This window comes from Anomaloglossus baeobatrachus, unplaced genomic scaffold (genome assembly GCF_048569485.1).
Source record: "Anomaloglossus baeobatrachus isolate aAnoBae1 unplaced genomic scaffold, aAnoBae1.hap1 Scaffold_551, whole genome shotgun sequence".
Taxonomy (NCBI): domain Eukaryota; kingdom Metazoa; phylum Chordata; class Amphibia; order Anura; family Aromobatidae; genus Anomaloglossus; species Anomaloglossus baeobatrachus.
In genome coordinates this window covers 26,814-160,000 of record NW_027444894.1, presented here as the reverse complement: position 1 = coordinate 160,000, position 133,187 = coordinate 26,814, and the positions used below count along the sequence as shown (strand labels likewise).

The 133,187-nt window shown below is 47.9% G+C and overlaps 4 protein-coding genes across 4 annotated transcripts; 3 read left to right on the top strand and 1 right to left on the bottom strand.

Annotated features, from left to right (window-relative positions):
• Positions 1-12,996: 12,996 nt before the first annotated feature.
• On the top strand, positions 12,997-43,927 carry LOC142283823 (protein FAM180A-like). Its single transcript, XM_075333163.1, has 3 exons — positions 12,997-13,141; positions 36,915-37,015; positions 40,648-43,927. Exons 1-3 carry the CDS (start codon positions 13,066-13,068, stop codon positions 40,993-40,995), a joined length of 525 nt encoding a protein of 174 aa, XP_075189278.1. The 5' UTR covers positions 12,997-13,065; the 3' UTR covers positions 40,996-43,927.
• An 8,210-nt stretch (positions 43,928-52,137) lies between these two features.
• LOC142283822 (solute carrier family 13 member 4-like) lies at positions 52,138-91,978 on the top strand. Its single transcript, XM_075333161.1, has 16 exons — positions 52,138-52,242; positions 54,914-55,042; positions 62,756-62,892; positions 64,682-64,863; positions 65,122-65,176; positions 66,737-66,776; positions 66,879-66,956; positions 67,036-67,223; positions 70,521-70,640; positions 70,728-70,829; positions 71,709-71,810; positions 72,009-72,115; positions 83,526-83,662; positions 85,328-85,489; positions 85,598-85,735; positions 91,631-91,978. The coding sequence occupies exons 1-16, from the start codon at positions 52,141-52,143 to the stop codon at positions 91,766-91,768; spliced, it is 1,917 nt and encodes a 638-aa protein (XP_075189276.1). The 5' UTR covers positions 52,138-52,140; the 3' UTR covers positions 91,769-91,978.
• Positions 91,979-95,936: 3,958 nt separating this feature from the next.
• LOC142283820 (short transmembrane mitochondrial protein 1-like) lies at positions 95,937-98,471 on the bottom strand. The gene is made up of 3 exons (XM_075333159.1): positions 98,371-98,471; positions 96,690-96,743; positions 95,937-96,311 (listed from the first exon to the last, which is right to left on the bottom strand). Exons 1-3 carry the CDS (start codon positions 98,383-98,385, stop codon positions 96,237-96,239), a joined length of 144 nt encoding a protein of 47 aa, XP_075189274.1. The 5' UTR covers positions 98,386-98,471; the 3' UTR covers positions 95,937-96,236.
• Positions 98,472-112,840: 14,369 nt separating this feature from the next.
• LOC142283821 (coactosin-like protein) lies at positions 112,841-116,140 on the top strand. Its single transcript, XM_075333160.1, has 3 exons — positions 112,841-112,898; positions 113,029-113,186; positions 114,630-116,140. Exons 1-3 carry the CDS (start codon positions 112,841-112,843, stop codon positions 114,738-114,740), a joined length of 327 nt encoding a protein of 108 aa, XP_075189275.1. The 3' UTR covers positions 114,741-116,140.
• Positions 116,141-133,187: the final 17,047 nt, after the last annotated feature.

The following is a 133,187-nucleotide window of genomic DNA, read 5'->3' as shown; positions in this document are numbered from 1 at the left end:
GTTGAATGGGTGGGTGAATGGATGGGTGGATGGGTGGATGTGACAGCATATTTTTGTTCTCTGTGGTGGCGGTGATCTGGCAGGAGAGTTCGCGTCTTCCTTGTAGGAGTCTGAATCTGAGAAGAATTTTCTTCTTTTATAGAACATATGGGAAGAGCAGAATCCAGAGTACCGATGTTCTCAGCGAGCGACAGATGTTCTAGTGTGAAGACAGCGAGAAACGTACACGACCTGGACGAAAGACAGTACACTGCCCACTATCACTGTGCCCCCACCACATAATAACCTGACACCACCACTGTGCCCCCACCACATAATAACCTGACACCACCACTGTGCCCCCACCACATAATAACCTGACACCACCACTGTGCCCCCACCACATAATAACCTGACACCACCACTGTGCCCCCACCACATAATAACCTGACACCACCACTGTGCCCCCACCACATAATAACCTGACACCACCACTGTGCCCCCACCACATAATAACCTGACACCACCACTGTGCCCCCACCACATAATAACCTGACACCACCACTGTGCCCCCACCACATAATAACCTGACACCACCACTGTGCCCCCACCACATAATAACCTGACACCACCACTGTGCCCCCACCACATAATAACCTTTCACCACCACTGTGCCCCCACCACATAATAACCTGACACCACCACTGTGCCCCCTACCACATGATAACCTGACACCACCACTGTGCCCCCACCACATAATAACCTCACACCACCACTGTGCCCCTACCACATAATAACCTGACACCACCACTGTGCCCCCACCACATAATAACCTGACACCACCACTGTGCCCCCACCACATAATAACCTGACACCACCACTGTGCCCCCACCACATAATAACCTGACACCACCACTGTGCCACCACCACATAATAACCTGACACCACCACTGTGCCCCCACCACATAATAACCTGACACCACCACTGTGCCCCCACCACATAATAACCTGACACCACCACTGTGCCCCCACCACATAATAACCTGACACCACCACTGTGCCCCTACCACATAATAACCTGACACCACCACTGTGCCCCCACCACATAATAACCTCACACCACCACTGTGCCCCTACCACATAATAACCTGACACCACCACTGTGCCCCCACCACATAATAACCTGACACCACCACTGTGCCCCCACCACATAATAACCTGACACCACCACTGTGCCCCCACCACATAATAACCTCAAACCACCACTGTGCCCCCACCACATAATAACCTCACACCACCACTGTGCCCCACCACATAATAACCTGACACCACCACTGTGCCCCCACCACATAATAACCTGACACCACCACTGTGCCCCACCACATAATAACCTGACACCACCACTGTGCCCCCACCACATAATAACCTGACACCACCACTGTGCCCCCACCACATAATAACCTGACACCACCACTGTGCCCCCACCACATAATAACCTCAAACCACCACTGTGCCCCCACCACATAATAACCTCACACCACCACTGTGCCCCCACCACATAATAACCTGACACCACCACTGTGCCCCCACCACATAATAACCTGACACCACCACTGTGCCCCCACCACATAATAACCTGACACCACCACTGTGCCCCCACCACATAATAACCTGACACCACCACTGTGCCCCCACCACATAATAACCTCACACCACCACTGTGCCCCCACCACATAATAACCTCACACCACCACTGTGCCCCCACCACATAATAACCTGACACCACAACTGTGCCCCCACCACATAATAACCTGACACCACCACTGTGCCCCCACCACATAATAACCTGACACCACCACTGTGCCCCCACCACATAATAACCTGACACCACCACTGTGCCCCCACCACATAATAACCTGACACCACCACTGTGCCCCCACCACATAATAACCTGAAACCACCACTGTGCCCCCACCACATAATAACCTGACACCACCACTGTGCCCCCACCACATAATAACCTCACACCACCACTGTGACGCTACCACATAATAACCTGACACCACCACTGTGCCCCCACCACATAATAACCTGACACCACCACTGTGCCCCCACCACATAATAACCTGACACCACCACTGTGACCCTGCGCTGCACCGCAACCCTGCACCCTGCGAACCCCATTCTACGGGAACCCAACCTCCCACCGGGCCCCGGGACCAACAGCCCCTACCCACAGAGGGGTCAACACCAACTGCTCCCCACCATCACTCCCGGGAACCCTGTCACCAGCAGCGGTGGTGCCCACCATCACCACAACCCGTGGGTGGCGTTACGAACTCTATCTATCCCAAAACAAATCCAATTCCTCCCCTATTCACTCGTGGGCGAGGAGCGCTGCTCGAGCCCCGGGTCCGGCCCACTCGAGCCACCGAGGAGAAGGCACCGGATACGAGCGCGATCTCCCCGAGCAGCCCCCGCGACGGGGAAGCTGGCCCCCGCCCCCGACAATAGTCTAGGCCATCCTGAGGCCCAAGTGATCGGGTAGCATCCTGTGGCCGGCCAGTCACACTAGTCCACAGGTATTTTGCCCAATCAGCTGTGGACACCTGGTGCATCATCATCTGTGTAATGCTCCCGGGTGCGAGCGGGGAGAGGACCCACTGAGCCGTAGCACACAGAGAACATAGAGGGGCTTGACTATGGTTTCTCACCAAGTTTTCACCAGAGCCTCTAAAGGTGAAGATGGTGCACGGTAGGTAGTAACCAGATGCCATTTGGGAAGACCGGTGCTACGATAGCTGGCCCCAGGGGTATGGACACGGACAATCACTGATATCGGAGGTGCAGCCGGGAAGGCTGATGCGGCAGGTTCGGCCGATATGGAACAATGCAGCAGCGTCTGGTACAGCAGTCATAACTGATAGGGTAAGATACAGAGGTGGCCGATAGATCAGACTTGACCGATAGAATACAAAGCAGCAACAGCCGGTATATCAGACTTGACCGATAGGATACAAAGCAGCAGCGTCCGGTATATCAGATTTGGCCGTCATGGTACGATGCAACAGCAGCGGATATGTCACGTACTGGAACACAGAATGGTAGTAGCAATGTGGAACACAGCACTAAACAACAGCAGCACTTAGGGACCTGAGAACTAGCAACATAAAGACTACGTTACCCAGGCACCTCCCATAAGGGGAAGGTGCCTTAAATACCTGCTGCCTCTCTGCCATAGTGTGAAAGGCACTTCCAAGTTAGGGTATACGTACTGGCCCTTTAAGACAGTGTATGTGCCCTCAGAGCACTACAAGAAGGCTTGTGCAGCATGCACAGGCCTCGGGAGGAAGCAGCAGGGACCGGGGATGGAGTAGCCACAGCTGAGTAGCCGGGAAGGTGAGAGGGTTGGCACCTTTCTAGGGGAGGGGAGCAGGACACTGCCAGGATGCTAGTAAGGGCATTACAATCAGTGTCTCAAAGCTTTATAGATGTTCGTCTACCTCAGTGCTGGACTCATTAAATACTGGCACATCCATGTAGTGGAGATGATTTCCTTGGTGGTGGACCAATATGGAGGTAGTGGCTGGTGCTGATGGTAGGGGAACTGGAACTTCCAAAACTAATTCCATAACACACGCCCTTTCCCTGCTTGAGGCTCTTGGCCCAATTGGGTTGTTGGTTGCAGACTACCATAGGACCCTTGATCTGGCACGCAACTTAACTTCTCTGTGTCACTCTCGTCAGGGTCCTCATTATCCTCCGCGATGTTCTGGGCATCCCAACGGACCAATTCCTGGAACAAATCTTACTGGGTGTTGGTGGCCCAGTATTCGATCTGTCACATCCACTCCAGTCCTCTTCCAAAGGCCAAGCTGGTGGAGTTGGAAATGGTGTTGTCCGAAACCTGTAGGCCTCATCTATAGCCTGCTGGGTATGCCTATTTGCTCCCTGGTTTTGGAGCTCTTGGATGATGTCTACAAACACCAGTTCCCTTCAGGTCCCCTGGCTCAGCTGGGCAGATTAGTGTCCCACCACTGCCACCAGTTGTGGAGACACGAGGGTCAGTGGGTGCTTTCATTCGCTGGCCTGGCTGTCTTCACAAAGACCCCATGGACCAGGACTCATCCCACTGAAGGCCCGCACTTCTTTCCCATGGGCAGAACACGACTCAGACAACGCACGGTGATAAGATCACACATTGGTAAGACTTTATTGGGTCATCAAAAGGAAAAAACATATCGTACATTCCCAGCAAGAACACAAGATGGTACAAGCGACAGAGTCTCACCCTTCTGCTGGTCCACCGGGGATTAGAAGCTTCGGGACTTCCAGAGCCAACTATGCCAGCCAGCAACAACCCGCTTTTGGATAGCACCCTAGAGGAGATAGCAGCAAGCTTACAAAGCTGATGGAGCACAGCAAGATATGTAGCCAGGTGACCGAGTTGACCCAACTTGGGTTCTCCAAGCTAATTTGTGGGCCCAGTGTTCTGTGTTCCTTCAACTGGAGCCATGGGTCCTAGGCTGAAATGCTGTAGAATGAATCTTGAAGCAAGATCTGTGATCTTCCAGCTGGAACTGAAGCTTCTTGGCTCAGGTCATGTAGACAATTCAAAGTGAAGCAATTTTGTGATGCTCCAACTGGAACCAAAGCTCCGAAGCTGAGGTTATGTAGAATATTCAAAGTGAAGCAGTTCTGTGATCCTCCAACTGGAACCAAAGCTCCTCAGCTGAGGTCATGTAGAATATTCAAAGTGAAGCAATTTTGTGATCCTCCAACTGGAACCAAAGCTCCTCAGCTGAGGTCATGTAGAATATTCAAAGTGAAGCAGTTCTGTGATCCTCCAACTGGAACCAAACCTCCTCAGCTGAGGTCATGTAGAATATTTAAAGTGAAGCAATTTTGTGACCTCCAACTGGAACCGAAGCGCCTTAGCTGAGATCATGTAGAATATTCAAAGTGAAGCAGTTCTGTGATCCTCCAGCTGGAACTGAAGCTCCTCGGCTGGGGTCATGTAGAATATTCAAAGGGAAGCAGTTCTGTGATCCTCCAACTGGAACCAAAGCTCCTCAGCTGAGGTCATGTAGAATAACTCTTTGGTGACAGAAGCAGGGTTCTTTTATACCCATCAGTTCTCTTACAGGATTGGTTGGAGATGGCTGCTCTCTCATTGGTTGCTACTTAAATCTGACTGCATATTTTTCCTCTGAATTATGAAGTAAGAAAGGCTGATGGAATCCACATTTACATACAATAGGGCTCCGATCAGTCTGACATAGGACAATGGCGAACTTCTCTTGATTTAACAAACAATAGGACCCATATGTCTGGCCTAATTAAGAACAGTTCACCCCACACAAGTAGCCAGACACTGAGTCATCACAACCACCACTGTGCCACTTAACACATAATAACCTGACATCTCGCTGGTGCCTGGGACCAGGTAGACCACTATGCTGTTACCTATGCTTATTGTGTTCTGCTTTCTTCTGCAGTTTATGAATATTTGTGTGGCCGGGTGCCTTATTTTGCTGCAGTGCCCTCCATGCCCTTCATGTCATCTGTCACTTATCCAAAATGTCCCACAATCTAATAATAAATTTGCTGACCCGTGATAAGGGGTCCATTGTCTCACAAGGAGAGGAATTTCCTTGAGAGCTGGCGCACTTTGTCAGGTGCGTGTGCTCCACCTGCTGGTAGAGATGCAGAACTACATAGAATTGCACTGAAGAGCAGGTCTCCAGGGAAAGCTGGGTGACAGCTACTATGTCCTCTATGACGGTTGTGTCTGCCTAGTTGTGGACAGAAAATTGGGTAGCAGCACTGTGTCAATGCAAAACTAGCGACATTCCTGCAATTGCCTCCCACAGCTGCAGTTTGCTACAATGTATCATTACAGATAGGAGTTATCATCCCTGCCTCTCTGAGCATGAGTGCTTTGTGCCCCAAGCAGCGGAGGACGTGGACCCCTTACTTCATAATGGTCATCAAATATGTGAGTTGGGGCAGGCATAGAAATCACAGGACCCCGAAGGACATAGGACCTAATGCTTCACCACATGAACTACCCATATATGAAGATTAGTATCCTCTATCCCTGTCAAAAAATTATGGTTTTCTGACTTGAAAGATAATAAAATTCAGACGACATGCAGCCACCACTAGAGGGAGCTCACTGCATAAGGATGTATACTGATTGTACGCAGCCACCACAAGGGGGAGCTCACTGCATAGGAATGTATACTGCTTATATTCAGTCACCACCAGGGGGAGCTCACTGCATAAGGATGTATACTGATTGTACGCAGCCACCACCAGGGAGAGCTCACTGCATAAGGATGTATACTGCTTATATTCAGCCTCCACTAGAGGGAGCTCACTGCATAAGAATGTAAACTGCTTATATTCAGCCACCACCAGGGGGAGCTCACTGCATAAGGATGTTTACTGCTAGTATTGAGCCACCACTAGAGGGAGGTCACTGCATAGGGATGTATACTGCTTATATTAAGCCACCACTAGAGGGAGGTCACTGCATAGGGATGTATACTGCTTATATTGAGCCACCACTAGGGGGAGCTCACTGCATAAGGATGTAGACTGCTTGTATTCAGCCACCACTAGGGGGAGCTCACTATATAGGGATGTATACTGCTTGTATTCAGCCACCACTAGGGGGAGCTCACTGCATAAGGATGTATACTGCTTATATTCAGCCACCACTAGGTGGAGCTCACTGCATAGGGATGTATACTGCTTGTATGCAGACACCACTAAGGGGAGCTCACTGCATAAGGATGTATACTGCTTGTATGCAGACACCACTAAGGGGAGCTCACTGCATATGGATGTATACTGCTTATATTCAGACACCACTAGGGGGAGCTCACTGCATAAGGATTTAGACTGCTTGTATTCAGCCACCACTAGGGGGAGCTCACTGCATAGGGATGTATACTGCTTGTATTCAGCCACCACTAGGGGGAGCTTACTGCATAGGGATGTATACTGCTTGTATTCAGCCACCACTAGGGGGAGCTCACTGCATAGGGATGTATACTGCTTGTATTCAGCCACCACTAGGGGGAGCTAACTGCATAGGGATGTACACTGCTTGTATTCAGCCACCACTAGAGGGAGCTCACTGCATAGGGATGTACACTGCTTGTATTCAGCCACCACTAGGGGGAGCTCACTGCATAGGGATGTATACTGCTTGTATTCAGCCACCACTAGGGGGAGCTCACTGCATAGGGATGTACACTGCTTGTATTCAGCCACCACTAGAGGGAGCTCACTGCATAGGGATGTACACTGCTTGTATTCAACCACCACTAGAGGGAGCTCACTGCATAGGGATGTATACTGCTTATATGCAGACACCACTAGAGGGAGCTCACTGCATAGGGATGTATACTGCTTGTATCCAGCCACCACTAGGGTGGGCTTACTGCATAAGGATGTATACTGCTTATATGCAGACACCACTAGGGGGAGCTCACTGCATAGGGATGTATACTGCGTATATTCAGCCACCACTAGGGGGAGCTCACTGCATAGGGATGTATACTGCTTGTATTTAGCCACCACTAGGGGGAGCTCACTGCATAAAGATGTATACAGCTAGTATTGCAGTGAGCCCTCACGGGCAGGGTCCTCTCTCCTCCTGTACCAGTCTGTGGCTTGTATTGTTTATGATTATTGTACTTGTCCCCATTATATATACCATTTTTCACATGTAGAGCTCCATGGAATAAATGACGCTAAAATAATAAATAAGTAGATAATCATAATGAGAATATTATTGGATTCAGTGAGTGCGATGTGCTGCCTCTAGTGGAGACCACATGGAACTGCTCTAACATCAATCAGGTAAAGCAGTATGTGCATTAGCAGGGATGCCTCTTTCTCAAAGATGTTCTGTAGCAGCTTTGGCGCACGTTGTTAACATGTTTCATATTTTTCCTACTTTCACCAGCAGGGGGAGCCCTTGTCAGCGGCTTGGATGCTGCGCAGGGTTCACAGTGTTCTTTCTGGCAGCAGAAGCTTCCATGTATCCTGAGCATGGAGGAGCTGTCCAGCTCTGCTTCTGGAAGCTCGTCTGGGCTCACACGTCTGGAGATGGCAGAGCCAGGAAAGATAACTCCGAGGTATAGCCAGGATTGTCATGTCCCTGCAAACACCTGCAGCAGCCCCCTCTCCCCAAATCATGGCATAGACCTCTATGCGCACAATGGAATATAGCCAAAATGTGCCCCCAGTCCTGGTACATAGCGATCCACCAGTGCCCGTATACCAGATCCAGTATACAGTGAACCTCTGCTACAGGTATTCCTCCAGTATCAGTATAGTGACACCTATATTACCCTATATTGTATAAAAAATCACCCCTGACCCCCAGTACCAGTATAGAATAAACACTGGAACTTGTCAAATCCCAGTATAGTGTTTCTCCAGTGTCAGTATTCCTATGGTACCAGTATAGAATATACATTGGAACATCACAAATCCCAGTATAGTGTTTGCCCCAGTATCAGTATTCCTATGGTACCAGTATAGAATTAATACTGGACATCTCAAATTTCAGTACAGAGTGTCAATCTTCCTATGGTACCAGTATAGAATAAACACTGGAAGTTCTCAAATCCCAGTATAGTGTTTTCCCCAGTGTCAGTATCCATATGGTACCAGTATAGAATATACCCTGGAAGTTCTCAAATCCCAGTATAGTGTTTGCCCCAGTGCCAGTATCCCTATGGTACCAGTATAGAATAAATACTGGGACTTCACAAATCCCAGTATAGAGTGTCAATCTTCCTATGGTACCAGTATAGAATATCCACTGGGACTTCTCAAATCCCAGTATAGTGTTTCCCCAGTATCAGTATCCCTATGGTACCAGTATAGAATATCCACTGGGACTTCTCAAATCCCAGTATAGTGTTTCCCCAGTATCAGTATCCCTATGGAACCAGTATAGAATATACACTGAAACTTCTCAAATCCCAGTATAGTGTTTCCCCAGTATCAGTATCCCTATGGTACCAGTATAGAATATACACTGGAACTTCTCAAATCCCAGTATAGTGTTTCCCCAGTATCAGTATCCCTATGGTACCAGTATAGAATATCCACTGGGACTTCTCAAATCCCAGTATAGTGTTTCCCCATTATCAGTATCCCTATGGTACCAGTATAGAATATCCACTGGGACTTCTCAAATCCCAGTATAGTGTTTCCCCATTATCAGTATCCCTATGGTACCAGTATAGAATATCCACTGGGACTTCTCAAATCCCAGTATAGTGTTTCCCCATTATCAGTATCCCTATGGTACCAGTATAGAATATCCACTGGGACTTCTCAAATCCCAGTATAGTGTTTCCCCATTATCAGTATCCCTATGGTACCAGTATAGAATATCCACTGGGACTTCTCAAATCCCAGTATAGTGTTTCCCCAGTATCAGTATCTCTATGGTATCAGTATAGAATATACACTGGGACTTCTCAAATCCCAGTATAGTATTTTTCCAGTATCAGTATCCCTATGACACCAGTATAGAACATAGACTGGAACTTCTCAAATCCCAGTACTGTATAGTGTACCATAATGCACCAATATTAGGTATATGCCCCATTACCAGTTTGACATTTCCAGTAAAACCAGTATACCCACAGCTGTAGCAGAAGAAGCGGCCCCGGATACGGTGCAGACATGATGTGCAGTAATGTATACAAATGTCAGGGTCACACTTAGACCACCGGAAACCTCACTGTACACAGGACACCCCCATATTTATATGCACGTGCGCTGTTCATCCTGATCCCCCTGGTTCATGTAAAGCCTGGGAATAGGAAGATATTCTTCTATACATGCTCACAGCTGAGGGTTTGTTACAATTGCATCCAGTGTAGACTGTGTGGATTCTCTTCTGATACATTGTAACAAATCATCACATACAATTGTTTACAAATAGAACAGACAATTGTTTATATAAATGGATACATTGTAACAAATTAATGTCCCAGACAATTGTTTATAAATAGAACACAACTGTTTAGCTATAAATGGATACATTGTGACAGCCCCTCAGCTGTGTGAGCAGGACTGGGTCAGGGTAGATTCTTTCCAATTCACTGACAGGTAAAGCTGTTCATCCTAATCCTCCTGGTTCATGAACAGAATGCCAGATCTGCAGTGAACACTGACACTGCTGAGAGTGGATGCAGCAGGGGAGATGTATGATATGTTTGGTGGGGAAGGTATGGTGGTGGTGGGGGTGTACTGTTTTGTCTCAGAGTATAAGCAGCCCCCCGGGGTCATTACTCCGCTGGATTTTCGCAGAAGCCGGCGACAGATAAACCAGAAGAACTTTCTGGGAAGCAGAAGATAACGAAAGCCAAAGCTATGGGAAGAATTTCCTGCATTTTCTTAACCAAAATCATAATAATATGATGGAGCGGATCGTAGTTTATAATTTAAAGGGACAGTGAGATATAACAGCTGTTGTTCTCTGTTATCAGCTGCAAGCTGACTTTAATTTTTTTTATCATTGGTATTGTTACTATTCCTCTGTGCAGAGGATCTTGCAGACTAGAAAGTGTTGTGCTGCCTTTTTCTGGATTACAGACCTGGCAGTGACACGATTCCTCTGTGCAGAGCATCTTGCCTTTGGAGATGCTCTGTTGCGCTTTCCTGAGTTACTGAGCTAGCAGCCTGATTGACAGCGCAGGATTCCATGTTGATGCTGATTACTCAGGTGTTCAACCTTCCTGGTAATTGCTCAGGCTGCTTTACTTAGCATGCGCTCACCCAGAACCTTGCCAGTTGTATTTTCTGGTTCTGTAGTTGTGCTGTTGGCCTGTGTCTCTATTAGTGTTCTGATCTTTGTTTTCTGACCCCGGACTGTTATTTATTCCTCTCTGCCTGCTCCCTGATCCTGTTGTGACCTCCTGCCTTTTGACCTCGGACCGTTACCTGACCACTTCTCTGTTTTCTCCCTGAACCTATTATGTGCTCTCCTGGAATTCTGACCATCGGACCGTTACCTGACCGCATCTCTGTTTTCTCCCTGAACCTATTGCGTGCTCTCCTGGATGTCTGACCCTCGGATTGGGACCTGACCACATCTCTGTTTACTCCTTGTGATCATACGTGTCCTCCTGTTACCAGTACCCGGTGTTCTTGACAACTATTCCTTCTATATTATCCGTAAGTAGTGACTAGCAGCACAGGTATGACTAACAGAAAGTCACTGCATCGTGCGTTATAACTCCCCTTTAAGTGATATATGACCAGCCACTGAACATACCCTTTAAATATTTCGGGGTAAGGGATCTTACTACTGAACATACCCTTTAAATATTTCTTTTGTAATGGATCTTAAAGGAGTTCTCTGCTGTGGACTATCCCTTTTTTTGCCAAGAGTCTGCTCACAGGTTGTCCTATTGCTGGGATCACCAGTGATCAGCTAAAAGCTAAGGGGAAACCTAAAAACAAGTATTTGCTCTCTCTGCAGCACCCCCGCAGGAAAAGTGAGGAATTACACCTCTGGGTCCTCCAGAGGGAATTTTTTTTTTCATAGTTACTCCATACTCCATGATTTTGGGTAGGGACCTCCGTGATCTCACACATTCTGAGACATAATTGTCCAAGTGATTTCACCTTATGGACATCACACACGTGACACATTATAAAGGGGTTATACTGGATTAGACTGGAACTTAGTCCAGAAGTAAAATTATTAGTCATGGCTCAGAATCAAGGTCACAGGACAACGCTACAAATGGAGAATCTCCACGTTATAGGATACTAGAAAATATATATATGACACTAGGCCACCAGGGGTACAACATCTTAGATAGACCACCTGACCACTAGATCATAGATAGACCACCTGACCAAAATATATATGACACTGGGCCACCAGGGGTAGAACATCATAGATAGACCACCTGACCACTAGACCATAGATAGACCACCTGATCAAAATATATATGACACTAGGCCACCAGGGGTAGAACATCATAGATAGACCACCTGACCACCAGACCATAGATAGACTACCTGACCAAAATATATATGACACTAGGCCACCAGGGGTAGAACATCATAGATAGACCACCTGACCACTAGACTATAGATAGACCACCTGACCAAAATATATATGACACTAGGCCACCAGGGGTAGAACATCATAGATAGACCACCTGACCACTAGACCATAGATAGACCACCTGACCAAAATATATATGACACTAGGCCACCAGGGGTAGAATATCATAGATAGACCACCTGACCACCAGAACATAGGCCACCTGACCAAAATATATATGATACTAGGCCACCAGGGGTAGAACATCATAGATAGACCACCTGACCATAGATAGACCACCTGACCACCAGACCATAGATAGACCACCTGACCAAAATATATATGACACTAGGCCACCAGGCGTAGTATATGGCTTTAGATCAGTACTGACCTTCGTAGGTTGTATACCTCTAGCTCACCAGGAATCAGGCAAATTATTTACCACCAGGTATAAAACATAGTAATGATCATTGGGGATTGAGCATCCTATATTGAAATTGGTTCCCAGACTGGGCATAATATGCACCACTGGCCCACCAGGGATAAAATATTCCCTCACTTAGCAGCAGGAACAGAATACTGGCCCCCCAGGGAAAACCACAGAATATACTTATGTGTGACTAGTGTATAAAGAATCATGTATACAAGTGATCACAAGAGAGTGGGCACAAGTGCCAGATACAGTATACACCACTGACCACCAGGGCCATGACACAAAGCAGTAAATTCCCATAAAGCTCCAGTGTCCGGTTTCCCAGGGGATCATTTCTTTTTGGGGAATATTTGGGATGATGGGCTCCTCTGGCTGCTGAGCCTTCACGTGCTGCATTCCTGACTCATTCCAGATGTAAGAGGGGAAAAAATCCGCTCCAGTCATAAGTCAAGACAAGTCCAAGGAGCCTCAGAGATCCCAGAAGCTACTGAGACAGGAGCTGCACCCGGAGGAAGAGCCCAGCCCTCACCTGCCCAGTTCTACCAGCCGGGCCATGTTACTCCAGTCCTGCCTGCTGCTGCTGCTCTACAACTATGTGGATGCCAACTTCACCAGCAAGTGGCACCGAGGTAAGCGGCCGCACTGCAAACTCAGCTCTGCTACACAGCAAACCCAGCTCTGCTACACAACAAACCCAGCTCTGCTGCCACACAACAAACTCAGCTCTGCTACACAACAAACTCAGCTCTGCTACACAAAAAACCCAGCTCTGCTGCCACACAACAAACTCAGCTCTGCTACACAAAAAACCCAGCTCTACTGCTACACAACAAACCCAGCTCTGCTGCCACACAACAAACTCAGCTCTGCTACACAACAAACTCATCTCTGCTGCACAACAAACCCAGCTCTGCTACACAACAAACCCAGCTCTGCTACACAACAAACCCAGCTCTGCTACACAGCAAACTCAGCTCCACTACCACTCTACAAACCCAGCTCCACTGCCACACTGCAAACCCAGCTCTGCTACACAACAAACCCAGCTCTGCTACACAACAAACCCAGCTCTGCTACACAACAAACTCAGCTCTGCTACACAACAAACTCAGCTCTGCTACTACACAACAAACTCAGCTCTGCTACACAACAAACTCAGCTCTGCTACTACACAACAAACTCAGCTCTGCTACTACACAACAAACTCAGCTCTGGTACACAACAAACTCAGCTCCACTGCTACACATGACAAATTCAGCTCTGCTACACAACAAACTCAGCTCTGCTACACAACAAACTCAGCTCCACTGCTACACACGACAAATTCAGCTCTGCTACACAACAAACTCAGCTCTGCTACACAATAAACTCAGCTCTGCTACACAACAAACTCAGCTCTCCTACTACACAACAAACTCAGCTCTGCTACTACACAACAAACTCAGCTCTGGTACACAACAAACTCAGCTCTGCTACACAACAAACTCAGCTCCACTACCACACAACAAACTCAGCTCTGCTACACAACAAACTCAGCTCTGCTACACAACAAACTCAGCTCCACTGCTACACACGACAAATTCAGCTCTGCTACACAACAAACTCAGCTCTGCTACACAACAAACTCAGCTCCACTGCCACACAACAAACTCAGCTCTGCTACACAACAAACTCAGCTTTGCTGCCACACAACAAACTCAGCTCTGCTACACTGTCCTTTGTGTTTTGGGTTATTTTATACGGAAACAAGGCAGATTGAAAGATTGGTGACTCTCCTGCTTTTCCTGGTTATCACCCTATTTTTTTGAGCTTTGTAGATGTAGCAGAGCTGAGTTTGTAAAATGTAGTAGTAGTAAGTTTAACACAGTGAAATTGCAATCTGTCACCTTTGATTTTCCTTTTTTTTTAGAACAGCAGATAATCGTATCACTGTTACATATATTAGTGCAAAGTGACTAATTCAGCACTGCTACATTTGCTCATACTGAGCCTCCTGCTTCATGAACGGAATGGCAGAACTCCGCAATGTTGTAGTGAGAAGTTAGACCAATGAAACCCGGAATAGTATTAGATGGGTGACCTATGGGGCTCAATGACAAGTCGGCTCTGCTACATTTGTTCATACTGAGCCTCCTGCTTCATGAACAGAATAGAAGAACAATGCTATTTTTTGGGTGCAGCAATGTCATAGCGAGATGTTAGACTAAGGAAAACCAGAATGGGTGACTTATGAGTTCGATGACAAAGTCGGCTCTGCTACATTTGCTCATACTGGGCCTCCTGCTTCATGAACACAATGCCAGAACTCAGCAATGTTGTAGTGAGAAGTTAGACCAAGAAAAGCCGGAATAATATTAGATAGGTGACTTATGGGGCTGAATGACAAAATCGGCTCTGCTACATTTGCTCATACTGAGCCTCCTGCTTCATGAACGGAAAGCTAGATCTTTATTTGTTGGGCGCAGTAATGTTATAGTGACATGTTAGACCAAGGAAAACTGGAATAATATATTAGACTTGTGACTTATGGGTTCAATGACAAAGTCGGCTCTGCTACATTTGCTCATACTGAGCTCTGCTTCATGAACAGAATGCCAGAACTCAGCAATGTTGTAGTGAGATGTTAGACCAAGGAAACCCGGAATAATAATAGACTGGTGGTGACTTATGGGGCTCAGTGACACAGTCGGCTCTGCTACATCCCGGGGATTCACTTTGCAGGTTTTTCTCATTTCCAGGCCGGCGTCAGCTGGAATGTTGGGTTCATATAATTCCCTTCTAGCGCTGACATAAACTTGTGGCTGACGTGTATAATTAGTTTTACAGCGAGAATATGGGGATGAGGCAAAATCCATATTTCTGTCTGCGCCTCTTGACAAAGATCCCTCCACCCCCTAATTGGGCTCCGGCCCTTTAAATAAGGGGCAACCACCGTAGGGCCGAAAAAAACATAACGCCCCCTATTAAAAAGGGGTAACTGGGTAAAAAATGACCTTAAATACTTTTTTAGGGTCTTGAATTAAAGTGACACTACACCTTTTTTTTTTAAATTCAGGGCTGTAGTCTTGATTTAAAGGGACGCTACACCTTTAATTCATCAGTGCCAGTCAAGTCCATCCTCATCCCTAATTACTGATCGGCACAATATAGAAAACATAAGTTGGTAAGTGGAAACTGTCAGCATGCTGCTGGTGACAGATACAAGATGGTAGATTCTATGTATAATATGCTGTTAATTGGAAAGGGGGGCTGTTTCTTTAATTAAAGGGGGTGGTCTAATTAGGGGAATTTTGACTTAATAGTCAATTTTCTAAATAATAACATATATTGCCATATTGTATGTGTCAACAGCAACATACTGACTGAAGTTTTAGGGGATATTACATTATTTTCTTAAGACCCCCTTTATTTAAAGTACTGGAGCCCATTTAGGGGGCGGATGGGACGGTTGTGGGGCAGAAATATGGATTTTCCTTATATATAGGGCTCTCCAGAATGAGAGTCGCCCCCTGGTGGACTCCGCAGTCCTGAATGGCAGGCAGCCCGTATCAAGGCCGTCCAACTGGCAACTGTACAAGCACCGAGCGTCTGCACTTGACCTCACCGGATCCATAGAATCGGGGCTAGAAATGTTTATATATGTATATAAGAAGTATGCAGCTCCTCCCAAGAAAAATCAGGACTGCGAGACTATAAGAACGGCTCTTCTCTTTCCTGAGACACAGCTCCAAAACCTCTGCAAAAACTTAGTTATATGATAAAATTCTGACTACCTGCAGCCACCACTAGAGGGAGCTCACTGCACACTGAGTATACAGTAAGCTCCTAAGCTCCCTCTAGTGGTGGCTGCAGGTAGATAGAATGTTACCATACACCCAGGTCGACATAGTGGTTCTGTGCATGCGCAGACGGTGTTTAACCTTTCCTCGCGCCTGCGCATTACAGTACTTTGATCTGTGCTCAGCAGGGCAGATCAAAGTGCGCCTGCGCAGGACCGTAATGCCGACCTGGGTGGATGATGTAGGATGTGTCATCCACACAGGCCGATGAACAAAGAGGATGGCAATCACTACAGATAGGAGGCGCTAGACCATAGAGCAGCAATGCCCATCGGACCAGACCGCCCCCTAGGTGAGTATTGTAAAAGTGTATTTTTACGTTATTACAGAGCAGACTAGGCTCTTACATACAGTATTCTAGAATCCTGTATATAACCCCCTACTGGTGGTGGCCACAGCTTATAGTCGCCAAATCTGGTGACAGGTTCCCATTAATCTCTGCTGCTTGTTTGTCTTATTTGTTCACAGTCTGTGGGAAAGCCAATCATATTCGCTCCCCTCCTATATATGCTGGCTGGACACTTCCTTCAATGCCAGCTATAGCTTCTCTTTACTAATCTGGTGAGGTGTTGGGATCCAGACTTACTAATGGTTGTAGTACTTTGTTGCTGTGAGCAGTTGTGATGTTAACCCTTCTTGTTTTTCTGTTATTGCCTTCCTGCTCTTGCTTTTCTCCTTAGTCTCTTACTGTTTGTTCCTATGAGTTTGCAGTGTGTCTGAGTTTTGGTTTATCACGGTCTGTTTTATCTCTGTTGCCATCATACTCCTGCCCCTTGGCTACAGATACTGGCACTCTGCCTAATAATGCCTCTGATATATGTCAGTGCAGGCAGACTCGGGTGCCAACCCACAGACTTGTAGTTCATAGGCAGGCTAGCAAGAGTTAATCTCTGCTGGGTTGCTTCTTAGTCTCCTTTGATCATGTGCTGTGGGTGAGCCAGTCACATTCACTCCTCTCCTATATATGCTGGCTGGACACTTCCTTCAATGCCAGCTATAGCTTCTCTATACTGGTCTGGTGAAGTGTTGGGATCCATATTTACAGGTGGTTGTTGTGCATTATTGCTCCCCTCCAATATATGCTGGCTGGACACTTCCTTCAATGCCAGCTATAGCTTCTCTATACTGGTCTGGTGAGGTGTTGGAATGCAGACTTACTGGTGGTCGAAGTGCATTATTGCTCCCCTCCAATATATGCTGGCTGGACACTTCCTTCAATGCCAGCTATAGCTTCTCTATAGTGATCTGGTGATGTATTGTAATTCAGACTTACTGGTGGTTGAAGTGCATTATTGCTCCCCTCCTATATATGCTGGCTGGACACTTCCTTCAATGCCAGCTATAGCTTCTCTATACTGATCTGGTGAGGTGTTGTGACCGAGACTTACTAATGGTTATAGTACTTTGTTGCTGTGAGCAATTGTGGTGTTAACCTTTGTTATCCTATTGTTGCTACCTTCCTGCTCTTGCTTTTCTCCTTAGTCTCTTACTGTTTGTTCCTATGAGTGTGCAGTGTGTCTGAGTTTTTGCTTTTCCCTGTCAGTCTTTATCTGTATTGCCATCACACTCCTTCCCCTTCCTTCCCTGAAAGTCGGAACAGTTTAGTTTTGGTCAGGAGAATAGCAAGGCACGACATTCCAGCATCTCTACCATTAGGGGTAATCCGGAGGTTAAGGATAGCATAGGGACCCTTAGCAAAAGGGACAATATAGGAGCCTCCTTTCCCTTGCTATCCTGAGTGTAATGATCAGGAGCAGAAAGTAGGAGGCAGTATATAAAGTTTATACCGTACACTTACAGTACCCGTAACCTAACCATCCACATATCTAAATCCACCCCCTGACTCCAGGTACGATCAGATCAATCCTAAATTCGACCATGTAAATGAGCACAATAAGTACTGGCGCTGCCGAGAACAAGATGTGATGAGAAGTCTTGAAGAACATAATAAGGTCTCGTAAGATTTCGCTGCCAGAGATTTTCCAGCTCTAAATTGGTTTTAAAACTTTCTCTGCAATCCAGAGTTTATCTGCAGTGTCTTCCAACAATCGTGTTTTTCCTTCTTTGACTTTCGAAATTGTGTTTTTGTATAAGTACCAGTACGGGGAGACGTCCCGGAACATCAGGAATGTTTACAAGACGTTTGTTGTCACGGGCTTGGGCTTGAGATGCAGAAGTCATTCGAGGACATTCCTACTGGGGGGGTTAATGGGAGGGGTTTTTTTTCATTTTTTATTTTTTTTGCTGGTTTAGGCAACATTTGGGCTCGAACTGGGCTCCTAACCATATTTACATTTCTACAAATATATATAACTTTTTCAATTCCAGTCATCAAATCCATGGAAAAGTTTTTCACCAGTCTCCAAAGATTGAACTTGATGGACCATAACTGGGATCAAAACAAAAAAAGACCATCAAGGACTTACATATATTACATAGCCCTGAAATAGAGTGGTGTGCCTCTTGAGTCTTGAAGAAGAATAGTGTGGTCATAGAACCTTGAAGAAAATTGTTGTGACCTTCAACCCTAGAAGAAGAGCAGTGTGACCATCAAGCCTGGAAGAAGAGTGGTGTAACACTTGAAAGTTAAAGAAGAGTTGTGTTACCCTTGAATCCTGAAGAGTGGTGTGACTCTCAAACATTGAAAGAGTGGTGTGACCCTCAAACCTTGGAAGAAAAGTGATGTGATCCTTGAACCTTGAAGAAGAGTGACATGATCCTTGAGCTTTGAAGAAGAGTGGCATGGCTCCCAAACTGAAGATGGACAGTGTGACTCTCAAGTCTTGAAGAAGAGTGTTGTGACCCTCAACTCAAACCTTGAAGAACAGTGATTTGACCCTTCAGCTTTGAAGAAGAGTGGTGTCACCCATAAACTTTGAAGAAGAGTGGTGTGACCCTCAACCCTTGAACCAATGCAATGTGACCCTCAAGCCTTGAAGAAGAGTGGTGTGACTCTCTACCCTTGAAGAAAAGTGATGTAACCCTTGAACCTTAAAGAAGAGTGGTGTGACCCTTTAGCTTTGAAGAAGAGTAGTGTGACTCTCAAACTTTGAAGATCAACAATATGACCCTCATGTCTTGAAGAAGAGTTGTGTGACCCTAAAGCCTTGAAGAACAATGATGTGACTCGACCTTTCAAGAAAAGTGGTGTGACCCTTGAGCTTTGAAGAAGAGTGATGTGACTCCCCAACTTTGAAGATGAAGTGTGGCAATCATATCTTGAAGTAGAGTGGTGTGACCCTCGAGCCTTCAAGAAATGCACTGTGATCCTCGAGCCTTGAAAAAGTTACATGACACTCAAGTCTTGAAAAATGGTGGTGTGAACCTCGGACCTTGAAGAAAGTGGTGTGACTCATGAACCTTAAAGAGTGGCGTGACCCTCAAGCCTTGAAGAAGATTGATATGATGTTTGAATTTTGAAGAAGAGTAGTGTGACTACCAAACCTGCAAGATAAACATTGTGACCCACAATCTTAAAGAGCAGTATGACCTTCATGTCTTGAAAAAGAGTGGTGTGATCTTCAAGGCTTGAAAAAGAGCTGTGTGATCCTCAAGCTGTGAGAACAGTAGCATGACACTCAAGTCTTGAAAAAGAGTGGTGTGACCTTTGAACCTTGAATAAGAGCAGTTTAACTCTCGAGTCTGGAAGAAGAGTGATGTGACCTTACTGCCTTGAAGAAGAATGGTGTAACCCTTGAATCTGGAAAGAAGAGTGATGGGGCTCTCAAGCCTTGAAGAAGAATGTTGTGGAGCTCAAACCTTAAAGAAGAGTGGTGTGACCCTAGTGCCTTGAAAAAGAATGGTATAACCCTCAAACATGGAAGAAGAGTGGTATGACCCTCAAGCCTTGAGGAAGACTGAGCCTTTAAAGTTTGGAACTCGAATCTTGAAGAACAGTTTGTCACCATTGAGCCTTCAAGAAGACTAGTGTGACCCTAGAGTTTTGAAGAAGAGTGGTGTGATACCCAAGCCTTAAAGAAGAATGATTTGACCTTGAGCATTAAAGAAGAGCTTTAAACAAGAGCTTTAAGGCCCTTAAACTTCGAAGGAGATAAAAGTAATTTAACTCTAAAACCTTGAAGAAAAGAAAGAAAAGTGCAGTCTTCAAAATGTAAACATATACAGTTAGGTCCAGAAATCTTTGGACAGTGACACAATTTTGGCGAGTTGGGCTCTGCATGCCACCACATTGGATTTGAAATGAAACCTCTACAACAGAATTCAAGTGCAGATTGTAACGTTTAATTTGAAGGTTTGAACAAAAATATCTGATAGAAATTGTAGGAATTGTCACATTTCTTTACAAACACTCCACATTTTAGGAGGTCAAAAGTAATTGGACAAATAAACCAAACCCAAACAAAATATTTTTATTTTCAATATTTTGTTGCGAATCCTTTGGAGGCAATCACTGTCTTAAGTCTGGAACCCATGGACATCACCAAACGCTGGGTTTCCTCCTTCTTAATGCTTTGCCAGGCCTTTACAGCCGCAGCCTTCAGGTCTTGCTTGTTTGTGGGTCTTTCCGTCTTAAGTCTGGATTTGAGCAAGTGAAATGCATGCTCAATTGGGTTAAGATCTGGTGATTGACTTGGCCATTGCAGAATGTTCCACTTTTTTGCACTCATGAACTCCTGGATAGCTTTGGCTGTACGCTTGGGGTCATTGTCCATCTGTACTATGAAGCGCCGTCCGATCAACTTTGCGGCATTTGGCTGAATCTGGGCTGAAAGTATATCCCGGTACACTTCAGAATTCATCCGGCTACTCTTGTCTGCTGTTATGTCATCAATAAACACAAGTGACCCAGTGCCATTGAAAGCCATGCATGCCCATGCCATCACGTTGCCTCCACCATGTTTTACAGAGGATGTGGTGTGCCTTGGATCATGTGCCGTTCCCTTTCTTCTCCAAACTTTTTTCTTCCCATCATTCTGGTACAGGTTGATCTTTGTCTCATCTGTCCATAGAATACTTTTCCAGAACTGAGCTGGCTTCATGAGGTGTTTTTCAGCAAATGTAACTCTGGCCTGTCTATTTTTGGAATTGATGAATGGTTTGCATCTAGATGTGAACCCTTTGTATTTACTTTCATGGAGTCTTCTCTTTACTGTTGACTTAGAGACAGATACACCTACTTCACTGAGAGTGTTCTGGACTTCAGTTGATGTTGTGAACGGGTTCTTCTTCACCAAAGAAAGTATGCGGCGATCATCCACCACTGTTGTCATCCGTGGATGCCCAGGCCTTTTTGAGTTCCCAAGCTCACCAGTCAATTCCTTTTTTTCTCAGAATGTACCCGACTGTTGATTTTGCTACTCCAAGCATGTCTGCTATCTCTCTGATGGATTTTTTCTTTTTTTTCAGCCTCAGGATGTTCTGCTTCACCTCAATTGAGAGTTCCTTAGACCGCATGTTGTCTGGTCACAGCAACAGCTTCCAAATGCAAAACCACACACCTGTAATCAACCCCAGACCTTTTAACTACTTCATTGATTACAGGTTAATGAGGGAGACGCCTTCAGAGTTAATTGCAGCCCTTAGAGTCCCTTGTCCAATTACTTTTGGTCCCTTGAAAAAGAGGAGGCTATGCATTACAGAGCTATGATTCCTAAACCCTTTCTCCGATTTGGATGTGAAAACTCTCATATTGCAGCTGGGAGTGTGCACTTTCAGCCCATATTATATATAGAATTGTATTTCTGAACATGTTTTTGTAAACAGCTAAAATAACAAAACTTGTGTCACTGTCCAAATATTTCTGGACCTAACTGTAGGATGATTTGACCCTTCGAGTTTTGAAAAGAAAAAGCAAAGTGTAGTGTGAGACTTGAGATTTAATTAAGTTTACTATCCTTGAGATGGAAGTGAGAAGGAAAGTGTAGTGTGATCCTTGAGCCTTCAAGAAGAGAAGAGCAATGAGCTCTAGCTCTCAAGTCTTGGAGAACAAAAACGTGGTGTCATCTTTTAGCCTATAAGAAGAAAAGAATAGTGGGACCTTCTCGCCTTATTAAAGAACCTCTAGATGATGAAGGGAAATGTCACCTTTCCACTAGAACCTCGTCCTGCAACATGTACTTCTGTTCTTAGGCGTCACCATATTCACTCTGTAGGTGGTGCTGGTGATAGAGGAGATATTAGAACCAGAAGCTCTAGACAATGTAGGTGTCGCGGGCGGAGGAGGGGACGCTGCGCTCACCCACGGCTCGGGTCCGGCTGCTGCTGCTCGGTGGTAGCTCGAGCGGTGGGCTGGATCCCGGGGACTCGAGCGGCGTTCCTCGCCCGTGAGTGAAAGGGTGTGGTGTAGTTTGGGGACATTGTCCGTGACGCCACCCACGGTTGTGGTGAGGTTGTGACACCACCGCTGCTCTGGACGGGGATCCCGGGAGCGATGACAGGGAGCAGCTTGGATGTTGATTCTCCCCTCCGTGGGTAGGGGGTTTGTTGTCCCGGGGCCCCGGTGAGGGTTAGGGATGACAAGCGGGTTACGGAGCCTGGTGAGGTGCAGGGTCGTGGAGGCAGCCCTGTGCCGCACGGCACGGTGGTACTCACTTAGCCAATGAATAATGCAAAGTCTCCAGTAAAACAAACGGCTGGATGGATGGGTCCCACAGACGGCTGCGGTGTTTCTCCTCCCGGTAGGTTGATGGTGACTGCCTTTGCCTGCACCTGTGTTGTGTTTACGGTTCCAATGGCTTCCCACCGGTAACCCGCTCCCCAGCTTGGATGGATGCTGAGGGAGCCCCTTTTGCCCGCAGGCTCTGGCCCTGGGAACTGTAGCCTTGGCGGTGACTGTGTTTCCCTTCACGGTGTGAGCTGTTGTCTTCAATCAGGTCTTGACTGCTGGGAAACCCCGGAGGTTCCCTTCGCTAACGGATTTGACCAGTTTTACGGCGACTCTTAGCCTGGTCGGGGTCCGTAGGCCCTGCCGAATGGTGCTGGCTTCTCTTCACTCCCCGATCCGGTACCGTCGGGCCACCGCCCGTCCCCGGTCCTTATGGTTAGCTCCAATCAGCCTCTCCTGCAGACGGTCACCACCATCTGCCAACCTTGCTGTATGTGCCCGGGCCACACACCCGGACACAGTCAGGCTGCTCCTCTACCACTTCACTTCTCTAACTCCAAAACTCATCTCAACTGACTCCTTTTCCCCCCTCCAGGACTGTGAACTCCTCGGTGGGTGGGGCCAACCACCTGGCACACCCCCTGGTGTGGACATCAGCCCCTGGAGGGAGGCAACAAGGATTTGTGTTTGACTTCGGTGTGCCTAGCCAGGGTGTGGGGTGTGTTGTTGCAGTACCTGTGATGACCTGGCTTGTCCAGGGCGCCACATAGGCTCTGTCCATCCACTTAGACAATCAAGATTAGAGTGGCTAAGATTACATCAAGATTAGTGTGGCTGGGATGGGCAATACTTTCCAGTACAGAATGGGTGTGTGTGCTGTCCAGCTGAAGATGTCAGCTGTTGGCTTCAATCTACTTAAGCTACCAGCCTACTTGTGTTCCTCTGGATAAGTCTGATTTTGTTGTGCTTCCCTCTTGATTTTGACCCAGCTCTTTGACTACTCTTCTTACGGATCTTGATTTTGTCCTTTACGTTACCTCTTGGCTTTGACTCTGCTTGGTTACCATTCCTGCCTCTGGTTGGCTGCCCATCCATAGGTAGCAATCCACTGGACCCCGTTGTAAATCCAGATCCTTGTATAGGGGTTAAAGGGTATCAGGGCTTCTCTGGATTCTGTCAAATGGAGTGGCTCATGCCAAGTGTGTCCAAGGTAGCCGTTTTGAGCCTAGGCCTAAGAGAGATGTTATAGTAAGAACCCTGTGATCCTTTAAGGAACTTGAGGCCAACTTGAGAGAGTGACTAGAACTTGATGTTCTCGAGTCGTGATACCAAAGCCAGAGAAGATATTCCACCCAATGACCTATGAGTTTACCTGGACCACACATCCCAGTTTATATACTTTAGACATGGGTTCATTTGATGTCACCAATATTCCCTCAACTTTGAGAACCACCACCGGACCCTGCACATGGTGATCTATAGGCCACCCAGACTGTTGGGTCCGTTTACAATTAATATCTTGGCAGACCCTAATTTTACACCACCGCCATAGAGGACATATATTATATCACAAGGAAATGCATATGTTTTTGATGTGTGTATACCACATGTGCTGTATACAGATGTGGCCACGGATATGATCCGAACGTCAGAGTTATGATTATTTCCGCTGGTCACAACAACCTGTAGAAAGACCCATTAAATTGCAGATGTCACGTGACTCCATTCCTGGTGCGTAGGATAACACCGCTGCAGGTGTCCATATGGATCGTGTTCCCTACAAACATGTGAAGTCTCCTGATCAAAGGCTCCGCGTGATGGCAGATTTATGTAATGAGCCATGAGGACTGTGGACCCTGTCAGTCCATATGCCGGGCACATGTGTCCACCAGACCAACATGCAAGGGGTTAAATTGTTGCCTGTTTGGCATCGTAGATCTGCCGGATGGACCATAAATGGGCCAATAACTACTGTAGTGTAATCGTACATTAGCATTTTACAGCGATTACAAAACTACAACTCCCAGCATGCCCGGAAACAACCTATGGTGCAGAGAGTGAGAGGTGTGACTCCTATAGGGCTAGCGCCAGTGACGTAAATAGAGTTTGATGAGCCCTGGTGCACAGTTTGGACCTATGTCCCCCCCCCACCAACCGTACACCAACACTCAGACACTTGTCTCTTTCCCTTAGCACCCATGTTTCACATGATCTGAAATCCATCTTTCTATCAGCACCCAGCTTTCCTATGTTCTCATAGCCATCTTGTCCTCCGCGCACACCTTCCCCATGCTCTGGTATACGTTTTTCCCTCAGCACCAAGCTTTCCCATGATATCAGAGCATGGGAAAGCTGGGTGCTGAGAGAAGATGTATAGCAGAGCATGGGAAAGCTGCGTGTGGAAGGGAAAGATGTACAGCGGAGCATGGGAAAGCTGTGTGCTGAGGGAAAGATGCATATAAGAGCATGGGAAAGCTGGGTGCTGAGGGAAAGATGCATATAAGAGCATGGGAAAGCTGGGTGCTGAGGGAAAGATGCATATAAGAGCATGGGAAAGCTGCGTGCTGAGGGAAAGATGTATATCAGATCATTGGAAAGCTGCGTGCTGAGGGAAAGATGTATATCAGATCATGGGAAAGCTGTGTGCTGAGGGGAAAAATGTATATCAGATCATTGGAAAGCTGCGTGCTGAGGGAAAGATGTATATCAGATCATGGGAAAGCTGTGTGCTGAGGGGAAAAATGTATATCAGAGCATGGGAAAGCTGGGTGCTGAGGGAAAGATGCATATAAGAGCATGGGAAAGCTGGGTGCTGAGGGAAAGATGCATATAAGAGCATGGGAAAGCTGCGTGCTGAGGGAAAGATGTATATCAGATCATGGGAAAGCTGTGTGCTAAGGGGAAAAATGTATATCAGATTATTGGAAAGCTGCGTCCTGAGGGAAAGATGTATATCAGATCATGGGAAAGCTGTGTGCTGAGGGGAAAAATGTATATCAGAGCATGGGAAAGCTGGGTGCTGAGGGAAAGATGTACAGCAGAGCATGGGAAAGCTGCATGTATATCAGAGCATGGGAAAGCTGTGTGCTGAGGGAAAGCTGTATAGCAGAGCATGGGAAAGCTGGGTGCTGAGGGACAGAGCCTCTTTCCCTCAGCACAAAACTTTCCCATCTCATGCTTGTATCTTTGTCCCCCCTCATATATAGCTCTCCAAAAACTATAATGGCCCCCACATAGCCTTCCATATAGTATAAAGGGTCCCACATAACCCGTCATATATTAGAATGCAGCTACATAGTCATCCACATATTATAATGCACCTCCCATAGTCCTCCATATATTATACTGCATTCCATAGTCCTCCATATATTGAACTGGACCCCCATAATCCTCCATATATTATAATGCATCCCATAGTCGTCCATGTATTATAATGCTCCCCATTATAAGGTGTCCTTCATGTTCTATTATGCAGCATACATAATGTTTAATGCACACCCATAGGCCTCCATGTACTATAATGCACCCCCATAGTCCATGTATATGGTGTCCTTCAAATTGTATTATGCAGCCCCCATACCGTTGGTCACCGTGTACTTACTAATTAAAAAAATAAAAATAAACAAGTCCTCACCTCTCCTCAACCCTCCGCTGCTTTGGTCAGAGCCTCCTCCCGTCCTGCACTCTGCATGTCTCAGCACAGCAGCCACGAAGTAGTGACGTTACCGCGCTCTGCTGCACTGAGACGTCGACTGGCACAGGGGAGAATGATGAAGGATGGAGCAGAGCGTTCCGTTCCATCCTTCATCATTACTTTGTGCGATGACGGACAAGGGGGGCCCGATGCCGCTGCTGACATCGGGCCCCCCTGATTCATGGGCCCCATAGCGGCTGCGTGGTCTGCCACTGCACAGCGCAGCTCCTCTCTCACAGAGAGGAGCCGGCTGCTTTTCTGCAGGACGGGTGCCAGGCCCCTAACCCAGCTCGTCCGGTTGCAGTCGCAATCTCTGCGACCTCGATCGTTACGCCCCTGGCCAGTGCTGTGGGGCTGCTCATCAGAAAGAGCCTTAGAATTATACTCTTTACTAACACATTAAAATAGGGGTTACAGTCGCCACTAGAGGGAGCTCACTGCATACAGAATTCAATGTCGGCTGTATAAACCCATGTGTAGTGAGCTCCCCCTAGTGGTGAATGCATGCAAGCAGAATTATATTATCCATATAGTGTAAATGAATGCAGTAAAAATGCTATAAAACAGATTATTCATTGATGTGGTATTTAGGAGAATCAGAAAGTCAGACTGATTTCCTCTTAGATATGCTTAATCCTAAGAAACAGGAGAATATATCGAGAAATGCTGGTCCTTTGATCAACATGTGGCATTGATTATCAGGAGCAACATTCAAGAAGATCTAAGCAGCAGAGTATTAAATACAGAGCCGCATCAAAGGCCCTTATAATGGGGGAGGGCGGAGGTCAGCACTAAATAATGCATAACCCCTGTAATATGACGAAGGTAGTGATCAGACATGGAGAAGGCTGGATCATTGCATATGTAAAGTTCTGCAACTTTCATATATATCGTGTATTCCAATGTCTCATAATTTTCAAGACCTTCACTTGCTGCCAAGTAATAGCTAAACCCAAAGGTTGAAACTCTTTGCACTAGTAATGCTTCTCACAGTAAGCCAGTCCCAAGAACTTCAGTTGAGGGAGCATTCATTTATTCAAAAGATTGGGTGGTTTATGTGCCCATGGCGGTACCCAAATGTCTAGTTTGGACAAATCGGCAGCACAAATCAGTCTCCTGTACTGATAGTTTGCTACAAAGTATCTTGAAACTGTAAAAGAATAGCAATATCATCTCCAAGATCTACAGCAGGGGGAACATTCATTTATTCAAAAGATTGGGTGGTTTATGTACCCATGGCAGTACCCAAAGGTCCAGTTTGGACAAGTCTGCAGAACAAATCAGTCTCCTGTACTGAACGTTTGCTACAAGGTATCATGAAACTGTGACAAAGTCAGTCCCAAGATCTTCAGCAGGAGAAGCATTCACTTATTCAAAAGATTGAGTGGTTTATGTGCCCATGGCGGTACCCAAAGGATACAGGATTTAAAGAAAAATGCACAATCTGTATAACTCCTATAACATTATATTGCTTTGTGGCACTCCATTCTTTGGGTTATAGAGGCTAGGGTAGGTTGTAAGGAGGGTAAACCTCCTATTAAAAATATGTAAGAGGTACTTTTTGGCTGCTGAAGGTGGTCTTGATGTACTGGGGTGTCATCTAATAACTTGCTTTACCCTGAGGAGGCAACAGTCTCTGAAAGGGCAACTTACCTTGATTCAGTGTTGCACCTTACCCAGTGGAGTAACTATTGGGATTACAGTGGTCACAATTTTGACTAGGACCCCAAAAGTACTTTGGAAAGCACCCAGTGTCCCCTGGTGATGCCTCACTGCCCTCCTCTTCCTACCCCTGTTTTTTATCTGATGTGGACACAGTTTCAGGTGCCCCAAAGCCTTCTTTATGGTATGGGCAGCAAGACGTCCCCATTGACCCCACTGCTGAGCAAGGGACTTGATGGGTACACTGGCATAGGATAAAAAGAAGGATTAAAAAATGAAGCAGGAAGAGGAGACCACTCAGCACATCAGCCAGGAGGCCAAGAACCCACCACATGTTGACAGGTGGATGGAACAGAGGGCAGCAAACTCCATGGGCTCCAAATGACAAGATTTGAGCATCTGTGGGGCTGAGGGCACCCCCATAACTGTACCCTTTACTCACAGGGTGGTATGAAGATATAGGCTAATTTATTGAATTTTTGTAACTGCGCCCCCTAGTGTTCTGTATGATGCCCATTATAGGAGGGGACCGCATAGTGCTGACATCATCCTGCTTACTGGGTGAAGGTGTTGGATACCTGAGTAACTCCAAACTGGGAATCTGGCCGGACAAACTGAAGGCAATGACCTGAAATGAACACAGAAAAGTACATCTCTGACGATGTGTGAGATGGCGGAGGGACGTGCAGCATTCACAAGGTCTGGGCAAACAGGGGTTAATAACAGGACAGCTGAAGTTTTCCATAGGCTTGTGCAGGGAGACCCCTGGCAAGGAGCGCACAATGACCCCATTTAGCTGCATCTCCACCCAGTAACACACTGACCGGCTTCTTTCAGGACGTGGTAGTACCCGAGGGCGCTGCCAGAATCCGTGAATGTATTTATAACACGCTGGCACCAGTCACTGCTCTCCGGGTGAGGTATGGAAACGTGACGTTTGCCCAAAGCTCAAACACAACTGCTTTTTATGGACTCTAGTAGTAATTTTAGGATTGCCATTTATAGGTTAGTGAATCGGCAACTTTTTAGAGTAAAGTGGCCACTAATGAAATCATAAAGGGGACCTCTGTTCAAGACTGCCCCCTATAGGCCAAAGAAGAGAACAGCTGCAAAGACAGTCTTCCATGAAATATGGATCATATGATCTGCTATGCGCACAGTGTAATACCACATTTCTCCATCAGTGGCCACTGTTGGGAACATCGATAGTAGTCTGCAGCCTCTCTTTGTGATCGCCGCTGATCAGGGTCATGGTTGGCTGATTCACAGGATGAGATGGGACAATACATATAATTAGAATATTTATATATTATATTGCTTTGTCCCTTACAGAAAATGAGCAGAATAGCGGGAAGGTAAATTCTCAATTATCATCTTATATATAAAGCCGAGTGTGTGTGTGTGTGTATGTGTGTGTATGTAAAATATGTGTGTGTGTGTGTATGTGTGTATGTATATATGTGTATGTATGTATATGTTTGTGTATGTGTGTATGTATATGTGTGAGTGTATGTGTATATGTATGTATGTGTGTGTGTGTATGTAAAATATGTGTGTGTGTGTGTATGTATATATGTGTATGTATGTATATGTGTGTGTATGTATGTGTGTATGTATATGTGTGAGTGTATGTGTATATGTATGTATGTGTGTGTATGTGTAATATGTGTGTGTGTATATGTATGTATGTGTGTGTATGTGTAATATGTGTGTGTATATGTATGTATATGTGTGTATGTATGTATGTATGTATATGTGTGAGTGTATGTGTATATGTATGTATGTGTGTGTATGTACAATATGTGTGTGTGTATGTGTTTATATGTATATGTGTGTGTGTGTATGTATGCATATATGTTTATGTGTATTTATATATATATATATATGTATACGTGTGTGTATGTATGTATATGTGTGAGTGCATGTGTATATGTATGTATATGTGTATGTACGTATATGTGTGTGTGTATATGTGTGTGTGTGTGTGTGTATATGTGTGTGTGTGTGTGTGTGTATGTGTGTGTGTATCTTTGTTAAAGGAATCCACACCATCGTATACAATCATGAGATTTTGCACAGCCGGTTCATCTGACTCAGGGAACATCATAGACTATGTTTTGATGTTTTGTGGGGGAAATTTAACCCCGTGCTTTACAGTTATTAGCCAAAAAACCTGCTTACATTAAAGTCAATGGAGCTGCAAGCTACAGGTCATTAATAGGAGACAGACAGAGAGACAGAGATACAGACAGACAGAGACAGACAGACAGAGAGAGACAGTCAGAGAGAGACAGTCAGAGAGATAGAGGGAGACATAGAGAGACAGACAGAGTGTCAGGCAGAGAGAGACAGACAGAGTGGCAGGCAGAGAGAGAGACAGAGAGAGAGAGACAGAGTGTCAGGCAGAGAGAGAGACAGAGAGACAGACAGAGTGGCAGGCAGAGAGAGACAGACAGAGTGGCAGGCAGAGAGAGAGACAGAGAGAGAGAGAGACAGAGTGTCAGGCAGAGAGAGAGACAGAGAGAGACAGACAGAGTGGCAGGCAGAGAGAGAGACAGAGAGAGAGAGACAGAGTGTCAGGCAGAGAGAGAGAGACAGACAGAGTGGCAGGCAGAGAGAGAGACAGAGAGAGACAGACAGAGTGTCAGGCAGAGAGAGAGACAGAGAGAGACAGACAGAGTGGCAGGCAGAGAGAGAGACAGAGAGAGACAGACAGAGTGGCAGGCAGAGAGAGAGACAGAGAGAGACAGACAGAGTGGCAGGCAGAGAGAGAGACAGAGAGAGAGAGACAGAGTGTCAGGCAGAGAGAGAGACAGAGAGAGAGAGACAGAGTGGCAGGCAGAGAGAGACAGAGAGACAGACAGAGTGGCAGGCAGAGAGAGAGACAGACAGAGTGGCAGGCAGAGAGAGAGACAGAGAGACAGACAGAGAGAGAGAGATAGACAGAGACAGACAGAGAGAGAGAGAGAGACAATGAGAAAGAGAGAGAGACAGAGACATAGAGAGGCAGAGAGAGAGGGAAACAGACACAGAGAGAGGCAGAGAGAGACATACAGAGAGACAATGAGAAAGACAGAGATACATGGAGGGAAACCGAGAGGGAGACACAGAGAGAGGCAGAGAGAGACATACAGAGAGACAATGAGAAAGACAGAGATACATGGAGGGAAACCGAGAGGGAGACAGAGAGAGACACAGACAGAGAGATAAAGAGAGACAGAAAGAGAGGGAAACAGAGACAGACAAAGATACAGACAGAGAGATAGATAGAGACAGGGATAGGGAGAGATTGACAGAGAAAGACAGACAAAGAGATACACACAGAGACAGACAGAGAGGGAAAGTAGAAGAGAGACTCTTGGTTTCTATCCCGGGCCATGTCGGCTACTACAGTTAGTTATGACTAATTATAAATCTATTTTTCACATTTCTCCCAGTAGCACTGTCAGTGCTGGTGCAGTGGAACGCCCCGCACGTCCGCAGCACTCTGCACACTGTACACGCCACTATACAGTTTATATACACGCAAGTCTAATGTGTCCAATATACACAGACTAAGCCAAAACACACAGCACTGACACCGCCTGCTCCAACCCAGCACATTCCAAGACCCTCGCCAGGACACACGTATATGGAGCCAGGCTGTGATATTTATATAACTCCACACTATGGTTATAAAATGAATCTTCTTGTATATAGTGATATGAGGCATGCTGGTATAACCTGGGTATCTCCTGTATATAATTATATATGTACAGCTGGTATAACCTGGGTATCTCCTGTATATAATTATATATGTACAGCCGGTATAACCTGGGCATCTCCTGTATATAATTATATATGTACAGCTGGTATAACCTGGGTATCTCCTGTATATAATTATATATGTACAGCCGGTATAACCTGGGCATCTCCTGTATATAATTATATATGTACAGCTGGTATAACCTGGACATCTCCTGTATATAATTATATATGTACAGCTGGTATAACCTGGGCATCTCCTGTATATAATTATATATGTACAGCTGGTATAACCTGGGTATCTCCTGTATATAATTATATATGTACAGCCGGTATAACCTGGGCATCTCCTGTATATAATTATATATGTACAGCTGGTATAACCTGGACATCTCCTGTATATAATTATATATGTACAGCTGGTATAACCTGGGTATCTCCTGTATATAATTATATATGTACAGCCGGTATAACCTGGGCATCTCCTGTATATAATTATATATGTACAGCTGGTATAACCTGGACATCTCCTGTATATAATTATATATGTACAGCTGGTATAACCTGGGCATCTCCTGTATATAATTATATATGTACAGCTGGAATAACCTGGACATCTCCTGTATATAATTATATATGTACAGCTGGTATAACCTGGACATCTCCTGTATATAATTATATATGTACAGCTGGTATAACCTGGGTATCTCCTGTATATAATTATATATGTACAGCCGGTATAACCTGGGCATCTCCTGTATATAATTATATATGTACAGCTGGTATAACCTGGACATCTCCTGTATATAATTATATATGTACAGCTGGTATAACCTGGGCATCTCCTGTATATAATTATATATGTACAGCTGGAATAACCTGGACATCTCCTGTATATAATTATATATGTACAGCTGGTATAACCCGGGCATCTCCTGTATATAATTATATATGTACAGCTGGTATAACCTGGGCATCTCCTGTATATAATTATATATGTACAGCGGGTATAACCTGGACATCTCCTGTATATAATTATATATGTACAGCCGGTATAACCTGGACATCCCCTGTATATAATTATATATGTACAGCTGGTATAACCTGGGTATCTCCTGTATATAATTATATATGTACAGCTGGTATAACCTGGGTATCTCCTGTATATAATTATATATGTACAGCCGGTATAACCTGGGCATCTCCTGTATATAATTATATATGTACAGCTGGTATAACCTGGACATCTCCTGTATATAATTATATATGTACAGCTGGTATAACCTGGGCATCTCCTGTATATAATTATATATGTACAGCTGGAATAACCTGGACATCTCCTGTATATAATTATATATGTACAGCTGGTATAACCTGGGCATCTCCTGTATATAATTATATATGTACAGCTGGTATAACCTGGGCATCTCCTGTATATAATTATATATGTACAGCTGGTATAACCTGGACATCTCCTGTATATAATTATATATGTATAGCTGGTATAACCTTGGCATCTCCTGTATATAATTATATATGTACAGCTGGTATAACCTGGGCATCTCCTGTATATAATTATATATGTACAGCCGGTATAACCAGGACATCTCCTGTATATAATTATATATGTACAGCTGGTATAACCTGGGTATCTCCTGTATATAATTATATATGTACAGCTGGTATAACCTGGGCATCTCCTGTATATAATTATATATGTACAGCTGGTATAACCTGGGTATCTCCTGTATATAATTATATATGTACAGCTGCTATAACCTGGACATCTCCTGTATATAATTATATATGTACAGCCGGTATAACCTGGGCATCTCCTGTATATAATTATATATGTACAGCTGCTATAACCTGGGCATCCCCTGTATATAATTATATATGTACATCCGGTATAACCTGGGCATCTCCTGTATATAATTATATATGTACAGCTGGTATAACCTGGGCATCTCCTGTATATAATTATATATGTACAGCTGATATAACCTGGGTATCTCCTGTATATAATTATATATGTACAGCTGGTATAACCCGGGCATCTCCTGTATATAATTATATATGCACAGCTGGTATAACCTGGACATCTCCTGTATATAATTATATATGTACAGCCGGTATAACCTGGGCATCTCCTGTATATAATTATATATGTACAGCTGCTATAACCTGGGCATCCCCTGTATATAATTATATATGTACATCCGGTATAACCTGGGCATCTCCTGTATATAATTATATATGTACAGCTGGTATAACCTGGGCATCTCCTGTATATAATTATATATGTACAGCTGGTATAACCTGGGTATCTCCTGTATATAATTATATATGTACAGCTAGTATAACCTGGACATCTCCTGTATATAATTATATATGTACAGCTGGTATAACCTGGGCATCTCCTGTATATAATTATATATGTACAGCTGGTATAACCTGGACATCTCCTGTATATAATTATATATGTACAGCCAGTATAACCTGGGCATCTCCTGTATATAATTATATATGTACAGCTGCTATAACCTGGGCATCCCCTGTATATAATTATATATGTACATCCGGTATAACCTGGGCATCTCCTGTATATAATTATATATGTACAGCTGGTATAACCTGGGCATCTCCTGTATATAATTATATATGTACAGCTGGTATAACCTGGGTATCTCCTGTATATAATTATATATGTACAGCTAGTATAACCTGGACATCTCCTGTATATAATTATATATGTACAGCTGGTATAACCTGGGCATCTCCTGTATATAATTATATATGTACAGCTGGTATAACCTGGGTATCTCCTGTATATAATTATATATGTACAGCTGGTATAACCTGGGTATCTCCTGTATATAATTATATATGTACAGCTGGTATAACCTGGGCATCTCCTGTATATAATTATATATGTACAGCTGGTATAACCTGGGTATCTCCTGTATATAATTATATATGTACAGCTGGTATAACCTGGGCATCTCCTGTATATAATTATATATGTACAGCTGGTATAACCTGGGTATCTCCTGTATATAATTATATATGTACAGCTGGTATAACCTGGGTATCTCCTGTATATAATTATATATGTACAGCTGGTATAACCTGGGTATCTCCTGTATATAATTATATATGTACAGCTGGTATAACCTGGGTATCTCCTGTATATAATTATATATGTACAGCTGGTATAACCTGGGTATCTCCTGTATATAATTATATATGTACAGCTGGTATAACCTGGGCATCTCCTGTATATAATTATATATGTACAGCTGGTATAACCTGGGTATCTCCGGTATATAATATATATGTACAGCTGGTATAACCTGGGCATCTCCTGTTTATAATTATATATGTACAGCAGGTATAACCTGGGCATCTCCTGTATATAATTATATATGTACAGCTGGTGTAACCTGGGCATCTCCTGTATATAATTATATATGTACAGCCGGTATAACCTGGGTATCTCCTGTATATAATTATATATGTACAGCTGGTATCACCTGGGCATCTCCTGTATATAATTATATATGTACAGCTGGTATAACCTGGGCATCTCCTGTATATAATTATATATGTACAGCTGGTATAACCTGGGTATCTCCTGTATATAATTATATATGTACAGCTGGTATAACCTGGGCATCTCTTGTATATAATTATATATGTACAGCTGGTATAACCTGGGCATCTCCTGTATATAATTATATATGTACAGCTGGTATAACCTGGGTATCTCCTGTATATAATTATATATGTACAGCTGGTATAACCTGGGTATCTCCTGTATATAATTATATATGTACAGCTGGTATAACCTGGGCATCTCCTGTATATAATTATATATGTACAGCTGGTATAACCTGGGTATCTCCTGTATATAATTATATATGTACACCTGGTATAACCTGGGCATCTCCTGTATATAATTATATATGTACAGCTGTTATAACCCGGGCATCTCCTGTATATAATTATATATGTACAGCTGGTATAACCTGGGCATCTCCTGTATATAATTATATATGTACAGCTGGTATAACCTGGGCATCTCCTGTATATAATTATATATGTACAGCTGGTATAACCTGGGTATCTCCTGTATATAATTATATATGTACAGCTGGTATAACCTGGGTATCTCCTGTATATAATTATATATGTACAGCTGGTATAACCTGGGCATCTCCTGTATATAATTATATATGTACAGCTGGTATAACCTGGGTATCTCCTGTATATAATTATATATGTACAGCTGGTATAACCTGGGCATCTCCTGTATATAATTATATATGTACAGCTGGTATAACCTGGGCATCTCCTGTATATAATTATATATGTACAGCTGGTATAACCTGGGCATCTCCTGTATATAATTATATATGTACAGCTGGTATAACCTGGGCATCTCCTGTATATAATTATATATGTACAGCCGGTATAACCCGGGCATCTCCTGTATATAATTATATATGTACAGCTGGTATAACCCGGGCATCTCCTGTATATAATTATATATGTACAGCTGGTATAACCCGGGCATCTCCTGTATATAATTATATATGTACAGCTGGTATAACCTGGGCATCTCCTGTATATAATTATATATGTACAGCTGGTATAACCTGGGCATCTCCTGTATATAATTATATATGTACAGCTGGTATAACCTGGGTATCTCCTGTATATAATTATATATGTACAGATGGTATAACCTGGGTATCTCCTGTATATAATTATATATGTACAGCTGGTATAACCTGGGTATCTCCTGTATATAATTATATATGTCCAGCCGGTATAACCTGGGCATAAGCACCAGGAACAATCCATTCACTGTATACCCTGTTCTTTTGTGCCCTCAGCCGTGTTTTTTCCATCCGCCCATCGTGTGCGTCGTTCCTCGGCTGAGCTCCTGGACCCCGTTTTTCAGATGTCGCTGCCGGAGGTGGAGCTGCTCTATGAGGTCAGTGGAAAATCTATAGATTCTTTCCAGCATGGGCTGATGACAGGGAAGGTCTCATTATAAGCATTGCTGGGGGAGCGCGGGCGGATGGGGCTCAGTGAGGAGATGTGGCGGTATACTTTATATACCTCTCCGTATGTAGTACAGCGCCCACTCAGCTTTCCCAGACACCTGATGAGTAAAGCTGTCTTACTGTGTAGTCACATGAGAGCACAGTGCATAACTGGCCATGTTTGTCAACCAAGCCAAGTAATGTACCAAGGAATACCCCCAGCACTATAATCTGGTAATAAACCCCATATCTGCAGGTTGTTAGCGTTTGGGGACATCATAGGTTCCTTTTAAGTAAAAAAAGGACAACCACTTTTATCGTGGCAATGTAGATAGACCACAAACAATTACAGTTGGCAAGTGCTGATGGTGGATGGGCTCTCACACAGAGATCTGCGTCGCTGTCAGGTCCCTCGCCATTCCAGATACATTGCACTGCAGCTCTAACACACAGATGGGGTACCAGTATCCCTACGTGTGAGTGATACTGCTTCCAGCCACCAGGGGGAGCCAATCACTGTAGAACGCAAGGGACCTGACAGCAGTGCAGATCTGTATGTGAGAGCCCATTCACTTGCCAACTCTAATTTTTTGGGGTGTGGTAATGTCACAGTTGTCTCTCTATTTTTGGAGACTACGGTTGTGATCCCTCATTTCCATTTTGGACTCTACATTTACAGTGGGGAAAAAAGTATTTAGTCAGCCCCCAGTTGAGCTCGTTCTCCCACTTATGAAGATGAGGCGCTAGGGCTTTTTGTCAGAGGATGTCTTATATTTTCCCACGAACAAAAAAATCAACATGTATTCAAATCAATCACATTATCACATTCTGGAACATCAACATTACTTGCCGCTGTACCCTGCACTCCTAGCCAGATTCACATGTCACCAAGCAGGAACCTGAAGTCCTGAAAACTCCCTACTATAGTCTTGGCTAGTGAGTAGGAAGGTAAAGGCCCTGTCACACACAGAGATAAATCTGCGGCAGATCTGTGGTTGCAGTGAAATTGTGGACAATCAGTGCCAGGTTTGAGGCTGTGTACAAATGGAACAATATGTCCATGATCTCACTGCAACCACAGATCTGCCAAAGATTTATCTCTGTGTGTGACGGGGCCTTAAGGTTTACTAGACAGTAAGACAAACTGGGAGAAAACAACCAAAATGGATAAGATACAACTTCAGGAGGAATCCACAGCAGCTCCTTCCACCAAGGCGGCCAGAATACAAATGGTTTTGTATAATCAGCAAAGATTGCTGGGAAACCTTGCTACTTAAACACAAAGGGGCATGGCTACAAAGCAGCTGCAGCTGACCTACACTGCTGGGAAGCTGCTGGCAGCAAAACTGACATTAACTGTTAGAGAACCAAGAGAAATGAAACAACATATACAGTGGGGGAAAAAAAGTAGTCAGCCACCAATTGTGCAAGTTCTCCCACTTATAAAGATGAGATTTGCCTGTAATTGACATCATAGGTGACCACAACTATGAGAGACTAAATGAGAAAACAAATCCAGAAAATCACCGCGTCTGATTTGGGAAGATTCTTTTTGCAAATTATGCTGGAAAATAAGTATTTGGTCAATAACAAAAGTTCATCTCAATATTTCATTATATATCCTTTGTTGGCAATGACAGAGGTAAAATGTTTTCTGTCTTCACAAAATTGGCACACACTGTTGGTGGTATGTTGGCCCATTCCTCCATGTAGATCTCCTCTAGATCAGTGATGTTTAGGGACTGTGGCTGGGCAACACGGACTTTCAACTCCCTCCAAGGTATTCTACCGGGTTCAGGTCTGGAGACTGGCTAGGCCACTCCAGGACCTTCATATGCTTCTTATGAAGTCACTCCTTCATTGCCCTGGCGGTGTGCTTGGGATCATTATCTTGCTGAAAGACGCAGCCACGTTTCATCTTCAATGCCCCTGCTGATGGAAGGAGGTTTGCACTCAAAATCTCACGATACATGGTCCCATTCATTCTTTCATGTACACGGATCAGTCGTCCTGGTCCCTTTGCAGAGAAACAGCCCCAAAGCATGATGTTGCTACCCCCATGCTTCACAGTAGGTATGGTATTCTTTGGACGTAACTCAGCATTCTGTCTCCTCCAAACACGACAAGTTGTGATTCTATCAAACAGTTCTACTTTGGTTTCATCAGACCATATGACATTCTCCCAATACTCTTCTGGATAATCCAAATGCTCTATTGCAAACTTCAGATGGGCCCGGACATGTACTGGCTTAACGAACACGTCTGGCACTGCAGGATCTGAGCCCCTGGCGGTGTAGTGTGTTACTGATGATAGCCTTTGTTACGGTGGTCCCAGCTCTATACAGGTCATTCACTAGGTCCCCCGTGCGGTTCTGGGATTTTTGCTCACCGTTCTTGTGATCATGTTGACCCCACGAGGTGAGATCTTGCGTGGAGCTCCAGATCGAGTGAGACTATCAGTGGTCTTGTATGTCTTCCATTTTCTTATTGCTCCCACAGTTGATTTCATCACACCAAGCTGCTTGCCTATTGCAGATCCAGTCTCCCCAGCCTGGTGCAGGGCTACAATTTTGTTTCTGGTGTCCTTCAACAGCTCTTTGGTCTTCACCATAGTGGAGTTTGGAGTGTGACTGTTTGAGGTTGTGGACAGGTGTCTGTTATAACAAGTTCAAACAGGAGCCATTACTACAGGTAATGAGTGGAGGACAGAGGAGTCTCTTAAAGAAGAAGTTACAGGTCTGTGAGAGACAGAAATCTTGCATGTTTTTAGGCGACTAAATACTTATTTTCCACCATAATTTGCAAAAAAAATCTTGCCAAATCAGACAAGGTTTTTTTTATGGCTTTGTTTTCTCATTTTGTCTCTCATAGTTGTGGTCACCTATGATGTCAATTACAGGCCGACCTCATCTTTTTAAGTGGGAGAACTTGCACAATTGGTGGCTGACTAAATACTTTTTTTCCCCACTGTATATGTTGTTTAATTTCTCTTGGTTCTCTAACAGTTAATGTCAGTATTGCTGCCAGCAGCTTCCCAGCAGTGCAGATCAGCTGCAGCTGCTTTGTAGCCATGCCCCTTTGTGTTTAAGTAGCAAGGTTTCCCAGCAATCTTTGCTGATTACACAGAACCATTTGTATTCTGGCCGCCTTGGTGGAAGAGCTGCTGTGGATTCGTCCTGAAGTTGTATCTTCTCCATTTTCGTTGTTTTTCCCAGTTTGTCTCACCTACCCATGTGTTGTATTAGTGCAGCTGTGGGTCTAGTAAACCTTACCTTCCCACTCACTAGCCAGAACTATAGTAGGGAGTTATCAGGGCTTCAGGTTCCTGCTCGGCGACAGGTGAGGAACCTATATAGGGTCTGGCTAGGAGTGCAGGGTACAGCGGCAGGTAATGATGATGCTCTAGAATATGATAATGTGATTAGTTTTGAATAATTGTTGATTTTTTTTGTTCATGGGAAAATATAATACATCCTCTGAAAATAAGCCGTAGTGCATCTGTTCGAGCGAAAAAAATATATAATAGATAGATAAATATTAAAAAGGAATAAAGTAACTCCTATCCTCCTTCTTCTTCTAGTTCTTATCTACTGGAGTCCGCATTGACCAGGACGACCGTCTGACTCTCCGGGACCCGGAGCTGTCCTCTCTTAGGAAGGCCTCCACCTTTGACGTTGTGTGCAATGATGTGATCCCGAAGTCGATATCCGAGATCCTCAGATTGGGAGATAAATTATCTCAGCTTCCCGGACCCCTAAAGAGGGAGGACTTTGAGAGGACACTCCTGACCATGGCCTACGGGACACTGAAGACATCGCAGACAGACAACAGCAACCAGCAGAAGTTCTGGATGCAGTCCCTCACCAAGCTCTTCGTAGCCCTGAGGAGAGACTTGATGTTTCCCTATAATAGGGGGAGTGAACGCTAAATTGGGGGGGTCTCACTGCCCCCCACAAAGCCCTGCATGTTGTCATACGCCCTCCAGTATATCAGAAAATATTATTTATTGTGCTTAATGCAATGCAGATAGATCCTCAGACGGCAGAGGAGAAGTTTCTAAATGGTGCTATCCACGGTCACAGACATGACAAACCCCTGAACCACCAGGACCACGTGAAAAAATAATTTACAGGGATTACACGGCCTGGATTAAAGTTAGCTCTGATCCCGGCCACTGCTGAGCCCGAGCCCTGCCTGCCCTGTACTAGTACGGCCCAGAATGTGAAGGGCCACCTACTCCCTGTTATGGGGATTTTCAGTCAGCGTAGTGTCATTTTTACGTCTGATATTGTACAGTCCTGATGACTAGTTTACAAAAACAACAATAGTGAGTGCAGCTCTGGAGTTTAATACAGGAGGTAACTCAGGAGCAGTAATGTAATGTATATGCACAGTGACTGCAACAGCAGAATAATGAGTACAGCTCTGGAGTATAATACAGGAGGTAACTCAGGATCAGTAATGTAATGTATGTACCCAGTGACTACACCAGCAGAATAGTGAGTGCAGCTCTGGAGTTTAATACAAGAGGTAACTCAGGATCAGTAATGTAATGTATGTACACAGTGACTGCAACAGCAGAATAATGAGTACAGCTCTGGAGTATAATACAGGAGGTAACTCAGGATCAGTAATGTAATGTATGTACCCAGTGACTACACCAGCAGAATAGTGAGTGCAGCTCTGGAGTATAATACAGGAGGTAACTCAGGAGCAGTAATGTAATGTATGTACACAGTGACTGCACCAGCAGAATAGTGAGTGCAGCTCTGAAGTATAATAAAGGATTTAACTCAGGATCAGTATATGATCAGTAATGTATGTACACAGTGAGTGCACCAGCAGAATAGTGAGTGAAGCTCTGGAGTATAATAGTGGATGTAGCTCAGGATTAGTATTGTAATGTATGTACACAGTGACTTTACCAGCAGAATAGTGAGTGCAGCTCTGGAGTATAATACAGGAGGTAGCTCAGGATCAGAAATGTAATGTATGTACACAGTGACTCCACCAGCAGAATAGTGAGTGCAGCTCTGGAGTATAGTAGGGGATGTAACTCAGGATCAGTACAGGATCAGTAATGTAATGTATGTACACAGTGACTGCACCAGCAGAGTAGTGAGTGCAGCTCTGGAATATAATACATAATCAAAGATCAACCTTTCCTTTTATTGGAATATATCATCTACCATATACAGTATACTGTGCAATGAAAGGTATTGCTATTAAGTGAACTTTTCCACATTTTTTTACATTACAGCCACAAACTTAAAAGTATTTTATTGGATTTTATGTACTATACCAACACTGAGTAGAAAGTATTTGTGAAGTATAAAGGAAATTACACATTGGTTTCTTATTATTTTGAAAATATAAATCTGAAAATTGTGACGTACATTTGTATTCTGCCTCCTATCGTCTGATACCCCTAAATAAAATCCTGTCTGACCAATTGCTTTCATCATCTAATTAGTAAATTGAATCCCCCTGTGTGTAATCTCTTGTTCTATGAAGGCCTCAGAGGTTTGTGTGAGGACATCAGGGAGAAAACAGCATCATGAAAGCCAAGGAGCACACCAGACAGGTCAGGGATAAAGTGGGAAGAGTAACGCAGGGTTAGGTTACAAAAATTGCCCAAGCTTTGAATGTCTCACAGGCACTGTTCAATCACTCATCCAAAAATGGAAGGAGTAAGGCACAACTACAATCCTACCAAGACATGGCTGACCACCAAAACTGACATCCCAAGAAGGAGAGTACTAATGAGAGAAGCAGGCGAGAGGACCATGGTTACTGGAGGAGCCAGAGATCACAGATCAGGGGGGAGAATCTGTCCACAAGAGAATTAATAATCGTATACTCCACAAATCGGGTCTTTATAGAAGATTGGAAACACGAAAGACATTTTTGAAAGTGTAAGAAGTTGCGTTTGCCAACAGTTTGAAAAAAAAAATGCAGGGGACACAACGAGCATGTGGAAGAAGAACTTTTTGGGCTAAATTCCTAGAGTTATGTGTGGCAGAAAGCTTACACTGCACATCACCCTGAAAACACCATTCCCACCGTCACACATGGTGGAGGCAGTATCCTGCTGTGGGGAGGCTTTTCTTCAGCAGGGGCAGGGAAACTGGTTAGATGTGATGGGAAGATGGATGGCGCTAAATACAGAGCAATCCTGGAAGAAAACCTGTTAGAGGCTGCAAAGGACTTGAGATTGGGGCGTAGGTTCATCTTTCAGCAGGACAACGACCCTAAACATCCGGCCAGAGCTACAATGGAGGGTTTAGATCAATTAAGAATTCATGTGTGTGAACGGTCCAGTCACAGTCCAGACTGAAATCCACTGTGAATCTGTGACAAGACGGGAAAATTACTGATCACAGATGTCTACATCCAATCTCAGTGTGCAAAGAAGGGGCAAAAATAACAGAGACGTCCCCCAAAAGACTTGCAGCAGTAATCGCAGCACAAGGTGTTCCTATAAAGTATTCACTCAGGGGGCTGAATACTAATGCACGTCACAATTTTCAGATTTCAATTTTTAACATATAAACCCTTTTATAATTTTCTTTACATTTCACAAATACTTGTACTCTGTGTTGTTATTATTATATCACATAAAATCGTAATAAAATAAATGCAACTAAGTTTGTGAGTGTAATGTGAAAAAATATGGAAAAATTCACGGGGTATGAATACTTTTTCAATGCACTGTGTCGAGGCTACAAGTTTGGAAAAGCAGACTGGATCTACTGGATCTCTTAAATCCGTGTGTTCCTCAATATGGACCAGTACAGCACAGACGTCCTGTGTGGCCCTCGGCCATTTTCTGCATTGTTTTATTCCTTTAATAAAATGTTTACAGCTGTTGCCGCCATCTTTTCTTATGATCTAAGGCTTTCTAAGCAAACCGTCCACAGGTAGTAGTATAGCGGAGAGCGTTCACCATGTGGTCATATATATATAGGGGAACATTGTATTGTGACACTGTGAAATCCAACACAAGGGGTGTCAGGAGGAAGTTTCGGGTTCATTTTACACCAATGGCCGTTTATTTCCTCCTTATTAAATGTTATAGGACGATATTATAATAATAAGTAGATGAAGAGCGCCCCCTGGTGGGGAATGGCTGCAATTAAACACACTAGGCCTCATTTTTTACAATCTGTTGTCCATAGCAACAAATCGCAGCTCAGGTAAAATGATACCTGTGCTGTGATTGGTTGGTATAGGATATGAAGGTAAAATGAAACCTGTGCTGTGATTGGTTACTATGAAATATGAAGACCTGTGCTGTGATTGGTTACTATGGGACATGAAGGTAAAATCAAACCTGTGCTGTGATTGGTTGCTGTGGGAAATGATAAAGAGAAACCTGCACTGTGATAGGATGCTATGTGAAATCAAAGTAAAATAAAACCTTCACTGTGATTGGTTTCTATGAGATATGAAGGTAAAATGAAACCTATCCTGTGATTGGTTGCTATGAGATATCAAGATAAAATGAAACCTGTTCTGTGATTGGTTGCTATGAGAAATGAAAGCAAAAGTAAACCTGCATTGGTTGCTATGGACAATGGAGACAGTTTTAATAAATCTTCCTCCTTGCAGTAGAAAATCTAAAGTTGTAAACATGAACATATTCTCTAGAAAACATTTTTTATTTAATGCATTATCCTCTTCTGTTATATAAAAATAGTGGACAATCCCTTTAAGGCGACGTGCACAAGCTGTATTTTATGCCATGTTTTTGCGCGTTTTACGGGTGCAGTTTTGGTCTCAAAACTGCATGAATTTCATTCCCCAGCAAAGTCTATGAGATTTAATTTTTGCTGTCCGCGCGTTAGTTGTTTTTTTTGCTGCATTTTTGTGGTTATCACAAAGATGCAACATATCAAGTCTTTTTGCGTTTTTCCCTTCGTTTGTCACCCATTGAATGTAATGGAGAAAAACACAGCTAAAAAAACGCATCAAAATGCATCAAAAAAGGCATTAAAACGCACAAAACACATGCTTTTTTTAATGCGTTTTTGTGGATTTTTTGGGGGCCAAAAACGCTGCATCTTTGTGTTGTGGTCAGAATAAAACGCAGCGTGCGCACATAGCCTAAGCATTGCTATCTGGCCCCTCCATCCCTATCTACACCCCTGTCTAATTATAACTAAAGCTCGAATTCTGTCATGTTAGGACACGTTCACACAAGCAGGACTATTGTAAATCATTGGGGTTCATCTGGTGTCAGTGGACCCACATTCTTCGGATAGATTTGGGTTCCAGAGGTGAGACCTCTGGAATATGAGACCTCTGGAGTATAAGACCTCGGGTGAGACCTCTGGAATATGAGACCTCTGGTGAGATCTCTAGAATATCAAACCTCTGGAGTATGAGACCTCGGGTGAGACCTCTGGAATATGAGACCTCTGGTGAGATCTCTAGAATATGAGACCTCTGGAGTATGAGACCTCGGGTGAGACCTCTGGAATATGAGACCTCTGGTGAGATCTCTAGAATATGAGACCTCTGGAGTATGAGACCTCTGGTGAGATCTCTAGAATATGAGACCTCTGGAGCATGAGACCTCGGGTGAGACCTCTGGAATATGAGACCTCTGGTGAGATCTCTAGAATATCAAACCTCTGGAGTATGAGACCTCGGGTGAGACCTCTGGAATATGAGACCTCTGGTGAGATCTCTAGAATATGAGACCTCTGGAGTATGAGACCTCGGGTGAGACCTCTGGAATATGAGACCTCTGGTGAGATCTCTAGAATATGAGACCTCTGGAGTATGAGACCTCGGGTGAGACCTCTGGAATATGAGACCTCTGGTGAGATTTCTAGAATATGAAACCTCTGGAGTATGAGACCTAGGGTGAGACCTCTGGAATATGAGACCTCTGGTGAGATCTCTAGAATATGAGACCTCTGGAGTATGAGACCTCGGGTGAGACCTCTGGAATATGAGACCTCTGGAGTATGAGACCTCGGGTGAGACCTCTGGAATATGAGACCTCTGGTGAGATCTCTAGAATATGAGACCTCTGGAGTATGAGACCTCGGGTGAGACCTCTGGAATATGAGACCTCTGGTGAGATTTCTAGAATATGAAACCTCTGGAGTATGAGACCTAGGGTGAGACCTCTGGAATATGAGACCTCTGGTGAGATCTCTAGAATATGAGACCTCTGGAGTATGAGACCTCGGGTGAGACCTCTGGAATATGAGACCTCTGGAGTATGAGACCTCGGGTGAGACCTCTGGAATATGAGACTTCTGGAATATGAGACCTTGGATGAGACCTCTGGAATATGAGAGCTATGGTGAGACCTCTGGAATATGAGACCTCTGGTGAGACCTCATGAATATGATGCCTCTGGTGAGCTCTCTGGATATGCAATCTATCAGATATTTATTGCATATCCTGTGGACAGCCCAATCAGACCATTATACACGTCTGACAAAAAGTTCAGGATATTTGGCCTTTGAGTGAAACTACAGGATAAGACCTTTTCAGGTGAACATAATGTGACCCACTGTGCGCTTTTGGATTCTCATGTCCAACTGTTCAATGTTTCAGGACGTTTGCACAACTTGCTGTTCTCTAACAAGGAGCCTAATGGCAAAATTCACAACAGGTGTTTGATCCATGAATCGCCCCATAAATGTTGGGGTTCAATGAAAAGTGGTATGAGACCCAGATGACACCTAATAATTGATCAGCAGTATCACTCCATTGCGAGGCTTCAACTTGGATTTTCTCAGACGGAAGTTAGAGCTTAGAGCAGTACAGAGTGTCACAAGCAGGTTGTACAGGGACACAGAGAGACTGGAAGAGTCACATAAAGGCATAGAAGTGGATGTCCTTTGGTCATATCCCACATTGATGACCGCTTCATTGTGAACAATGTTCTTCAGAACCGGATGCTGAATGCCACCCAACTACAGGCACATTTAAGGAAAGTGAGAGGCCCCCCCAGTGTCATGTCAGACCATTCAAAATCGTTTCCATCAGTGTCGTCTACGAGCTAGACAATGTGCAAGGTACCTGACCACACCACCAGGCACAGGCGTAATCTATGTACCGGACTACACCACCAGGTACAGGCGTCATCTACGTATCTGTCCACACCACCAGGCACAGGCGTCATCTATGTACCTGACTACACCACCAGGCACAGGCGTCATCTACGTACCTGACCACACCACCAGGTCCAGGCATCATCTACGTTCCTGACCACATCACCAGGCACAGGTGTCATCTATGTACCTGACCACATCACCAGGCACAGGTGTCATCTATGTACCTGACCACACCACCAGGCACAGGCATCATCTACGTTCCTGACCACATCACCAGGCACAGGTGTCATCTATGTACCTGACCACACCATCAGGCACAGGCATCATCTATGTTCCTGACCACATCATCAGGCACAGGCGTCATCTATGTACCTGACCACATCACCAGGCACAGGTGTCATCTATGTACCTGACCACACCACCAGGCACAGGCATCATCTACGTTCCTGACCACATCACCAGGCACAGACGTCATCTATGTACCTGACCACACCCCCAGGCACAGACGTACTCTACACTGGACCACGGACCAGTGGACCTAAACGCTTTTCACTGATGAAAGTTAATTCACGCTGAGCATAAATGATGGCTGCCAATGAGACATCAAGGACAGCGCTATGCATCAGCCACTGCGGTCACCAGATGAGCCATTGGTGGTGGTGGTGTTAGTGTGGGCCAGAGTGTCTAGTCAGAATAGAACTGCCCTACACTGTGTGAATGGTGCAGTGACAGCCCCTACAAATGGAGTAACATCATTAATCCAATCATTCTGCCTCTACATGAACAGCACTGATCTAATGTCATCTTAATGGATGACAATGCTTCAGCTCATCACGGTCGTATCCTTCGGGAATGGCTGCTGGAGACTGGGGGAACCTCAAATGCAGCGGCTGCACTTTCTCCAGATCTGAATCCCATAGAAAACCTATGTGAGAAGCTGAGTCATCGAGTAGAGGTCATAACTCTATACCGCAAAACCTCAATGACCTGAGGGCCACTCTTCATGAAGAATGGGATGGCATGCCTTAGCAGACAATAACTCCACTTGTGACCAGCAGGAGGCTCCATTGTCAGCTGTAAATGATGCTCAAGGCCACATGACAAGTTATTGAGACACTGACATTTTGGGCGTGGGGGGTAAACACCCCCTGGTGTTGGCTTTTGCTTCAATAAATTGTTTGAGATGAGGAGATCACCAATGCTGCTTCTACTTAAATATTCTACTGTCCTGATAAAATATCACTGGAGATGGAACTTTTTAGGTTTTCCTAAATTTTAACCCAAAAAACAAATATCCTGATTTTTATCTAAGTAGTGTAAACACAGTGTGCCCTATAACCCATTGAGAGATTTTTATTTAAGGGATTCTTTTTTAATTTTTCCAGTTTACCTTTTAATAATTTGTTTTATGTTATAAATTTCTGTAGGATTTTCCTCTCTTGTTTTCTTAGGCATTTCATTTTATGATTTTTATTTTGGATTTTTTATTTTATAGTTATTTTTAACTGTTTATTTTAGGTTGTCCATTTTTGCTTCCTATTCTTCTGCTTTCTTAGGATATTACTTTAGATTGAAATTTTCTTTGCGTTTTTTTCTTTTTTTGTTTTCTTATGTTGTACATTTTAGGCTGTCATTTTTATTTCATTTTTGGGTTTTTTTTCCCTTTTAGTTTTTTTTATATCTCTTATAGGTTTTCAACTTTTTTGGGTTTTTTTTTAATATTTGTTTTTAGGTTGTCCATTGTTTTAGTTTTTTTTCTAGCTTTCTTAGGTTGTATTTTTTTATTTTTTTTCTTCGCTTTTTCTCTTTCGCTTCCTTAGATTTATCATGTTTTGATTCTCCATTTTTTAGGCTTCCCTTTTTATTATTTTTAATATAATATAACGTACACTTATACAGTGCCTTGCGAAAGCATCCCCCCCCCCTTGAATTTTTCAATCTTTTCCACATTTCAGGCTTCAAACATGAGGATAAAAATGTTAATGTTCTGGTGAAGAATCAACAACAAGTGGCCACAATTGTGAAGGTGAATGACATTTATTGCTTATTTTAAACTTTTGTAAAAAATAATAAACTGAAAATTGGGGCGTGCAATATTATTCATCCCCTTTACTTTCAGTGCAGCAGATCTCTGAATGATCCAATGTTGTCCTAAATGACTGATGATGATAAATATAAGCCCCTGTGTATAATCATGTCTCCGTATAAATGCCCCTGCTCTGTGATAGTCTCAGGGTTCTGTGTAAAGCACAGAGAGCATCATGAAGACCAAGGAACACAACAGGCAGGTCCATGATACTGTTGTGGAGAAGTTTAAAGCCGGATTTGGTTCAAAAAAGATTACCAGAACTTTAAACATCCCAAGCAGTACTGTGCAAGCGATCATATTGAGATGGAAGGAGTATCATACCACTGCAAATCTACCAAGACCCGGCCGTCCATCCAAACTTTCATCTCAAACAAGGAAAAGACTGATCAGAGGTGCAGCCAAGAGGCCCACGATCACTCTGGATGATCTGCAGAGATCTACAGCTGAGGTGGCAGAGTCTGTCCATAGCACAACAATCAGTCGTACACTGCACAAATCTGGCCTTATGGAAGAGTGGCAAGAAGAAAGCCATTTCTCAAAGATATCCATAAAAAGTGTAGTTTAAAGTTTGCCACAAGCCACCTGGAGACACCAAACAAGGTGCTCTGGTCAGGTGAAACCAAAATCAAACTATTTGGGCACAATGCCAAACGATATGTTTGGCGTAAAAGCAACACAGCTCATCACCCTGAACACACCATCCCCACTGTCAAACATGGTGGTGGCAGCATCATGGTTTGGGCCTGCTTTTTTTCAGCAGGGACAGGGAAGATGGTTAAAATTGATGGGAAGATGGATGGAGCCAAATACAGGATCATTCTTGAAGAAAACCTGTTGGAGTCTGTAAAAGACCTGAGACTGGGACGGAGATTTGTCTTCCAACAAGACAATGATTGCAAACATAAAGCAAAATCTACAATGGAATGGTTCACAAATAACCGTATCCAGGTGTTAGAATGGCCAAGTCACAGTCCAGACCTGAACCCAATCGAGAATCTGTGGAAAGAGCTGAAAACTGCTGTTCACAAACGCTCTCCATCCAACCTCACTCAGCTCGAGCTGTTTACAAAGGAAGAATGGGCGAGAATTTCAGTCTCTCCATGTGCAAAACTGATAGACACATACCCCAAGAGACTGCAGCTGTAATCGCAGCAAAAGGTGGTGCTGCAAAGTATTACCTTACAGGGGATGAATAATATTGCACGCCCCAATTTTCAGTTATTTATTTTTTTACAAAAGTTTAAAATAAGCAATAAATTTCGTTCAACTTCACAATTGTGTCACTTGTTGTTGATTCTTGACCAGAACATTAACATTTTTATCTTTATGTTTGAAGCCTGAAGTGTGGGAAAAGGTTGAAGAAATCAAGGGGGACGAATAGTTTCGCAAGGCACTGTATATGGTTTTAACTAGTGATGAGCGGGCACTACCATGCTCGGGTGCTCAGTACTGGTAACTAGTGATGAGCGGGCACTACCATGCTCGGGTGCTCTGTACTCGTAACTAGTGATGAGCGGGCACTACCATGCTCGGGTGCTCAGTACTGGTAACTAGTGATGAGCGGGCACTACCATGCTCGGGTGCTCAGTACTGGTAACTAGTGATGAGTGGGCACTACCATGCTCGGGTGCTCAGTACTGGTAACTAGTGATGAGCGGGCACTACCATGCTCGGGTGCTCAGTACTGGTAACTAGTGATGAGCGGGCACTACCATGCTCGGGTGCTCAGTACTTGTAACTAGTGATGAGTGGGCACTACCATGCTCGGGTGCTCAGTACTGGTAACTAGTGATGAGCGGGCACTACCAGGCTCGGGTGCTCAGTACTCGTAACTAGTGATGAGTGGGCACTACCATGCTCGGGTGCTCAGTACTGGTAACTAGTGATGAGCGGGCACTACCAGGCTCGGGTGCTCAGTACTCGTAACTAGTGATGAGCGGGCACTACCATGCTCGGGTGCTCAGTACTCGTAACTAGTGATGAGCGGGCACTACCATGCTCGGGTGCTCAGTACTGGTAACTAGTGATGAGTGAACACTACCATGCTCGGGTGCTCAGTACTGGTAACTAGTGATGAGCGGGCACTACCAGGCTCGGGTGCTCAGTACTGGTAACTAGTGATGAGCGGGCACTACCAGGCTCGGGTGCTCAGTACTGGTAACTAGTGATGAGTGGGCACTGCCATGCTTGGGTTCTCGGCACTTGAAACAAGCCTTGAGCATTGCAGTGCTCGCTCATCACTAGTTATGCTGAGATACTAACTGTCCATATCGCCAGAATCCAAAGTCCATTATATGAAGTTTTTGTTTTATTTTTTCCCCTCCTTATTGGCTTTTTTAATTCATTTATTTTTCCCACTATATTTTTTTAACTTTTTTTTTTCTTTTTTCAAGTATTTGTTTTAGATTGTTAATTTTTTAAGGTTTTCTTTTATTTTAGATTATCCATTTATTAGTTGAATTTTTGCATTACTTTTATTTACATGTTTTTTTCTTTCCATTTATTAAGTTTTACTTTTGTTTTCTTCGTTTTTTTATTTGTTCATTTTTTAGTTTTTCTTTTTTATTATAAATTATAAATATATAAAAAGTTATAACCTAATTTGCAGAATCAGTAATGAAGGTGGAGAGCTCACCGCCCCGACCGCCTCATATACATTGAGGGAGCAGTTAATTTAGGATTACGGGATTTTTTTTTTGTTTTTTAATCCCTAAGAATAGTAACCTTGACAATGTATTTAACAAAATGCTAACAAGTCCCACCTAAGTCCCAGAGTTTGTGGGGGAGAAACGAGCAAAGGATTAATGGGCGTCACAGGATTTCGAGAAGAGAGACTTAGAAGAAAATCCACCGGTGAGCCTTCATGATTCGGGACAGACGCCCGCTCTGCTACCACCGGACCAGGATGGCGGGGGTGTGGACCCAACTTATGCGATCCAAGAACCTGGTCCTGGTCATCTCCATCCCCCTCCTACTGCTCCCCCTCCCCCTTCTGCACCCCAGCAGTGTAAGTATCAGACTTACGACCACTTTTTATTACTCGGGATCACGCCCTGTGCCCCCCCAAACCATGACAGCAATCAGGGGGCGCACAATCGGGTATGCACCAAAACAAAGAATGGGTCAAGACTGACGAGCACAGTCATGGGGCTCTATGGACGGCAATGTTATAAGGGTACTGTGAGATGTGACTGGATGGCACCGTAATGGGGGCATTATGGGGGGACACTGTAGTTGTGATGTTTAGATTGACACTGTTATTGGCCAAACATGTCTTGGCCACTATAGATGGCACTGTTATACAGACACTGTAATGAGGACCATATTCTTCTAGAGACACTTTGGTCAACAATGATAGGAGGGTGTTATGGATAGCAATGTTAGGAGGATGATATGGATGGTACTGTTATAAGGACATTGTGGATGGCCTTGTTATTATAAGGGTGCTGTGCACGGCACTATTGTGGATTGCACTTTTATGGAAACATTTTGAATGGCACTGTAATGGGCACATTGTCAATGGCACTGTAATGGGTACATTGTGAATGACAATGTAATGGGCACATTGTGAATGGCACTGTAATAGGCACATTGTCAATGGCACTGTAATGGCGACATTGTGGATGGCACTGTAATGGGTACATTGTGGATGGCACTTTAATGGGCACATTGTCAATGGCACTTTAATGGGTACATTGTGAATGACAATGTAATGGGCACATTGTGAATGGCACTGTAATAGGCACATTGTCAATGGCACTGTAATGGGTACATTGTGAATGGCACTGTAATGGGCACATTGTCAATGGCACTGTAATAGGCACATTGTCAATGGCACTGTAATGGCGACATTGTGGATGGCACTTTAATGGGTACATTGTGAATGGCAATGTAATGGGCACATTGGGGATGGCACTGTAATGGGTACATTGTGAATGGCACTGTAATGGGCACATTGTAAAGGGCACTGTAATGGGGGCATTGTGAATGGCACTGTAATGGGCACATTGTGAATGGCACTGTAAGGGGCACATTGTGAATGGCACTGTAATGGGCACATTGTGAATGGCACTGTAATGGGCACATTGTGAATGGCACTGTAATGGGGACATTATAAATGGCACTGTAATGGGGACATTATAAATGGCACTGTAATGGGCACATTGTGAATGGCACTATAATGGGCACATTGTCAATGGCACTGTAATGGCAAAATTGTGAATGGCACTGTAATGGGGACATTGTGAATGATACTGTAATGGGCACATTGTGAATGGCACTGTAATGGGCACATTGTGAATGGCACTGTAATGGGGGCATTGTGAATGACAGTGTAAAATGCATTGTGAATGGCACTGTAAGGGGCACATTGTGAATGGCACTGTAATATGCATTGTGAATGGCACTGTAAGGGGCACATTGTGAATGGCACTGTAATATGCATTGTGAATGGCACTGTAATGGGGACATTGTGAATGGCACTGTAATGGGGGCATTGTAGATGGCACTGTATGTAAAGCGCTGTGGAATTAATAGCGCTATATAAATGAATACAATTATTATTAATTATTATTATTATTATGGACGGCCATGTAATGAAGGTATTATGAATGGCACTTTAATGGGGACACCATGCATGACACTGTAATGCGGAAATTATGGATGGCACTGTAATGGGGGTGGTATGAATGGCACTGTAATTGAAGCATTGTAGAAGGCACTGTAATAGGGGCACTATAATGTGGGCTTTGTGAATGGTACTGTAAGGATGGCATTGTGGATGGCACACTAATGGAGCATTGTGAGTAGCACTGTAATGTGCACTATAATGGGTACATTCTGAATGGCACTGTAATGGGGCTATTATGGATGGCACTGTAATGGGGCTATTATGGATGGCACTGTAATGGGGCTATTATGGATGGCACTGTAATGGGGCTATTATGGATGGCACTGTAATGGGGCTATTATGGATGGCACTGTAATGGGGGCATTATGGATGGCACTGTAATGGGGGCATTATGGATGGCACTGTATTGGGGGTATTATGGATGGCACTGTAATGGGGGTATTATGGATGGCACTGTAATGGGGGTATTATGGATGGCACTGTAATGGGGGTATTATGGATGGCACTGTAATGGGGGTATTATGGATGGCACTGTAATGGGGCTATTATGGATGGCACTGTAATGGGGGCATTATGGATGGCACTGTAATGGGGGTATTATGGATGGCACTGTAATGGGGGTATTATGGATGGCACTGTAATGGGGGTATTATGGATGGCACTGTAATGGGGGTATTATGGATGGCACTGTAATGGGGGTATTATGGATGGCACTGTAATGGGGCTATTATGGATGGCACTGTAATGGGGGCATTATGGATGGCACTGTAATGGGGCTATTATGGATGGCAATGTTAACACTGGTTCCTTTCGGCTGACAATACAGGACGCTCTATAATGGCCCAATATGACAACTGGGTAATTATTGGGTAATGGGGGAGAGCAGATGGGTATGTGTCCTGTGAGCCATAGGTGACACATCTGATCTCCTCTCCATATACCATATATCATGATTAACCCGTTATATACCATGTAGGTAGAACTAGTAATGTATCTGTACTGATTTTGACCCATATCTCTGTATTTTGGGTTTTCCTTCTTGTTATAGGAATCCTCCTGCGCCTACGTCCTCATAGTGACCGCCGTATATTGGGTGTCGGAGGCCGTTCCCCTCGGAGCTGCTGCCTTGGTTCCCGCATTCCTCTTCCCACTTTTTGGGGTTCTAAAATCCAGTGAGGTGAGATACACTCAGATTAGGACATGTCTGTTCATACTTCACAGGTGTCTTCTTCCCCTCACAGTGTAAAGAGTGTCTCCCTCTGTGGAGGACTCAACACGACCGTGTATGACACAATCTTCTATGTGTTTGAATGGACAGTGTGTAATACCACACTTCTCCACTAGAGGCCACTGCAAAAGAAAGGTGCAATTTCTCCCTATTTCTGCATTATAATATATGTATATATGTACTATATGGCTATATAGCCAGGAATTACCCAGGATGCACTCCTGGGCAGTGGCACGTGATGGCGGTAATTGAGAACATGGAATTCTGGGAATGTTCTGCGGCTCTGGCGACTCCTTAGTTACAGACGGATCCCGACCCCGGGTCTTTGGCCTTGTTCCCTCCTGTTTCCAGCTCCACAGATGAGATGATTAAATCCAGCTACCTCCGCGTAACCTCCGCCAGGATTCCCAGTCTAAACAATGTCATAAACCTTGTTATTACATTACCCAGAATGCCGTGCGGGAGAAGCGCACTTCTGGGGGGGGGGCAGCCGAGGATATAGGCAAAATAAAAGAAGACCCCAGAATAGTGGATCCATATTGTTCCTATATACCGCCATATGGTCTATGTTGCCATTGATACTAAGAATAAAACACCCATGGTCATATAGTGCTATACAATGCCCAAAAGCTAGTGAATGGCATTCTGTATAGAGATAATAGCGCCATACAGTGCACAAATAATTGTCACTGGGTGTGATGGGATAACAGGGGACCGGAGCTCCTAGACTGGTCCTAGCTGTCCCTGATCCCAGAGATACCTCTGATGGTGATGATGTCTGGGCCGCCTTCCTTGCCCTGCTCCTGGACAGCCCTGATCTAATACCCCAACCACAGGGGAAGGCCGGGACGGGAGTGGTAGAAGCCACAGATAAGGAAAAACAGGAGAAACCAAAACTATCATACGGCACGCTCACACAGAGTAATCAGACATCAAGTGATAAGGAGGAAAATAAGAGCAGGGAGGAAATAACCAGCCGACAGGAGGAACTCCACAGCACACGGACCGGGATAGCAGAAAGCTATAGTCGGCATGGGAAGACAGGCTCCACCATCTTAAAAAGGCGGTTACTAACTGTGATAGGTCTCCAACAACATGTGATCAATAAGGTAACCAGCAGGAATTAACTCCTGCTATCCTGATCACTAATGAGCACACAGCTGGACGACGCCCGAGCCTGTCTGTGCAACTCAGAGGCACCAGAGAAAGCATGGTGAGGAGTGTCAGTCTGCGGTGTGAACAGCGCCACACGAGGTGCGAGTCTAGAGCAAAACGCTGTGACAATAATACCGCCAAAAGGTGCATAATACTGCTAAACACTGTGAGCTGATTGATGATGTTGGCCTTGAGACAAAACCCCACCCACAATACACATTTTTGATTCATTTATAAATTTGCAGAAAAATAATGGCGCTATATAATGTCAATATAATACTAAACACTTTTTTTCAATGCAGGCATAATACCGCCTGCCGATAAAGTGTCATTCAATGTCAATGTAATAATACGCCGAATTGCAAGAGTCTTGTATAATGCACAAATAGTACCTTCAGAAAGTGCATAATACTGCTATATAGTGTCAGTGACAAGTGTGCTGGTAACTTTGACAGGCTAACCCCGACCCCAAACACACACTCACTCACACAAATTTTCAATCAGTGTGCTGTATTATTTTATTTAGTTATGTATAAATAATACCGCCATATAGCATCAATATAATGTAGAGACAATACTGCCCTTCAGTATAGAGACATAAATTCAGTGTGTTATTATTAAATGGTTGTCTATGAAGAGATAATACTATCTATAATCTAGTGCCATATAGTGCACAAATAATACCGCCATATAACCTCAATGTAATAATGAAGAGATAATACTGCCCATCAGTATACAGACATATAAACTCAGTGTTATTATTAAATGGTTGTCTATGCAGAGATAATACCATCTATAATATAGTGCTACATAGTGCACAAATAATACAGCCATATAATATCAATGTAATAATGAAGATATAATACTGCCCATCAGTATAGAGACATATAAATTCAGTGTAATATTTAATGGTTGTCTATGCAGACATAATACCATCTATAATACAGTGCCATATAATGCACAAATAATACCGTCATTAAGTGCATATGATATCAAAGTAATAATGAACACATTTTAATGATTAGATAATACCGCCTAACAGTATTGTGCCAATGGAAGATGTTCTGTGTAGAATCAATGACATTCATAATTAAATGCCATATGGTGCACAAATTATGCCTCAATAAAGTGTATAATACTGCCATATACAGCTAATGAGACACTGAGATACCACCCCTAAACACATTTGAATCAATGTGCTGCATTATCTTAATTTAATTATGTACAAATAATACCGCCATATAACGTCAATGTAATAATGACGAACTTTAAATAAAAAATTAAATACTGCCCCAACAATAAAATGCCATATAATACCAAATATTAAAATTACTGACTTTCTGTACAAATAATACCGTCCGTAACATAGTGCCATAAAGTGCATCAGAATTTTGCCATAAAGTACGTCATACTGCTATACACTGTACAAATAATGGCGCCATATAGCATCAGTGTAATAATGAGCTACTTGTATTACAGAAGTAAGATCGGGGAAATATAATGTCCTGGTCATACCTCTGGAAAACAAGTGGGATGTATCACACTGATTCTATATGGCGGTATTATTTGTACAGTGTATAACAATATGATGTACTTTGTATAATGTCAATGTAATAATGATACACTTGCATTAGAGAGATAAGACCAGAACAATATACACTCCTGTTTGTACCCCTTCAAAACAAGTGGCTGTTATTGCACTGATGCTATTTGGCGGTATTATTTGTACTGTGTATTGCAGTATAATTTACATTATATAATGTGAATGTAATAATGATCCACTTGTGTTACAGAGATAAGACCTGAACAATATACTGTCCTGGTCGTACCTTTATAATACAAGTGATTGTTATTTCACCAATGCTACAGTATATGGCAGCATTATTTGTACATTGTATAGCAGTATGATGCACTTTATATAATGTCAATATAATAATAATCCACTTGTATTACAGAGATAAGACCAGACCAATAGACTGTCCTGGTCGTACCTCTGCAATACAAGTGTCTCATTAAACCGATGATATATGGCGGTATTTTTAGTACAGTATATAGCAGTATAATTTACATTATATAATGTAAAAGTAATAATGATCCACTTGTATTATAAAGATGAGACCGGAATAATATACTGTCCTGTCCATACTTCTATAATACAAGAGGCTGTTATTACACCAATGCTATATGGCGGTATTATTTGTACAGTATATAGCAGTATAATTTACTTTATATAATGTCAATGTAATAATGATCCACTTGTAGTACAGAAATAAGACCGGAACAATATACTGTCCTGTTTGTACCTCTGCTATACAAGTGGCTCATTAATACACTGATGCTATATGGCGGTATTATTTGTACAGTGTATGTACTTCATATAATGTCAATGTAATAATGATCCACTTGTATTACAGAGATAACACTGGAATTACTGTACTGTACTTACCTCTGTAATACAAGTGGCTCTTTTTACATTGATGTTATATGGCGGTATTATTTGTACAGTGTATAGCAATATGATGTACTTTATATAATGTCACTGTTATAATGATCCACTTGTATTACAGAGATATGACCGGAACAATACACATTCCTGTTGGTACCTCTGCAATAGAAGTGGCTCTAATTACATGGATGCTATATGGCGGTATTATTTGTACAGTGTATAGCAGTATGATGCACTTTTTATAATGTCACTGTTATAATGATCCACTTGTATTACAGAGATATGACCGGAACAATACTCTTTCCTGTTGGTACCTCTGCAATACAAGTGGCTCTTATTAAATGGATGCTATATGGCGGTATTATTTGTATAGTGTATAGCAATATGATGTACTTTATATAATGTCAAAGTAATAATAATCCACTTGTATTGCAGAGGTAAGATCAGGACAGTGTATAGCCATATAATGTAAGTGTAATAATAACTGTCTATACCATCCATAATATAGTGCCAGATGGTGCACATATAATAGTGCCGTAAACGGAAAAGTGCTGCTATATGCTGTGGGTGATATATTTTGGTGACTACTACTCCTCACACCCATAGTCAGCGACATTCTGTAACCTACAGAGGGAACCTGCGGGATCTGGAAGAGAAGGCAGAGAATTAGCGCAGAACTTTTCCTTCCTCAGTGGGGCGGCGGACGGATCACGGAAAACAAAGCCGCCATTCAGCTCCAGCCACGGGATCCTGCCCACCCGAATAAGAAGTTTTTTATTAGAAATAGCTCCCCGTGTATTGTGGGGAGGGGGAGCGGGGAATGAGGTCATCTCAGTGGGGCAAAGGTGGCACGGGCGGCACCAAGGTGACTGCGGTGCCCTACAGGGCGGCATTCTCTACTGTAAGGGCTTTATGGGGGAATCAGTCCAGAATGGCGTCATCCACGGAAAGTGAGAGGAGAATGACAACGTCCATATAGTGCATAACATACCGCCCTAAAATGGAAAATATCATGTATCACTAAGATATCAATAGTCCTGCCCCCCTCCAATATTGTGCAACCCCTCCCTGGCCCTGATACTGAGGTGAACAGCAGTATTATCTGTGCACTATAGCACACTACTATGTGTGTACTATGTAGGTTCCTATGGTGTTAATATATATCGCTGTTACTTGAACATTATATCGCTATGTTGTATTGGCATCATATGGCACTATTATGTGTTCACTATAAACTCTACTTTGTAGTCTTTTTGGTATAAAAATGTATCAGTGTTACATTGGCACTATATAGCGCTTTTATGTTTTTACTCTAAGCACTATTAAATAGTTCCAATATGGCATTAATATATATCCCTACTATTTGGGCACTATATCTCATTTTTACTTTGGCACCATATGGCACTATTATGTGTTCACTGTAAACACCACTATGTATGGTCTGTGTAGTGTTATGTAACTTTGGCACTGTATGGCACTATTATATGTTCACTGTAAACACCAATATGTATGGTCTCTGTAGTGTTATATTACTTTGGCACCATATGGCACTATTATGTGTTCACTGTAAACACCACTATGTATGGTCTGTGTCGTGTTATGTAACTTTGGCACTGTATGGCACTATTATATGTTCACTGTTAACACCAATATGTATGGTCTGTGTAGTGTTAACATATTACTATGGCATCATATGGCACTATTATGTGTTCACTATAAGCCCTACTTTTAAGAGTCTGTATGGTATAAAAATATATCACTGTTACTTTGGCAGTATATAGCACTTTTATGTTTTTGCTGAACGCACTACTATATAAATCCAATATGGCATTAATATACAGTATATCCCTATTATTTGGCAACTATATATAATGTTTACTTTGGTACTGTATGGCACTATTATATGTTAACTGTAAACAGTACTGTCTTTGTACAGTACTAGTGTATATCACTGTTACTTGTGCACTATATTTCATTTTTTACTTTGGCACTGTATGGCACTATTATGTATTCACTATAAGCCATACTTTGTAGAGTCTGTATGGTATAAAAATATATCAGTGGTACTTTGGCAGTATATAGCATTTTTATGTTTTTACTGTACACACTACTATATAGGTCCCATATGGCATTAATATATATTCCTACTATTTGGGCACTATATCTCATTTTTACTTTGGCACCATATGGCACTATTATGTGTTCACTGTAAACACCACTATGTACAGTCTGTGTAGTGTTATGTAACTTTGGTACTGTATGGCACTATTATATGTTCACTGTAAACACTACTGTCTAATCTGTATGGTTCTAATGTATATCACTGTGACTTGGTCCCGATATATCATTTTTACTTTGGCACCATATGGCACCATTATGTAGTCAGTACTATATTGGGTATTTTATGTTGTTACTTTGGGGCTATTAAATGATCACCGTAATAACTATTATGTAAGGTCTGTATGGTGTTAATATAAATCACTGTATCGCATTTTTACTTTGGCACTATATAGCACTATTATTTGTTCACTGTTATATAGGGTGTGTATTATATTAATATGTACCTCTGTTTCTTGGCCATAATACAGTCTGTTTTTACAATGCCACTATATTATTTGTTCACTGTGTATATAGTATATATAGTATTACCATGTATCACTATTGTTGTTGCACTATATGGCGCTATTATGTAAAAACCGATATTCTGCACTATATGGCGGTATTATTTGTTCAATGTTGGAATTACTATGTGGGGTCTGTCAGGTGTAATTATTTGGTGTTATATTGACTTTTAAATATTTTCTATGCCAAGATTTGTATATGTAAGCGCTGTCAAAAACTGATATTATGCACTATATGGCGGTATTAGGTGTTCAGTGTAGGCATTACTATGTGAGGTATGTCAGGTGCCATTATTTGGCACTATTTTGACTTTTAAATGATTTCTATGCCAGGAATTTGTATACCTAAGCAATGTCCAAAAACTGATATTCTGCACTATATAGCGGTATTATGTGTTCAATGTTGGAATTACTATATGAGGTCTGTCAGGTGCCATTTTTTGGCACTATTTTGACTTTTAAATGTTTTCTATGCCAGGATATGTGTTTGCAAGCGCTGCCCAAAATTGATATTCTGCACTATATGGCGGTATTATTTAGCATTTTCACTAAATCTAAAGGGATGAAACATTGGTTATGTTTTTTTTTTCAGCCTCCGAATAGAATCAGTGAAGCAGAGTCTATCAGACAATGGGGGAAGGGTATGGGGTATAAATTTAGGAGGAGGACATGATGTCACCCATCAAAAAATGGACGGGGCTTGAAAACCTGACCCGAAGAATACTGGTTGTCAGTGATAAAAGTGCTGCTAATCCAGCTTAACCCATACAGGAGGACTGTGTATTTTGGATATAGTTATGTAACCGCAATCCACCGCCAACTGGCTAAATATGAGCAGATTGGCGTCTGGGGTGTTAATGGTGGCCGGGATCCATTCCGCCGTCTTTCTTCACATATGGTCTCACATTTTTCCTCCGACCTCCCATCGCCTTTCGCTTTGGAAGCTTTAACGTGAAATTTATTGTTCCCACTGATCACAAGATTCGGGTCAGATAATGGTTTTCTGATGTCTGAAGAACTCATCATCCGTGAGAAATCGCAAATTCTCCAACTATAAACACCGCCAGATAACTCACATGACTATACCTGCAACCAGGCTGCCAGATACTGGCTCCAAAAGGCTTATTATTAAAGTCCTATGTATCAAAAAAAATCTGTAAAGATATATTGCAATACTCATACTGACCACTAGATGTCACTGTACAGAAAAACCGCAATCTCACTTTACAGCAGCTGCAAAACAGAACAGATCCAGGTCTATTATACCAGATTGCACGAAAAACAGAAGCTTTCCATCTACATGTGTAAAACCGCTTATCTGCCCATAATATATCAGAATCTAGTGACTGAGGATTAGGACAGACATTGAGAAGGTCACTGAGCAAGGCTGAGCTGTGCATCACTCATTCTTCAATCCTTTATGATGGTTTTTCCTTACAGGTGGCTGCAGAATATGTGAAGAACACAACACTCCTGCTCATGGGGGTGATATGCCTGGCCGCATCGGTGGAAAAATGGAATCTGCATAGGAGGATTGCTCTGAGGATGGTGATGGTGTCCGGAGCCAAACCGGGAATGTGAGTACCTGCAAGAGGAGGAGAAGTACTATAATACTGCTCCTATGTACAATAATATAACTGCTATAATACTGCCCCCTATATACAAGAATATAACTGCTATAATACTACCCCCTATATACAAGAATATAACTGCTATAATACTGCTCCCTATGTACAGGAATATAACTACTATAATACTGCCCCCTATATACAAGAATATACCTGCTATAATACTGCCCCTATGTACAAGAATAACTACTATAATACTGCCCCCTATATACAAGAGTATAACTACTATAATACTGCCCCCTATGTACAAGAATATAACTACTATAATACTGCCCCCTATGTACAAGAATATAACTGCTATAATACTGCCCCCTATATACAAGAATATAACTACTATAATACTGCCCCCTATGTACAAGAATATAACTACAATAATACTGCCCCCTATATACAAGAATATAACTGCTGTAATACTGCCCCTATATATAAGAATATAACTACTATAATACTGCTCCCTATATACAAGAATATAACTGCTATAATACTGCCCCCTATATACAAGAATATAACTACTATAATACTGCCCCCTATGTACAAGAATATAACTACAATAATACTGCCCCCTATGTACAAGAATATAACTACTATAATACTGCTCCTATGTACAAGAATATAACTACAATAATACTGCCCCTATGTACAAGAATATAACTGCTGTAATACTGCTCCTATATACAAGAATATAACTACTATAATACTGCTCCCTATATACAAGAATATAACTGCTATAATACTGCCCCCTATACACAAGAATATAACTACTATAATACTGCCCCATGTACAAGAATATAACTACTATAATACTGCCCCCTATGTACAAGAATATAACTACTATAATACTGCCCCATGTACAAGAATATAACTACTATAATACTGCCCCCTATGTACAAGAATATAACTACTATAATACTGCCCCCTATATACAAGAATATAACTGCTATAATACTGCCCCCTATGTACAAGAATATAGCTACTATAATACTGCCCCCTATATACAAGAATATAATTACTATAATACTGCCCTATGTACAAGAATATAACTACTATAATACTGCCCCCTATGTACTAGAATATAACTACTATAATACTGCCCCTATGTACAAGAATATAACTACTATAATACTGCCCCTATGTACAAGAATATAACTACTATAATACTGCCCCCTATGTACAAGAATATATCTACTATAATACTGCTCCTATGTACAAGAATATATCTACTATAATACTGCTCCTATGTACAATAATATGACTACTATAATACTACTATGTACAAGAATATAACTACTATAATACTGTTCCTATGTACAAGAATATAACTACTATAATACTGCTCCTATGTACAAGAATATAACTACTATAATACTGCCCCCTATATACAAGAATATAACTACTATAATACTGCCCCCTATATACAAGAATATAACTACTATAATACTGCCCCTATGTACAAGAATATAACTACTATAATACTGCCCCTATGTACAAGAATATAACTACTATAATACTGCTCCTATGTACAAGAATATAACTACTATAATACTGCCCCTATGTACAAGAATATAACTACTATAATACTGCCCCTATGTACTAGAATATAACTACTATAATACTGCCCCTATGTACAGGAATATAACTACTATAATACTGCCCCTATGTACAGGAATATAACTGCTATAATACTGCCCCTATGTATATGGATTTGTGGAGCTGAGTGTTCTCTGGTGTTTCTCCCCAGGCTGTTGATGTGCTTTATGTGCTGCACGGCTCTGCTGTCCATGTGGCTTTCTAACACGTCGTCCACGGCTATGGTGATGCCCATTGTGGACGCGGTTCTGCAGCAGCTGACGAGTGCTGAAGAGGATCATGAGGGATCTGTGGTGAATGGATCTACAGAACCAGAAAACACTCAGCAGAAAGGTCACTTATGGAACTAAATATGTCCCTTTTTAATGTCTTATAACTCTACCAATAATCACATTAACATCAAAGACAATACTTTTTTTATACCCCCCCACCCCTAAAGTTGCTCTATAATAAAGCTGCCATCCACAAATGCCAACCACCTGGGGTCTCCAGCGTCTCCGGTGATGGCAGAACAGTCATGTGACATCTATCATTTTCATTTTATATCTGACCCTTATATTAAATTCTCAAAATTCATGTTGGACTCTGCAGGTGGAAAGGAGAAGCAGAGCCAGCCTTCCATAGAGCTCATCTTCATAAACGAGGAGTAAGTAGAACTCAACGGATGAATCACAATAAATGTAAGATGTATACGAGCGCATTGTCACTATGTATCTGAAACAGCTTAATGCTTGTAAGTTCAGAGCTCAGTGGTTGTTTCCTACTTATGGAGCTGCAAGTTCAGAGCTCAGTGGGTGTTTCCTACTTGTGGAGCTGTAAGCTCAGAGCTCAGTGGGTGTTTCCTACTTGTGGAGCTGTAAGCTCAGAGCTCAGTGGGTGTTTCCTACTTGTGGAGCTGCAAGTTCAGAGCTCAGTGGGTGTTTCCTCCTTATGGAGCTGTAAGTTCAGAGCTCAGTGGGTGTTTCCTCCTTATGGAGCTGTAAGTTCAGAGCTCAGTGGGTGTTTCCTCCTTATGGAGCTGTAAGTTCAGAGCTCAGTGGGTGTTTCCTACTTGTGGAGCTGTAAGTTCAGAGCTCAGTGGGTGTTTCCTACTTGTGGAGCTGTAACTTCAGAGCTCAGTGGGTGTTTCCTACTTGTGACTGTAAGTTCAGAGCTCAGTGGGTGTTTCCTACTTGTGGAGCTGTAAGTTCAGAGCTCAGTGGGTGTTTCCTCCTTATGGAGCTGTAAGCTCAGAGCTCAGTGGGTGTTTCCTACTTGTGGAGCTGTAAGTTCAGAGCTCAGTGGGTGTTTCCTACTTGTGGAGCTGTAAGTTCAGAGCTCAGTGGGTGTTTCCTCCTTATGGAGCTGTAAGCTCAGAGCTCAGTGGGTGTTTCCTACTTGTGGAGCTGTAAGTTCAGAGCTCAGTGGGTGTTTCCTACTTGTGGAGCTGCATGTTCAGAGTTCAGTGGGTGTTTCCTTCTTGTGGAGCTGCAAGTTCAGAGCTCAGTGGGTGTTTCCTACTTGTGGAGCTGCAAGTTCAGAGCTCAGTGGGTGTTTCCTACTTGTGGAGCTGCAAGTTCAGAGCTCAGTGGGCATTTCCTACTTGTGTAGCCATAAGTTCAGAGCTCAGTGGGTGTTTCCTACTTGTGGAGTTGCAAGTTCAGAGCTCAGTGGGCATTTCCTACTTGTGTAGCCATAAGTTCAGAGCTCAGTGGGTGTTTCCTACTTGTGGAGCTGTAAGTTCAGAGTTCAGTGGGTGTTTCCTACTTGTGGAGCTGTAAGTTCAGAGCTCAGTGGGCGTTTTCTACTTGTGGAGCTGTAAGTTCAGAGCTCAGTGGGCGTTTTCTACTTGTGGAGCTGCAAGTTCAGAGCTCAGTGGGTGTTTCCTACTTGTGGAGCTGCAAGTTCAGAATTCAGTGGGTGTTATCTGTTAAATTGCTTTTATTCTAACCTGTAGCTATTGTACCTGTACTGGCTACAGGTATCTCTATAGTACTGAGGAGGAGGATAGCCGTAAGCAAGGGAGTAATACACCACTATAGGGTTAGACAAGACACCGGGCACCATTTTACTCTGTAAACATGATGAAGCATCAATCTGGAGCACATAGGTCTGCATAAGGGCTGCATACACCAAACAATCATCTATTTTAATCAAGTCTATTTGCAAATATGCTTCATTTTTTCAGATTAATTAATTATTTAATATATTCTTTTTTTTATCCTAGGGCAACAGCAAAGGATCTAAGCAAACTCATACAAAGCAAGGTATAACTAATATCAGTAAAACTTGGGTGGGCTTAAAGAATGTCATAGCCCTGGTGGGATGGTTGAACTCTATATATGTATTTCTTTCTTTTCTTCTAGCAGAATCTGAATGGCGTTCATATGATTGCCAACCCAATGAGAATTGTGAAGCCCCCGACTAATGGGCAGACCCTAGCTCAGGTAGGACTATTATAATGACTGCACATACAGACCCTTACAATAAATGTCATGCAACTAACATTGTCATTATCCTTTACAGACACAGATTCTGGTTCTTCCATCTACTGAGTCCAAAGACCCAAAGACCATGGGAAAATACAGATCTAAACACGACCACATGATCTGCAAGTGTCTGTCACTAAGTATCTCCTACGCAGCGACCATTGGTGGCCTCACCACAATTATTGGGACCTCCACCAGCCTCATATTTCTAGAGCACTTTAAGAAGTAAGAACTTGAGGTGTACTCCTTATTCTTCTCCTGTGCAAGAATCTAAGAACACCGCCACCTGTGTACAAGAATATAACTACTATAATACTGCCCCCTATGCACAGGAATATAACTACTATAATACTGCTCCTATGTACAAGATTATAAGTACTATAATACTGCTCCTATGTACAAGAATATAACTACTATAATACTGCCCCTATGTACAAGAATATAACTACTATAATACTGCCCCTATGTACAAGAATATAACTACTATAATACTGCCCCCTATGTACAAGAATATAACTACTATAATACTGCTCCTATGTACAAGAATATAACTACTATAATACTGCCCCTATATACAAGAATATAACTACTATAATACTGCCCCCTATGTACAAGAATATAACTACTATAATACTGTCCCTATATACAAGAATATAACTACTATAATACTGCCCCCTATGTACAAGAATATAACTACTATAATACTGCCCCTATGTACAAGAATATAACTACTATAATACTGCCCCCTATGTACAAGAATATAACTACTATAATACTGCCCCCTATGTACAAGAATATAACTACTATAATACTGCCCCTATGTACAAGAATATAACTACTATAATACTGCCCCCTATATACAAGAATATAACTACTATAATACTGCCCCCTATGTACAAGAATATAACTACTATAATACTGCCCCTATGTACAAGAATATAACTACTATAATACTGCCCCTATGTACAAGAATATAACTACTATAATACTGCCCCTATGTACAAGAATATAACTACTATAATACTGCCCCCTATATACAAGAATATAACTACTATAATACTGCCCCCTATGTACAAGAATATAACTACTATAATACTGCCCCTATGTACAAGAATATAACTACTATAATACTGCCCCCTATGTACAAGAATATAATTACTATAATACTGCTCCTATATACAAGAATATAATTACTATAATACTGCTCCTATATACAAGAATATAACTACTATAATACTGCCCCTATGTACAAGAATATAACTACTATAATACTGCTCCTATATACAAGAATATAATTACTATAATACTGCTCCTATATACAAGAATATAACTAAACAAGAAAAAGACTGTACAAAGGCTTAGAAACTTTATATAATTTTATTAAAGTCAAAGCTTACAAAAGGTATAAAAGGTTAAAAAAGGGAAAATGAAAAGAGAGAACCAGCAGGTGGCGTACTCACACCACAACCCAAAAAAACAAAGTCTTTAGAAGTAGTATTACATGTTCTGGTTTCTCACTCCACAACCCAGGTATACGATTTCTCCACTCTTAGTGTGCTGTTACCTTGCTTATTCTTATACGTGCACCTGCTGTTTTACATCCTGAAACTGCCTAACTCCTTTTTGCATGATTATTGGCCCTTGGGACATGCCGTTTGGCAGTCATTTATAGCCTTTCTTGTAAGCAGTGAATGGTAGGTTTTTCAGTATGGTGCTTCAGCACATGTAATACTACTTCTAAAGACTTTGTTTTTTTGGGTTGTGGTGTGAGTACGCCACCTGCTGGTTCTCTCTTTTCATTTTCCCTTTTTTAACCTTTTATACCTTTTGTAAGCTTTGACTTTAATAAAATTATATAAATTTTCTAATCCTTTGTACAGTCTTTTTCTTGTTTATTTGCATTTATATCTGTATATGGCTTTTTCCATGTACACACTATGGCACGGGTTCTATTCCCGTGTATGTTGGTTGTTCTAACCCTATATAAGAATATAACTACTATAATACTGCCCCTATGTACAAGAATATAACTACTATAATACTGCCCCTATGTACAAGAATATAGCTTCTATAATACTGCCCCCTATGTACAAGAATATAACTACTATAATACTGCCCCCTATGTACAAGAATATAACTACTATAATACTGCCCCTATGTACAAGAATATAACTACTATAATACTGCCCCCTATGTACAAGAATATAACTACTATAATACTGCCCCTATATACAAGAATATAACTACTATAATACTGCCCCTATGTACAAGAATATAACTACTATAATACTGCCCCTATGTACAAGAATATAACTACTATAATACTGCCCCTATGTACAAGAATATAACTACTATAATACTGCTCCTATATATAAGAATATAACTACTATAATACTGCCCCTATGTACAAGAATATAACTACTATAATACTGCTCCTATGTACAAGAATATAACTACTATAATACTGCCCCCTATGTACAAGAATATAACTACTATAATACTGCCCCCTATGTACAAGAATATAACTACTATAATACTGCCCCTATGTACAAGAATATAACTACTATAATACTGTCCCTATGTACAGGAATATAACTACTATAATACTGCACCCTAAGTACAAGAATATAACTACTATAATACTGCCCCTATGTACAAGAATATAACTACTATAATACTGCCCCTATGTACAAGAATATAACTACTATAATACTGCCCCCTATGTACAAGAATATAACTACTATAATACTGCTCCCTATGTACAAGAATATAACTACTATAATACTGCCCCCTATGTACAAGAATATAACTACTATAATACTGCCCCCTATGTACAAGAATATAACTACTATAATACTGCCCCTATGTACAAGAATATAACTACTATAATACTGCCCCTATGTACAAGAATATAACTACTATAATACTGCCCCCTATGTACAAGAATATAACTACTATAATACTGCCCCTATGTACAAGAATATAACTACTATAATACTGCCCCCTATGTACAAGAATATAACTACTATAATACTGCCCCTATATAAAGAATATAACTACTATAATACTGCCCCCTATGTCCAAGAATATAACTACTATAATACTGCCCCCTATGTACAAGAATATAACTACTATAATACCGCCCCTATGTACAAGAATATAACTACTATAATACTGTCCCTATGTACAAGAATATAACTACTATAATACTGCACCCTATGTACAAGAATATAACTACTATAATACTGCCCCCTATGTACAAGAATATAACTACTATAATACTGTCCCCTATGTACAAGAATATAACTACTATAATACTGCCCCTATGTACAAGAATATAACTACTATAATACTGCCTCTATGTACAAGAATATAACTACTATAATACTGCTCCTATGTACAAGAATATAACTACTATAATACTGCCCCCTATGTACAAGAATATAACTACTATAATACTGCCCCCTAGGCAGGATGACATGGGACTGAATCTATATTGAATGCCTTTTGTTCTCTTTGCAGTCGGTACCCGGATGCGGAGGTGGTGAACTTTGGTACCTGGTTCGTGTTTAGTTTGCCCATTACGGTCATCGTGCTGTTCCTGACCTGGATCTGGCTACATTGGTTGTTTCTTGGGTGCAAGTAAGAGACCGTCTGAAATTAGAGGACAATATTTGGCCCATTGCTGTTTCTGTTGTCATTTATGATTTGGGCTTTTTATATCTTTAGTTTTAGGGAAACCTGTTCCCTCAGTAAGAAGAAGAAAACCAAACACGAGGAGTTATCAGAGCAACGAATCCAGGAGGAGTATGAGAAGCTGGGGAAGATGAGGTACGAGGTTAGCTAAAAACCTGACATCAGAAAGGTTACTATGTGTAGTTGCAGTCAGTGCTCTTAAGTTACTTTGTGTACTTTTATCCAGTGCTTTAAGGTTACTTTGTGTAGTTTCATCCAATACTGTAAGGTTACTATGTGTAGTTTCATCCATTGCTCTAAGGTTACTTTGTGTAGATTCATCCAATGCTGTAAGGATACTTTGTGTAGTTTCATCCATTGCTGTAAGGTTACTTTGTGTAGTTTCATCCAATGCTGTAAGGTTACTATATGTAGTTTCATCCATTGCTGTAAGGTTACTATGTGCAGTTTCATCCATTGCTGTAAGGTTACTATGTGCAGTTGCAGTCAGTGCTGTAAGGTTACTATGTGCAGTTTCATTCAATGCTGTAAGGTTATTTTTTGTAGTTTCATCCAGTACTGTAAGGTTATTATGTGTAGTTTCATCCAATGCTGTAAGGATACTTTGTGTAGTTTCATCCAATGCTGTAAGGATACTATGTGTAGTTTCATCCAATGCTGTAAGGATACTATGTGTAGTTTCATCCAATGCTGTAAGGATACTATGTGTAGTTTCATCCTTTGCTGTAAGGTTACTATGTGTAGTTTCATCCAATGCTGTAAGGTTACTATGTGTAGTTTCATCCAATGCTGTAAGGATACTATGTGTAGTTTCATCCAATGCTGTAAGGTTACTATGTGCAGTTGCAGTCAGTGCTGTATGGTTACTCATTATGTGTAGTTGCATTCAGTGTAAACTTACTATGTGTGACTACAATCCTCATTATTTAGACCTAATATTTTTGCTGACCCCAGATGTAAAATCTGAAGTCCTGAATTTCTCGGGTGTTTCAGTGATTGCATTTCTTTCTGTAGTTACCCAGAGAAGGTCACCGTCTTCTTCTTCGTCCTGATGACCCTGCTCTGGTTCACACGGGAACCCGGGTTCGTTCCGGGGTGGGAATCGCTTTTTGAAAAGTGAGTTGTTAAAAATGTAAATACAATCTATTGCTTCCTGTTATCAGCCAATTTAGCCTGACCATACTCTTCTTCTATTGCATGTTAAGCAGCTGCCCTATATACTATAAGTGCAGGGTCCCTGTCCTTGGTTTACACCATTCAGTTCCTATTGTCTGCAGCTTCGTTTACCAATTCTACCATCTGCTCTTGTTTCAGGAATGGTTTTAGGACGGACGCGACAGTCTCAGTTTTCCTCGGATTCCTGTTGTTCCTGATTCCTTCCAGGAGACCTCAATTTACCTGTTTTGGAAAAAAAGAGTCAGGTGAGAGTGCAGAAAAACACACTCTACACCTGGCACTGATAATGAGGGCAGTGTGTGTGTGGGCACTCTACTCCTGGCACTGATAATGAGGGCAGTGTGTATGTGGGCACTCTTCATTTGGCACTGATAATGAGGGCAGTGTGTGTGTGGGCACTCTACTCCTGACACTGATAATGAGGGCAGTGTGTGTGTGGGCACTCTTCATTTGGCACTGATAATGAGGGCAGTGTGTGTGTGGGCACTCTACTCCTGACACTGATAATGAGGGCAGTGTGTGTGTGGGCACTCTACTCCTGACACTGATAATGAGGGCAGTGTGTATGTAGGCACTCTACCTATGGCACTGATAATGAGGGCAGTGTGTATGTGGGCACTCTACACCTGGCACTGATAATGAGGGCAGTGTGTATGTGGGCACTCTTCATTTGGCACTGATAATGAGGGCAGTGTGTGTGTGGGCACTCTACTCCTGACACTGATAATGAGGGCAGTGTGTGTGTGGGCACTCTACTCCTGACACTGATAATGAGGGCAGTGTGTATGTGGGCACTCTACCTATGGCACTGATAATGAGGGCAGTGTGTATGTGGGCACTCTACACCTGGCACTGATAATGAGGGCAGTGTGTATGTGGGCACTCTTCATTTGGCACTGATAATGAGGGCAGTGTGTGTGTGGGCACTCTACTCCTGACACTGATAATGAGGGCAGTGTGTGTGTGGGCACTCTACTCCTGACACTGATAATGAGGGCAGTGTGTATGTGGGCACTCTACTCCTGGCACTGATAATGAGGGCAGTGTGTATGTGGGCAGTCTACTCCTGGCACTGATAATGAGGGCAGTGTGTGTGTGGGCACTCTACTCCTGGCACTGATAATGAGGGCAGTGTGTGTGGGCACTCTACTCCTGGCACTGATAATGAGGGCAGTGTGTGTGGGCACTCTACTCCTGGCACTGATAATGAGGGCAGTGTGTGTGGGCACTCTACTCCTGACACTGATAATGAGGGCAGTGTGTATGTGGGCACTCTACTCCTGGCACTGATAATGAGGGCAGTGTGTGTGTGGGCACTCTACCTATGGCACTGATAATGAGGGCAGTGTGTATGTGGGCACTCTACACCTGGCACTGATAATGAGGGCAGTGTGTATGTGGGCACTCTTCATTTGGCACTGATAATGAGGGCAGTGTGTGTGTGGGCACTCTACTCCTGACACTGATAATGAGGGCAGTGTGTATGTGGGCACTCTACTCCTGGCACTGATAATGAGGGCAGTGTGTATGTGGGCAGTCTACTCCTGGCACTGATAATGAGGGCAGTGTGTGTGTGGGCACTCTACCTATGGCACTGATAATGAGGGCAGTGTGTATGTGGGCACTCTACACCTGGCACTGATAATGAGGGCAGTGTGTATGTGGGCACTCTTCATTTGGCACTGATAATGAGGGCAGTGTGTGTGTGGGCACTCTACTCCTGACACTGATAATGAGGGCAGTGTGTGTGTGGGCACTCTACTCCTGGCACTGATAATGAGGGCAGTGTGTATGTGGGCACTCTACTCCTGGCACTGATAATGAGGGCAGTGTGTATGTGGGCAGTCTACTCCTGGCACTGATAATGAGGGCAGTGTGTATGTGGGCAGTCTACTCCTGGCACTGATAATGAGGGCAGTGTGTGTGTGGGCACTCTACTCCTGGCACTGATAATGAGGGCAGTGTGTGTGGGCACTCTACTCCTGGCACTGATAATGAGGGCAGTGTGTGTGGGCACTCTACTCCTGGCACTGATAATGAGGGCAGTGTGTGTGGGCACTCTACTCCTGACACTGATAATGAGGGCAGTGTGTATGTGGGCACTCTACTTCTGGCACTGATAATGAGGGCAGTGTGTGTGTGGGCACTCTACCTATGGCACTGATAATGAGGGCAGTGTGTATGTGGGCACTCTACACCTGGCACTGATAATGAGGGCAGTGTGTATGTGGGCACTCTTCATTTGGCACTGATAATGAGGGCAGTGTGTGTGTGGGCACTCTACTCCTGACACTGATAATGAGGGCAGTGTGTATGTGGGCACTCTACTCCTGGCACTGATAATGAGGGCAGTGTGTATGTGGGCAGTCTACTCCTGGCACTGATAATGAGGGCAGTGTGTGTGTGGGCACTCTACCTATGGCACTGATAATGAGGGCAGTGTGTATGTGGGCACTCTACACCTGGCACTGATAATGAGGGCAGTGTGTATGTGGGCACTCTTCATTTGGCACTGATAATGAGGGCAGTGTGTGTGTGGGCACTCTACTCCTGACACTGATAATGAGGGCAGTGTGTGTGTGGGCACTCTACTCCTGGCACTGATAATGAGGGCAGTGTGTATGTGGGCAGTCTACTCCTGGCACTGATAATGAGGGCAGTGTGTGTGTGGGCACTCTACTCCTGACACTGATAATGAGGGCAGTGTGTATGTGGGCACTCTTCATTTGGCACTGATAATGAGGGCAGTGTGTGTGTGGGCACTCTACTCCTGGCACTGATAATGAGGGCAGTGTGTATGTGGGCACTCTACTCCTGACACTGATAATGAGGGCAGTGTGTATGTGGGCACTCTACTCCTGGCACTGATAATGAGGGCAGTGTGTATGTGGGCAGTCTACTCCTGGCACTGATAATGAGGGCAGTGTGTGTGTGGGCACTCTACTCCTGGCACTGATAATGAGGGCAGTGTGTATGTGGGCACTCTACTCCTGGCACTGATAATGAGGGCAGTGTGTATGTGGGCACTCTACTCCTGGCACTGATAATGAGGGCAGTGTGTATGTGGGCACTCTACAGCTGGCACTGATAATGAGGGCAGTGTGTATGTGGGCACTCTACTCCTGGCACTGATAATGAGGGCAGTGTGTATGTGGGCACTCTACTTCTGGCACTGATAATGAGGGCAGTGTGTATGTGGGCAGTCTACTTCTGGCACTGATAATGAGGGCAGTGTGTATGTGGGCACTCTACTCCTGGCACTGATAATGAGGGCAGTGTGTGTGTGGGCACTCTACCTATGGCACTGATAATGAGGGCAGTGTGTATGTGGGCACTCTACACCTGGCACTGATAATGAGGGCAGTGTGTATGTGGGCACTCTTCATTTGGCACTGATAATGAGGGCAGTGTGTGTGTGGGCACTCTACTCCTGACACTGATAATGAGGGCAGTGTGTGTGTGGGCACTCTACTCCTGACACTGATAATGAGGGCAGTGTGTATGTGGGCACTCTACTCCTGGCACTGATAATGAGGGCAGTGTGTATGTGGGCAGTCTACTCCTGGCACTGATAATGAGGGCAGTGTGTGTGTGGGCACTCTACTCCTGGCACTGATAATGAGGGCAGTGTGTGTGGACACTCTACTCCTGGCACTGATAATGAGGGCAGTGTTTTTGGGCACTCTACTCCTGGCACTGATAATGAGGGCAGTGTGTGTGGGCACTCTACTCCTGACACTGATAATGAGGGCAGTGTGTATGTGGGCACTCTACTCCTGGCACTGATAATGAGGGCAGTGTGTGTGTGGGCACTCTACCTATGGCACTGATAATGAGGGCAGTGTGTATGTGGGCACTCTACACCTGGCACTGATAATGAGGGCAGTGTGTATGTGGGCACTCTTCATTTGGCACTGATAATGAGGGCAGTGTGTGTGTGGGCACTCTACTCCTGACACTGATAATGAGGGCAGTGTGTATGTGGGCACTCTACTCCTGGCACTGATAATGAGGGCAGTGTGTGTGTGGGCACTCTACTCCTGGCACTGATAATGAGGGCAGTGTGTGTGTGGGCACTCTACCTATGGCACTGATAATGAGGGCAGTGTGTATGTGGGCACTCTACACCTGGCACTGATAATGAGGGCAGTGTGTATGTGGGCACTCTTCATTTGGCACTGATAATGAGGGCAGTGTGTGTGTGGGCACTCTACTCCTGACACTGATAATGAGGGCAGTGTGTGTGTGGGCACTCTACTCCTGGCACTGATAATGAGGACAGTGTGTATGTGGGCACTCTACTCCTGGCACTGATAATGAGGGCAGTGTGTATGTGGGCAGTCTACTCCTGGCACTGATAATGAGGGCAGTGTGTATGTGGGCAGTCTACTCCTGGCACTGATAATGAGGGCAGTGTGTGTGTGGGCACTCTACTCCTGGCACTGATAATGAGGGCAGTGTGTGTGGGCACTCTACTCCTGGCACTGATAATGAGGGCAGTGTGTGTGGGCACTCTACTCCTGGCACTGATAATGAGGGCAGTGTGTGTGGGCACTCTACTCCTGACACTGATAATGAGGGCAGTGTGTATGTGGGCACTCTACTTCTGGCACTGATAATGAGGGCAGTGTGAGTGTGGGCACTCTACCTATGGCACTGATAATGAGGGCAGTGTGTATGTGGGCACTCTACACCTGGCACTGATAATGAGGGCAGTGTGTATGTGGGCACTCTTCATTTGGCACTGATAATGAGGGCAGTGTGTGTGTGGGCACTCTACTCCTGACACTGATAATGAGGGCAGTGTGTATGTGGGCACTCTACTCCTGGCACTGATAATGAGGGCAGTGTGTATGTGGGCACTCTACTCCTGGCACTGATAATGAGGGCAGTGTGTGTGTGGGCACTCTACCTATGGCACTGATAATGAGGGCAGTGTGTATGTGGGCACTCTACACCTGGCACTGATAATGAGGGCAGTGTGTATGTGGGCACTCTTCATTTGGCACTGATAATGAGGGCAGTGTGTGTGTGGGCACTCTACTCCTGACACTGATAATGAGGGCAGTGTGTGTGTGGGCACTCTACTCCTGGCACTGATAATGAGGGCAGTGTGTATGTGGGCAGTCTACTCCTGGCACTGATAATGAGGGCAGTGTGTGTGTGGGCACTCTACACCTGGCACTGATAATGAGGGCAGTGTGTATGTGGGCACTCTACTCCTGGCACTGATAATGAGGGCAGTGTGTATGTGGATACTCTACACCTGGCACTGATAATGAGGGCAGTGTGTATGTGGGCACGCTACACCTGGCACTGATAATGAGGGCAGTGTGTGTGTGGGCACTCTACACCTGGCACTGATAATGAGGGCAGTGTATGTGGGCACTCTACTCCTGGCACTGATAATGAGGGCAGTGTGTGTGGGCACTCTACTCCTGGCACTGATAATGAGGGCAGTGTGTGTGGGCACTCTACTCCTGACACTGATAATGAGGGCAGTGTGTATGTGGGCACTCTACTTCTGGCACTGATAATGAGGGCAGTGTGTGTGTGGGCACTCTACCTATGGTACTGATAATGAGGGCAGTGTGTATGTGGGCACTCTACACCTGGCACTGATAATGAGGGCAGTGTGTATGTGGGCACTCTTCATTTGGCACTGATAATGAGGGCAGTGTGTGTGTGGGCACTCTACTCCTGACACTGATAATGAGGGCAGTGTGTATGTGGGCACTCTTCATTTGGCACTGATAATGAGGGCAGTGTGTGTGTGGGCACTCTACTCCTGGCACTGATAATGAGGGCAGTGTGTATGTGGGCACTCTACTCCTGACACTGATAATGAGGGCAGTGTGTATGTGGGCACTCTACTCCTGGCACTGATAATGAGGGCAGTGTGTATGTGGGCACTCTACTCCTGGCACTGATAATGAGGGCAGTGTGTATGTGGGCAGTCTACTCCTGGCACTGATAATGAGGGCAGTGTGTGTGTGGGCACTCTACTCCTGGCACTGATAATGAGGGCAGTGTGTGTGTGGGCACTCTACTCCTGGCACTGATAATGAGGGCAGTGTGTGTGTGGGCACTCTACTCCTGGCACTGATAATGAGGGCAGTGTGTGTGTGGGCACTCTACACCTGGCACTGATAATGAGGGCAGTGTGTATGTGGGCACTCTACTCCTGGCACTGATAATGAGGGCAGTGTGTATGTGGATACTCTACACCTGGCACTGATAATGAGGGCAGTGTGTATGTGGGCACTCTACACCTGGCACTGATAATGAGGGCAGTGTGTGTGTGGGCACTCTACACCTGGCACTGATAATGAGGGCAGTGTATGTGGGCACTCTACTCCTGGCACTGATAATGAGGGCAGTGTGTATGTGGGCACTCTACTCCTGGCACTGATAATGAGGGCAGTGTGTACGTGGGCACTCTACTCCTGGCACTGATAATGAGGGCAGTGTGTATGTGGATACTCTACACCTGGCACTGATAATGAGGGCAGTGTGTATGTGGGCACTCTACACCTGGCACTGATAATGAGGGCAGTGTGTGTGTGGGCACTCTACACCTGGCAGTGATAATGAGGGCAGTGTATGTGGGCACTCTACTCCTGGCACTGATAATGAGGGCAGTGTGTATGTGGGCACTCTACTCCTGGCACTGATAATGAGGGCAGTGTGTATGTGGGCACTCTACTCCTGGCACTGATAATGAGGGCAGTGTGTGTGTGGGCACTCTACCTATGGCACTGATAATGAGGGCAGTGTGTATGTGGGCACTCTACACCTGGCACTGATAATGAGGGCAGTGTGTATGTGGGCACTCTTCATTTGGCACTGATAATGAGGGCAGTGTGTGTGTGGGCACTCTACTCCTGACACTGATAATGAGGGCAGTGTGTGTGTGGGCACTCTACTCCTGGCACTGATAATGAGGGCAGTGTGTATGTGGGCAGTCTACTCCTGGCACTGATAATGAGGGCAGTGTGTGTGTGGGCACTCTACTCCTGACACTGATAATGAGGGCAGTGTGTATGTGGGCACTCTTCATTTGGCACTGATAATGAGGGCAGTGTGTGTGTGGGCACTCTACTCCTGGCACTGATAATGAGGGCAGTGTGTATGTGGGCACTCTACTCCTGACACTGATAATGAGGGCAGTGTGTATGTGGGCACTCTACTCCTGGCACTGATAATGAGGGCAGTGTGTATGTGGGCAGTCTACTCCTGGCACTGATAATGAGGGCAGTGTGTGTGTGGGCACTCTACTCCTGGCACTGATAATGAGGGCAGTGTGTGTGTGGGCACTCTACTCCTGGCACTGATAATGAGGGCAGTGTGTGTGTGGGCACTCTACTCCTGGCACTGATAATGAGGGCAGTGTGTGTGTGGGCACTCTACACCTGGCACTGATAATGAGGGCAGTGTGTATGTGGGCACTCTACTCCTGGCACTGATAATGAGGGCAGTGTGTATGTGGATACTCTACACCTGGCACTGATAATGAGGGCAGTGTGTATGTGGGCACTCTACACCTGGCACTGATAATGAGGGCAGTGTGTGTGTGGGCACTCTACACCTGGCACTGATAATGAGGGCAGTGTATGTGGGCACTCTACTCCTGGCACTGATAATGAGGGCAGTGTGTATGTGGGCACTCTACTCCTGGCACTGATAATGAGGGCAGTGTGTACGTGGGCACTCTACTCCTGGCACTGATAATGAGGGCAGTGTGTATGTGGATACTCTACACCTGGCACTGATAATGAGGGCAGTGTGTATGTGGGCACTCTACACCTGGCACTGATAATGAGGGCAGTGTGTGTGTGGGCACTCTACACCTGGCAGTGATAATGAGGGCAGTGTATGTGGGCACTCTACTCCTGGCACTGATAATGAGGGCAGTGTGTGTGTGGGCACTCTACACCTGGCACTGATAATGAGGGCAGTGTGTGTGTGGGCACTCTACACCTGGCACTGATAATGAGGGCAGTGTGTGTGTGGGCACTCTACTCCTGGCACTGATAATGAGGGCAGTGTGTATGTGGACACTCTACTCCTGGCACTGATAATGAGGGCAGTGTGTATGTGGACACTCTACTCCTGACACTGATAATGAGGGCAGTGTGTATGTGGGCACTCTACTCCTGGCACTGATAATGAGGGCAGTGTGTATGTGGACACTCTACTCCTGGCACTGATAATGAGGGCAGTGTGTATGTGGACACTCTACTCCTGGCACTGATAATGAGGGCAGTGTGTATGTGGACACTCTACTCCTGACACTGATAATGAGGGCAGTGTGTATGTGGGCACTCTACTCCTGGCACTGATAATGAGGGCAGTGTGTGTGTGGGCACTCTACTCCTGACACTGATAATGAGGGCAGTGTGTATGTGGGCACTCTACTCCTGGCACTGATAATGAGGGCAGTGTGTATGTGGACACTCTACTCCTGGCACTGATAATGAGGGCAGTGTGTATGTGGGCACTCTACTCCTGGCACTGATAATGAGGGCAGTGTGTGTGTGTGGGCACTCTACACCTGGCACTGATAATGAGGGCAGTGTGTGTGTGGACACTCTACTCCTGGCACTGATAATGAGGGCAGTGTGTATGTGGGCACTCTACTCCTGGCACTGATAATGAGGGCAGTGTGTATGTGGGCACTCTACTCCTGACACTGATAATGAGGGCAGTGTGTATGTGGACACTCTACTCCTGGCACTGATAATGAGGGCAGTGTGTATGTGGGCACTCTACTCCTGGCACTGATAATGAGGGCAGTGTGTTTGTGGGCACTCTACTCCTGGCACTGATAATGAGGGCAGTGTGTATGTGGACACTCTACTCCTGACACTGATAATGAGGGCAGTGTGTATGTGGACACTCTACTCCTGGCACTGATAATGAGGGCAGTGTGTATGTGGACACTCTACTCCTGGCACTGATAATGAGGGCAGTGTGTGTGTGGGCACTCTACTCCTGGCACTGATAATGAGGGCAGTGTGTATGTGGACACTCTACTCCTGGCACTGATAATGAGGGCAGTGTGTGTGTGGGCACTCTACACCTGGCACTGATAATGAGGGCAGTGTGTGTGTGGGCACTCTACTCCTGGCACTGATAATGAGGGCAGTGTGTGTGTGGGCACTCTACTCCTGGCACTGATAATGAGGGCAGTGTGTATGTGGACACTCTACTCCTGGCACTGATAATGAGGGCAGTGTGTATGTGGGCACTCTACTCCTGGCACTGATAATGAGGGCAGTGTGTATGTGGACACTCTACTCCTGGCACTGATAATGAGGGCAGTGTGTATGTGGGCACTCTACTCCTGGCACTGATAATGAGGGCAGTGTGTATGTGGACACTCTACTCCTGGCACTGATAATGAGGGCATTGTGTGTGTGGACACTCTACTCCTGGCACTGATAATGAGGGCAGTGTGTGTGTGGGCACTCTACTCCTGGCACTGATAATGAGGGCAGTGTGTATGTGGGCACTCTACTCCTGACACTGATAATGAGGGCAGTGTGTATGTGGGCACTCTACTCCTGGCACTGATAATGAGGGCAGTGTGTATGTGGGCACTCTACTCCTGGCACTGATAATGAGGGCAGTGTGTATGTGGGCAGTCTACTCCTGGCACTGATAATGAGGGCAGTGTGTGTGGGCACTCTATTCCTGGCACTGATAATGAGGGCAGTGTGTATGTGGGCACTCTACTCCTGGCACTGATAATGAGGGCAGTGTGTGTGTGGGCACTCTACTCCTGGCACTGATAATGAGGGCAGTGTGTGTGTGGGCACTCTACACCTGGCACTGATAATGAGGGCAGTGTGTATGTGGGCACTCTACTCCTGGCACTGATAATGAGGGCAGTGTGTATGTGGATACTCTACACCTGGCACTGATAATGAGGGCAGTGTGTATGTGGGCACTCTACACCTGGCACTGATAATGAGGGCAGTGTGTGTGTGGGCACTCTACACCTGGCACTGATAATGAGGGCAGTGTGTGTGTGGGCACTCTACTCCTGGCACTGATAATGAGGGCAGTGTGTGTGTGGGCACTCTACTCCTGGCACTGATAATGAGGGCAGTGTGTATGTGGACACTCTACTCCTGGCACTGATAATGAGGGCAGTGTGTATGTGGGCACTCTACTCCTGGCACTGATAATGAGGGCAGTGTGTATGTGGACACTCTACTCCTGGCACTGATAATGAGGGCAGTGTGTATGTGGGCACTCTACTCCTGGCACTGATAATGAGGGCAGTGTGTATGTGGACACTCTACTCCTGGCACTGATAATGAGGGCATTGTGTGTGTGGACACTCTACTCCTGGCACTGATAATGAGGGCAGTGTGTGTGTGGGCACTCTACTCCTGGCACTGATAATGAGGGCAGTGTGTATGTGGGCACTCTACTCCTGACACTGATAATGAGGGCAGTGTGTATGTGGGCACTCTACTCCTGGCACTGATAATGAGGGCAGTGTGTATGTGGGCACTCTACTCCTGGCACTGATAATGAGGGCAGTGTGTATGTGGGCAGTCTACTCCTGGCACTGATAATGAGGGCAGTGTGTGTGGGCACTCTATTCCTGGCACTGATAATGAGGGCAGTGTGTATGTGGGCACTCTACTCCTGGCACTGATAATGAGGGCAGTGTGTGTGTGGGCACTCTACTCCTGGCACTGATAATGAGGGCAGTGTGTGTGTGGGCACTCTACACCTGGCACTGATAATGAGGGCAGTGTGTATGTGGGCACTCTACTCCTGGCACTGATAATGAGGGCAGTGTGTATGTGGATACTCTACACCTGGCACTGATAATGAGGGCAGTGTGTATGTGGGCACTCTACACCTGGCACTGATAATGAGGGCAGTGTGTGTGTGGGCACTCTACACCTGGCACTGATAATGAGGGCAGTGTATGTGGGCACTCTACTCCTGGCACTGATAATGAGGGCAGTGTGTGTGTGGGCACTCTACACCTGGCACTGATAATGAGGGCAGTGTGTGTGTGGGCACTCTACACCTGGCACTGATAATGAGGGCAGTGTATGTGGGCACTCTACTCCTGGCACTGATAATGAGGGCAGTGTGTGTGTGGGCACTCTACACCTGGCACTGATAATGAGGGCAGTGTGTGTGTGGGCACTCTACTCCTGGCACTGATAATGAGGGCAGTGTGTGTGTGGGCAGTCTACATCTGGCACTGATAATGAGGGCAGTGTGTATGTGGGCAGTCTACACCTGGCACTGATAATGAGGGCAGTGTGTATGTGGGCACTCTACTCCTGACACTGATAATGAGGGCAGTGTGTGTGTGGGCACTCTACTCCTGGCACTGATAATGAGGGCAGTGTATGTGGGCACTCTACACCTGGCACTGATAATGAGGGCAGTGTGTGTGTGGGCACTCTACTCCTGGCACTGATAATGAGGGCAGTGTGTATGTGGGCACTCTACTCCTGGCACTGATAATGAGGGCACTCTGCTATCCTGAATCTTGGCGAATATGTAATGTATGGGTCCTGGAGAGCCGTTTCTGTGTGATGCCCCTTGGTGCTCCTGGGACTTTATGACACTCTTTAGTGAATGTCTACACACGCGTGATGTGATTTCTTCCCTCAGGAAAGGGCGAGAAGAAGGAAGAAGATGGACCACACCTGGGAGGCCCGATGCTGACTTGGCACGAATTCCAGACGCATATGCCCTGGGAGATTGTGGTGCTGGTGGGTGGAGGCTACGCCCTGGCTGCCGGCTGTAAGGTAACATTACTCAGGAGAAGAATGATTCTGTAATCTATGCAAAATAGTGCAGAATACCCAGGAAGAGTTGTCATAGGGTCAGAAGCGCCTGAGTGCCTCTGTCTATCATGTAACTCTAATAACTCCAACTCTAGAATCCCTAATAGTATATTGGTTATGAAATGGTTAATTGTAAAAATTCAGGTGGTCTACGAATAGTGAAATGGATTATTGTAAAATCTCTGGCAGTCTAGGGGTGCTGAAATGATTCATCATAGAATCCCTGGTGGTCTAGAGGTTGTGAAATGGTTGATTGTATAATCCCTGGTGGTCTAGAGGTTGTGAAATGGTTGATTGTATAATCCCTGGTGGTCTAGAGGTTGTGAAATGGTTGATTGTATAATCCCTGGTGGTCTAGGGGTTGTGAAATGGTTGATTGTATAATCCCTGGTGGTCTAGAGGTTGTGAAATGGTTGATTGTATAATCCCTGGTGGTCTAGGGGTTGTGAAATGGTTGATTGTATAATCCCTGGTGGTCTAGAGGTTGTGAAATGGTTGATTGTATAATCCATGGTGGTCTAGAGATAGGGAAATGGTTAATTGTGAAATTACAGGGGATCTACGAGTTGTGAAATGGCTCATTGTAAAATCCCTGGTGGTCTAGGGGTAGTGAAATGATTCATTGTAAAATGTCTGATGCTTGGGGGTAATAATATCAGTCATTGTAAAATCCCTGGTGGTCTAGAGGTTATTGAAACAGGTCGTTATAAAAAAACATGATGGTAGTCTAGAGGTAGTCAATGGATGTATTGTAAATTCCAGGTGATCTACGAGTAGTGACATGGTTCATTCTAAAACTCCTGGTAGTCTAGAGGTAGTCAAATGGCTGACTGTGAAGATCCTGGTGGTCCAGGAATAAGGAAATGATTCATTGTAAAATCTCTGATGTACTAAAAGCAGTAATTGTAAAATCCCTGGTGGTCTAGGGGTAGGGAAACATGTCATCATAAAATCCCTGGTGGTCTAGAGGTAGGGAAACGGGTCATCATAAAATCCCTGGTGGTCTATGGGTAGGGAAATGGGTCGTTATAAAATCCCTGGTGGTCTAGGGGTAGGGAAACGGGTTATCATAAAATCCCTGGTGGTCTAGGGGTAGGGAAACGGGTCATCATAAAATCCTTAGTGGCCTAGAGTCAGTGAAACGGGTCGTTATAAAATCCCTGGTGGTCTAGAGGTAGGGAAACGGGTCGTTATAAAATCCCTGGTGGTCTAGAGTCAGTGAAACGGGTCGTTATAAAATCCCTGGTGGTCTAGAGTCAGTGAAACGGGTCGTTATAAAATCCCTGGTGGTCTAGAGTCAGTGAAACGGGTCGTTATAAAATCCCTGGTGGTCTAGAGTCAGTGAAACGGGTCGTTATAAAATCCCTTGTGGTCTAGAGTCAGTGAAACGGGTCGTTATAAAATCCCTGGTGGTCTAGAGTCAGTGAAACGGGTCGTTATAAAATCCCTTGTGGTCTAGAGGTAGTGAATGGATGTATTTTAAATTCCAGGTGATATAGGGGTCCAGAAAAGGCTCATTGTAATCATTGTAACATCCCTGGTTATCTAGAGGTATCGAAGTGGTAAATTGTAGAATCCCTGGTGGGCAAGGTACTGAGCATTAACCAGTTATTGTTTCCCTGGTAGACCTCCGGCCTCTCCACATGGATTGGCCGTCAGATGGAGTGTCTGAGCAGCCTCCCGTCCTGGGCCGTCAGCCTCCTGGCTTGTATTCTGGTGTCCGCAGTGACAGAATTCGTCAGTAACCCGGCCACCATCACCATATTCCTGCCCATCCTGTGCAGTCTGGTAAGAGACAAGACCCCCAATGTGAATGAGGAGCAGAAACCCCCCAAAAATCCGGGTCTCTATGGATGACTCCTAACTGCGTGGTTTTTTTTTCTTCCAATTTTGCAGTCTGAAGCTCTTCACATTAACCCTTTATACACGCTGATTCCGGTCGCCATGTGCATCTCATTCGCTGTGATGTTACCAGTGGGGAACCCCCCGAACGCCATCGTATATAACTACGGGCACTGCCAGATCAAAGATATGGTAAGAGAAGGAATAAACAGGAGGGAAGATGGTGCTCCGCATGTCTGCCTACAGGGGCAAGAAAATTCAAGGGGAAAAAAAGTTGTGGATTTTCTACTCTAGTCAGAACAAAATCTGCGGTCAAAATTATTTTGGCTTTTACAAGCACTGTTGTAAGTTTCCTGACCACAGAAATAAACAGGAGGGAAGATGGTGCTCCGCATATCTGCCTACAGGAGCAAGAAAATGCAGGAAAGAAGTTAGGGTAAAGGTAAAAAAAAGTAGCAGATTTTGCACTCTAGTCACAACCAAAGCTGTGGTCAAAATTATTTTGGCTTTAACCAGCACTGTTGTACGTTTCCTAACCACAGGAATAAACTGGAGGGAAGATGGTGCTCCGCATATCTGTCTACAGGGGCAAGAAAATTCAGGAAAGAATTCATGGTACAAAAAAGTTGTGGATTTTGCAATCTAGTCACAACCAAAGCTGCAGTCAAAATTATTTTGGCTTTAACCAGCACTGTAGTAATAAATAGGAGGGAAGATGGTGATTTGCATATCTGCCTACAGGGGCAAGAAAATTCAGGGGTGGAAAAAGTTATGGATTTTCTACTCTAGTCAGGGCCGTATTTACCATTAGGCACCCGTGGTCCGGTGCCTAGGGCGGCAGATTGTGAGGGGCGGCACCTTCTGGCAGCAAAAAAAAAAAAAAAAAAATTTTTTTTTTTTTTTTTTTACATTTTTTTTTTTTTTTGTGGCCGCCGAGCACAGGGAGCTGATTGACCCCGGAACTGCCGGCGCCTGCACTTCCGGGGTCACAGGCGCGCGCCAATCAGCTCCTTCCTCTGTGCTGCGTCCACTGCTGTGTGGACGTCACATGCAGAGCTCACAGCAGGACGCCGCGGAGGACGCCGTGATGGAAGCCGGTGTCAGAAGAGGATACTCACGTGAGCCAGGAAGATGGCGGCGTTCACTGGAGCAGGTAAGTGGATTCATAAGGAGCGTGGGAGTGTCTCTAATGCAGACCAGAGATCTGCGCATGCGGGGGGGGGAGGCGGCAAAGGCAGATACTGGAGGGAGGCAGAGGCTGAGACTGGGGGGAGGCTGGAGGGAGGCAGAGGCTGAGACTGGGGGGAGGCTGGAGGGAGGCAGAGTCAGAGACTGGGGGCAGGCTGGAGGGAGGCAGAGGCAGAGACTGGGGGGAGGCTGGAGGGAGGCAGAGTCAGAGACTGGGGGCAGGCTGGAGGGAGGCAGAGGCAGAGACTGGGGGGAGGCTGGAGGGAGGCAGAGGCAGAGACTGGGGGGAGGCTGGAGGGAGGCAGAGGCAGAGACTGGGGGGAGGCTGGAGGGAGGCAGAGGCTGAGACTGGGGGGAGGCTGGAGGGAGGCAGAGGCAGAGACTGGGGGGAGGCTGGAGGGAGGCAGAGGCAGAGCCTGGAGGGAGGCAGAGGCTGAGACTGGAGGGAGGCAGAGGCTGAGACTGGGGGGAGGCAGAGGCTGAGACTGGGGGGAGGCTGGAGGGAGGCAGAGGCTGAGACTGGAGAGAGGCAGAGGCTGAGACTGGGGGGAGGTTGGAGGGAGGCAGAGGCTGAGACTGGAGGGAGGCAGAGGCTGAGACTGTGGGGAGGCTGGAGGGAGGCAGAGGCTGAGACTGGGGGAGGCTGGAGGGAGGCAGAGGCAGAGACTGGGGGGAGGCTGGAGGGAGGCAGAGACTGGGGGGAGGCTGGAGGGAGGCAGAGGCAGAGACTGGGGGGAGGCTGGAGGGAGGCAGAGGCAGAGACTGGGGGGAGGCTGGAGGGAGGCAGAGGCTGAGACTGGGGGGAGGTTGGAGGGAGGCAGAGGCTGAGACTGGAGGGAGGCAGAGGCTGAGACTGTGGGGAGGCTAGAGGGAGGCAGAGGCTGAGACTGGGGGAGGCTGGAGGGAGGCAGAGGCAGAAACTGGGGGGAGGCTGGAGGGAGGCAGAGGCAGAGACTGGGGGGAGGCTGGAGGGAGGCAGAGGCTGAGACTGGGGGGAGGCTGGAGAGAGGCAGAGGCTGAGATTGGGGGGAAGCTGGAGGGAGGCAGAGGCAGAGACTGGGGGGAGGCTGGAGGGAGGCAGAGGCAGAGACTGGGGGGGAGGCTGGAGGGAGGCAGAGGCAGAGACTGGGGGGAGGCTGGAGGGAGGCAGAGTCAGAGACTGGGGGCAGGCTGGAGGGAGGCAGAGGCAGAGACTGGGGGGAGGCTGGAGGGAGGCAGAGGCTGAGACTGGAGGGAGGCTGAGACTGGGGGGAGGCTGGAGGGAGACTGAGGCTGAGACTGGGGGGAGGCTGGAGGGAGGCTGAGGCTGAGACTGGAGGGAGGCTGAGGCTGAGACTGGGGGGAGGCTGGAGGGAGGCAGAGACTGGGGGGAGGCTGGAGGGAGGCAGAGGCAGAGACTGGGGGGAGGCTGGAGGGAGGCTGAGGCTGAGACTGGAGGGAGGCTGAGGCTGAGACTTGAGGGAGGCTGAGGCTGAGACTGGAGGGAGGCTGGAGGGAGGCTGAGGCGGAGACTGGGGCAGGCTGAGGCTGGGGGGAGGCAAAGGCTGAGACTGGGGAAGAGAGGCTGATGCTGAGGGAAGATAGAGGCTGATGCTGGGGGAGAGAGGCTGATGCTGGGGGAGTGGGAGAGAGGGGCTAATGCTAGAGACAGAGGACAAGGGATGAGGGATAGTGCAATGACAAAATCGATTGGGTGGGGGGAGTGTAAGGACTCAGAATAAGAGGGGGCAGCATTGGGAGCTCATTGTGAAGAAGGGGCAGCATGTGTGGGATCAGTATGGAGTGGAGCAATGTAGGGGAGTCAATATCAAGAGTGGGGTAGTGTGTGTGTGGGGGGTCTCAGCATAAGCGTTAGTGTGGTGGTCTTAGCATGAGTGGGGCAACATGAAGGTCTCATTATGGAAAAGAGGAAGGCAGCATTAGGAGCTCATGGAGAGGGACAGCATGCATGGGACATTGTGAGAAGGGGGCAGCATGCATGGGACACTGAGGAGGGGGCAGCATGCATGAGACATTGTGAGAAGGGGGCAGCATGCATGGGACACTGAGGAGGGGGCAGCATGCATGAGACATTGTGAGGAGGAAGCAGCATGCATGGGACATTGTGAGGAAGGAGCAGCATGCATGGGACATTGTGAGGAGGGAGCATCAAGCATGAGACATTGTGCGGAGGGAGCAGCATGCATGGGACATTGTGAGGAGGGAGCAGCATGCATGGGACATTGTGAGGCGGGAGCAGCATACATGAGACATTGTGAGGAGGGGGCAGCATGCATGAGACATTGTGAGGAGGGAGCAGCATTCATGGGACATTGTGAGGAGGGAGCAGCATGCATGGGACATTGTGAGGAGGGGCAGCATGCATGGGACATTGTGAGGAGGGAGCAGCATGCATGGGACATTGTGAAGAGGGGGCAGCATGCATGGGACATTGTGAGGAGAGAGCAGCATGCATGGGACATTGTGAGGAGGGGGCAGCATGCATGGGACATTGTGAGGAGGGGGCAGCATGCATGGGACATTGTGAGGAGGGGGCAGCATGCATAAGACATTGTGAGGAGGGGGCAGCATGCAAGGGACATTGTGAGGAGGGGGCAGCATGCAAGGGACATTGTGAGGAGGGAGCAGCATGCATGGGACATTGTGAGGAGGGGGCAGCATGCATGGGACATTGTGAGGAGGGGGCAGCATGCATAAGACATTGTGAGGAGGGGGCAGCATGCATGGGACATTGTGAGGAGGGAGCAGCATGCATGGGACATTGTGAGGAGGGAGCAGCATGCATGGGACATTGTGAGGAGGGGGCAGCATGCATAAGACATTGTGAGGAGGGGGCAGCATGCATGGGACATTGTGAGGAGGGGGCAGCATGCATGGGACATTGTGAGGAGGGAGCAGCATGCATGGGACATTGTGAGGAGGGGGCAACATGCATGGGACATTGTGAGGAGGGGGCAGCATGCATGGGACATTGTGAGGAGGGAGCAGCATGCATGGGACATTGTGAGGAGGGGGCAGCATGCATGGGACATTGTGAGGAGGGGGCAGCATGCATGGGACATTGTGAGGAGGGAGCAGCATGCATGGGACATTGTGAGGAGGGGGCAGCATGCATGGGACATTGTGAGGAGGGAGCAGCATGCATGGGACATTGTGAGGAGGGGGCAGCATGCATGGGACATTGTGAGGAGGGAGCAGCATGCATGGGACATTGTGAGGAGGGGGCAGCATGCATGGGACACTGTGAGGAGGGGGCAGCAAGCATGGGACATTGTGAGGAGGGGGCAGCATGCATGGGACATTGTGAGGAGGGGGCAGCATGCATGGGACATTGTGAGGAGGGGGCAGCATGCATGGGACATTGTGAGGAGGGGGCAGCATGCATGGGACATTGTGAGGAGGGGGCAGCATGCATGGGACATTGTCCTCACATCATGCTGCTCCCTCCTCACAATGTACAGATCATATTTCATAATCGAGGAAGGTGTGGTGGATATACAGTAGTTTATAAGGGAGGGCAGTGTGGTGTTTATTAGGGGCAGTGTCACAGTCACAGTATATAAGTGGGGACGGTGTGGTGGGAATATTTTATACTCATGCTATGTTTTGATGTGCCTGTGGTGATTCCCATTGGGGGGGGGGTTCGTTTCTTATTGATACTTTTTAAAGTGTGCTACAGAGTAGATCTGCCTTAAACAGATGTCGTGTGCGAAAACTCAGTTTTACGTTGTCACTAAGGGGCGCGACCACTTAAAGTGCCTAGGGCAGCACGAAGGCAAAATACAGCCCTGACTCTAGTCACAACCAAAGCTGTGGTCAAAATTATTTTGGCTTTAACCAGCACTGTAGCAATAAATAGGAGGGAAGATGGTGCTTTACATATCTGCCTACAGGAGCAAGAAAATTCAAAAAAGAATTAAGGGTAAAAAAAAGCCATGGATTTTGCACTCTAGTCACAACCAATGGTGCGGTCAAGATTATTTTGGCTTTAACCAGCACTGTTGTAATAAATAGGAGGGAAGATGGTGCTTTGCATATCTGCCTACAGGGGCAAGAAAATTCAGGAAAGAATTATGGGTAAAAAAAGTCACAGATTTTGTACTCTAGTCACAACCAAAGCTGTGGTCAAAATTATTTTGGCTTTACCAGAACTATTGTAAGTTTCCTGACCACAGGAATAAACAGGAGGGTAGATGGGGCTCCACATATCTGTCTACAGGGGCAAGGAAATTCAGGAAAGAATTCAGGGTAAAAAAAAAGTTGTGGGTTTTGCACTCTAGTCACAACTAAAACTGCAGTCAAAATTATTTTGGCTTTAACCAGCACTGTAGTAATAAATAGGAGGGAAGATGGTGCTTTGCATATCTGCCTACAGGGGCAAGAAAATTCAGGAAAGAATTATGGGTAAAAAAAGACACAGATTTTGTACTCTAGTCACAACCAAAGCTGTGGTCAAAATTATTTTGGTTTTAACCAGTACTGTTGTACATTTCCTAACCACAGGAATAAACAGGAGGGTAGATGGGGCTCCACATATCTGTCTACAGGGGCAAGAAAATAACAGGAAAGAATTCAGGGTAAAAAAAAAAAGTTGTGGATTTTGCACTCTAGTCACAACCAAAACTGCAGTCAAAATTATTTTGGCTTTAACCAGCACTGTAGTAATAAATAGGAGGGAAGATGGTGCTCCGCATATCTGCCTACAGGGGCAAGAAAACTCAGGAAAGGATTAAACTCCAGTAATGCATCTCAATCCACATGGGCAGACCCTCAACCAAAAGGGGGTGAAAGAAGGTGCAATGTGCAGCCTGACAGCAGAAGGAGCAGAATTTTGAATGCAGCTCCGACTGTGATTAGAGAACAATATTTACTAATTGTTTCCTTTTTTTGCCCCCTCAGGTGAAAGCCGGTCTGGGAGTGAACGTGATCGGTCTGGGTATCATCATGGTCGCCATTAACACTTGGGGCATCTCCCTCTTTCAGCTGAACACGTTTCCGGACTGGGCCATGACCCAGAACAGCACTCAGCACCTGTGAGCACAAGGAACGGGACCACTATAAACTTTCGGAGCCGGGGAATAAGCGGCGCAAGATACCGAGCTGTACACCAAAGGACAAAACATGTGCGCTTACATATTTAAAGGGGCAGTACCTCGCTTTGGCCAAACCCTTGTCATAAGCTGGTAATAGAAGAAGAGGCCCCTCCATACTTGTAGCATTTTCTAGCCCCCTCAGAGCTCTGGAAAATCCTGATCGGAAACCAAATCCTTCTCCACCTGTAAATACTCTTATAACCCTGGGCGTGTATATTTATTGCAGCAATTGTATGGCGCAGACTAGGTCAATCGTTGCAGTGATGCACGGTGCAGTATCTGTCTTGGCAACTTGTGACACCCAGAATGTGCAGAGGATTAAGGAGTTTTCTCATCAAGATATGCCAAAAAAGTGCACCAATAAGTGTGGAGAGGCGGCCGCGCATGCGCACCTCTCTCCTTTCACTTCTATGGGAGCTCTGACAAGTGCTAAACAAGAAGGAATTTCTATGGGCATTCCAAAAATTTGCAGCATTCTATCGCGTATGATTTTTGCCTAGTGACTACACAGTGCCTATAGAAATGGAGAGGCGTGCGCATGCGCACTCAGCTCTCCATAGCCTGCTTAGCAATTTTTAACATCCTGTTGAGAATAATACATGAGCATACGCGCCTTCCTCTTCACTCCTGCTTGCCCAATTTTCTGAGATGCCTCGGCAATGAATACAGATGAGCATACGCGACCTCCTTTCCTTTCCTGCATGCTCCGTAATTTTCTGAGATGCGCATGCGTGGTCCCCTTGTTATTCCTGCTTGCCCTGTTACTTTTTGGAGCTCTAATGGAAAGGAGTAGCGAGAGCTGAACATACCTGGAGCCCTCTTCTTTCCCGCTTTCTGCAATAGAAATTTATGAAGATGCGCATGCGCGACAACCTCTATTCCAGATCGCGTGGCAATTTTTGAAGCTCTAATGCTATGAATACAGTGCAGCATGAATGACCACCTCTCTATTTCTGCTTGCTAAGCAACTTTTTCATTTTCTATAAGATGAGATGTGCATCAACTTCTTCATTCCTGCTTGCTTCCCAATTTTGAGAAATGAAGATGCGCATGCGCAGACATCTTTCTCTTCCAGCTTAGTCTGTCATTTTTGGAGCTACAATAGATAGGTGTAGGTAGATTTGCGCACATGGCCAGCCACCTTTTCCTTCCTGCTTGCTTAGCTTCTTTAGACATTACTGGAAAGATGCGCATGCGCGGCCAGTTTGCGCAGTAATTTTTGAGGTTTCAATAGAAATGACTAGAGACAGCAATACATGCGTGGCCACCTCTCTATCCCAGCTTACTCTGCATTTTTTAGAGCTTCAATAGAAACGAGTAGAGCGCTACACATGAATGGCCACCATTTCATTCCAGTTTGCTTAGCAATTTTCAGAGATGCCTAAATTACTTACCGGTAATGGACAGGAAACCCACCGAAATAAAAGGGCGGCACCTCTCCACCGCCTCAGGTAGGTTACACAGGCAGCGAGGAATACCAGAAAAGCATATTAGCATAACCCATCACCAACATCATCTACCATCCGCAAACTGTGGATAACTCCCAAGAGAGAACTCATAAAAAAGGAGGTGGGAAGCGGTTGCGCCGTCGTGGACTCCGGAAAAAAACATTACCGGTAAGTAATTAATTTAGATTTTTCCCTTCAGCACGACAGCACTACCAGAGAGATTCTGATAGAAAATTAAATCTATGGAGGGACCACAGCTTGTAGCACCCTTCTACCAAAAGGTAGATCCACTGAAGAAGATAAATCTAATCTATAGTGATTAAAGAAGGTAGTAGGATCTACTCAAGAGGCACGTCCGCTCTTTCAGCCCAGGAAGTTGCCACCGACTTGGTGGAATGCGCGGTGATACCTTGAGCTAAATAGGCCTCCCTAATTGCTTCTTTTACCCATCTTGCTATGGATCCCTTTCGAAGCCGAAAGACCCTTCCTAGCTCCATGAAGGCACACAAATAGAACTTGACATCTCCAAGAACTAGTGACATCTAAGTATCGAAGCACTGATCTTCTGACATCGAAAGTGTGGCGCGTTACCTCCTTTGAATATCGCGACCTTCACTGTGGCAGCGCCGCAGCTCTTCCGGGTCTCCCATCCTGGGACAGAAAACTAAACTGATGCGGTGGAAAGGTGCCGGCCTTATATTTCAGGGGTTTCCTCTCCTAAGATGGGTGGACCTCTCTGGTGGCGCTATCATGGTGAAGAAGAGATTAATAGACGCGCATGCGCGGTCACCTTACTGTTCCAGCTTATTCTGCAAATTTTCAGAGCTATAATGGAAACAAGTAGAGAGAACTGTGCGTGCATGGCCACCCCTTCATTCCTGCTCACTTAGCAATTTTCGAAGGAAGCGCCTATGGAAATTAGAGAAGAGAAGCGCATGCGCAGCAATTTTTGGAGCTCTAATGGAAACGAGTAGAGAACTGTGCGTGCATGGCCACCCCTTCATTCTCCTTCGTTCCTGCTCACTTAGCAATTTTCGAAGGAAGCACCTATAGAAATTAGAGAAGAGACGCGCATGCGCAGCAATTTTTGGAGCTCTAATGGAAACGGGTAGAGAACTGTGCGTGCATAGCCACCCTTTCATTCCTGCTCACTTAGCAATTTTCGAAGTACCTATGGAAATTAATGAAGAGATGCGCATGCGCAGCAATTTTTGGAGCTCTAATGGAAACGGGTAGAGAACTGTGCGTGCATAGCCACCCTTTCATTCCCCTTCGTTCCTGCTCACTTAGCAATTTTCTAAGCACCTATGGAAATTAGAGAAGAGACGCGCATGCGCAGCAATTTTTGGAGCTCTAATGGAAACGAGTAGAGAGAACTGTGCGTGCATGGCCACCCCTTCATTCCCCTTCGTTCCTGCTCACTTAGCAATTTTCGAAGGAAGCACCTATGGAAATTAGAGAAGAGACGTGCATGCGCAGCAATTTTTGGTGCTCTAATGGAAACGAGTCGAGAAATGTGCGTGCATGGCCACCCCTTCATTCCCCTTCGTTCCTGCTCACTTATCAATTTTTGAAGCACCTATGGAAATTAGGGAAGAGACGCGCATGCGCAGCAATTTTTGGAGCTCTAAAGGAAATATTTTTGGAGCTTCAATGGAAATTAACAGACTCAGCAATACATACAAGGCCGCCTCTCCATCCCTGCTCGTTTAGCAATAATCCGGGCTGCCATAAAAGTAACAGCAGCAGAGGCGCATGCGCGGCCGACCACCTCTCCGTTCCTGTTTGCTAAGCAATTTTTGAAAGAACCACAAAGAAGGAAAAATAAAAGACCAGTAGAAATGCAGCCCCCTCTATTCTTCCCCTTGTCTGATAGGAAGCCGCAGACAACGGCTGCCCATGTCTTTCCTTGGGGTCCTACGTCTCGCACAACAAACCATTTCCTTTGCGAGTGTGTGAATGAGAGCAGACAGCAAACCAGCAGAATTATGAATGCAGCTCTGGGTGTGACTAGAGTATAAGACATGATGCAAGTCCAGATAATTACAGCAAACAAATGCAACATTAGAACTACTCTTCAGAAGTATTAATAAGTATTAAAAAATATAAATATATTGCGCAACATTTTGTAAAGCACCACACACGTATGACTAAGTGGAAATTACAAGCCATCGGCTATTGTTGACAATTGACGACCATATGGGTTTTTTATTTGCCTGGTCGGGTATTATAGCCAAGGCCCATTCACTTAAATAGGGATTATCTGCAATACCAAAAACAACCACATGGACGAGGGGGGCGCTGTTTCTGGAGAAATCAATAAATACCACTGGACATTTTGCTATTGTAGGGTGCAGGTGCATAGAGAGGGAACAAAAAGGGCCCTATAGCAACATTTAAAGTTGGGTGCCATGATAGGGCTGGGTCGTGGTAGACACAAAAACTGGGCATCTACCTGAGATTTTTATTTGGGGGGGTTGCGCTCACTGACCATCTCATGACTAGGGTCATAGGACATCTCAAGTAAAGTTTGGGCCAATTCTAAAAAGTTTTCAAAACTTTTTTTTCATATAAGTTATAAAAGAGGAGATCAGACATGTTCCTGCCCCCTGGTGGCCACTTGTGGTACTTGTAGTAGCCCCCCAAAAACAAAAAAAACCCGAATTAAACAATAAACGTGTCATTTTATTAAACCCTTCCAAAGCCAAAAGCGACAGTGACCGGATGAACCCCACGGCACAGTCTAATGTTCCTCCATAATGGAAGCCATCAGGAGGAGGAGCCGCGGGGGAAATCTTCTCATGAGTGACCAGAGGTCCAGTTGTCCGGAGCCGCAGGTCCGAGCCCAGTCCCCCAGGTTGGTGGTGCCCTCCGTCACGTCTCCACCGCAGCTCATAGATATATATGTATATACACCGCAGCTACTGAATCAAGGAGGAGCGAGCGGGTCCCGGACGCCCATGGTCACTCGCTCGGGGGTTTCTTTTTGGCTTCCAAATCCTTTTTGAAGTTTTCAACTTTTTTTCCAATATCGGGCACCTTGGGGAGACGGATACGGAGAATATAAAATGGGTTTATTTGCAATGTAATCTGAGAGATGTGTCACTTATCAGGCTGTGTGCTGTTTCAATACAATCAGTGTTTTATGAGCAGGAGATTATCACTGCCGGACTAGATGTCACTCTAGCTAATCTATGTAGCCCCATCTCCAACCCCAATTGGCAGAGTGTTCACAGTAAGCTACCAATCAGAACTGTGGGTGGGGTTATACAATGCTCTGATACATCTAAAGGCAGAAAAAAACTGGGATTTCATCAAAACGTCAGCAAGCAGCCCAGTAAGTGACAACGCCAGAATCAGGCTCTCTCCCCCTACATTGTGGTGCTCTCAGACTATATCAGGGCATCACACACTCACCTCATAATTCTGTGCCAGGTACATCCCCACCACGTTTCCGAAGGCAAATCCTAACTGCGGGAGAAAACGCAACGGTCAATATCATACACAAGGAAACTGTAATTTTTTTTTTTTTTATCCTTGACTTCATAGGAAGCATCTTGTAAAAAAAAAAAAGTTGTTTTGTGTATACAGCTCCTATACAGAGGAACAAAGGATATTTGTCATTTCTGATGAAGGAGCAATAAATAATAAAAAAAATAAAAAATAATGACAGGGGTCCCCATGCTATTTTGTGTTAACCAGCGCAGATAAAGCAGACAGCTGGGGGCTGTTATTCTCAGGCTGGGAAGATCCATGGTCATTGGGCCCTCCCCAGCCTAAAATTAGCAGCCTGCAGCTGCCCCACAACTGGCGCATCCATTACATGGGCCAATTGTGGCGCTTTACCCGGCTCATCCCTATTGCCCTGGTGCGGTGACAATCAGGGTAATATGAGAGGTTAATGATAGCTGTGATTTGTCAAAAATCACAGCTACTATCAAGCCTTGTAAAAAGGGGGAAAGGGTAAAAAAGAAAAAAAAAAAACAACACCCTCTTGCACCAATTTATTAACCCCCAAAACACCCCTCCAGGTCTGATGTAATCCACATTAGGTCCCATTAGGTACCGTGGGAACCCTGCTGTGACCTCCGATGACCTAACTGATGTCACCGCTTCTCACAACCAGGTCCCCACTGCCCTCAGTGTGTCTCAGGAGCTGCAGAGATCGGTCGCATTGTCCACCACTGCAGCTTCTGGATGTAGCAGAGTCGGGATTCTCATGGAATGTCGTGTGGATTACGTCGTAGCTGAGTATGTGTTTTTGGGATTAATAAATTGGTGAAAGAGGGTGTGTGTTTAATATATATTATATATATATAATTTTTGTGTTTGTTTTTTTTCTACCTACAGAGTTGGTAATGGGGGGGGGGGGTGAAGGGGGTCTCATAGACACTTCTATATTACCGACCCAGGGCTTAGTGGCAGCTGTGATTTTTGACAAATAACAGCTGACATCAACCCCACATACCACACCAAGGCATTAGCTGGGTAAAGCGCCACAATTGGTGCTTCTAATGGATGCAACAAACCTTGGCAGCTGTGGGCTGCAAGTTATGGACTGAGGGGGGCGCAATAAACATGGGCCTCCCCAGCCTGAGAATACGGAGCCTCTATTTTTGCCAAGCTAAGCACATAGCTGGGGGCTACAGCCCCCATCTGTCTACTTTACCTGCACTGGATATCACAAATAGGCACCAAAGTGGAGCAATAATCAGACAACATTGTTCCCAGAAGCGGACTGTGTATCAGAGATGCATCCAGGCTTCCGAACCCGAATATTTCACTATTCGTCAAACCTGGTGGAACTACAAGTACCAGCACACTTGTAGCACCATCACATGCCAGGCACAGAAGCAGTTAATACTTTTTCACAAGCATCACATAAGTCTCACCACAACTACAACCCCCATTATCTTCTAACTGTTGTTTTTTAAAAGTGGAACTCCCCTTTAAGTATAATGCAACTTACACAGACTATTACACAGGGAAGGGACAGGTCACCCCTAAGTTTTAGGGACAAGAAGCCTGTACCCTCTACTCTCTGCCCCCTTGTCCTCCCCTCCCCACTAGACGGGGTTAACCGACCTTGAAAACTTACTATAAACTGCAACATTGCAGCCGCTTTTCCTCCAAGCACAGGATTCACCTCCTTTACGGGAACAGGAAGTAGCCGGACAAAAACAGGAAGTGCTCGGGTAGCCATCTTTAAATTGGGCAAAGAAGCCGGCAGCTGTGCGGATGTACAGTGACCTCTGGTGGTCAGTGATGAGAATGTCACCCATACAAATTCTATTTATTGTACTCACTGAGGCCTGAAACACACGTCCTTGAAAACCACGTGCGTGCAATACGGGTCTTTTTTCGGGTCCGTTTTCCGTTTTTTAGGTCCGTTTTTATGGTATTTGTGGCCTGTGTGTGTATCCCGTATGCTAGCCGTATGTGCGTGTGAAACTTAACTGACATGTGTTTGTGTGTTCCGTGAGCAATGTTGCGTGTGTGATGCAAAATGTCGTTACTACATGTCGGCTGACAGGAGACAGAGTTGCGTGATGAGAATGAACTCGGGTGAACTTCACCCGAATTCTTTGTCATGCTGCGGCTCTGTCTGTGCCGCGTAATGATTAGCGGTCACCCGTGAAGGATTCATCGGTGACCGCTAATTCCCCGAGTGACAGAAGTTTCCCCCCCTCTCTCATACTCACCGATCCCCGATCACCAGCGCGGCAATGCACGGCATTCACACTGCTCTGGCGGCTTTTATTATTTTGAAAAAGCCGGCTGCTCATTAAACAATCTCGTATTCCCTGCTTACCCCGCCCACCGGCAAATACGATTGGTTGCAGTGAGACACGCCCACATGCTGAGTGACAGCTGTCTAACTGCAACCAATCATAGCCGCCGGTGGGCGTGTCACTATGGAGCAGAAAAATAAATAATTTTAAAAAAAACGGCGTGCGGTCTCCCCCCCCCCCAATTTTAATACCAGCCAGATAAAGCCATACGGCTGCAGGCTGGTATTCTCAGGATGGGGAGCTCCACGTTATGGGGAGCCCCCACCCTAACAATATCAGTCAGCAGCTGCCCAGAATTGCCGCATACATTAGATGCGACAGTTCTGGGACTGTACCCGGCTCTTCCTGATTTGCCCTGGTGCGTTGGCTATCGGGGTAATAAGGAGTTAATGGCAGCCCATAGCTGCCACTAAATCCTAGATTAATCATGTCAGGCGTCTCCCCGAGATACCTTCCATGATTAATCTGTAAATTACAGTAAATAAACACACACACCCGAAAAATCCTTTATTTGCAATAAAAACCACTAACAAATACCCTCAATCACCACTTTATTCAGCCCGAAAAACCCCTCCATGTCCGGCGTAATCCAGGATGGTCCAGCTCTGCTACATGGAGGTGACAGGAGCTGCAGAAGACACCGCCGCTCCTGACAGCTCCATGCAGCAACTGAAGACAGCCGCGCGATCAGCGATGATGTCACTGAGGTTACTCACGGCCACCGCTGGTTCATACAACTGTGACAGCAACTCACCTGTGACTTCATCGCTGTCACTCGGGCGACTTGCTGTCACAGTTGTATGATCCAGCGGTGGCCGCGAGTAACCTCAGTGACATCATCGCTGATCGCACGGCTGTCTTCAGTTGCTGCATGGAGCTGTCAGGAGTGGCGGTGTCTTCTGCAGCTCCTGTCACCTCCATGTAGCAATAAGCTGGACCATCCTGGATTACGCCGGACATGGAGGGGTCTTTCGGGCTGACTAAAGTGGTGAATGAGGGTATTTGTTAGTGGTTTTTATTGCAAATAAAGGATTTTTTCAGGTGTGTGTGTTTATTTACTGTAACTTACAGATTAATCATGGAAGGTATCTCAGGGAGACGCCTGACATGATTAATCTAGGATTTAGTGGCAGCTATGGGCTGCCATTAACTCCTTATTACCCAGATTGCCAACGCACCAGGGCAAATCGGGAAGAGCCGGGTATAGTCCCAGAACTGTCGCATATAATGTATGCGGCAATTCTGGGCGGCTGCTGGCTGATATTGTTAGGCTGGGGGGCTCCCCATAACGTGGGGCTCCCCATCCTGAGAATACCAGCCTGCAGCCGAATGACCTTTATCTGGCTGGTATTAAAATTGGGGGGGACCGCACGCCGTTTTTTTTTTTAATTGTTTATTTCTCTGCTCCATAGTGACACGCCCACTGATCCTGTCTGCAGCCACCACTAGGGGGAGCTCCCTGTATACAAAGATACATGATAAGATCATGTCTGCAGTCACCACTAGGGGGAGCTCCCTGTATACAGAGATACATGATAAGATCCTGTCTGCAGCCACCACTAGGGGGAGCTCCCTGTATACAGAGAAACATGATAAGATCCTGTCTGCAGTCACCACTAGGGGGAGCTCCCTGTATACAGAGATACATGATAAGATCCTGTCTGCAGCCACCACTAGGGGGAGCTCCCTGTATATAGAGATACAGGATAAGATCCTGTCTGCAGCCACCACTAGGGGGAGCTCCCTGTATACAGAGATACATGATAAGATCCTGTCTGCAGTCACCACTAGGGGGAGCTCCCTGTATACAGAGATACATGATAAGATCCTGTCTGCAGCCACCACTAGGGGGAGCTCCCTGTATACAGAGATACATGATAACATCCTGTCTGCAGCCACCACTAGAGGGAGCTCCCTGTATACAGAGATACATGATAAGATCCTGTCTGCAGCCACCACTAGGGGGGGCTCCCTGTATACAGAGATACATGATAAGACCCTGTCTACAGCCACCACTAGGGGGAGCTCCCTGTATACAGAGATACATGATAAGATCCTGTCTGCAGCCACCACTAGTTGGAGCTCCCTGTATACAGAGATACATGATAAGATCCTGTCTGCAGTCACCACTAGGGGAGCTCCCTGTATACAGAGATACATGATAAGATCCTGTCTGCAGTCACCACTAGGGGGAGCTCCCTGTATACAGAGATACATGATAAGATCCTGTCTGCAGTCACCACTAGGGGGAGCTCCCTGTATACAGAGATACATGATAAGATCCTGTCTGCAGCCACCACTAGGGGGAGCTCCCTGTATACAGAGATACATGATAAGATCCTGTCTGCAGCCACCACTAGTTGGAGCTCCCTGTATACAGAGATACATGATAAGATCCTGTCTGCAGCCTCCACTAGGGGGAGCTCCCTGTATACAGAGATACATGATAAGATCCTGTCTGCAGCCACCACTAGGGGGAGCTCCCTGTATACAGAGATACATGATAAGATCCTGTCTGCAGTCACCACTAGGGGGAGCTCCCTGTATACAGAGATACATGATAAGATCCTGTCTGCAGCCACCACTAGGAGGAGCTCCCTGTATACAGAGATACATGATAAGATCCTGTCTGCAGCCACCACTAGGGGAAGCTCCCTGTATACAGAGATACATGATAAGATCCTGTCTGCAGCCACCACTAGGGGGAGCTCCCTGTATACAGAGATACATGATAAGATCCTGTCTGCAGCCACCACTAGGGGGAGCTCCCTGTATACAGAGATACATGATAAGATCCTGTCTGCAGTCACCACTAGGGGGAGCTCCCTGTATACAGAGATACATGATAAGATCCTGTCTGCAGCCACCACTAGGGGGAGCTCCCTGTATACAGAGATACATGATAAGATCCTGTCTGCAATCACCACTAGGGGGAGCTCCCTGTATACAGAGATACATGATAAGATCCTGTCTGCAGCCACCACTAGGGGGAGCTCCCTGTATACAGAGATACAGGATAAGATCCTGTCTGCAGCCACCACTAGGGGGAGCTCCCTGTATATAGAGATACATGATAAGATCCTGTCTGCAGCCACCACTAGGGGGAGCTCCCTGTATATAGAGATACATGATAAGATCCTGTCTGCAGCCACCACTAGGGGGAGCTCCCTGTATACAGAGATACATGATAGATTCTGTCTGCAGTCACCACTAGAGGGAGCTCCCTGTATACAGAGATACATGATAAGATCCTGTCTGCAGTCACCACTAGGGGGAGCTCCCTGTATACAGATATACATGATAAGATCCTGTCTGCAGTCACCACTAGGGGGAGCTCCCTGTATACAGAGATACATGATAAGATCCTGTCTGCAGCCAACAATAGGGGGAGCTCCCTGTATACAGAGATACATGATCGATTCTGTCTGCAGTCACCACTAGGGGGAGCTCCCTGTATATAGAGATACATGATAAGATCCTGTCTGCAGCCACCACTAGGGGGAGCTCCCTGTATACAGAGATACATGATAAGATCCTGTCTGCAGTCACCACTAGGGGGAGCTCCCTGTATACAGAGATACATGATAAGATCCTGTCTGCAGCCACCACTAGGGGGAGCTCCCTGTATACAGAGATACATGATAAGATCCTGTCTGCAGTCACCACTAGGGGGAGTTCCCTGTATACAGAGATACATGATAAGATCCTGTCTGCAGTCACCACTAGGGGGAGCTCCCTGTATACAGAGATACATGATAAGATCCTGTCTGCAGTCACCACTAGGGGGAGCTCCCTGTATACAGAGATACATGATAAGATCCTGTCTGCAGCCACCACTAGGGGGAGCTCCCTGTATACAGAGATACAGGATAAGATCCTGTCTGCAGCCACCACTAGGGGGAGCTCCCTGTATATAGAGATACATGATAAGATCCTGTCTGCAGCCACCACTAGGGGGGGCTCCCTGTATACAGAGATACATGATAAGATCCTGTCTGCAGCCACCACTAGGGGGAGCTCCCTGTATACAGAGATACATGATAAGATCCTGTCTGCAGCCACCACTAGGAGGAGCTCCCTGTATACAGAGATACATGATAAGATCCTGTCTGCAGCCACCACTAGGGGAAGCTCCCTGTATACAGAGATACATGATAAGATCCTGTCTGCAGCCACCACTAGTTGGAGCTCCCTGTATACAGAGATACATGATAAGATCCTGTTTGCAGCCACCACTAGGGGGAGCTCACTGTATATAGAGATACATGATAAGATCCTTTCTGCAGCCACCACTAGGGGGAGCTCCCTGTATACAGAGATACAGGATAAGATCCTGTCTGCAGCCACCACTAGGGGGAGCTCCCTGTATATAGAGATACATGATAAGATCCTGTCTGCAGCCACCACTAGGGGGGGCTCCCTGTATACAGAGATACATGATAAGATCCTGTCTGCAGCCACCACTAGGGGGAGCTCCCTGTATACAGAGATACATGATAAGATCCTTTCTGCAGCCACCACTAGGGGGAGCTCCCTGTATACAGAGATACAGGATAAGATCCTGTCTGCAGCCACCACTAGGGGGAGCTCCCTGTATACAGAGATACATGATAAGATCCTGTCTGCAGCCACCACTAGGGGGGGCTCCCTGTATACAGAGATACATGATAAGATCCTGTCTGCAGCCACCACTAGGGGGAGCTCCCTGTATACAGAGATACATGATAACATCCTGTCTGCAGCCACCACTAGAGGGAGCTCCCTGTATACAGAGATACATGATAAGATCCTGTCTGCAGCCACCACTAGGGGGGGCTCCCTGTATACAGAGATACATGATAAGACCCTGTCTACAGCCACCACTAGGGGGAGCTCCCTGTATACAGAGATACATGATAAGATCCTGTCTGCAGCCACCACTAGTTGGAGCTCCCTGTATACAGAGATACATGATAAGATCCTGTCTGCAGTCACCACTAGGGGAGCTCCCTGTATACAGAGATACATGATAAGATCCTGTCTGCAGTCACCACTAGGGGGAGCTCCCTGTATACAGAGATACATGATAAGATCCTGTCTGCAGTCACCACTAGGGGGAGCTCCCTGTATACAGAGATACATGATAAGATCCTGTCTGCAGCCACCACTAGGGGGAGCTCCCTGTATACAGAGATACATGATAAGATCCTGTCTGCAGCCACCACTAGTTGGAGCTCCCTGTATACAGAGATACATGATAAGATCCTGTCTGCAGCCTCCACTAGGGGGAGCTCCCTGTATACAGAGATACATGATAAGATCCTGTCTGCAGCCACCACTAGGGGGAGCTCCCTGTATACAGAGATACATGATAAGATCCTGTCTGCAGTCACCACTAGGGGGAGCTCCCTGTATACAGAGATACATGATAAGATCCTGTCTGCAGCCACCACTAGGAGGAGCTCCCTGTATACAGAGATACATGATAAGATCCTGTCTGCAGCCACCACTAGGGGAAGCTCCCTGTATACAGAGATACATGATAAGATCCTGTCTGCAGCCACCACTAGGGGGAGCTCCCTGTATACAGAGATACATGATAAGATCCTGTCTGCAGCCACCACTAGGGGGAGCTCCCTGTATACAGAGATACATGATAAGATCCTGTCTGCAGTCACCACTAGGGGGAGCTCCCTGTATACAGAGATACATGATAAGATCCTGTCTGCAGCCACCACTAGGGGGAGCTCCCTGTATACAGAGATACATGATAAGATCCTGTCTGCAATCACCACTAGGGGGAGCTCCCTGTATACAGAGATACATGATAAGATCCTGTCTGCAGCCACCACTAGGGGGAGCTCCCTGTATACAGAGATACAGGATAAGATCCTGTCTGCAGCCACCACTAGGGGGAGCTCCCTGTATATAGAGATACATGATAAGATCCTGTCTGCAGCCACCACTAGGGGGAGCTCCCTGTATATAGAGATACATGATAAGATCCTGTCTGCAGCCACCACTAGGGGGAGCTCCCTGTATACAGAGATACATGATAGATTCTGTCTGCAGTCACCACTAGAGGGAGCTCCCTGTATACAGAGATACATGATAAGATCCTGTCTGCAGTCACCACTAGGGGGAGCTCCCTGTATACAGATATACATGATAAGATCCTGTCTGCAGTCACCACTAGGGGGAGCTCCCTGTATACAGAGATACATGATAAGATCCTGTCTGCAGCCAACAATAGGGGGAGCTCCCTGTATACAGAGATACATGATCGATTCTGTCTGCAGTCACCACTAGGGGGAGCTCCCTGTATATAGAGATACATGATAAGATCCTGTCTGCAGCCACCACTAGGGGGAGCTCCCTGTATACAGAGATACATGATAAGATCCTGTCTGCAGTCACCACTAGGGGGAGCTCCCTGTATACAGAGATACATGATAAGATCCTGTCTGCAGCCACCACTAGGGGGAGCTCCCTGTATACAGAGATACATGATAAGATCCTGTCTGCAGTCACCACTAGGGGGAGCTCCCTGTATACAGAGATACATGATAAGATCCTGTCTGCAGCCACCACTAGGGGGAGCTCCCTGTATACAGAGATACATGATAAGATCCTGTCTGCAGTCACCACTAGGGGGAGTTCCCTGTATACAGAGATACATGATAAGATCCTGTCTGCAGTCACCACTAGGGGGAGCTCCCTGTATACAGAGATACATGATAAGATCCTGTCTGCAGTCACCACTAGGGGGAGCTCCCTGTATACAGAGATACATGATAAGATCCTGTCTGCAGCCACCACTAGGGGGAGCTCCCTGTATACAGAGATACAGGATAAGATCCTGTCTGCAGCCACCACTAGGGGGAGCTCCCTGTATATAGAGATACATGATAAGATCCTGTCTGCAGCCACCACTAGGGGGGGCTCCCTGTATACAGAGATACATGATAAGATCCTGTCTGCAGCCACCACTAGGGGGAGCTCCCTGTATACAGAGATACATGATAAGATCCTGTCTGCAGCCACCACTAGGAGGAGCTCCCTGTATACAGAGATACATGATAAGATCCTGTCTGCAGCCACCACTAGGGGAAGCTCCCTGTATACAGAGATACATGATAAGATCCTGTCTGCAGCCACCACTAGTTGGAGCTCCCTGTATACAGAGATACATGATAAGATCCTGTTTGCAGCCACCACTAGGGGGAGCTCCCTGTATACAGAGATACATGATAAGATCCTGTCTGCAGCCACCACTAGGGGGAGCTCCCTGTATACAGAGATACAGGATAAGATCCTGTCTGCAGCCACCACTAGGGGGAGCTCCCTGTATACAGAGATACATGAAAAGATCCTGTCTGCAGTCACCACTAGGGGGTGCTCCCTGTATACAGAGATACATGATAAGATCCTGTCTGCAGCCACCACTAGTTGGAGCTCCGTGTATACAGAGATACATGATAAGATCCTGTCTGCAGCCACCACTAGGGGGAGCTCCCTGTATACAGAGATACATGATAAGATCCTGTCTGCAGCCACCACTAGGGGGAGCTCCCTGTATACAGAGATACATGAAAAGATCCTGTCTGCAGTCACCACTAGGGGGTGCTCCCTGTATACAGAGATACATGATAATATCCTGTCTGCAGCCACCACTAGAGGGAGCTCCCTGTATACAGAGATACATGATAAGATCCTGTCTGCAGTCACCACTAGAGGGAGCTCCCTGTATACAGAGATACATGATAAGATCCTGTCTGCAGTCACCACTAGGGGGAGCTCCCTGTATACAGAGATACATGATAAGATCCTGTCTGCAGTCACCACTAGGGGGAGCTCCCTATATACAGAGATACATGATAAGATCCTGTCTGCAGTCACCACTAGGGGGAGCTCCCTGTATACAGAGATACATGATAAGATCCTGTCTGCAGCCACCACTAGGGGGAGCTCCCTGTATACAGAGATACATGATAAGATCCTGTCTGCAGCCACCACTAGTTGGAGCTCCCTGTATACAGAGATACATGATAAGATCCTGTCTGCAGCCACCACTAGGGGGAGCTCCCTGTATATAGAGATACATGATAAGATCCTGTCTGCAGCCACCACTAGGGGGAGCTCCCTGTATACAGAGATACATGATAAGATCCTGTCTGCAGCCACCACTAGTTGGAGCTCCCTGTATACAGAGATACATGATAAGATCCTGTCTGCAGCCACCACTAGGGGGAGCTCCCTGTATACAGAGATACATGATAAGCTCCTGTCTGCAGCCACCACTAGGGGGAGCTCCCTGTATACAGAGATACTTGATAAGATCCTGTCTGCAGCCACCACTAGGGGGAGCTCCCTGTATACAGAGATACATGATAAGATCCTGTCTGCAGCCACCACTAGGGGGAGCTCCCTGTATACAGAGATACATGATAAGATCCTGTCTGCAGCCACCACTAGGGGGAACTCCCTGTATACAGAGATACATGATAAGATCCTGTCTGCAGTCACCACTAGAGGGAGCTCCCTGTATACAGAGATACATGATAAGATCCTGTCTGCAGTCACCACTAGGGGGAGCTCCCTGTATACAGAGATACATGATAAGATCCTGTCTGCAGTCACCACTAGGGGGAGCTCCCTGTATACAGAGATACATGATAAGATCCTGTCTGCAGTCACCACTAGGGGGAGCTCCCTGTATACAGAGATACATGATAAGATCCTGTCTGCAGTCACCACTAGGGGGAGCTCCCTGTATACAGAGATACATGATAAGATCCTGTCTGCAGCCACCACTAGGGAGAGCTCCCTGTATACAGATACATGATAAGATCCTGTCTGCAGCCACCACTAGAGGGAGCTCCCTGTATACAGAGATACATGATAAGATCCTGTCTGCAGCCACCACTAGGGGGAGCTCCCTGTATACAGAGATACATGATAAGATCCTGTCTGCAGCCACCACTAGGGGGAGCTCCCTGTATACAGATACATGATAAGATCCTGTCTGCAGCCACCACTAGAGGGAGCTCCCTGTATACAGAGATACATGATAAGATCCTGTCTGCAGCCACCACTAGGGGGAGCTCCCTGTATACAGAGATACATGATAAGATCCTGTCTGCAGCCACCACTAGGGGGAGCTCCCTGTATACAGATATACATGATAAGCTCCTGTCTGCAGCCACCACTAGGGGGAGCTCCCTGTATACAGAGATACATGATAAGATCCTGTCTGCAGCCACCACTAGTTGGAGCTCCCTGTATACAGAGATACATGATAAGATCCTGTCTGCAGCCACCACTAGGGGGAGCTCCCTGTATACAGAGATACATGATAAGATCCTGTCTGCAGCCACCACTAGGGGGAGCTCCCTGTATACAGAGATACATGATAAGATCCTGTCTGCAGCCACCACTAGTTGGAGCTCCCTGTATACAGAGATACATGATAAGATCCTGTCTGCAGCCACCACTAGGGGGAGCTCACTGTATATAGAGATACATGATAAGATCCTTTCTGCAGCCTCCACTAGGGGGAGCTCCCTGTATACAGAGATACATGATAAGATCCTGTCTGCAGCCACCACTAGGGGGAGCTCCCTGTATATAGAGATACATGATAAGATCCTTTCTGCAGCCTCCACTAGGGGGAGCTCCCTGTATACAGAGATACATGATAAGATCCTGTCTGCAGCCACCACTAGTTGGAGCTCCCTGTATACAGAGATACATGATAAGATCCTGTCTGCAGCCACCACTAGGGGGAGCTCCCTGTATACAGAGATACATGATAAGATCCTGTCTGCAGCCACCACTAGGGGGAGCTCCCTGTATATAGAGATACATGATAAGATCCTGTCTGCAGCCACCACTAGGGGGAGCTCCCTGTATACAGAGATACATGATAAGATCCTGTCTGCAGCCACCACTAGTTGGAGCTCCCTGTATACAGAGATACATGATAAGATCCTGTCTGCAGCCACCACTAGGGGGAGCTCCCTGTATACAGAGATACATGATAAGCTCCTGTCTGCAGCCACCACTAGGGGGAGCTCCCTGTATACAGAGATACATGATAAGATCCTGTCTACAGCCACCACTAGGGGGAGCTCCCTGTATACAGAGATACATGATAAGATCCTGTCTGCAGCCACCACTAGGGGGAGCTCCCTGTAAACAGAGATACATGATAAGATCCTGTCTGCAGCCACCACTAGGGGGAACTCCCTGTATACAGAGATACATGATAAGATCCTGTCTGCAGTCACCACTAGGGGGAGCTCCCTGTATACAGAGATACATGATAAGATCCTGTCTGCAGCCACCACCAGGGGGAGCTCCCTGTATACAGAGATACATGATAAGATCCTGTCTGCAGTCACCACTAGGGGGAGCTCCCTGTATACAGAGATACATGATAAGATCCTGTCTGCAGCCACCACTAGGGAGAGCTCCCTGTATACAGATACATGATAAGATCCTGTCTGCAGCCACCACTAGAGGGAGCTCCCTGTATACAGAGATACATGATAAGATCCTGTCTGCAGCCACCACTAGGGGGAGCTCCCTGTATACAGAGATACATGATAAGATCCTGTCTGCAGCCACCACTAGAGGGAGCTCCCTGTATACAGAGATACATGATAAGATCCTGTCTGCAGCCACCACTAGGGGGAGCTCCCTGTATACAGAGATACATGATAAGATCCTGTCTGCAGCCACCACTAGTTGGAGCTCCCTGTATACAGAGATACATGATAAGATCCTGTCTGCAGCCACCACTAGGGGGAGCTCCCTGTATATAGAGATACATGATAAGATCCTGTCTGCAGCCACCACTAGGGGGAGCTCCCTGTATACAGAGATACATGATAAGATCCTGTCTGCAAGCCACCACTAGGGGGAGCTCCCTGTATACAGATATACATGATAAGATCCTGTCTGCAGCCACCACTAGGGGGAGCTCCCTGTATACAGAGATACATGATAAGATCCTGTCTGCAGCCACCACTAGGAGGAGCTCCCTGTATACAGAGATACATGATAAGATCCTGTCTGCAGTCACCACTAGGGGGAGCTCCCTGTATACAGAGATACATGATAAGGTCCTATCTGCAGCCACCACTAGGAGGAGCTCCCTGTATACAGATATACATGATAAGCTCCTGTCTGCAGCCACCACTAGGGGGAGCTCCCTGTATACAGAGATACATGATAAGATCCTGTCTGCAGCCACCACTAGAGGGAGCTCCCTGTATACAGAGATACATGATAAGATCCTGTCTGCAGTCACCACTAGGGGGAGCTCCCTGTATACAGAGATACATGATAAGATCCTGTCTGCAGCCACCACTAGAGGGAGCTCCCTGTATACAGAGATACATGATAAGATTCTGTCTGCAGCCACCACTAGGGGGAGATCCCTGTATACAGAGATACATGATAAGACCCTGTCTGCAGCCACCACTAGGGGGAGCTCCCTGTATACAGAGATACATGATAAGATCCTGTCTGCAGCCACCACTAGGGGGAGTTCCCTGTATACAGAGATACATGATAAGATCCTGTCTGCAGCCACCACTAGGGGGAGCTCCCTGTATACAGAGATACATGATAAGATTCTGTCTGCAGTCGCCACTAGGGGGAGCTCCCTGTATACAGAGATACATGATAAGATCCTGTCTGCAGCCACCACTAGGGGGAGCTCCCTGTATACAGAGATACATGATAAGATCCTGTCTGCAGCCACCACTAGGGGGAGCTCCCTGTATACAGAGATACATGATAAGATCCTGTCTGCAGCCACCACTAGGGGGAGCTCCCTGTATACAGAGATACATGATAAGATCCTGTCTGCAGCCACCACTAGGGGGAGCTCCCTGTATACAGAGATACATGATAAGGTCCTCTCTGCAGCCACCACTAGGGGGAGCTCCCTGTATACAGAGATACATGATAAGATCCTGTCTGCAGCCACCACTAGGGGGAGCTCCCTGTATACAGAGATACATGATAAGATCCTGTCTGCAGCCACCACTAGGGGGAGCTCCCTGTATACAGAGATACATGATAAGATTCTGTCTGCAGCCACCACTAGGGGGAGCTCCCTGTATACAGAGATACATGATAAGATCCTGTCTGCAGCCACCACTAGGGGGAGCTCTTATTACCCTATAGCTGTGTGACACTGGTTTGGAGCAGTTTTGTGTAGGTATCTTTTGCACCATGTGAGGTTCTTCTCCTGTAGATTTGTGGCCGGAGTCTATTAGTTGCGGAGCTTTCCGTTGTGTGACATGGAGATGTTGCTGAGGATGATACAAGCAGCTGTAATAAGTATGGGATCCCGGGAGCGGTGACAGGGAGCAGCTGAGATGTTTTCTCCCCTCCGTGGGTAGGGGGAATTTTGGTAGTCCCGGGGCCCGGTGGTGGAGGTTGGAAGGTGGGATGTGGGGCTTGGCCGGGTGCAGGGTCGTGGGAGGGCAGCGCTGTGCCGCACGGCACGGTGGTACTTAGCCAGTAACGCACACTGAGTCTCTGGTAAAACAAACGGCTGGATGGACGGGTCCCACAGACGGCTGCGGCGGTCACTCCCAGTAGGTTGGCGGTAACTGTCTCTCCCTGCACCGGTGTTTTGTTCTCGGCCCCAATGGCTTCCCACTGATAGCCCGCTCCCCAGCGGTATGTTGGCTAAGGGAGCCCTTCCTTTGCCCGCAGGCTCTGGCCCTGGGAATTCTAGCTCTGGCGGTAGCTTTATCTCCCTCACGGTTTGGACGGTTGCCTTCAATCGGGTCTTTACTGCTGGGAAACCCCGGAGGTTCCTGTCGCTGACTGATTTGACCGGTTTTACGGCGACTCCAAGCCTGGTCGGGGTCCGTAGGCCCTGCCGAATGGTGCTGGCCTCTCTTTGCTCCCCGGTTCGGTACTGGCGGGCCACCGCCCGACCCCAGTCCTACAGTTCCGCATTGATCGGCCTCGCCTGCAGACGGCCACCACCGTCTGCCAACCTTGCTATCAGGTGCCCGGGCCACACACCCGGACACGGTCAGTCTGCTCCAGCTCCTCAACCACTACTTCCCCTCCTTCACTTTCCCTCACGGAACTCCAACTCCTAGTCACTATCTGACCTTCTTTCCCGCCTCCAGGACTGTGAACTCCTCAGTGGGAGGAGCCAACCGCCTGGCTCCGCCCCACCTGGTGTGGACATCAGCCCCTGGAGGAAGGCAACAAGGATTTGTGCCTGACCTTGATGTTTCTAACCGGGGTGTGGGGTGTGTTGTTGCAGTACCTGTGACGTCCTGGTTTGCCCAGGGCGCCACATGAGTGCCGCCGCCTTCCGTGATGTGAGTGCCGCCGCCTTCCGTGATGTGAGTGCCGCCGCCTTCCGTGATGTGAGTGCCGCCGCCTTCCGTGATGTGAGTGCCGCCGCCTTCCGTGATGTGAGTGCCGCCGCCTTCCGTGATGTGAGTGCTGCCGCCTTCCGTGATGGGAGCGCCTCCGTGATGGGAGCGCCTCCGTGATGGGAGCGCCTCCGTGATGCGAGCGCCTCCGTGATGCGAGCGCCTCCGTGATGCGAGCGCCTCCGTGATGCGAGCGCCTCCGTGATGCGAGCGCCTCCGTGATGCGAGCGCCTCCGTGATGCGAGCGCCTCCGTGATGCGAGCGCCTCCGTGATGCGAGCGCCTCCGTGATGCGAGTGCCTCCGTGATGCGAGCGCCTCCGTGATGCGAGCGCCTCCGTGATGTGAGCGCCTCCGTGATGTGAGCGCCGCCGGGCTATAATGGCGGCCATATTGGTTGCCCCTCAGCTGGTCATGGGCAGACTTGCTCTCCAGCGCGGTCTGACACCTGTCTCCGGAGCAGTGCCGGCTGTGTATTGGTTGTCAGCCGTGGTTCCCCTGGGTGCAGTGGGGTGTGGGGACGTTGCGCCTCGCTCGTGGTGTCACCGCCGTCTTCTTCTTCCCTGCAGACGACATTCGGCAGTTCGCCTACATCCGATTCACCACCGGAGACGCGATGAGCAAACGGGTGAAATTCGCCTTAATCACTTGGATTGGGGAGAACGTCGGGGGGCTGCAGCGAGCCAAGATCGGCACCGACAAGACCCTGGTGAAGGACGTCGTCCAGGTAGGTCCCGGACCCTCCTGGGATCAGGCCATGTGCTGCCGCCACTGATCTTCAGTGAACGCGGCCGTGTTGGTTGTGTGGGGGATCCTGGGGTCACCACATTGGGGGGGGGTCTGCACGGGCCCCTGATATTGTGCTGCAGAGCGAGCGCCGTGTCTGGGGCTCAGGTTCTCAGAAATGCTGCCTTCTCTGAGGAGGAGTAAGCCGGGGACCGCCATATGGTGAGTCCTGCCGGGCAGCCTCCGCCACAGGTCACACTGGGTGGGTGGGGGAGCCACAAGGAGACCGCTCTGTACTGAGCACATCAATAGCGGCCACTGTACAGATGGAGAGAGGCTGCGGTCTGTGCTGCGCCTATGGGGGGGAGGTTTCTGTGCTGCACCCATTGTGGGGGGAAGCTGGGGTCTGTGCCGCTTTCCCCCCCCTCTTCAGGGTGGTGTGGGGTCTGTGCCGCTCTTCCTCCGGGGGGGGGGAGGGTCTGTGCCGCTCTTGCTCTGGGGCGGGGGGGGTCTGTGCTGCACTCCATCCCGGGCGGGGGGGGGGGGGGGGTCTATGCTGCACTCCATCCCGGGGGCGGGGGGGGGTCTGTGCTGCACTCCATCCCGGGGGCGGGGGGGGGTCTGTGCTGCTTCCCCAGGTCTGGGGCAGGCCTACCCTGCACTCGATGGTGGACGGATGACTTTGTTGCTGTGCTCCCCCTCGTGTTACCTGCGCGCTGTGCTATTCTTCTGGGGATTAGTGCGGTGGCGGAGGCGGTGCTGATGGCGGAATCGTGGGGTTCTGTGTGTATATATAATACTTCCCGCCCCTAATATTCTTGTGTGGCTCCTCTGCGCCTCCAGAAATGCCTACTCTTAAAGGGGAAGGTGCCTGAGTCTTTGGGGGGCGCAGGGGTTCTGGGAGGCGCAGGCATTGGGGGGGGGGGCGGTGGGGTGCAGCAGGCACAGGGGGTGCAGGGGGCGCAGGAGGCACAGGGGTTGGGGGAGGTGCAGGGGGCGTTGGGGTGCAGCAGGCACAGGGGGTGCAGGGGGCGTTGGGGGAGGTGCAGGGGGTGTTGGGGGTTGTGGGAGGCGCAAGGGTTGGGGGGGTGCAGCAGGCACAGGTGGTGCAGGGGGTGTTGGGGGAGGTGCAGGGGGTGTTGGGGGTTGTGGGAGGCGCAGGAGTTGGGGGGGGTGCAGCAGGCACAGGTGGTGCAGGGGGTGTTGGGGGAGGTGCAGGGGGTGTTGTGGGAGGCGCAGGGGTTGGGTGGGGGTGCAGCAGGCACAGGTGGTGCAGGGGGTGTTGGGGGAGGTGCAGGGGGTGTTGGGGGTTGTGGGAGGCGCAGGGGTTGGGGGGGTTGCAGCAGGCACAGGTGGTGCAGGGGGTGTTGGGGCGCATGCTATGGCTTTCTTGTTCCTTCGTCTCCTCAACATTTTCAATTGTTTTTTTTGTTTTTTTTTTAAGAATTTTGCCAAAGAGCTGGTGATCACAGAGCACAAGGACCTGGAGGAGGACTACATCCGGGGGGAGCTGAAGAAGGCCGGCGGCGCCAACTACGATGCCCAGACAGAATAGGCGGCGGCCCCCACCTGCAGCGCCTAAAACTGCTCTCTGATTCCCGTACACCTCTCCCTGCCAGGACTAGTCCCTCCCCAGTGATGTCACCACAACGCCATGCTGCTCCGCGGGCACCTCCAGCCACAGCACTGCCATAGACTGCACCTCCGGGGGTCTGCACTGCGGAGACCCTCCTCCATGATTGTCGTCTTTTCAGATTGTCAGCCATTCCTCTCCTATGAGGGCGGGGGGACGCCTCAATATGCAGCACCAGGGAACCCCTATAACCCTGCAACTCCAGCCACATCCAGAGGGGGCAGGGCTGAGGATCAGCTGTGATCTGTGCAGCGCTCTGACCGCTGCAGCCAGTCTTACACCGCCTGATGTGGCTGGAGTTGCCCTTTCATCCGCTTCAAGCACTTTTTATTATTGGGGATTATTTTTTCTTTTTCCTCTTTATACATTCCAGCAATGAGAACCCATGAACCGCGGATGAGCCCCGATCTGCTGGCTCCTCCCCCCGTGTTATCCCCCACAGTCCCCTGTGTTATCCCCCACCGCACTCCACCCTGCGGCCACTCCATTATCCCCTGCCGCGCTCCGCCCCCCGATCTGCTGGCTCCGCCCCCCGATCTGCTGGCTCCGCCCCCCGTGTTATCCCCACAGTCCCCTGTGTTATCCCCCACCGCACTCCACCCCGCGGCCACTCCATTTATCCCCTGCCGCGCTCCATTTATCCCCCCCCGCGCTCCACCCCGCGGCCACTCCATTTATCCCCTGCCGCGCTCCATTTATCCCCCCTCCGCACTCCACCCCGCGGCCGCTCCATTTATCCCCTGCCGCGCTCCATTTATCCCCCCGCTGCACTCCACCCCGCGGCCGCTCCATTTATCCCCTGCCGCGCTCCATTTATCCCCCCCCGTACTCCACCCCGCGGCCACTCCATTTATCCCCCCCCCCGCGCTCCACCCCGCGGCCACTCCATTTATCCCCCCCCGCGCTCCGCCCCGTGGCCGCTCCATTTATCCCCCGCCGCGCTCCGCCCCGTGGCCGCTCCATTTATCCCCCCCCCCCCGCGCTCCGCCCCGCGGCCGCTCCATTTATCCCCCGCCGCGCTCCGCCCCGCGGCTGCTCCATTTATCCCCCCCCGCGCTCCGCCCCGCGGCCGCTCCATTTATCCCCTGCTGCACTCCACCCCGCGGCCGCTCCATTTATCCCCTGCCACTCGTGCTCTCATCTCTGCTCCGGCGCCGCTCGTCGTTTACAGCAATGACGTTTATTACTGAAATTAAAGATTTTAGTTTTTTTATTTTTATTTTCTGACCCCAAAATGTGAATTGTCCGGAGCCGGATTCCTGTGAACTGGACGCAGAAACCATCAGAAAATAACAAAGAATAAAAACTTTTTTTTCCAAAAATGTGTTGCTTTGTATATTTTTGGGGTGGGTCTGACAACCTCTCCCAGAGGTCCACAGGCGGGTGTCAGCTGTAAGAGGGGCGGGGCTGTGTATAAGGGGCGGGGCTTCATGTCTGATCACTTCATTGTATTAGTGATGTCATCACCAGGGCGGGGCTGTATATAAGGGGCGTGGCCTCATGTGTGTTCACATTATTATACCATTGATGTTATCCCCGGGGGCGGGGCTGACACCCCTCGTCTCTCGCACATGAGGGTCCGGGTCTCCAGCTCCGGGGTCTTATCTTCCTACACACTGAACCAAATATGTGCATTTACATTGAAAAAATCCCAAACATGGACCCGTCCCCCACTGATAGAAGAATTCAGGGGTCAGACGGCAGCGGCCGGGCAGCAGACAAAGGGCGATGTGTGATGTCGGGGTCCCGCAGGCAGGATGATCACACAGATGCTCGCTGTGGGAGGATGGGGGCAGTAGTCACCTCAGACACAGAGGGGCCCTCACTCCAGGAATGACCCCGGGGCTGAGCACTGCCAATACTGTGCGGGCAAGAAGTGCAGCCACCCCCACCCCAGTGATGCCCCACTGATACCCCCTCCGCACCGATACCCCCCCCCTCCCCACTGATAGCCCCACCAATACCCCCTCCTCCCCCACCGATATCCCCTCCGCCCCACTGATACAAGCCTGCCCCACTGATACCCCCCCCTCCCCACTGATAGCCCCACCAATACCCCCTCCTCCCCCACTGATACCCCCTCCGCCCCACTGATACAAGCCTGCCCCACCGATACCCCCCCTCCTCCCCACTGATACAAGCCTGCCCCACCGATAGCCCCTCCGCCCCACTGATAGCCCCTCCGCCCCACTGATAGCCCCTCCGCCCCACTGATACCCCCTCCCGCACCACTGATACCCCCTCCCGCACCACTGATACCCCCTCCCCACTGATTCCCCTCTGCCCCACCAATACCCCCTCCTCCCCCACTGATACGCCCCTCCGCACCACTGATACCCCCTCCTCCCCCACTGATACCCCCTCCTCCCCCACTGATACCCCCACTGATACAAGCCTGCCCCACTGATGCCCTCATTCCTCTCCACCCCAGGGGTCCGCAGCCTTTCATTCAGTTCTGAGTGATGGTTGTGATCCAAATCGAGAACCCCCCCCCCCTTTTATGTCGTAACATCCAGTGCCCCCCATAACTGGTATAGTGAGAGCTAAAGCTTTTCAGCAGACATCACCCCGAGACCTCGTGCCCCCCATTATCAACAGTTACAGGGATCCCCACCACAACACTCCCCTTAAAGGCCCCCCTGACCGACAGTGTCACCCCGTGTGTGCAGATCCAGGTCTATACACAGGGGGCAGCTCTGGGGGCGGCTGAACACGGGGCAGCTCTAAGGGGCGGCTGAACACGGGGCAGCTCTCAGGGGCGGCAGCTGTACACGGGGCAGCTCTACAAGTGGCAGCTGTACACGGGGCAGCTCTACAAGTGGCGGCTGTACACGGGGCAGCTCTCAGGGGCGGCTGTACATGGGGCAGCTCTCAGGGGCGGCTGTACACGGGGCAGCTCTCAGGGGCGGCTGTACACGGGGCAGCTCTCAGGGGCGGCTGTACATGGGGCAGCTCTCAGGGGCGGCTGTACACGGGGCAGCTCTCAGGGGCGGCTGTACACGGGGCAGCTCTCGGGCAGCTGTACAGGGGGGAGCTCTCGGGGGCAGCTCTGAGGGGCGGCTTTACAGGGGGCAGCTCTCAGGGGCGGCTGTACACGGGGCAGCTCTCAGGGGCGGCTGTACACGGGGCAGCTCTGAGGGCAGCTGTACACTGGGCATCTCTCGGGCGGCTGTACACGGGGAAGCTCTCAGGGGCGGCTGTACACTGGGCATATCTCGGGCGGCTGTACACGGGGCAGCTCTCAGGGGCGGCTGTACACGGGGCAGCTCTGGGGGCGGCTGTACACGGGGCAGCTCTGAGGGGCGGCTGTACACGGGGCAGCTCTGAGGGGCGGCTGTACACGGGGCAGCTCTGGGGGCGGCTGTACACGGGGCAGCTCTACAAGTGGCGGCTGTACACGGGGCAGCTCTCGGGCAGCTGTACAGGGGGAGCTCTCGGGGGCAGCTCTGAGGGGCGGCTTTACAGGGGGCAGCTCTCAGGGGCGGCTGTATACGGGGCAGCTGTACACGGGGCAGCTCTGAGGGGCGGCTGTACAAGTGGCGGCTGTACATGGGGCAGCTCTACAAGTGGCGGCTGTACACGGGGCAGCTCTCAGGGGCGGCTGTACACTGGGCAGCTCTGGGGGCAGCTGTACACTGGGCATCTCTCGGGCGGCTGTACACGGGGCTGCTCTCAGGGGCAGCTCTCAGGGGCGGCTGTACACTGGGCAGCTCTCAGGGGCGACTCTACACGGGGCATCTCTCGGGCGGCTGTACACGGGGCATCTCTCAGGGGCGGCTGTACACGGGGCATCTCTCAGGGGCGGCTGTACACGGGGCATCTCTCAGGGGCGGCTGTACACGGGGCAGCTCTCAGGGGCGGCTGTACACGGGGAAGCTCTGGGGGCGGCTGTACACGGGGCAGCTCTGAGGGGCGGCTGTACACTGGGCAGCTGTACAGGGGGCAGCTCTGAGGGGCGGCTGTACACGGGGCAGCTTTGAGGGGCGGCTGTACACGGGGCAACTTTGAGGGGCGGCTGTACACGGGGCAGCTTTGAGGGGCGGCTGTACACGGGGCAGCTCTGAGGGGCGGTTGTACAAGTTGAGGCTGTACATGGGGCAGCTCTACAAGTGGCGGCTGTACACGGGGCAGCTCTCAGGGGCGGCTGTACACGGGGCAGCTCTCAGGGGCGTCTGTACACTGGGCAGCTCTGGGGGCGGCTGTACACTGGGCAGCTCTGAGGGGCGGCTGTACACTGGGCAGCTCTGAGGGGCGGCTGTACACGGGGCAGCTCTGAGGGGCGGCTGTACACGGGGCAGCTCTGAGGGGCGGCTGTACACGGGGCAGCTCTGAGGGGCGGCTGTACACGGGACAGCTCTGAGGGGCGGCTGTACACGGGGCAGCTCTGAGGGGCGGCTGTACACGGGGCAGCTCTCAGGGGCGGCTGTACACTGGGCAGCTCTGGGGGCGGCTGTACACGGGGTGGCTGTACACGGGGCAGCTCTCAGGGGCGGCTGTACACGGGGCAGCTCTCAGGGGCGGCTGTACACGGGGCGGCTCTCAGGGGCGGCTGTACACGGGGCAGCTCTCAGGGGCGGCTGTACACTGGGCGGCTCTCAGGGGCGGCTGTACACGGGGCAGCTCTGAGGGGCGGCTGTACACGGGGCAGCTCTCAGGGGCGGCTGTACACTGGGCAGCTCTGGGGGGCGGCTGTACACGGGGCGGCTGTACACGGGGCAGCTCTCAGGGGCGGCTGTACACGGGGTGGCTCTCGGGGGCGGCTGCACAGGGTACAACATACTGTACTCAGAAGGAGATTGTGGATTTCGGCCTGGAGGCTCCGCCGTGAATTCAGATCTTAGATAATCTTCCTCCCCTTTAGTAAACACTGAGCGAGAACAAGAACAGTGCAATAATGTATCCGGGGGATAGAAAGTCATTACCCCCAGAAGATATCACAGCCGTACAATCAGTCCCACCAGAGGCCGCCATACCGCGCCCTCACCGCCATACCGCGCCCTCACCGCCATACCGCGCCCTCACCGCAATACCGCGCCCTCACCGCCATACCGCGCCCTCACCGCCATACAATGCCCTCACCGCCATACCGCGCCCTCACCGCCATACCGCGCCCTCACCGCCATACCGCGCCCTCACCGTCATACCACGCCCTCACCGCCATACCGTGCCCTCACCGCCATACCGCGCCCTCACCGCCATACTGCGCCCTCACCACCATACCACGCCCTCACCGCCATACTGCGCCCTCACCGCCATACCACGCCCTCACCACCATACCGCGCCCTCACCGCCATACTGCGCCCTCACCGCCATACTGCGCCCTCACCGCCATACCATGCCCTCGCCGCCATACCACGCCCTCACCGCCATACCACGCCCTCACCGCCATACCGTGCCCTCACCATCATACCGCGCCCTCACTGCCATACCGTGCAGAGGCCGCCATACCGTGCCCTCTCCGCCATACCGCGCCCTCACCGCCATACCGCGCCCTCACCGCCATACCGTGCCCTCTCCGCCATACCGTGCCCTCTCCGCCATACTGCGCCCTCACCGCCATACCGCGCCCTCACCGCCATACCGCGCCCTCACCGCCATACAATGCCCTCACCGCCATACCGCGCCCTCACCGCCATACCGCGCCCTCACCGCCATACCGCGCCCTCACCGTCATACCACGCCCTCACCGCCATACCGTGCCCTCACCGCCATACCGCGCCCTCACCGCCATACTGCGCCCTCACCACCATACCACGCCCTCACCGCCATACTGCGCCCTCACCGCCATACCACGCCCTCACCACCATACCGCGCCCTCACCGCCATACTGCGCCCTCACCGCCATACTGCGCCCTCACCGCCATACCATGCCCTCGCCGCCATACCACGCCCTCACCGCCATACCACGCCCTCACCGCCATACCGTGCCCTCACCATCATACCGCGCCCTCACTGCCATACCGTGCAGAGGCTGCCATACCGCGCCCTCACCATCATACCGCGCCCTCACCGCCATACCACGCCCTCACCATCATACCGCGCCCTCACCGCCATACCGCGCCCTCACTGCCATACCGTGCAGAGGCTGCCATACCGCGCCCTCACCATCATACCGTGCCCTCACCACCATACCATGCACTCACCATCATACCGTGCCCTCACCGCCATACCACGCCCTCACCGCCATACCGTGCAGAGGCCGCCATACTGCGCCCTCACCGCCATACCACGCCCTCACCGCCATACCACGCCCTCACCATCATACCGCGCCCTCACCGCCATACCATGCCCTCACCGCCATACCATGCCCTCGCCGCCATACCACGCCCTCACCGCCATACCGCGCCCTCACCGCCATACCGCGCCCTCACCGCCATACCACGCCCTCACCGCCATACCACGCCCTCACCACCATACCGCGCCCTCACCGCCATACCGCGCCCTCACCGTGTGTCCTCACTGATGGAGGTTTCCCAGGAGGCTCAAACCTCTAAAAGAAATGACCCAGATGTATATTCAGGGGTGCGAGCTCCTATGCAGCGGTTGTCACGTCCCCTCCCCCGCACACAGCACAGTACAGAGGGCCGGGGTCTGGGATGATGGGAATTCAGACAATTCGGAATTAATTAACCTACTTATCCAGGAACTAATTTCAGGAAAAGCTCCAGACCCCCCCTGCGGTAATTGCCTTACTTTTACAATACCTTGCACCATTCACTCCAGTCACAACCAAAGCTGCATGTCTGTTCCCTGATCTCCCACAATGTACGTCACCCTGAGGATAAGACACAATGTAACAGCAGAACAGTGACTGCAGCTCTGGGGGTGACTGGAGGATAAGATACGATGTAACAGCAGAACAGTGACTGCAGCTCTGGAGGTGACTGGAGGATAAGACACGATGTAACAGCAGAATAGTGACTGCAGCTCTGGAGGTGACTGGAGGATAAGACACGATGTAACAGAAGAATAGTGGCTGCAGCTCTGGAGGTGACTGGAGGATAAGACACAATTCCACATTTTGTTATAGGGCTCATGCGCACTGCTGATTCTTCTGCAGCGTTTTCCTGCGCTCCGGCTGCTGCGCCCGCCATAGACAGAGGGGGGCTGCATCCAGAGCGCACGGAATAATGGACACGCTGCTTTTATAAATGCACGGATTTGGGTCAAAATTTTAGCCTCCAAATTGCTGCGTTCATAAAAGCATCGTGCGCACGTGTCATGCACCATCTACATAGACTGCAGGGGACACAGGACGCATGCGATTACGCTGCAGTGCAATACACAGCGTAAATGCATGGAATTCGGCAACGTGCGCATGAGCCAGGTTTTATTTCCTTTGTGTTTATTGGAACAACACAAAAAAGGCAAATTGGACAGAATTTTACACAAAACCCCAAAAATGAGCCGGCCTGTGACAAGTACCAGGTGTGGGCAATAAGAAAAGCACACCTGAAACCAGATACAAAGGGGAGAAGTTTCCTCAATCTGTGCATTGTGTCTGTGCTGCACTAAGCATGGAGGACAGAGCGAGGAGAAGAGGACGGTCTGAGGACTGGAGAAGCAGGACTGTCAGGTCAGCCTGGGCTCGTCCTCAGTGGCCATTTATTCTGGCATTTAGTATACCATACCGGCACGGCTCAGGCTTACCATACCTGGTACGGCTCAAGCTTATCATATCCGGCACAACTCCGGCTTACCATACATGGAGCAGCTCAGGCTTATCTTACCCGACAAGCTTACCATGCCGGCACAACTCAGGCTTACCATACCCGGCACGGCTCAGGCTTACCATACCCGGCACGGCTCAGGCTTACCATACCCGGCACGGCTCAGGCTTACCATACCCGGCACGGCTCAGGCTTACCATACCCGGCACGGCTCAGGCTTACCATACCCGGCACGGCTCAGGCTTACCATACCCGGCATGGCTCAGGCTTACCATACCCGGCACGGCTCAGGCTTACCATACCCGGCACAATTCAGGCTTACCATGCCGGCACGGCTCAGGCTTACCATACCCGGCACGGCTCAGGCTTACCATACCTGGCACGGCTCAGGCTTACCATACCCGGCACGGCTCAGGCTTACCATACCCGGCACGGCTCAGGCTTACCATACCCGGCACGGCTCAGGCTTACCATACCCGGCACGGCTCAGGCTTACCATACCGGCACGGCTCAGGCTTACCATACCTGGTACGGCTCAAGCTTATCATATCCGGCACAACTCCGGCTTACCATACATGGAGCAGCTCAGGCTTATCTTACCCGACAAGCTTACCATGCCGGCACAACTCAGGCTTACCATGCCGGCACAACTCAGGCTTACCATACCCGGCACGGCTCAGGCTTACCATACCCAGCACGGCTCAGGCTTACCATACCCGGCACGGCTCAGGCTTACCATACCCGGCACGGCTCAGGCTTACCATACCCGGCACGGCTCAGGCTTACCATACCCGGCACGGCTCAGGCTTACCATACCCGGCACGGCTCAGGCTTACCATACCCGGCACGGCTCAGGCTTACCATACCCGGCACAATTCAGGCTTACCATGCCGGCACGGCTCAGGCTTACCATACCCGGCACGGCTCAGGCTTACCATACCCGGCACGGCTCAGGCTTACCATACCCGGCACGGCTCAGGCTTACCATACCCGGCACGGCTCAGGCTTACCATACCCGGCACGGCTCAGGCTTACCATACCCGGCACGGCTCAGGCTTACCATACCCGGCACGGCTCAGGCTTACCATACCCGGCACGGCTCAGGCTTACCATACCCGGCACGGCTCAGGCTTACCATACCCGACACAATTCAGGCTTACCATGCCGGCACGGCTCAGGCTTACCATACCCGACACAATTCAGGCTTACCATACCCGGCACGGCTCAGGCTTACCATACCCGGCACAATTCAGGCTTACCATGCCGGCACGGCTCAGGCTTACCATACCCGGCACGGCTCAGGCTTATCATACCCGGCACGGCTCAGGCTTACCATACCCGGCACAATTCAGGCTTACCATGCCGGCACAATTCAGGCTTACCATACCCGGCACGGCTCAGGCTTACCATACCCGGCACAATTCAGGCTTACCATACCCGGCACGGCTCAGGCTTACCATACCCGGCACGGCTCAGGCTTACCATACCCGGCACGGCTCAGGCTTACCATACCCGGCACGGCTCAGGCTTACCATGCCGGCATGGCTCAGGCTTATCGCTCTGCATTCTGTGAGCGCTCGTGTGATTCAGCGCTCGTGTGATTCAGCGCAGTGACATCCGATCTGAGCTGCCGATAATGTGATTACACGAGGCGGCTCCTGGACATTGGCAAATATTAATGATTGTAACTGGGACAACTGGGAGCCGGGCCCGGGAGTGACTGGTACGTGGCAGCCGAGGGCAAAGTGCAAAACCACGGCCCAGACTGGACTGTGCCTTGTGGCCGCAGGAGCCCCCCGGTGCCGACTATCCGGAGCAGGAGAGACCCCTGTACAGGAGCAGTACACGGCCCCATGCAACCCAATAGCTCAGTATGTGGAGGTGGACGTGGCCCCGGCTCTTGTGGCTCCACCGGTTCCACCAATGTTATGTCCGCCCGTCAGTGGTCTATGGCCCCAGTGTCACTGTATGAAGCTACTGGACCCCAATGTACCAGGGACCCCCCCAACTATGTACCAATTATAATCCCAGCTGTCTCTTGTCTGACAGAGCCCCCCAGGCCTCTCTATAGCCCCCCAGGCCTCACTATAGCCCCTCTATAGCCCCCCAGGCCCCCTCTATAGCCCCCTAGGCCCCTCTATAGCCCCCTAGGTCCCTCTATAGCCCCCTAGGCCCCAATAAAAAGCCCCTCAGACCCCACTACAGCCCCTGGTCTCTCTATAGCACCCTAGACCCCACTATAGCCCCCCAGGCCTCACTATATCCGCCCTGGCCCCTCTATAGTCCCCTGGTCCTTCTATATCTCCCAGGCCCCTCTATAGCACCCTAGGCCCCAATAAAAAGCCCACTAGGCCCCTCTATAGCACCCTAGACCCCTCTATAGTCCCCCTGGCCCCTCTATAGTCCCCTGGTCCTTCTATAACTCCCAGGCACCTCTATAGCCCCCTAGACCTCACTATAGTCCCCCTGGCCCCTCTATAGCCCCCCAGGCCTCACTATAGTCCCCCTGGCCCCTCTATAGTCCCCTAGACCCCACTATCGCCCCCCCAGGGCCCTCTGTAGCCCCTCAGGTCCCTTATAGCCCCCTGGTCCTGCTATAGCCCCCTGATCCTCGTGGCTCTGTCCGTGTTTGGTGGCCCCTCAGCCGTGGTCATGGCCGCTGCCTGCACAGACCCCCTCGCCTGTGGCCTCAGAGGAGCAGCAGAGTGATCTGTGGTGTCAGTGGGGGGTGGTCCGGACGCCCCGGGGTCCAGTAATGAGGGTTCTTGCGGTTCCCCTGACCTCTGCTTGCTGTCAGTGAATGTGAGCGTCTGTGCTGATCTCCGGCTCCCGGTGACGCCGGCGGCTGCTGCTCGGTGGTGACTCATTTTGTGGTTTGTCGCTGTGACCTTTCCTGTGACTTCTCTGTTTCGGGCGCCCTCTTCCCCCTCGCCCAGTTCCCCTTTCTTCCGCCCTCCCGTCATTTTCAGGTCACGGCCGATGACTTTATTCGCTTCGTCCATTATCCGCAGACGCCATCAATCGCCCAAAACCGCGGCCGTCCCCGACCCGCCACCATCACTATCAATGGGAAATGTCAGCGGGTTTTATGGCAGCGGCAGAAATGTCGCCAAATACTGCGCGGTTAACCCTTTCATGGCTGCAGCGGGTTGTCAGGAGTCGTGCGCAGCTGCTGCTTCATCACCCAGCAATGAGAGGGTTAACAGGCGGTGGCGTCAGTGATGGCCGCGGTCCTCGCTGTCCTCTTATTACCGCCATATAAACAGAATTTTATTTAGAACCTAAATGTCGCTGAATGTGAGCGCCGACCCGAGACCGTCGTGATGGATGCGATAACATCCAGAACCGTGGGGACAGGCGAGGGCCGCGGACGGGGGAATCCGGGGTGGGGGGATGGGGGAGAGCGCTGGGGATGGGGTATCAGGAATGGGGAGGATGGGGGAGAGCGCCGGGGATGGGGTATCAGGAATGGGGAGGATGGAGGAGAGCGCCGGGGATGGGGTATCAGGAATGGGGAGGATGGAGGAGAGCGCCGGGGATGGGGTATCAGAAATGGGGAGGATGGGGGAGAGCGCCGGGGATGGGGTATCAGGAATGGGGAGGATGGGGGATCAGGAATGGGGGAGAGCGCCGGGGATGGGGTATCAGGAATGGGGAGGATGGGGGAGAGCGCCGGGGATGGGGTATCAGGAATGGGGAGGATGGAGGAGAGCGCCGGGGATGGGGTATCAGGAATGGAGAGGATGGAGGAGAGCGCCGGGGATGGGGTATCAGGAATGGGGAGGATGGGGGAGAGCGCCGGGGATGGGGTATCAGGAATGGGGAGGATGGGGGATCAGGAATGGGGGAGGGCGCCGGGGATGGGGGATCAGGAATGGGGAGGATGGGGGAGGGCGCCAGGGATGGGGGATCAGGAATGGGGGAGGGCGCCGGGGATGGGGGATCTGGAATGGGGAGGATGGGGGAGGGCGCCAGGGATGGGGGATCAGGAATGGGGGAGGGCGCCGGGGATGGGGGATCAGGAATGGGGGAGGGCGCCGGGGATGGGGGATCAGGAATGGGGAGGATGGGGGAGGGCGCCGGGGATGGGGGATCAGGAATGGGGAGGATGGGGGATCAGGGATGGGGGAGGGCGCCGGGGATGGGGGATCAGGAATGGGGAGGATGGGGGGAGGGCGCCGGGGATGGAGGATCAGGGATGGGGGAGGGCGCCGGGGATGGGGGATCAGGAATGGGGAGGATGGGGGACGGCGCCGGGGATGGGGGATCAGGAATGGGGAGGATGGGGGGAGGGCGCCGGGGATGGGGGATCAGGAATGGGGAGGATGGGGGGAGGGCGCCGGGGATGGGGGATCAGGAATGGGGAGGATGGGGGAGGGCGCCGGGGATGGGGGGGGGAGATCATGGATGGAAAGATGAGGGGGGGTTGGGGGGCTTATGATTAGGAGATGGGGTCCTGGTGGGGGATGGGATGGCAGCTGTGTGCCCCCTATAACCGGCCATGACAGCGCTCGTCCATCTCCGGATCGGTGTCACATGACCTTTCCACTGACACATTGTATCACTAGGATGACCCTGTACTGGCTGCATCCTGCGGACAATAGCAGTCAGGACGCTGCACCTGTAATTAATTACTATTTGACCCCTGCACATTATTGGTCGCCTCCATAACTCCCATAGACTTCAATGGTGCTAGCTGAGCAGAACCTAAATAAGTGAAGTGGTAGCGTGCGGCACAGCGAGTCCGGCCAGTGGTAGCGTGCGGCACAGCGAGTCCGGCCAGTGGTAGCGTGCGGCACAGCGAGTCCGGCCAGTGGTAGCGTGCGGCACAGCGAGTCCGGCCAGTGGTAGCGTGCGGCACAGCGAGTCCGGCCAGTGGTAGCGTGCGGCACAGCGAGTCCGGACACTGGTAACGTGCGGCACAGCGAGTCCGGCCAGTGGTAGCGTGCGGCACAGCGAGTCCGGCCAGTGGTACCGTGCGGCACAGCGAGTCCGGCCAGTGGTAGCGTGCGGCACAGCGAGTCCGGCCAGTGGTGCCGTGCGGCACAGCGAGTCCGGCCAGTGGTAGCGTGCGGCACAGCGAGTCCGGCCAGTGGTACCGTGCGGCACAGCGAGTCCGGCCAGTGGTAGCGTGCGGCACAGCGAGTCCGGCCAGTGGTACCGTGCGGCACAGCGAGTCCGGCCAGTGGTAGCGTGCGGCACAGCGAGTCCGGCCAGTGGTAGCGTGCGGCACAGCGAGTCCGGCCAGTGGTAGCGTGTGGCACAGCGAGTCCGGCCAGTGGTAGCGTGCGGCACAGCGAGTCCGGCCAGTGGTAGCGTGCGGCACAGCGAGTCCGGCCAGTGGTAGCGTGCGGCACAGCGAGTCCGGCCAGTGGTAGCGTGCGGCACATGTAGACGCGGTTCTGTGCGTGTCCCTGGATGTCGCCGGGGATTCCTCTGGTCACTATCACAGCAGGGATTCGTCACAGTGGGGCAGCGGTGGACACTATGGGCTGCTCAGGTCTGGTGGGGGGATGTATGGCCGCTCAGTGAACCCCCCTCCATCGCAGGGCGTAGACCCCGGATCCCCCCAGAAGAATGTGTCGGGGCCGCTCTGATCTCATGGGGCCGAGGTTCCGATCCGTCATCAGGTGTCGCTCTTGTGGCGCCCTAGGACCTGGTCGCCACAACAGCATTGCCCTCCCAAAGGGTTAATGCTGAGCCTGGAGGTAATTGGGAGATCCATTGGCCAGCAGGTTTAACACCCAACACAGTTCTCCCTCCGGCCAGCAGGGGGAGCTCTGAACCTGGAATTCCAGGGAGCCTTCCTCTACCTGACCAGAGGGAGGAAGTGGAGTCAGTCTGAAGGGAGTAGTGGAAGTGAACAGACGCAGAGTGAGCTGTCCTGTGAATCTGGGGCCTGGAGCTGGAGCAGCTTGGCCCAGAGAAGCAGGAATAGCTGAGAGGCAGCAGAGAGACTCAGACATCGGAGTCTGTGGTTGCCAGGGTATAAAATCCGCCCCTGGTAGCCGAGTCCGAAGGGCAGGAGAGCTGCAAGCCCCTGGCCCAGAAACATCCAAGGTACAGCTGTAGCATCAGGGCCCGGTGTGGACTCCAGCGGAGAAGCACCAGAGAGAGGGTCTGCGCAGCCACCTACAGAAAGAAGGGACGTGCTATTGGTCCCAGCAGCGAAGAGGGCCATTGCTGGATTCAGAGAAGCAGGGTCCTATCATCACAAAGCAAAGTACAGGAGTAGGCCTCATACTCAGCTGGCCAGAAAGATCATCCCAAGTACTTCCAGGCCGACCGGATCCCCATCACCACCTGTAACGGTCTCCCAGGACTGGACTGTTCCCAGAGTAAAAGAGGAGAAGGTAAAGAGACTGTTGTTTGTGCCTGGTTCTTTCCTCGCCTGTCGGCCCTGCACCGTGTTAGCCACACAACACCATAGACTTTCACGGGCACCAACGGTATCCCGGGGCATCGCTCCACCTGTGGGGAGCAGTACCATCATAGCTGCCATAACATCACCCCGGAGTTCTCCCATAGCAGCGGCGGCTTAATAGCCGCATACCACAGGTGGCGTCACGAACATTAACTTTAACTCATCAGCCACATATTCAACTGACACCCACCAGGGCCACGGAGCCGGGCCCAGCCACCACTGACTACCACCGGACTAGTCCGGCCTGGCACCGGGTGTCCCATAGCCCTGGGGTGGGCGAGTCAACTTTGGCGTCACGAACAGGATTTCGTGCCCGGTTCCACCGGGTACTGTGCGCCTGAAGAATTGCGCTTTAAAGACTGTATTACTGCGTGTTTCACTGTTTGAAAACTGCCGCCGCCATTAGCCTCACTGAGCGCAGGAAGAAGGGGGGCGTGCCTGACAAAGAGCGCGAAGGGAGCGCGCCATCAGAGCAGAGCGCTGTTAACCCCGCGCGACCCAGAAGGAAATTTGAAAAGTGAACGGAGCCTGGTAAGGTTCACTAAGGGGGAGGAAGATGTCCGACGCAGAGGGAGGGCAGGTGGCTGCCATAGCCCGAGACGCCGCAGCACCAGCCGAAGCGATCCCTGTCGCCGTCGCCCCATCCCCCGCTGTAGCGCCGGTAATGCCGATCACCATGCCGTACATACCGGGCGCAGAATGGCTGCCGCAGTACTCCGGGGAGTCACATACCTTGAGTGACTTCAGGGAAAGTCTGCACAGCTTGTTCCGGGTGTATCCGCTGACTGAGAGCCAGAAGGTGGGCATATTAATGGGACAGCTAGCCGGCGCAGCCCAGCGTGAAGTGAAGTCCTGGCCTGATACAGATAAAGGGACAGTAACCCAGATACTGGCCAAGCTAAAGAGTACTTTTGACACCCGCACCGCAGCAGAGATAAAGATGAGATTCTTTGGGTGCAAGCAGCGGGCCACAGACAGCATAAGGGACTATGCCCTAAACCTGCAAGAGGCCCTGAAAGCGGTTAAACAAGTGGACCCAGAGAGTGTACGTGAGGAACACAAACTCCTAACTGAGCAGTTCATAGAGGGGCTCCTGTCAGATGCCCACAGGACCCAGCTGCGTATCATGGTCCTGCAGAACCCTGCTCTGGACTTTGCAAAGTTTAAGGACCAGGCCATCCGGGTACTGAGAGAATCTACACCGAATGACCCAGTACCCCTCCGGCCTCTTGCTATCACGTACCCCGGGGTGGTGCCTGCAACACGAGCCACTGCAGGGGCTGAGGCGCAGTCCCTGGATAAGGATCCCACTGCAGAGCTCAGACAGCAGGTCCAGGAGCTGACCAAGACTGTAGCTGCCCTTGCCAAGACCGTGCAGTCTCTACAAGTGACCCCATCGCCTGCAAGAATCGAGTTGGCCTCCAGCCCAGATGACGTCCCATGGATGCGACAGAGGAGGGTTCCGCCGACCCGAGGCAGAGACACAGACCGGTATGATTCAACGGGACAACCGATCTGCCGCCGCTGCAGCCAGGCGGGCCACATTGCACGACGCTGTCCTTTAAATGGGCCGAGCCTGGGGCCAGGAGCCGACCCCCAGGTGTAAGGAAGCCCGGCTCAACACCCAGCCGCAGCAAGTATGTGGGAGGACGACCGGTCCTTCCTATTGTGCTGGATGGGATCCCTTTGAATGCCCTCCTGGATACGGGGTCCCAGGTAACAACCATCCCCTACAAACTGTACAAAAGATATTGGGCTGATTCAGACATTGACCATGGCCCAGATGATGATTTAACAATTGTGGCCAGTAATGGTCAGCCCTTACCTCAAATTGGGTACAAAGAAGTAACCATTAAAGTGGGGCGGGTAGAATTGCCATGTCAGGGGATGATAATTGTAGATATTGATCGCAAAGAATCTGACCCATTGGTAACCATTGGTACAAATGTGATAGAAAATTGTGTTGCCGAAGTGATAATTTTGTTGCAACAGGCGTCTGAAACTGCCAGCTCCGGGCAGCAGCGTGCCCTACAGAGGGAGATCAGAGCCCTGATGAGGAGGCAGCAGGTAGAGCTGGCCGGAGGAGAAATTGGCAGTGTGAGGGTAAGTGACCCCCTCCCCATTGCAATACCCCCAAGAAGTGAAATGTTGATATGGTGTCGGGCAGCAATAGGCCTCAAGGGTCAGGATTACCATGCCTTGGTAGAACCGGTGTATTCAGACAGCAGGCCTGGAGTCCTGATAGCCAGAGGGGTAGCAGACGTCCGCAAGGGGAGAGTGCCCATCCGTGTCCTGAATTGTGGGGAGGAGGAAGCCAAATTGCCCCGGTACGCCACTGTAGCAAAACTGTACACTGTCAGCAACAATACCATCAAAGCAGTGGAACCCTTGATCCCGTCCGACCAGGCGGAAGACAATGGCTCCAAGGGGCAGCTGGAAGACTGGTGCCAAAAATTACATGTGGGCACCGACTCCACCCCCTCACACCAAAAGCATGGGGTTTACCGGGTGGTACAGGAGTACGAGCGGGTCTTCAGCAAACACCCCCTAGATTTTGGGCAGGTGAAAGGGGTTAAACATCAAATCCCCACGGGTGATCATCCTCCCGTTAAAGAGAGATACCGCCCTGTACCCCCCGCACAGTATCAGCGTGCCAAAGAAATGTTACGGGAAATGAAGGAGGCCGGGGTTATCAGAGATAGTTGTAGCCCCTGGGCAGCTCCACTAGTGCTCGTAAAGAAAAAAGATGGTACAATGAGAATGTGTGTAGATTACAGGCAAATTAACCGCATTACACATAAAGATGCTTATCCACTACCCAGAATAGAGGAGTCACTAACAGCCTTAAAGTCAGCTAACTATTTCTCCACCTTGGATCTCACCAGTGGGTATTGGCAGGTTCCCGTGGCAGAGGCGGACAAGGAGAAGACTGCATTCACGACGCCAATGGGCCTCTGCGAGTTCAACTGTATGCCATTCGGGCTCTGCAACGCCCCAGGGACATTCCAACGGTTGATGGAGTGCTGCTTGGGCCACCACAACTTCGAAACCGTGCTGTTGTACCTGGATGACGTCATAGTCTACTCCAAGACTTATGAAGACCACCTGAAGCACTTAGCAGAAGTGTTTGAGTCTTTGTCAAAATATGGCCTGAAGATCAAGCCGTCCAAATGTCACCTCTTGAAGCCAAAGGTACAGTACCTGGGTCATGTGGTCAGCGCAGAAGGTGTGGCACCTGATCCGGAGAAAGTCACCGTAATCAAGGACTGGCCAAGACCCACCACGGTAAAGGAGGTGCGGCAGTTCCTTGGGCTGGTGGGCTACTACCGAAGGTTCATTGATGGTTTCACCAAGATAGCAGCGCCCCTTCAAGATCTCCTGGTGGGCCAGCCAAAGCAGGCTAAGAAGCAGAGCCCTCCCTTTGAATGGAGCAGCCAACTAGAAACATCCTTTGTCCAGCTGAAAGGGGCTCTCACGGGAGAAGAAATTCTGGCCTACCCTGACTACAGCCAGCCGTTTGTACTGTATACAGACGCCAGCAACGTGGGCCTGGGAGCCGTGTTGTCCCAGGTGCAGGGAGGCAGAGAGAAGGTGATAGCGTACGCCAGTAGGAAGCTTCGGCCCACAGAAAGGAATCCAGAAAACTACAGTTCCTTCAAGCTGGAGTTCCTCGCTATTGTTTGGGCAGTGACTGAACGCTTCAAGCACTATCTGGCGTCGGCCAAGTTCACCATCTTCACGGACAACAATCCGTTGACACACCTGGCAACAGCCAAGTTAGGTGCGTTGGAACAGCGGTGGATGGCCCGGCTGTCTAACTTTGACTTTACCATCAAGTATCGGGCTGGCAAGAAGAATAACAATGCTGATGCGCTGTCCAGAATGCCTCACTTACCCGAATCTGGAGAAGACCTGGATGAACTCGAAGAGATAGAGTTACCGGCTTTCCATCATCAGGGTGTTTCCCAGTGTGAGCATGCTGTGGGAGTGAAGCGCTCGAGCCAACACGAGGTCTCGGTTAACCCATTACTCCACCATAATTGGGAAGAGACACAGAACGGTGACCCGGCTGTGCGATTGGTCAAAGAAAAGCTAGCACAAGCTGAGACTCATCTTGGCCCAGATGCTCCAGAAGAAGCCCAGCAGTTGTGGAAAGAGAGGGGACGACTGTTCACCTACCAAGGCAAGCTCTGCAAGAGATATGTCAACTATCGAACAAATGAACTTGTCTGGCAGATAGTGGTTCCGCAGAGGGATGCTTCAATGGTCCTAGCA

What these genes read in the sequence shown, in the direction of transcription:
- LOC142283821 (XM_075333160.1), top strand. Translation starts at nt 112,841, where the DNA reads ATGGCGGCCATATTGGTTGCCCCTCAGCTGGTCATGGGCAGACTTGCT. An exon ending in CAGACTTGCTCTCCAGCGCG is followed by an intron (nt 112,899 to 113,028) that starts GTCTGACACCTG and finishes TCTTCCCTGCAG; the next exon opens with ACGACATTCGGCAGTTCGCC. An exon ending in TGGTGAAGGACGTCGTCCAG is followed by an intron (nt 113,187 to 114,629) that starts GTAGGTCCCGGA and finishes TTTTTTTTTAAG; the next exon opens with AATTTTGCCAAAGAGCTGGT.
- LOC142283822 (XM_075333161.1), top strand. Translation starts at nt 52,141, where the DNA reads ATGGCGGGGGTGTGGACCCAACTTATGCGATCCAAGAACCTGGTCCTG. An exon ending in TGGTTGTTTCTTGGGTGCAA is followed by an intron (nt 70,641 to 70,727) that starts GTAAGAGACCGT and finishes TTATATCTTTAG; the next exon opens with TTTTAGGGAAACCTGTTCCC. An exon ending in TGGGAATCGCTTTTTGAAAA is followed by an intron (nt 71,811 to 72,008) that starts GTGAGTTGTTAA and finishes CTCTTGTTTCAG; the next exon opens with GAATGGTTTTAGGACGGACG.
- LOC142283823 (XM_075333163.1), top strand. Translation starts at nt 13,066, where the DNA reads ATGTTACTCCAGTCCTGCCTGCTGCTGCTGCTCTACAACTATGTGGAT. An exon ending in CACCAGCAAGTGGCACCGAG is followed by an intron (nt 13,142 to 36,914) that starts GTAAGCGGCCGC and finishes TTGTGCCCTCAG; the next exon opens with CCGTGTTTTTTCCATCCGCC. An exon ending in AGGTGGAGCTGCTCTATGAG is followed by an intron (nt 37,016 to 40,647) that starts GTCAGTGGAAAA and finishes TTCTTCTTCTAG; the next exon opens with TTCTTATCTACTGGAGTCCG.
- LOC142283820 (XM_075333159.1), bottom strand. An exon ending in ACCTGGCACAGAATTATGAG is followed by an intron (nt 96,312 to 96,689) that starts GTGAGTGTGTGA and finishes CGTCTCCCCAAG; the next exon opens with GTGCCCGATATTGGAAAAAA.